Raw genomic sequence first — 139999 nt, 5'->3', positions numbered from 1 at the left:
CTCTCGCAGCCGCAGCTGCCTGGGACGGTGCCCGTGCCCTGTGCTGCTGCCTTGGCTCAGCCTGTGCGGTTCTGAGCTCCTGCCAGCTGGGCACTCCTGTCACTGCTCTGTGCCTTCCAGGTCCTGGACTGCCTGGACTTGAGTGAATGGGGTAACTTAATACTGGAGATCATGACAAAGCACCTGCAGAGCAAGTCCATGGAGAGGTGTCACCTGGCACTCAAAGGCCTCGTGGTGCTCAGCCAGGACCCCTCGATGGTGAGAAGGAGGCAGCAGCTGGAGCTGTGCTGGCAGCGTGGGGCTGGGGAAAGCAGCCCCTTGGGCTTGGGGAGCTGTGGCAGCTGCTCCCAGCTCTCCAGGGTCGCTGTTCAGCTGCCCGAGTGCTTCGGGACAGGCCTTTGGCCTCTGGGCTCCATGGCAGGCAGGTGGGGTTGCACCGCCGGAGCGGTGTTGGTGGTGCAGCTTTCCATGGATTCACAGCACAACCTTGTGTTCCACATAGGCCAAAAAAATATGCAGCCTGTCTGAACGCCTCGTGGAGCTACTGAGGAATGAAGACACAGAGGTGGTCAAGAGGAGTCTCTCAGTGTTCACAAATCTACTCCTGAACAAAGATATCCAAACATCCAGTTCTACAGCCCCAAAATTGGCTGAGGCGCTCCGGCCCCTCTTTGACCATGTAAGGCTCTGTGCCCCCAGCCTTGGCCACTGGGGGCTGCCCAGAACTGCGGTGCCCTGTGGATTTTCGGGCCTGTGCACAGAAGGGCCCAGAGAATCCAGTGCTGAGGTTTTTTCCTTTCCAACAGGACAACAGCCATGTGCAGCAGCTCTCCATTCACCTCTATCAAGATGTGATGGAATCAGTAGAGGAAAAGGGAAAGCAGCCCCTGAAGATGCTTGTGAGCCAGAGCCTGCTCCCGCTCTTTTTCCATTGCCATGATGAGAACCAGCGTGTGGCACAGGTGAGGGCTCCTGGGCGCCGGTGTCCCCATGGCAGGGGGCTCAGCTGGCTCGCACACCCTGGCTCCTCCTCGTGGCTCCAGCCGCTCCTGGCCTTGGCACCGGGACGCGGGTCCTGTGCCCGGGGCTGCGGTGCCACCTCCGGGCTCTGCCGCTCCGCAGGCCTCTCGGGAAGCGCTGCTGTCTGCAGTGACCTTCCTGAAGAGGAAGGGTCTCCAGCGGCTGCTGCAGACGGATGAGCTGTGGAGCTTTGGCGAGCACTTGGTAAGGACAGCCCGGCAGCCCCAGCCCCAGGCTGGAGGAGCCACCTGCCCCCGGGAGCGCCCGGCCGAGGGGCAGGGCCCACAGCAACCCTTCCCTCCGTGCCCTGCCGCTCTCTCAGCTGGCAGAGGACAGGAGCCGAGCGGCCGAGCACCTGCGCCGGGCCCTGCCCTACCTGGAGAGCCCGCAGGAGCCCCTGCGAGAGGCGGCCGTCAGGGCTATCGGTGGGTGACAAAGGGGGCTCGGTCCCTCCCTTCCCCATTGCAGCAGCACCAGGGCCAGGGGCCGTGACAGGCTCTGTGTTCCCAGGGATCGCCACGCTGCTCATCAGGGGGCAGCCAGAAGAGCTGCAGCTCATCTGCGAGGGTGAGTCCGGCCAGCGGGCTGGCAGTAGGAGCTGCCAGGGGAAGCCGCCATCCCTGCCCCAGCTGCGGATGGCTGTGCTCCTTGTGTGGATGAGGGGCACCACGGGGAGAGCACGGAGCCCTTTCGGAGGTCTGCCGGAGATTTGTGGCCAGCACCTTCCAGCTGATCCTCGTCGTGTCCTGCTTCCTCCAGGCCATGGCAAGAGCTGGGTGGGCTGGTCCTGTCAGGGCCATTCCTCACTCTGACCGTGGGTCTGCTTGTTTCAGCCCTTCAAGCCCTTCGCATGGATGACAGCCCCTCCAACACAAACCAGATAGTCCAAGTCATGTTAGATGAAAGAGCTGCATCACTAGGTTCATCTCCTGGATCGAGACAACCAGGACAGCAGCAGATTCCATGAAAGAGGACACATCCCCTAGAGATTAGAAGAGAACAGGTGGAGCTCCAGGCACAGCTGATGCTGGGCACACCTGAGCTTGCCTTCTTCCCTCTTTACTGGTCCCTCCCTGCAGCCCTCAGACCCTGCTTGTTCCCTTCTCCTTCTCCCCAGCTTATCCCTCTGCTTTGATTGCCATTAATAAACATTGCAACTTCACCTTATTTGTATCTTTGTGGAGCTGAAGTGGAGCAAAACCTGAGCCCTGGAGCACACAGGCCAGGGCTTTTCTGCCATTCTTTTTGGTGCTGCATTTTGTGCACGAGGCAGATCATGCTGGAAAGGTCCCTGCCCTGAAGGTCTGGTTTCACAACATTGTGGACCTAAGGGTCTTGCTGAGCACACTGAAGGTCAGCAGTCGAAGACCCTGGATTTTAGAAGAGTCAACTCCAGTATTTTCTGAATCCGGCTGTGAGGGATTCCGTGGCAAGCATCCACTGAGGGCAAAGGAGCTTGGAATACTGAAGTTATTCAAGAAAGCACAGCAGTGGTCCTTCCCTACGTAGGGAGAGGAAGAGGGCAGAACCAGAGAGCACCCTGATTTACAGTGAGCTTTGGGTGTTCTAAAAATGAAGCCAATGAAGCAGCAGTTCAGGGGGCTGACACACAACTGTCCCACTGTATGGAGCACTGTCAGGCAGTGCTGGCATCCTGGCTGCACTTCTGGTCCCCACAGCTGAGGAATCGCAGCTCCTGCCTCATACACAGCCAGAAACCCAACCAAGCGAGACCAGAGCAAGGATACCCTTCCAGCCTCTCTTGGGCATGGCTGCAAAAGAGCTGCTGCTTCTTTCTCCTCCTGTTTGGGGTTTGCTGGTACCAGAGCCAGAGCCAGGTCGTGCTCTATTTTCCAAAGACTGTTCAGAGCAGGCATGAAAAGTGCTCCATGAACAGTGGAGAGTCCTGGGAGGTGCTTCCAAGAGCATCTAACCCAAATCTACCCTTTTGCAGTTTAAATAGGTGGTCTTCTCCAGAAAGAGCGAGCTCCTCTGGCTCTTTCTGGCCAAAGCCTACCTGTTCTGCTACCTTTGGGCTACCTAATGTTGGGATAAGGAACTTGCACCAATTCCAGAGTCTGCAGTGACAATAAAGATGCTGACTTTGAGATTGGTAAGTTGGTATGGTGACTATATAAGGCTAAGCTGGAGTCCTAAAACACCTTTGATGCTGTGATGTTTGCTCAGCTGTTGAGAACTTGAGTACAATTGTAGTTTTGCTCTCAGCTCTGGGAATCACAGAATTCCTCCAGAAGTTTGTGTTGGGAAGCATTTGAAAGATCCTGTAGTTCCAATTGCCTGGCTATAGGCAGAGACACATTCCACTAGAATAAATCTAATTAATCCATCTTTACCTTCCCTCGTCCAGATTTTGATCTAATGAGAATACATTAGCTGGTTATATTTTCAGAAATAGGAACAGTTTTTGTTCCTGCATCAAGTCTTCTGGAGCTTTAGGAACAAGTGTGTTCCGTGTCCATGGAACAGCAGAAAGCGGCAGGATGTGTCTGCTTTCAGCGCTTCTCTTGGCTCTTCCTTCACACTGCTGGCACCGTCATCAGAGACACAGAATGGCTTCTCTCATGCCAGCGTTATCCCAATCTTCTGCACTTCCCCAGGTTCCTCCCAGCTTCACCAGGGAAATTCTCTGCTCGTGCCTGTCCACTCCCTTGCCCAGAAGGCAGCACCCGGTGGTCTTTGGACATGAGCTGCTGGCCACAGCATGGACATGCCCATGGATAGGACAGAAGCTGGGCTGGGTTTGGACCACATGGCAGCCGTGCTCCATCCCTGGGGCATCGCGAGGCTCTCCCTGCCTGGTGAGAACAGGGCTGGGCTGTGTTCTCCGGCCTCTCCTGCAGCCCCTCAGGAGCTCTGGCTGCGCTCGCTCTTCACCAGATGCAGCCCTGGACCAGACACAACAACAGGAGCCCACCCATGGTGGATTGTCAGCTTCCACATTACTTGGTTACACAGAGATAACTGATATGCAGAAAATGCTTTCCCACATGGCCACTGCCTTCATTTACCACGGGCCTTGTGATCCTGCTGTTCCATGACACATAAACAAGCTTCTAGAGCACCCCTGTGAACTAAGACAAGACAATCTGAACAAAAAGAGAGGACAGAGTTGTTCAATGATTTCTCCAAGGCACTGAAAAGCAATATCTGGAGAGATCTGTGAAGAAGGGTGTGTGGATCATGCCAGATTTGCAATACACAAAAAAAATAATGCAAAGACCTAATTTCAGAGACTCAGAGCCAAACTACATGTGTTGAAAACTCAGTTTAAAGTTCATTAAGTGGAGTACCTGGAGAAAGAGTAACAGTACAGTTGCTGATCTTGGATGATTTTTTTTTTTTAAGTCTTAATAACTTTTCCAGGAACTAAGACCACATCTATTAATCCCACAAAACACTAAAGATAACCTTCAACAATAACCCTGATAGGTGCTAACAAGACTGAAAACTCATTTTGCTTAACCTTACTGAGTAGATGTCATGCATCTAATTATGCAGATTCACAGCAGAGAAAATCCTGCTAGGCAGGACAGTACTGGACTGGCACATGTCTTCCAATGCCACAGCTATTAATGCCTATGGAATTGCAGGTTATGTTCTTACTAATAAAAATGTTAACCTTTAGAGAAAAGGCATATAAAGATATTTATGGCTCCTTACCAGCCCCCACCTGATATTATCTGAAAGTTACTCAAGGTTTTAATACCCAAAGACCAATGGTGATATATCAATACATAATTAAATAAGCAAAAAGATATTGAAATATCATTTTACTACTATTTTAAAAGTTCAGTGATTTAAGAAAACTATCACTAGTTATAGAATAAATTTCCAAGGAACCAGAGCAGTTAAATTCTCTACATCAGTTATTTTTTTGTGCGTTTTAATTCCTATTTACAGAAATCATTTGCCCTTTCACCTACATTTTGAATGTCTTTTAATGAGTATATGAATCATTGAACCATCTTGAACAATTCAAAGATAGCATATTAGTTAACCAGCTAATTATTATTATTATGCATATTTTCCCCCAGGTCATGGTCACCAGCTTTACATGCTGGAAAACTCATGACCTCTCACTTCTATTTCTCCCCCATCTTTTTAAAAATCTAAGTGCAAGAAATTACACACATTTATTACATTTCAAAATACTTTCCTACATCTTTTCATATCCTTTTGGTTGTAAGGCCTTTCTTAATTCTGTGTTAAAAGAAGTACAAAATATTTATGTAAAACTGCCTTTAAAAGAAAAGCATTACCATTGCTTAACTTGGGAGGTTTAAGGATGCAAGGTTTAAAAGGAGCATTAAAATCTATTAGGTCGACAGAGTAGTTAAAAACAACAGATTGTTGGGTGCAGCACCGTTCTTTCAAGTCCAAAATGCAAGCAGCAACTCTCATACTGACTACAGTTAATTCCCTTTTTTTTTTTTTTTTAGCTATAAACCCTTCCCTCTGTCTCCAGCATGAATGTCCTGATGTTCAGTCTCTGGGAGCTTCCCTCCCATCCACCCAGGACTACTTCAGGTTTTGTCCTTCCCAGACAAACACTTGTTAAACAAGATCCAGACAAGCAAGGATTAGTACCTTAGAGGAGAGAAACATGCCAAGGTTGTCATGCTGTGCTTGACTCAATGTTTGTTGCTTCTACAGCTTTTGGATCAAGCACCCTCACTGCCTTTTCCTTCTCTGTGTCCTGTGTGATGTTTTGAACCCGAGACTTGCTGTTACCAAAACATAAAAAATATGGAAAAAAACCAGTAAATTCTTCTGGATTATTTTTTTCATTTTACTCATCAATACTCAGCTGTAAATCTATATATCCAACACAGTGGAAATAATTTCCCCTTAAATTGATGCAAAACCCCCCAAACCACAAAAATTCAGAAAAAAACCAAAAAGGATAATTATAGATATCGTGATTATTTGCAATCTTTAATGTGAACACACATCCTATCACACAGTAATGAAAAGGCTCAGACCTTCAGTGGTCAAAAGAGAGATTAAAATCTTTACAGCAATACTGCTTATTTCATAACAGGCCATTATATTGTAGATTTTAATAAATACCACAGAAATAAATAGAAAAGGTAAATAATCAAAACAGTCCATATAGTTTTATTCATTTAGTTCATTAATTCATAGATGGCTAAGTGTTGATTTAATTGCACCTTTATCAATCTTATCAATCTTTATACTGAATGCAGCTTCAGAAAACATAAAATTATCTTTCAATGTAAAATTTTAGAAAAGGACATATTTACTATATTTCCCTCAAGTTATTTCTTTCGTTGTTTTGAAAAAGAAGTAGAGCCAGAAAAGTCAGACCTAAATCTCTTGCACCAGTATTCTATTTACCAAGATAAATAATTCCCAAAAAATCAAAGCCAGAAATAAGCTGATACCCCAAAATACCCATCCATATCTGTTCAGCAAGACAGTCCCTGAATATTATCTCCAGGCAACAGCATGTGGAAAGAATATATATATATCTCAGGAGCCCCCCAATCATCCTTGCAGAGATTAATTAGTTTTCCCAAAACTGTTTATGATAAAATACTGCAAAATCAGGCTCATGGATTGAATTTCCCAAAATATATAGGATCATAATTCTGCCCTGAAGGAATAGAGTTCCTTATTCCTACAGGGGTCTACCTTGAGTCCTACTGGTTACTTGTCTCCTGACTGCCAGCAGGGGATACAGACTTGTTTTACTAAATTTTGGGTTGTATTCCCCTTAGTAAGGTTCCACCACTCCTGTGGCAACAGGGCTTGTGCAGAGCTCGTGTGCCCCATTCCCACAGAGAGCTGGGGGCACCCACACTCACCCAGCTCCGCCAGTAAACAGGTGGTGGGAAAGATAAACACAGCCCAGGGCACATGCAACTTCCTGAAGTCATTATTAGAGAAAACATCCATGCATATGCTGTATCACTGACACACACAGAAACCTAATGCCTTTCAGAGACTCAGTTTTATTTTGTTTGCTTTTTTAATGCACAGAGTGAAATTCTGAAGGTGGGGAGGCAAGAGAAAAATGTAACAAAGCATAGGAAAAGGGACATTTGAATGTATTCATTTGCATATAGAGTTGCTTCCTCCATCTATGGGCCCCTGGGCAGCCAGGATTTCTCTGCCTTGCCAATCAAACCCAAGAGGAAACATCAAGTGAACTGGCTGGAGCATATCAGCAATGTTCTGCACAGATCAATCACTTAAATACTGCACTGCAGTGTGAAAAGACAAACTGGAGAGACAACAAGAATCAGCATTCCCTCTCCTTTCTGTCAAGTAAGGCCAATACTATCATGGAAATGGAGATACACACACCAGATCAACGGGCCAGAAGTGCTGCACCAAGCACAGGTGAGCTGTTAAATCACCAGGACAGACAGCCCTGGACCTGTTCTGTCACTGACAACACACCAGAGCTATTAAATGACTGGCACTACATCTGCACCACTTAACACAAAGGTACCCACAGCAAGCCTGAGAATGGTTATGATCTAAAGCACAGATACTCTTTGGCAGCAACACTTGACAAACAAACCTGTCTGCTGAAACATTGAACAAGGTGGCAGATTGATCATGTAATCCAGCTACCTGAATGAGCAAAAGTTAATACTGTTTACTGTAAATTATTCTCTTATACTCTCAGAAAGAAGACAGTAAATTGTCTGAGACATTTTTAGTATATTGAACACACTGAAATAATTTTATGTTATCTTATTAGAAAAGAAATCAAGTCTTCATGTATATTTTATTATAAACACAACCACAGTCTTCAAGAGAAGATTGCTTTATGCTTGACTACAGCCACATTTCCAGTTCTAGTTTTGATGCTCATTTCCATTCTATTCTATTCCATTATAGTCTGACATTTAGTTGTGCCTTTTGCTGTTAGTATTTTTTACTTCATCCCAACTGTTTTCAAGGTATCTCCGTCCTTACCCACCCAAACCACTCCTGCTCATTTCACTTATCTATGGCAGTTGTTTCAGTTTGGCAGCACTAAAATTTAACAGTGTCCAGAAATGTGCTGTGGTGCTGTTTACTGAGGTGCTCAAGCATGTTGAAGAACGCACCTGCCCATCACTACCAAGAAAGTGAGTTGGACTTTCTCACCTTAATTCTAGGGCACATTTAACCACAAAAAAAAAAACACCCCAGCATATGTTATTGGCATAGGAATTAGAGACAGCTGGTTGTGTCAGCAAGGAGGAGCACAGGGCTGGAAGAGGAAGGCTGATTTCAGTGAAGTGGTGGGGAAGGAGAAAAAAGCTGTATAGTGCAAACCACTGCTCCCACTTTCCTACGAGCAGGAAAGTTGTGAAAAAGGCCCAAAGCATCCTGGTCTCTGAGACCTGTTTGCTCATATCCAGCTAAAAAGTCACAGTTTTTACCTTCTCTGTGTGCTCCTTTTTGCAGGAATTAATCATTTTACATACATCATACTAATAGCCAACAAAAAAAAAAAAAATCACAAAAAGAAAACCCCAACAAAACACCTAGAATGACTGATGAACAAAATCACTATGACAGAAGACATAATATAAATATATTGATGTAAAATTTTGGATCATATGTTTAATGTCTGTCTCCTTCCTCTTACTATCGGAGAAATATCATAGTCATGTTTGATCGCTAATTCCTGTTAATTAATTTTTCTTATTAATTTTCTCATTAATTCTGTTTTGCTTTTCCACAGGGCTTTATTTTTCCCTTCCTCTCACTCCACAAAGGCAGTTTGCTAGTCTGAATGAGGCAGCATGCAAAGAAGTTGCTGTATGTGGTGCTATAAACTCTGGTGGCACGTCAGCAAACTTGACAGCAGCTCAGATGGGCTTTGCAAGGTTGCCCACACCCACCTTGTGGACCAACACAAAGAACAGAAAGCAGCAGCATGAAAACCAAAAGAACCATGCCCAAGAGCTGGGAAACAAAGGGAGAGAAAGGAGGCAACTGCTGGTACACAAATGGTAGGAGCAATGCAGAGCAGTGGCCCCTGACTGTGTGTAAAGCTATGCAGTCACCTCCTCACCAGCCACCTTGGGGACCTGTAGACCTTGAGGGACACTCAGGAAATCACATTCCACAGGATGGCTGCTCATACAGGATCAGTAGAAGCTGTTTGGTGGGCCAAAAGAGACTTCAGAAAAGCCTGGAATGCTAATATCAATTGATTTTTCTTTCTATATGCTTCCCAACTCTAAAATCGCAGCACATCAAAAGGCTTATTACTGAAGAAGAGTGAAATCCATTTATGGAAATGGCTGAGTACAGGAACACCAGCTGTGTTTGAATACTACAGCATTAAAATTAACTTTACAACTGATTTTGAATCTGCTTGTTATAATGGCATAAAAGTACACACTGTGGCCTATTTTAGTCCTAATCTTAAAAGTAAGCAGTACCTCTGTGATTTGACATTTTGTTATGAAAGATATAGAAATAAAAAATGCAAGCATGTGCTTTGTGCATATGCTTGAGTTCCCTACTGAGAGGAGAGCTCTATCCACATCTTCATGAGATATTTCCTCCCATAAACTTGAAGCCATTTACTTATTGAGTGCACAGTCTTTAATAGTGATTACACAATTTAGTATCTTTCCTGAAAGCCGAATTACCGCGCTGTTTATGATGTATGCTTAGACTCCCTGGTGAAAGGTTTATGGATTGTTATTTATAACTCTTCTCCATCTCTCAGAAATGCTTAGGGCAGCATTATGAAGGATGAAGTGCCACTCTGAAGAGGACAAAACTGAGCACAGGAAAATAGCAAAATTAATTAGATAGGAGCACTTAATCAAAGGAATTGCTGGTTTTCCTTGGAAGATACCTATAGCAGAAGTTATGGGGGAGAAGTAAGTTTCATTTAAGAAACATTTTACTACCACAAATACTCTTGGAAAAATATTTTTTGAAACTTTAGACTCAAACTAAGACATTTATCTTGCAAATTATTGCAAGAGGTTGTGCTTAATAGTCTGCTTGTGCTTTTGTTCTTTGAATTGCCAGACTCTTTGGCATCTTATTAATTACTCTGTGATGATCTAGCAGATAAAATGGAATAAGCAACAGGAGCAGATGCATATGTGTATCTGATATATTGCACAAAGGGCAATAGAAGAAGGAACACAGAAATCAATGTGGGGGAAAGGAGGAGGAGAGGGCAAAATAAAAAGATCAGTGTCAAAGAACAAGAAAAAAAGCTGAGGGAAAAATCACAGTCAAGAAAAAAGAATGAAAGAAAGAATAAATGTAACAATAATACGGTCAAAAATTACATGGGAAAGTTGTACAGTATAAATATTCCAGCTTAAATGTAATGGAAACAAAACACAATGAAAGTAGCTAAAAGAAAACAAGGAACAACATGAAAACAGTCCAAAATAAAACACAGACATTTCAAAACGTGTGGTTTTGACACAGATGTCAAAAAGTGACATAATGTAAAAATCTATCTCATGAGGAATCAAGTTTTTGTTTTAAAAGCATCTAGACTAGGGCAGGCTACTGAACTGGATACTTGAACTTCCACCAGAAGTGAATCTGAAGGAAGGCCCAAATCCACAGTTTTATTACATGTCACACATTTAATCTTACAGGCTTCTGAGCACTGGAAAAGAATTCACCCTTACTCAATAATCAGTGCCCCCAGCATCAGTGGAGCAATTGCAGACAGGCATTTTACAGGATGCCTTTGAAAAATCTGGGGTCTGTGGTGCCAAGATCATACAAAAGGCTGAGAAAATAAGAAAGCATTACAGACTTAATAGCTGATGGCCTTAAAGATCCCATTTAGATATAATACACACTGATTACTGACCACATGGCTTCTGAAATGCCAGGAGCACTGGGAAGCAACGATGAAGCAAAGAAGAAATAAAGATTTCACTTCTCTGGGAAACCACACCTCCATTTGAGCGCTTTGTTAATTACATAAGGATGTTTGTGGGTTATTAAGAAAAGAGACCTGAACATCTGATGGGTATGCTGGGGGATGTGGTGCTCCATCCCTACATTCTGTGGAGTGCAGCCTTCAGCAGAGATTCCTAAGTGCTGCCTTATGCCTTTTGGTCCATTTCTGGATCAAACCCAGGCCCTCTAATTTACCTTGCATTAGCTTGCTACTCCAGGCAGAGCTAATGGCACTAGAGGTGATCCATCATTCCCACTGTGCTCTCTGAGTGGGAGGGAACATCTGAACTACTAAATGCTTGTCTCCTGCTCCTCTTCATCACAGCACACACCAAATGGGAGAAATTCTGTTTATAGCTGGAAAATTACAGGCTCTGATATTGTTAGGAGATTATTTATGGCAGATTTCCTTCCACCTGTGATGCTAATTGTGAACATTTAGAGTCATCATTCAGTGCAGCTACATGGGATCACCAAGTAATGAGGTAAAATGCAGACAGTTGGGCACCCACACTGATACCTCTGTGTTTCTCATCCACATACTATTTACTTACAAGGACAGAACAGAAAAATAAACATTTTAGAATCAGCCTACCAATATGAATATGGTTTTGATCCAAAAGTATGTGACATCTTTATGCTGAGAATCCAAATATAAAGATGATCTTTCTAAGTACTGCTAAATATCACATCTTCCTTGACTCATGATTATTATTTGTGCCCTAATCCCAAGTCATCTGCTTTTATACAATGTAACTGCTTTATTTTATTGTTTCTAATAATTTACCTTTGCATGCAGGCAGGTGGCTACATGCCGTATATTTATTCTGTTTTCATGTTTAATTTCAAATTTCACAATAAAGTCTTAAATGTGAGCTTTTATTTTTAGAGGCATCACATTACCTAGACCACATGGTGATTGTGCCACCTTTTTTTTTTCAGGGGTACAAAATGCAGCTGGGAAATTATCCTTCCAGTGTCTGAAACGGTTTATCTGTGGTTCTACCTATGGCAGTGTTCAAACTACCTATGAAGTGTTTCAAATGCACTGAATCTTATAGATGACACAGGTAAACAGAACACTGATTAGGCTTTTAGTTGTTTCCTTGGTAATATTTTTTTATTATTTTACTTATTATTATTTATTATTATGTTTTCAAACTAAGAAAGTTGATTGCAGAATTAAGGAAAAAAAATACCTAAATGATACAGGGCACCAGCATTTCCCAGGCCCCTCGCAGAATTTTGAAATTACAAAGCTGTCTTGAAAACAGGTATAACAAACCATCATAAAAATAAAGCAAGTAGAAATATAACAAAATGAATAAATTTTAAAAAGAAACTTTTCTTCCTGACTCTTTAGACATACATTGTGCTCTCACAGAGAGTTAGTCAAGGATTTGGTTAGAATGCTCAGCCACAGGCTGGTTCCCACAGTACATGTGCCACAGGCCAACTCTGTCACCTGAAAAGAACCCTTCAAGATGAAATAAAAGCAACTCTCCCCTCATGCAAGTGCTCTCATCCTCTCAGGTTTTTTTGGTCACAGTGGCTCTCTCCATCATGTCTTAATTTCTGTGCATACATTTACAAATAAGGGCATTAGTTGTGCCACACAGAGAAAAGCTCTGCCTCTGTATTTCCTCAGATAATTAACTCCTTGTGCTTTACAAAAACTGAAGGTTTCCAGCATGTGCAAAAGGCAGTTTAGGGCAATCCAGGAAGCACCACTTAATCTACCGTGCACTGGATCCTGGTGCAAGCACCACATGCAATAAAAAGTGAAATACTGAAATATTGACTATCAGTTCCAAATAGAAGAAAAAAAGGGTTGTTTCCATTTATTAGTCTACAAGACTACACCCTTAATACCTCTGAATCACAAGAGAGGAGGACTGTTTTCCCATCAAAGAATAAACAGCTTAATTTATCTTGAACTGTTAATGTAAGACCGAGTATGACACCATTGTATACTAGTAAAAATACACATAGAAGCTCTGAGAATCAGCATGACTAATATAATATGTTGCAGCACTGAGGGCACAGTTTTATTATAAATATTCATCCAAATGGCAATTTATTATAGTAACACTGCACCTGCAGGAAAAACATATTCAGAAAACCTAAAATCTTTTAATGAATAATGAAGACAAACAACTTAAGCACTACATAAATGTACTGGATGCATTAACTTTGTTACTTCCTGATAAACAGAATATTCCTGTGTTTTACAATTTCATTCTTATTGACCACTGTAGTCACAGGACAATGGTTTAGTTTTCTCTGTACTCACTCCAGTCTGATCCCCTTTTTGGAAAACACAAGGATTTTATATCCCATTCCAGAGTTGCCACAGCTCCTACAACAAGTTATCTTCACTCTGCCCTCCTCAGCCATCTCCAGCTGATGAGAAACTCAGAGATTCCCCATGTAACCCCTAACTGGGTTTATGATCTCTCACTCCCTACTTTGGAATTTCTCTTCATCACGCTCCTCCCATCCAGATAATTCCATTTTTCTACACAATATTCAAATCCTGTTCTATAGTGATTATTCCCTCTGGGCTTTAAATGGGCATTTTGATTAGCATAAACTAGTTTTATGGTTGAAGGTCAGTAATGAAAAGCAGGTAAAAGTGCCTGTAAAAGAGCTCACTGAGGTAATCCAACAGTAACATTCTCACTATCCCTTATATTATTTTCTGGCATTATTTTAGAATTCTACCGTGCTCTTCATCCACTTGACTATTTTGTATTAAACAAGTCTTCTGTACTACACCAATCCTTCTGTTCTGCACCTTCCTCCAACAGTGTTCTCCTCAAGGCCACAGGCAGCCCACTAGAAGACTGAATTTCTGTTCAAATTGTAATTTGTCAATGACTATTAAATCAGAGATTTCACTGTCTTGAGCCTCTATCATACACAAAAATAATAATGACCACTATGTCCTCAGGGGAAAATTCAACAGAAGTCAAATTAGACTTTCATTAACATAAAGCTAATGAATTAAAATCTTATACCAAATTATATCACTAAGTTTGCTCATTTTTCAGCAATATTTTCCTGCAATTGTAGCTGTTTAAAGAGGCAAAATAACAAACTATCATCTTGTGCTGCTTGCAAATTTTTAGTATTGTATTCATCCTGCTAAGAGAACATTGTTCTCAGGGACTTGCCAGGCATACTCACTTCCAGACCCAAATTTGAAGTCTTACCAGAATTCTAACCAATCCCAGTAAGAATTTAAAAAGTTATGGCATCACAGTCTCAACTATAACCAGGGCCAGGACAGTGGAAGTGTTTTCTTCCCCCTAACTCCAAAACCAACCAAAATCCATACTATAAACAGCAGGTACAAAATAATTATACCAAGAATTACCTTTATACTGTCCTTTTCCACTTGCCAACTTTGTCCTCATTAAATGAGTGCTCCAGCAAAGAGTTTCCACACATCCAGAACCCCAGCTGCAATAGGAGGTGCAATTTGCACACCTGGAACAGCTGGCCAACTGTGCTACTCACATACATGGGCTGTGCCAGGAGTATGTACCCTGAATGAAGCACCAGGGAACCTTGTACCAGCACACAAACCCAGTCCTGCCCAGCTCAGGCACTTCAGACCAAGTAAATAGCAAGTGACAGCTGGATAATCCACCCTGAGTGTCCCATTTATCCCCCATCATGAACATGCTTGGAGCCAGCATCACAAACTACCCATATAGTATTGGAAAGGCTTTGCCTCCCTACCTAATTGAGACCTCAGTTATTTTCTGCTTCTCCTCTCCACAGCCAAATTAATTGAAATATAAGAACAATAATTGATAATTCCATGACTTTGCTTCCAAGTGATCTTTTCAGCTAGGCTCTAACAGGAGAAACAGCCCATATGGATGGCCAAGGGAATGGCTGCAGTCAGGCAGGAATGGGCATGCTGGAAGGCAGCATGCAAATGGAGAGGTCTGGCATGTCCTCCAAGGGCAGTGGGTGTCCCATTTGGCTCCTGCCCGTGCCACCAGCTGGGCTCTGTGTGCCACTCACTGACCCCACCACTTCACGTGCCTGGAGGAAACCACAGGGCTGAGGAAATGCCAGGGGATTTGGATTTCTCATTTATTTCTTTTACATTCTGCAGGTGTGGAAACTGGAAAACGTCCTTTTCAATTTCATAGTCCCTTTCCCGGGATTTTGTGCATGCATGGTGAGGAAAATAAAGCCCAGCAAATCTCTGCTTCTCATCAGTGGGGCAACTTCCTGGTAAATCTTGGCAGCTTCATTCTGCCTTCAAGCCTCTTGTCCCACACAGTTGCTGTTGTCCTGTTACACTGTATTAGAGGTATTTTTGTTCAAGAGCTGAAGGAGTTCTTAATCTTGTGGGGGGGAAAAAGCTATATTCCAAGTTGTCATGAAGTGTTGCCAGCCACAGGTTCCCTCTGCTTTAACCTCTCCAGCTAAAGCTGTGTCATGACACAAAAACCTTTCTAGGATACTGTCAGCACTTCCTGGGCTGTAAGAAAATGCTGTTCCATGCTGTTTGGGACAACCTTTCCTCACACAATCACAGCAAATATATTGCACTAATATATGTAAAAAAGCAGCATCCTCTCTAAGAAAGATATCTTAAAATGTGCAGCAGCTGCTGAGCTGCTCTAGCATTAGCTGCTGCCATGTCTAACCTTGGCAGAGATTAAAGATGGTAAAAGAAAGTAAAGTATATGGTAAAAACAGGTTTAGCAACATGAAGAGGTTATATTATTTTTTCTGCTCATGAATTTATTCCAGTATTTGAATAGATTAGAATAGACCACCAGCTATTGTGGTGGCCCATATGCAGACAGAAGATGAGGAAGTAATGTAAATTACCTGCCACTGAAAGTGAAAATTATTTAAGCCTTAAAAACATTTTACATGATTTCAACAAACACCACTGTCTGTGCTGGATGATAATGAGAGCTCAGCTCCAAGGAGTGGCAGTTTTTTCACAGAAGGTGCTTTAGTAAGTATTTATATCCCTTCACCCAGCCTTCCTTTATTCTTAGGAATAAAGATTTTTTTATCTGGGGCAAGTATAGTAGCATTGTTGTTTCATTCGATGATATGTAAAATGCATTTTCCATTATCTGTTTTAAATAGGTGAATTCAAAAGGCCAACAGAAGCAAGAAAAGTGTTTTCAGTCCATTGATCATTTTGAGACAAACTGGAAAACTGCCTGGATTCAACCTGATAGCAGATGTATTTATTCTCTATTTGCTTGTTCCAACACAGCAAAACAGGAGTTGATATGCTGCTTGCATTTCTGCCTGGGGGACTGAGGCTTTCTATTGTAGTTAATGGACCATCTACAAACAGAAAATTAATTTGGCAAGAACTCACTGATGTTGTGGCAATCAGAGGAGCATAGTCCATTCTGAAAGTAATTAATCCAGCCAACAGAGAAATAAAATTTCAGTTGTTTGGAGCACAAGAACTTCGACACATGGACAGCAAGAGAAACAAAGCCTTTTGAAAAGAGTTTAGCTGCAGAGGGACACGTTACAGTTTGAAAATGGTGCACACAAAAGAGTAGTCAACATTTTCAGTTCTGGAGCACGGCTGAAATGTCAGTGAAATGATATGCACCTTGCTTAGATTAAAGCTGTGCTGTCTAGAAAAGTGCCATTTGTGTAGCTACCCACAGACCCCTGGTTTTCTGACAAAAGAAGCATGCTACTTTTAAAAACCCAATTGAAAATTGAAAAGCTCCTGAAATCAGTTGCTTTCTCCGTTTCATACTTGGGGATTTCCTTACAGTTAGTTGGTGGTCACCAAGAGGACAGAAGAGCAGTAGCACACTCTGCTTCCGTGTATATCCATGATTTCATGGAACTGAAGCCTCCTTGATGCCAAGATTTTTGCACACTTGAAACCCCAGGTTCACACAGTTGCAGAGAATTTCACTGGCAGGTTCTTGCTCAAAGGGTGGACATGCTGCCAGCAAAAACGGGTTTCAAAACCAGGCACCAGCCATGTTAATTAAACATCCACAGCCAGAAGCTGAACATGTTAAAGCAGTAATGGGTCACTATTGGATAATGAGGTGAACAGCAGGAATACTGATGGTTTTATACTCTAACAGTGGCATGGCAGAAACTCAGCCCAAATTCTGTTGCATAAGATTTTCTTAGCTCTGTTTTTAAAAATACATTTTGAACATAGCTATAGAATTAATTTTATCAAAAGGCTTGAAATCAGCATACACAAAACAATAGAAAACTGAATTGGCAGAGAGAGGAAAGATGTGCATGGACAGTCCCACCTGAGGGCTAGAAAAAAATAAGAGTGAAGCTGTTGGCATTTTTTGGCCTGCAACACCTTCACTACTTGGGATGATACTTTAGTAGATAAGGTTAAAATTTCATCTTACAGTGTTAAGCTTTGCTAGAAATACTGGCTAAAAATAATCTATTGATCAAGCATGGTTTTGCAGCTCAGCTTTTCTTTCCTAGACCATGAAATATACTTAGATGAAACTAGCAACACAGAAGTTTTTTAATTAATTTATATATAGAGACAAGAGCATCTTCCCTCAAGGTAGATGTAGTGAGACACCATGAATTCATCAAGGGGCACTCTCTCTATGCTCCTCACTCTATCCACTCCAGCTTTCTCATTACCCTCCGAAGACATGCATATCTTCTCTCATTAAAAAGTGGCAGAAAATTACACGTAACAATCTAACTTCTAATGAAGAGCTCACATCCAGCCAGCCAAAGGGAAGAGGTTACAAAGCAACTTTGGGAATAACAACCATTAAATCAACCTAACAGTGATTCACCATTTTGCAATGGAATTCATCACGATTGGATTTATGGCCACATAAGACTCTGAGTCAATCACTTAACAGGAGGCCACCATCCACTAAAAGATGAGTATCCAGAGGTCAGGAAAACAAGAATCTCAGCTCTCTGTTAGGGCATGAATCAGCACAGGCACAGATGCCCAGATTTGGCTTTTACTCAAGGAGAGGAAAATGCATTTGTAAAATCAGTACACAGTATGTATTCTGATTGCATAAATCCAAAATAATAGCACAGTGAACCTGAGACAAATAGTGCACAGTTTACATGACAGGTTTCTTCATCACCCAAGTGCCAGGGTGCCTGAAGAAAGCAATGCTGGCATTAAATAAGGATATATTGCTCTTACTGAGCTGCTAATAGATATGATAAAGTGGCTGTGTGTCCACTTATGGAACTCACACTTCTAAGCCAAAATTCTTATAAATAAAAGAACATCTAAAATGTCATATATTCTGTAGTCACAGAAATATATCAACATAGGCATTTCTGCCTGTAGATGCTCAGATACAGTTCTCTCTAGACTGAAGTCAAAAGCTTGAGCAGGCACACAGATATATAGATAAATGGATTGAGAAATAGTTTGGTATGCAGACCCTAAAACACTAAGGTTCCAGTCCTGATGAGTGTCTCAGCAGTGGCTCAGAGGTTTGTCTTAGAGCAGAATCAAGTTTTGGCAATTAAGCAAATCTACAATATGTTGAACAAAAACTATGTAATTAAAAGAGGAGTATGAAGGCTGGAATAAGGGAGAGGGAAATCCAAATTTTCTATTTTGTCTAAGCAGAGTCATGCACCTATTTGATTTTCCTCCTGCTACAGAAAATTCCTGTTCTTTCCAGTTTTTTTTTGTTTTTTGGTTTTTTTGTATTCTACTCTCTAACAAATTCTCAAAAAGTAAAGACAACAAAAAGCAAAAACAACAGCCAGAAAAAAAAAACCCAAAGCAAACAAAAAACCTCATGAAAACTAAACCAAAATCAGACCTAAACAGAACACCCACACATCACAACCCCAAACTAACCAACATTCAGGCATTCCAGGACAATCCATGTGTCATGGAAATGAGAAAGGCTACAGCTGAGAGCTTGTTAAACTAAACATTCATCACAAAAAAAAAGAATATTAGGGTTATGTAAGCAATTACAACATTTAGTAATAAGTGGTCTGCTTGATGGAAGTCTTTGTACAAGCAACAAAAACAGGTATAGACTGACGCCTTCAGCCATCCCAGAATTGTCCAGAAATAGCAGCAAAAAAATCCCAGGCAAAACCAAACTATCAGAAATTTACCCCACTTCTGTGACCATTCCCTACAGAGACAATTTGCAATTTGAAAATTATCTGGACTGAATACAGAGAATAAACAATACAGCGGAGAGAACAGGGCTTGCAAACATCTAGGGTTTGTTTCTTCAATTTTGGCTAGCTTTAAATATTAAACTTCTTGGCAAACAAACATTGCAATAAAAACAGACTCCTTGTTAAATCTCCCACGTGCATATTTTATTTGAAAACCACTCCTCTTTCTACCCGATTCTACAAAAACTTATTCATACAAATTCTATCCTAAAAAACATCCTAGCCTGGAAAAGTTGTATATTTTGTTAGAAAAACTGGAATTTATATTTTTAAAACAAACAACAGTTTAACTGTGAAAACCTTAAGCTTAGTCTTCTCTCTGCAACCATTTTATCAGGCAAGGAGAGAAGAAATCACCCAAGCATGCTGCCAAGCAAATTAATATTTTTAATTAAAATTTTATCTTCTAAAAAATTGAGTGCTTATTAATGAATTCAAACATGTTTATGGGGTGGATTTTGATTGTGTGTGTTCGCTCTTTCTTGGCTGATGAGCAAATGAATCTAATATAAAATTAAAGTCTTCATTATTGCTGTGCCTCTTCCCCTACTCAGCATTCTGCTGTGCCACAGCTCCCTCCTGCACAGGAACACTGCTGGGGGAAACCTCATCTCAAGAGGGAAAATTTGTGTCTCGTGTTTGAGCCAAGCATGTTGAGCCACAAAGCAGCCAGTGACTGCTCTCCTGGTACCCACAGCATCCTAATGGACACCAAAATTCAAGGGTCTCTGTCCCAGCCAGCCAGGAAAAGAAAAATATCTCCTCCCTTTCTCCAGTTCAGGGCCAATACTTCACACTGCCTCATGCAATAGAGTTTAAAGCATTTTTCTAACTTTAAAAATAAATATCTTTATTTTAATTAATTTTGGTTTTTTTTAAATATGCTATAACTTCCCATTGTTTGTGGAAAAAAAAAAAAAAAGTGAAACTCCTTCTGCTTATAACACAGAAACTTGGAAAGCTCCTGGCATGGCCACAACAGAGATACTGCTTGGTACTAGAGCTGCATGGAAAATATTTCAGCTTAGTGTGCCTTCCTGAACAATATCAGCAACAACCTGTCCAGGGAAAAAACTTCAGACAGCAGTTGAAGCTTCACTGCTTTGTATGGAGCTTTCAACACCCTCCCATCCAGGTAGTAAAGACAATATACAAAATACACAGATGTGGACAGGGTTCTCTATAAATAGCAATTTTGGGGGTTGGGGTTTTTTTTGTGCGTGGGGAGGTTTTTTGTGTTGTTGTTTGTTTTTGGTTTTTAATTTTTCTTTTTCACATTTATAGATTTAAGGTCAAGCTTCCCAAAATGCCAAGAAACAAAAGAACAGTTTCCGAGGGAAACACTTTTTTCCTTTAACCTACTATTATATGAATAGGCTCTTTTCAAAAGCCAGCTTCACTATTTCCACTGTTCCATCACCTCTCCATGGCAAGGCAGAAATGCACCAAATGAGCGTCTAATCACTCTGCACTGCCAGAGGCTCTGGTCACATCACTCAAGGTACCAATTTCTCACCTCAAAACAAAAAAATGGATGGCAGTGGTGCAGATGCATTTTCTGAACCACAGCAGCTGTGGAGGTCTGGTGAAATCTGCTGCAGCCATGAGACAAACTCTAGTTTCTCAAGACTGGAACATGTAACATCAGAGTTTTGTATCTGGCAAGAGATTTTGCATCTTCCTTCTCCTTGGAAACCCAAGGCAAAGCTTGTACCTGAATGAGGTGGGTACAGCCCCTGTCCCAAGAGTAATCTGGGAGCTGACACAGAGAAGAAGCACACAAATTGTGTTAGGTAGCCACATTGTACCATACAAATGAATAACTTCAAAAATTTGCTCTGTTTTCCAGCCAAGAAGCTCAATAGCTGAAATGTAGAAGTTATTTCTTCAATTATGCCCAGAGTAGCCATAACAACATATCAAAAGAAAAATCCCTATCCAAAAAGCTCTTGGATATAAACAGGAAGTTTTTCAGAAAAAATTATAGAAAATATATTATAAAACTGTTTGTCTTAGTCTCTCTTTTAGGACTTTGCTTGCTTGGGTTTTTTTTTCAACTCACCTCTTGATTTTTTGTAAGAGTTTAAGGAACTTGCTCCTTTCACAAAGGTGCAAAATCTTTGTAGTCAATTCCTGTAAGGACCTACAAAGCATTCACTTTTTATCACTTTCAGCAGAAGAAGGACCATATCAATATTTTTAAAGCAACAGTACTAAAAATAATATCTAGGTATAAAAAAAAATATGAAGTAATGAACACCTCAAAACTAGAATTCAATTGACAAGAGCAGCAACTAGGAGGGATGTATTTTCAGTTTCCATCTCTTACAACTTAGAAGCATCCCCAAGAGCAAGCAGAGGCTGTTTTATATTCAGGTACTTAGCCAGATCATTAATAGTATTGTGAAGATCAATACTTGTGAAATCATATAAGGTTTGCTTCCCTACTCAACTCCTCGGAAGCAGGGTCATTGCAATAATTCAGATGCACAACAAAGAGGAGAACACAATCTTAACTCTGCCTCCATGGCTTCAGGTAACTAAATTCTGTGTAAAATAAATTCACTACAGCCTTTCCTACAAGCTCAGAAAATATCTGGTGATTGTCTTTTTTCCCACAACACCAGTTTTAAGCACCTGCTCCAAATCCCACATAAGTCAATGGAGCTCTCTGTTTACATCAACAGACTTGGAGTGAAAGTCCAAGCCAGATTCTCAGTTATCTCTGCAGACAAGTACAGAGCTTAGGCGGGGAAAAATCATTTCTTTCCTCATGAATTCAGGTCAGTGGGAAAACTACAAGACTGCTGGTAGATTATTTTTCTTCTTCTAATTCACTCCAGCTTTCTGCAGCCCAACAGAAACTCCCTTGACACAGGCAATAGATGTGCTCACTGAAACCCCAGAAGAAATCAAACCAGGGCAGTGAGCCGTCTCTGAACTTAGTTCTGCTACACTGTGCTGAGCAAGGCAAAGCCTCTCAGAGCCACATAAACAAGTTCAGAGAAAAACATCAGCAAAAAAAAAAATTATATATATATATATATATATATATAAATATAAAGAACAAAACCCCCTGTGTTTCCAGAGAGCACCCCATCAAGTAAATGAGAAGTGTCTGGTAGAAGATCTCTCTGCCAACGTGATTTAGATTGACAGAACCTCCAAATGGTTTTTTTAGGATGATACTTTACTAATGGTTTCCTATTTACTTTAGACATACAAAACCCAAGAGCATTGTAACAAAACACATAGATAAGATATGCAGATGGGCTTGGTAGCTAGCCTGTAGGCTAAACATCTGAGTTAGCAGAAGAAATTGATAAAATAAGAGTTTATCCATAGCAACAAAGAAAGCAAGGCCATTAGGATGGAAACTGGTAAAAGACAAAAAATATATTTGTAGTTAGAGGATAAATGCCTTAGTGAGCAGCATACGTGCCTTAATAATTTGTTATAAAATTCTTACCAATTAATTATTGGTGTTAATTGCTTTGTACCAATAAAATACAATAAACTATTACTTTGTCCAATAAATATGATGAACTGTCTTGATGTAACTAATGAATTAAGATCACATTTTGTTAAAAGTATAAGAACTTGAAAACAACTTATAATAAAGTAAATTCCATTATTATCTCTACACAAATGTAGCTATAACAATGGAATTAATGCGTGTATGTAAATAGCATATATCCATCTCAACAATAACAAAGAAACACACAAACTCCTCCTCTAAACCATATAAATACTGACCAAAAGCCCCTCAGTACTAACAACACATCTAGTTTCGTACACATAGAAATCATATCTCAAACCCCACACTTCTGAGTATTTTTCTTTTATAGAGTTTTCAGGTAATTACATATCAAACAAGCCTCATGTTCAAACAAACCTTCAAATCAGGCACAGAGCTGGGAAACAGAACAGGCAAAAGTGGAAAGAAAAAGAGTAAAAGAAGCAATGAAGGTAACAGGTAGGAGTACAATTTTAGTACAAAAATAACCCAAACAAAATCCTCATTGATGTACATTTGTTCCATTACCGATCTATCTTGGTTCCATACAGCCTTATTTTACTTTCAACGGTTTATTTTTGCCTTTGTTTTATTCTCGCCCAAAAATTACATATTTTCCAAGAAACACACTGAAACTCTCTCCAAAATCAAAGTTGATGGATGAAAAGGAGCAAAGTGATATGATTTTGTGAGAGGAGAAAGTAGGTTTAACGGCTTGGGAAACAAAAAGGTGTCATCCACAAAGTGATGCACAAGCAAATTTAGGTGACTTAATAAAAGAATACACCATGTTTTAAGAAATCATTTTAAAAGGAAAGAAGCAGGTAGAGTCAGAAATGCCAATTTACTGTGAGCATCCTGTGCTTTTTAGTATGCTAGTGCCTTACCAGCAGCAAAATCATTCAGATAAGAGCAAATAGTATTGTGGAATATAAACCAGACTTGACAATTTTATATTAAAACTAAAGAAATACATTAGGAAGAAAGTGAAATACCAGGGAAAATAGAAGATTTAATTTCTATACAGTACACTTATATTATGGTCAAATGCATAATACTTTCCTGAATTTTTGAGATGAATTTGTAGTTTTCTAATAAGAAGCCCACAGCCTTCAATACAACACCTGCAGAAACCTCCACAAAATCGTCCACAGACAAACCTGAAATTAGCTAAAAAGATAGGTTTCAGTTACCTAAAATCTAGGTTTAAGCTAGTCTTAGGCCAGTTTTAAAAGACACTAACAACTGAAGTTACATCCCCTATGGAAGGAATTTCACCTTAAGTGTCCTCAGATGAAGCCCAAGCCTTCACATTTAGATGAAGTGATGAGCAGGATGATAAACCCTGAATGGGATGGAGGCAAACAGAAATGCACCCCTCTCTGGTACAGTGGGAAATCCCAGCTAAAATAAATAAATAAATAATCATAATAAACTGTTCCAGGGTGATGATGTCGTCTCACCTTCTTTCACTGTTTTGCCATAAAAGCTACTGAATGCACATGCCTGACGTAAGACAGATCCAGCCAACCATTTAATGAGTAACAATTAAAAATTACAAGATCAATAGCTATGTGCATCCAATCCATCCTATCCAGCACAGAAATGAATAAACCAAATCAAAAGGAAACCTCAGCTCCAGTCACTTGGTTCTCCTTGAGACCCAGTGAAGCAGTCAACAGTGACTTACAATTGATTAATCCTTCAAAACAATTATCAACAACAGCTTGGGAAAAGCTGAACAGGTAGGAAATATAAATTGCTTATGGGAGTTTTGGACTTTCCAGAGCTGTCTGCTGTCACCTGTCTTCCAGCACTTGAGATCAAGCTCATAAAAGTAGAAATGATACACGATGCATTTGTCTTGCCTCTTACTTTTCTACAATTAACACAGTGATATGTTGCCACTACTGATGGACCCTCTAAGAAGGGAAAAAAACACAGACACAACCAATTATTTGGCCCATCCATCCATCCATCTAAAGAATGTTACTGTGATTTGTATGTTTCCATTTATTGGAAAAGCACCTGCTGAATACACACTACAAAGACATAATGCATATTTACTTACTCCTCAAATTAATAGTAAGCACTTTTTCCAGGCTTTTCAGCTCTTGGCTGGCTCTCCTGCAAGATAAATTGCTGTATATTAGCACAGGCTTGCTGAGTTTTCCAAACACAAGGGAAAATTTCTCATTTGTCAACAAAGCTCCCTCTGAAGTACTCACACCAGCTTCTGACTCAAATGGCAAGCGCAGGTAATTTCTCACAGATCTCAACTTGTCCTCAGTGCTTGTCACTTGTCACTCCCCAGGTTTTTTTAGGAACTCAAAGCAAAGATGCCTCAAGCAGAGAGAATTGAAGGAGTCATGTGGGAGCATGTGCTGAACACCAGGAACCAATCTGAAGGAAAAGCATCAGCAGTCAGAAGAAATACTGAGTGCTAAGAGACCTGGCAAGTGAAACAATGGCAGGAAAATCTAACCAAGGCATAACAAACCATGCAAGGCAGAAAAAAAAAGGTGCAGGAAATATTTCAGAGGCTCTGTATTTCAGAGGCTTTGACTTGAAGAGATATAGAAATACTCGTTAGCAATGGAAGGTGAAGGTTTAAATACTCTTGCTGTGTTTAATGTGCAACATTTGATTACTTGTAAAAACCATATTGAATATTTGACTCCATTAAAAACTTTAATCCCTAACATCTCCCAAAATGTGATTTAGGATATGGTTGATGGGACTTGTCAGCAAGCTAAGTGGCTACATAACATGACTACTTCCCTTGAGTTCAGCAAGTACCAGCATTTAAAAATGCCAAATATTTGCCATGTGACAACATAAAAAAGGTAGTTCTACTACAATTGTTTGATATAAACCTTTTATGTTGATGGATGAGCTCCAAGTTTCCATCAAATGCGATGCACATGAGAACTACTGAAAACAGATGTGGAAGGAACAGGTCTTTACTGACTGAGGAAATGTCTGTAGTTGAATGATTTTAATTATACATATAATTAATTACATGTATTATTGCATAATAATACAGACAATCACTCCATAGGAATGAAAAGGAGACATGCCCCATCTATTTACATTTCATGATACAACTCTAATCTATTACTATTGCATGCCTCCAATTTAACCCATTTTTCACACTTCAACAGCGATTTTTAGGAAACATTTTAAAAATCAGCTTGAGCAGTACAGATTTACCACATCTGATATTTTCCTTTGACAAATTCGAGTTCCTTTTCTACATCTTACCAACAGGGAGCAAATCTAAACCTATAAATTTCATTATATATCTAATTGCAAGGGTCCACATCTTTGCTAAGGAAGATTTGTTAGAATTACACTATTCAATTAACACAGATTAATGGAACAAGGAAGGGAGTGGAGCTTGAGAAGCAGCCATATAAAGATATTTCTCTCTCCCACTAGCCACCCTGAAGTCAGTATTGCCTTCTCTGGGGCTGCTCAGAACACAACCACAGATGTAGGGAGGCCTCTGGGTGCCTTTTGCTGCTGTTCTGGGTCAGAGAAAGGCACAGCTCTCTGTGAGGGCCATAAATAACTTCAGGAGAAATGAAATGAGAGTGTCCACATCCTACTTCCCCATCAAGTTTGGATCTGCTGTACTCCATTATATAAAAAATATTCCTGATCATTTAGAAATACACAAAAGTTTGGCTTCAACAAGCAGAACTTCTCACACTTCACCTTACACTTTCTAGTCTGTTCTAATATTATGTAATATCAAGAAAATCATTACATTAGAAGATATGCATTCACATTTTTTGCTCTGAATTGATTCTCTTCAGTAATTTCTAATATGATGCTTCAAGGATGAAATGAGCCACAGTAAATGTCTATACGTGTCTAGTATAGACAAAATGTTTCCAGATGCTCAGATAAACAAACTTAACTCCATGCACCCACAACTGCACAAGTGCTGGATCTTCCTCTGAAGCTCAGAAATTTTTCTCTGAGGAAAAAAAAAAATCTTTTCCAAGAACTAAAACTTGCTAGCAGAAGTTAGACTTCTTTTTGCTGATAAAGGCTGGGGCATTATTTTGCTGTTGTTACACCCTGACCCCACATTTTCTTCTTTTTTCAAATATATCAATGCCCAAGCAGGATATCTACAAAAACAACTGCAACTATTAATTCCCTACAATAATTATATAATCATTTGAAAATCCATCAATTACATTATTTCATATTTATTTGGTACATGGATAATGAAGAAGTACACACATATTCCATTTGCCTCTTGTGCTAATTTTGAAGGTATTTTCCCAGCAGGATCCAAAAGTACCCAGTGCAGAAGAATCATTCTGGACTTGGCACTGTGAAAATCCATTAGCAATAACACACTAGTTAAATCAGAAGGCTTTAAAAACATTTCCAAAATACTATAATGCTTCAAAAACTCTCATGTGCACTTTCCATCACCTTCTTAATACACATACAGGCCTAAGACTAAATACACATCTGTAGGGAAATCCCTAAAATAAATACACTACATTGGGAAAAAAAAACCAAAACAACCACCACAAAGCCAGAAGATATTAGTTGCATGTGTGAGACACAGCTCACATTTTATTTGCTTTTATATTTGGTCTAATCATGAAGCTCAGTGTCTTCAGGGTGTTATCTGTGGCTTCCACTAAAGCACAAGTTCCAACCTTTATCTGCATCCCCACACATCACTAAAGTTCCACATTACCCATCTTGCTGTAAACATACAAGCAGATCTAGCCTGAAAAAAGTGGCACGAAATAAGTGTAAGCTCCTTTTTGAAACAACATATTAAACAGCTTTACAGGGAGGTCAGCACAAACATCTCACATTGTTTCCCACTGGCAAAAGGAATAAAATTCAAGGTATCCTACCATCTTCAATGACCAAGTGAAGCTAGAGAATACATGACAGCACTTAGAAATATATCTGGGAACGTCTATTCCATTGGCATTCATTAACAGAGAGATTTCTATGTTTGCCCAGAATTTTGTTTTTCACTTTGCAAAAGCGGGTGTGGTTTTTTTTTGGTTTCTTTTTTTTTGTTTGTTTTTATTTTTTGTTTAGGTTGGGGAATTTTTGTTTGTTTTTATTTTGTTGGGGTTTTTTTGGGGGGTACTGCTTGTTGTTTTAGTGGTTTTTGGGTTTTCCATTTGTTTTTGCCCTCAATTTTTTCAAAATTTTAAATTATTTCTTTCCATGCAACAGCATTTGTAAACACCTGTTTCAAACATGGTTTCTGAAATTTTTGCATTTTAACCAACCATCAGTGAGTGGCAGCTTGGATGTAATCTGTTTCCAAGCTGGGTGTAATAGTTGACTCTTCAAATTGAAATCAGCACATACAGCTAAAATATACAAGCCAATTACTTTTAGGCAAGTTATCAAGTAAATGTAGAAATAAAATCAAATGAGATAACCTACTGCATCTTAATTGCTAGCAATATTCTCTCTTGGTTGTGAGAATCTAAATATTCATTAATTCTGAGCAATTAACAATAATGAAATGAAAGCCTGTGATGCTGAAGTTTGGCATTAGGTACGCCAGAACTCAGTAAAAGATGCATGAATTAACTTCTTCACATTTTCTATCAAGAGCACTTCAGGAGCACCATGGTGACAAAATTATTTACTATAAGTGCATGGGGATCAGGGTGGGGAAGTCTGAGGAAGCTGCTAAAGCAAACGTTTATTGTAGACACAGGGGGTGACAACACCTTTTACATCTCAGTACTCCATGAAGCTGTGTGCTCAATTCAAAGCACAAATACTCAACTCTCCATCCCCAGCATGCTCAGGGATGCTAATACAGTCCCATGACACAACAGCTGCCTAGATCTATCCCAAAAAAAAACAGCAGAAAAAAGAAAACTACCCAGAAATCATCTGCTTATATATTCTATTTAAGCCAAACAAGCCTCTGGATCTTACTTGCATAAATTCCTCATTACTTGGGTCTGTTTGTACTGTAAAGTATTATCACTCCTTCAAAATGATCAGTAAATGCAAATACAGCCTTGAAAGAAACTTCTGCAGTTTTAAAATGAGGTGTGACCCAATCTTTCATAAACATATGCTATTCAGTCATGAGTAAAAGATTCTGATACATCAGGATCATGGATTTCCACATCCTGTACTGCGTAAAGCCACAAAATAAGAAAACCAGAACCAAAACATGGTGCATGGTCTAGTCTTTCCTCAACCTGCCTTCTACAAAGAAATTTGACATGCCTTTCCCAATAAATTAATGCAACTTCATAAAAGAGCTTCAATTTGTTATTGTTATATGACCTAAACTTAGGTTGTGATTACCCAGTTTTACCCCTAGGACCGTCTCACCTTCAAGAGAACTGTTTTTTCTGATGTTGATATTAAGCATACAACAATGTTAAATATGTTAAGCTTCTAAATTTCTGCTGAAAATATATTGGAACTACTTATGTAACTTAGTGCTACTAATAAGAGAACAAATGAGAAATCCCCAAGGAGATGTCAAGGAATAATTTCAAACATTGAACACAGAATAACCAATTTCATTTCCTAATTATCAGAGGTACCTTTACATCTACACAAAGACTTATTACGTTATATTCAACTTAAAGGTTAATTAGAAAGTAGGTTACTAAGGGAAGAAGGTTCTGGAGGTATAATTTTTCTCTTAGCTTCCAGTGATTTGATATGATCTATGGTAGAGCTTAATCAAAAAACGTTGCAAATAGGGAAAAGTATTCTTCACAAATTCTGTGGGTAGGCCACCCCTCTGATTCAGGCCATTCTTACAGATATAGAAAGATGTCACATTTATCAAGTTTATCACTTGGTAAGTGTTCTAAATCATTGAATCAGGTGCCCCTTCGTGATCTTCATTTTCTAGAAGTCCTAATGGGGATTTAGATAACACCCTTCTGGATCCTCTACAACCATGGGCTTTTGCTTACTGACCCTGACACTTGGTGGCTTCTTCCAGGCAACACACAAAAGCTTGAGTAGCAAGAGTTTGCTTTAGCTCTTTTGCTTTCCCAAGAGAAAACACCTAAGTTTGACACTTTGCTTCTCTGGACATATTACTGCCTTTGTGCCTCATCATTTTCTGGGTCAGATCTTTTTATAATTTGAAAGTATAAAACATGTGCATGTCTGAGGTGACTCTTTGCCACAGTACAATCCTGCATTTTCCTTTCAAATTAGACTTTTGCAATCAGTTTAAAGTTAAAAAAATACATAACAGCTGGTCCAGAACAGACAGTGGAAATGTTACAATTTTACTATATCAAGGTACTTTAGGAATTAATTTCTTGAATTAATTATTGATTACTTTAAAGCATAAAAACTAAGTTAGTCCTTAAATTATTTACTACACTATTTTTGGGGATTTTTACTTCAGAATTCTATCCAAGTAAGAACATTTAGGGTATTTCAATTATGGAAATTGGAATTAAGTAAATTAACTAAAATGCCAATAACACAATGAGCCAAGCTCATACTTCAGTACAAATTCACCCATAAAAGCAAAAGCTTTAAATTAAGACACCCTCCTTACTCATGCCCCACTGATTACATTGGTATACAGAAGCCACCAAACCAACTTTGAAACACATTAGAAGAAGCCCCTGAAGTCACCAGCTTCTGTGTAAATTTTCCATCCTTTGGTGTGTGATGGATTGGTCTGCTGGGCAGGACAGAGCCCCAGATGGCTGGCTGACAATAGGGTTAAACAGATAATGGGTGTTATTCATCCAGATACCTTCTAAGTCACAGACAAAAATGAAAACCAAAGTAAACTAAGTTTTCCTCTGCAGGGATGTTCTCTTCCTGCCTATCCATATACCTGAACCAAAACCCTTTTACCTCAGGGCAATGCGTTATTGAAGCGAGAGCATCATGTAGTTTGACAGCTATGAAACTGCTCCAGAGGAGCCTGATTGGCTCAAATATTTTAAAACCACAAATTTTGAAGCCCACAACACTGGAGGTTTACTTCAGTTTGAAAGCTCAGCTTAGAGAGGTCTGCTTCAGTCCTGGGGGCAACTACTCTAACCAGGGAAATCTTGCAAGTTGAGGTAGTACCTGAAACTGGCAAAATAAGTTGTAAATTCTCCCTTCACCCTTCCCCTCCCATAGTTTGATTTTTTTAGATGATAATCTCTCAGGGTCTGGGTGTCAAGGTGACCATGAGAATGTAGAAGTCCTCATTTCCCAGCCCATGCAGCCAAAGAAGGAGTCTGAATGTGTAGGGTCGGCTTCTCAAGCTTGTTTATTTTCCCTTATCTACAGCATTCTCTCTCTGATCTGCTGAGCTCTGTCCAGCAGGTCGGCCATGGCATTCTGCCTGCCCTCAGGGCAATATTTACATTTTATACTACAAACTACACGTGCTATGTTTATAATAATGTGCCAATATCTATCATTTATGTTGGGCAGTGTGTCTCTACCTTAAACAGCAGAAAAGTGTCACCATCACACCAAGACGTGGAGGGCAAGAAGAAGAAGGTCTGGACACACCCAAATCCCTCCATCTTGTCCCCCTGAACCCCATTCTAAAAATCCCAAAATTCTACTTTTTCACCCTGTGTTAATCCAACTACCACACTACTCAAACCCCTGTGGCTTGTAATTACTCATACATAGTTGGCAATTTGTTCAAGGGCTAAAATCAAAGCCACATGTGTTTTTGACTTCATGCCAGGGTCTCGAGACAGACAGGGCAGCCAGAGAGATGTCCTGGGTTCCCACAATAATCTACACATTTCTCAATTCCTATGCAGTGGAAAATGCCATCTCCCTGTGGAAAAGGTAGGTTAACACTGTATCACTAAAAATCCCTCATGAATTGATCATTACTGCTGTAAAGGAGCAATTCATGTGGCCTAAAACCCCATCTCTGAACTCCAGCAAGGGCGATTTCCAAGTGGCTGCTCCAAACACCAAGGAGGAACCAGTGGTCACTGCTCAGCACAACAGCACTGCACAAGAACAAGGGTTTGCTAGAATGGAAAAAACCTAACTGCACAACAAATAAACAAAAATAAACATATAAAGAAACATATTTGTATCATGTTGTTCTTTGCTTTACCAATTCCTGCTCACAATCAGCTTTTTCGTATCTGTCAGGCTCATACAGCAAGAACTTGAACAGATCAGAGTTTTCATCTCTGGGATCCTTTATTTCTTTTGTCCCTGGAACTGTGAAGCCACAATCTTCAGGTCCCTTAACAAGGACCAAGGACTCATTCCACTGATGGAATAACTGCAGTTACTACTATTTTCATGTGTATTGATTTCTTTCCAAAAGCCTTTTAAAACTGTATCACCTCTTAGTGCACAGACCCAGAAACATTTTCAGATACCAGTGTGGAATTGCAAAATGTGTCCAAGACAATAATAAGAAGGAATAGTTCAAGTTAAAAGTGCTATCACAATTCTTTAAAAATTATGAAATGATGATTAAAAATAATTTTAGTTTATACCTTTTTCCAACTAATCATCAGTTGCATTTAAACTTTCTTAAATTTTTTTAATTTTTGATTTTTTCTTCTTTGTCAACTGGGGCCTTTTGTGGGTGTTTTTCTAAATTTTATTTTACCAAGTGGTTTTTTAATCTGTTTCTTGGGGCTTCTCTGTTGGGTTTTGTGTTTGTTTGGGTTTATTTTTTTTTGTTTCTTTTTGTTTTGGGGGTTTTTTTGGTTTTTTTCTTTTTTTATTTAAAAATATTTTGGTGTTTTGGTTTTGTTTCTTTTGTGTTTTGTTTTTTGTTGGGTTTTTTTTGAGAGGTTTGTTTATTTTGGGTTTTGTTTTTTTTTTTTGTTCCAGAGACATTTTTGGTTGTGGATCTTTTTATTTTTTTTGTTTTGGAGAATTCTGGGGAGGTTTTTATTTCCTTTGGGTTTTTTTGTTGTTGTTTTTGTTTTGTTTTGGTTTTTTTGTATTTGTGGGGTTTTTTTGTTTGTTTTTGTTGTTGTTTTGGGTTTTTTTGTGTGTTTCTTTTTTTTTCTTTTTTTCTTGAGGCCGGGGTTGTTATTGTTGTTTTTATTTCCAGGATTTCTTGTTTGGGATGTTTAAGGGTTTGTTTTGGTTGAATTTTTCGGTTTTGTTTGGTTTGAAGTTTTTTTTTGTTTTGTTTTTTTTATTTGGCTTGCCTTTTCATGGGGTAGTTGGGCTTTTTGGGGGAGTTTTTTGGGGTTTTTTTGCAATTCCTTGATAAGCAATTAACAAAAATAGGGAATCATTAATATTAATGTAAAATTCTAGCCCTGTGTTCACAGGTTTAAGACCAAGGTGATTCTAGTCAAATTACCAGTGATTAAAATCTAAAGCTTAGTGTATATATATTTGTATTTAAAATAATCAACACCTAAATCATATATCTGTCCAAAAAGATTGATATCACTTTGAATATTGGATTTCCTTTTATTTGTAAAGTGATAGTTAATAGATTTAGTTACTTGGCCTTTCTTAAAGCCAACCTGTTTTAACATTATTTAAAGATGGAGTATCCTTGCACTTGAAAGTATAAAACATGTGCATGTTTTATACATGCACAATAGCACTGATCTTGAGAATCCTCATAAAATTCACATTATTTACAGCAATTTCTAAGTGGTGGACAAACAGTTTCTATTTGCTCTTCAGAGACCTAATTATTGAAGAACTACTGGATTCACAAATGGCTTAGGAACACAAGATTTTGCTTTTACCCCCCAGAAGAAGTATAATGTTTTCTTCTTGTCTAAGTTTCACAGCCAAAATAATATCCAGGATTAAGGCACAATATGGCAGTGGAGTTGCAAGTCATGTCACACAGCGTTGCTCTGGGCTTTGGTACCAAATGGACATTTGTGCATTCATTACAGAATGTACAGAACACTTTTAGCCAACAGTCAGCACACCTTTAGGTCAGCACCAGTTTCCTAGGATTGTTCATTAACTGCAGAGGTGCAGACATTCATATAGTACTTCCATATAAAGTAACGGATTACCACAATCCAAGCACAAAATTAATTTCTTAGTAAAACTGGCTTGCACTTGTCTAGAAATAGATGTTTCTAGTGGCTTTTGCTATAGTCAAAGACAAAACAATTTATATAAAACACAAGGAGATAGCAAAAAACCCCAAAATCACCCCAAAAAAAGCCCCAGACACAGCCTCAGGGCACAAAAAAAAAAAAAGAAAATCTGCCAAATCAGCAAATTGAAATCCGCAATATACCAAAAGTGCCTGTATTTACATATTCACCACATTTTTCTCATCTTCATCCTTTCTCCTCCAAAAGCTTAGGGACAAGAGCTGGTGGAAGGAGTAATACCCACAAGGTTTCCTTTCAAATGCATTTTCCATACATTTTTGCCTAGTATTGTATATATTGCTTGTGTACATATACAAAAATTTCCACCTCATTTCCATGACCACTGTAAAATGTAGTCCATACACCACACTCCAGTGAAGAATCAAGTTCACAAAAAGACAAAAATAAACTGTAAAATGGATGTATCTATACCTATCTGAATGCCACTCCTCCTTGCTGATCTGCAAACACACAGTACAGGAGCAGTTTTTATTCCTTGTTCATGGCTGGTTGTCTAAAAATTGCCATGGCAATCATTAAGCCCTACAAAAGCATCAGCCTGGATGTTTATGTTGCAGAAAGCTTTCCATTATGTGCAATGTATATTACTTAAAGTCTCTGCATACCTAATACCTGTCCCAAAATCAGACTTGCTAAACTAATTGGAAAATATGCTGGAGCCAAGCAATGTATTTCAGAACTACAGTGCATATTGTCTCATTTTCCTCACACGGAAAAAAATAGATGAGAAGTAACAATCTAATCTTGATGATGAGAGTGATTGGTTCAAAAATATTAGCAATAAAAAAAACCAGCGTTAACAGCAGCAGCTCCCCACGGCTGAATTCTCTCTCTAGTGACAAGAGCACCACCTATAGACCTACAGAGTCATCCTTTGGTGGTGTTTGACCTTAAAACACAGTGTAGCTTCCAGTCTTGAATAAGTGTAAGAAGTTTCAGCTGTCACCAGGTATTTCTTAGTAGTGTAACAATTTTAAAGGACTTGTATCAGTTAAAGGCATGGTCCTTAAAAACACTTTCAGAGTATGAGCTCTAGCAAAAAAACGCGTTGATAAAGATTAGGACATCTGGCTTGAAAGGGACTTCCCACATCACTGCCTTTCAGTGTCAGTCCTTAAAAGTTTAGGATGGTCCTTAAAAGCCAAACACACACACACAGAGGTTAATATGCAGTGAGCCAAAGTTACCTGGATGAGTGGGTGTGGAAGCAGTAAAAAGGCTGGCTGCTGCTCAGTGGGCTGCTGCATCCCTGCCCTCTGTTTTGGCAGCTCCATGTGCCCCCAAGATGCAGAGTGAATCCTTCACTGCCAAGACTCATCCTTTTCACCAGAAGCACTGAGGCTGCACTGCTCACACAAAAGGCTCAGCCCCGAGGGACTTGTCAAGATCCAGCCTTGGCCTGATTGTAAATACACTGCTAGCTGATAACACTTGAACTTGACAGGATGTTAAATATGTTCTGCTAATATGAGAGAATCAAATCACTACAAGCCTTAAAATGCCAGTCTTTTCACATTATAAAAGCAAGAACAGAATTTTCAATTTCTACAATATATATAAAGATACCATGTGGCTTTAAAAGTTAATTTAGATTAAAGAAGAATGGTGAAAAGAAATCAAGCAAGCTGCTTTTCCAATAACCTAAAGAGTGGGCACACATGAATAATAGCAACTTGTTCCTAATCACTGCAGCAACTTCCCACTTTGGAAGAAGTTAAAACTAACCAGAACAGAGCACTCTTTAGAAAAATTATTCTGTGTTTTTCTCTTAAAAAAAACTTATTTTGAAAGAGTTAAATCGCAAGTAGCACTAGGCCTAGGCAAGCTCCAGTTTCCCTTTGTGTCTGTTTGCAAGAGTGTGCAACAATAACACATTCTATATTTGCATTCAAGGCATCTAGATGCATCTCATGATAGGATAGAAGAGGAAAAGCTCTTGCATCATTTTTCCCTGTCAAAATAGTGTGATATTAACATCAAAGAAAGCCTGATTCTTGCTTAGCTAGTAAAAAGAAACATGCAAAATTCTGTAGTTTTTCTTGATTTGAAAGCACAAATTTAAAAAAAACAAAACCAAAACCCACTAGATTTGCTCAATTTTTTCTCATCAGTCATATAAGTCACCTCATTAAGAACAATCAGACTCCTTATGTGTAAATTTTAGGCAAAGAGATTTGCAAAACTATAGCAATTAGTGCTGCAGTTACTCAGTTCTTATCTGGAGTGATGAACAAAATATAAGGGGTTTAGCAGTCAAAGCCAGATTTACAGCTATGTAAACCAGCTTCCCTGGTTTATTTCGTTAGGATTAGCATTCATGTACTCTGAAGTCCTTTAACTCATCAGTGCTCATTCCCTGCTGTTCAAGACTGCACATGACCAAAACAAGGATCTGTACTTCAGTACAAAGACCTCCTTAGAAGCCTGAGCTCAAGAATCAATTAGAGAATAAGGCCAAGGAAACCTAGGGAAACTGGCTGGATCCTAAAGGACATAACAGTAATATTTAATAGCATAGGGAGTTCAGCCTGCTACTGGAAAATCAGAAGGAACACTTAGAAAATAGCAAAAATAATTTTCATTTTTGCACAAACCTGTACACAATACCCAGTGCTTCAGTCAGAAATCAAGATCAGGACTGTCCTTCACCCACAAGCACCTCAAGATGCTTTAGCAAATGCACAGGTGTTGAATCTTGGTCACTGCTGAAGCGTTCAAAGCCAATGATCCCAGTAAGTGGAAACTGCAGAAAAGCAGAGTAAACAGAGAATTGTCATATATGCAAGTCCCTATACATGACCATATAATTCTGTTGTAGAAGACAGAAGGCTTTAGTCATTATAACCAGAACAGAGAAATACCAAAGATCTCTTGGCCTAGATGACAGTATCAACACACCAGGGAGATGTCCATATTCCTAAGTTAAAATTCCTAAAAGAAATAAAAGTGTAGCTTTGCAGATACTTTACAAAGCTCCCACATCTTCTGAGAGAGGGAGTTATCACCAGCACATTTAAATGGAGCAGTGACCTCTCAGGTGTGCCAAGACTCTTCATTGCATAGGAGCTATGGGCTTATAGAACAGAAACCAGCAGAATTTGAAAGCTGAAATCCAGGAAGCTGAATTGCAGCTGGCACAGATACAATGCCTGGTTGGGAAAGTCACCCTTGCAGCAGCAATCCCACCTGGGATGAGCAGGAAAGCAGGGATTTGCCCAAGGTAGAGCTACGGAGTTCTGAAATGATGGGATTCTGACTGGGAGTATCAGTTCTATGAATCAGGGTCAGGGGATGTCATAGGGATGGTTTTGCAGAAAGAATGTCCAAGACCTACAGAAGGATTGAGGCTGAAATGCCAGGCAAGGTCCTGTCAAGGAGCCATGATTCCTACATGGAATAGTTGTAGGATTCTGCACAGCTGGAACCAGGCTGTTGTTGCACTCATGTGCCCTGTGAAAATCCAGACAATTCAAGCCCTTATCTTATACTACTGTATTAGACTTTCAACTGATGCAATATAATTTATTATTTAACAGCAATTTAACTTTGCAGTCTCTTTTATTAACTTAAGGACATAACGATGCTACTAAATTTAACTACTGAAAGATTCACGGGAAGCCACAAGAGAATGCACTGAGATTGCAGTTGTAAGAAAACACCAGTCTTCTGATTTGTTTGCATTAATTAGCAATAAACTTATAATAAATCTATACAATCAACACTAAATTTATGAAAATAACTGGCAGAGAGAAGGACTCCCTAATGAGAGCTCAACAGAGAAGACTAAAAGCAAATGTCAGAAGCTAATAGGTCTAGAGCCTCCTACAACCAGAAAAATCAAGGTGGAAAAAAGATTTTAGTTACCTTCTCTTTCACAAGGCAGACATTTCTGATAACTGAAGTTAGCATGAGAAGCAAACCCTCACACTCTTATATTTAATTCTACCCCATCCCATTTATACTGAGAATTGTCTCCAGAACTCTTACAAGTAAATACCATTTTTCTAGCCTAAGCAGGAGAAACACTTTTCTTCCCCAAGTCAGGCTCACACTGAGGACAACTATTAGATTTCCTTTTGATAGATTTCTCTCATGTATTTAATCCACCATGGGTTAGCAGGCTATTTGCAGGAAGTATATTTGGCAACAACCGAGTTGTGATTATCACAATCATGACTTTCTGCTTTTGCCTGCTCAGGCAGCAAACAAAAAATATTGAATCTGGACCACTGCACAGCAGGCCCCTGGAAATCCCTGCAAGATGTGTGTGCACTTACATTCATCAGGATTTTTTTAAAAAGATGATGAAACTTCTTTTTAATACGTTGTCATGGACATGATCTGATTTTTGGCATGGAAGGAAATAAATTTCCAGCAGTATCAGAAGTCAGGAAGAGCACACAATTCAATGTCACTTCCAAATCAATGAAAAGCATTTCAAGTTTTCTAGCTCTCAAGGTTTTCCTTTAACACTTGTCAACATACATATACATGAAACAGAGAACATTTTTTCTTTATCATTTATTACCATATTTTATAGATATATTTCTTCATATTATATCCATAGGTATCATATGGATATAATATTATTTTTATGTATATACATGCACAATATGCACACACATATATACATAGCAGCTTTGCACTTGAGAGATACCATGAATCTTGATTTTGTTAAAATTATGCTTCAATGGTGATAAAACATCCCCTATTCTTCCTCAGTCCTAAATAGCCATGCTCAGGATCTAGTAGCTTCAGCTAGACACAGAAGCTGCTGTTTGGAAGTTTGTCTTAGTTCCACATAAGAAGTAGGCATAATTCTGAATACAGATGAAGAAAAAGAGGGGAAAGAAAAATATAGCAGAAAAATTAACAACTCCCATTCCTAAACATGCTACAAATATTTCATGAAGATTTGTACTTTCCTAAATCAGACTGGGCTTGGTGTATTTTGAGTTCTCTTGTGTTTCCAACTCTCCTTTCACCAGGATTCTTTGCAAAGCAGAGTATTGCTCAAGTAGTTATTAGATTAATCTGACCTAGTTTAGTATTTGAAATTAATTCTCTTCAGAAGTCTATCCAGAATGACAACTCAAGGAGATCTTGAGCTTAAGAAAAAAAATCCAACCATCCCAGAGGCCTTTTGGCAAAGTTCCTAAGCTTTTCTTATACAAGTGTTAAAATTTTGGACAGACATACCATTATAAGACAGTTATAACAAAAGGTGCTATAATACAATTTGGAACAAAACAAAAATCACACAAAAAAATATCAATTTTACACTACGCTAGCCAGGATATTTCACAAAGAATTCCTATGTATCACAACTTAGAGTGCCATAAAATTGACGTAGAATTAAATAATGTCTCGGTGCCTCAAGTAACAGAAAAGCAGATTTAAAATTATATTTGTCAGGCAAAGTAATCAGCAGTGAAATATGAAACATATAAAGACCATAAGAACAGAATTAATTTACAATTTAAAGCAGGTATTTCCATATTTGATGGCATAAACAAGTAACTGGCTAGCAATTTTTGTTCAAAGTAATTAAAAATGAGGGGGTTTTAAGCTTGATTAAAATCAGAAAAAAAAAAGTTAAAAAATAGGTGAAGTATTTCTTGAAGCTTGAAAACTTAATTATTCTGAAACACTTCAGGTTTTGGAGTCAAGTAAGAACAAAGCCAGCAGAACATCAGCAGATTCCAAGGGGAGGTTTTATAGGGTGGGTTTTTTTGTTTGGGGTCAGGGTGTTTATTTGGAGTTTCTCTAAATGCTTATTTTTTAAATGAAGCCAGGTCAGAAGATTGAGATGACATCCAAGTGCCAGCCACAACACCCAAAGTTGTGTTCAACCTCATTTTGAAATTCCATTCATTTACACTTTATCATTTTAGGTCTGTTTCTCATAATTTTGAATACGTAAACAGTAAAACCACATAAAAACAACAAAAGGGGGTTTGTTTATTATTACTATGTCTGCTGAAACCATTTTAAATTAAACCTCTGGCTTAAAGAGTATTTGAAAACCAAGAAAATAATCTGGCAGAACTGAGCTGTAAAACACAATAGTGGCTGAAGTGACTATTAGAATAAAGAGCTGTAGACCAAAGCATCTTATCTATGGCTGCAGAATAATTCTTATCCAAAGCAGATATTTCCCTCCTAATACTTGTAGACATTGTACAAAGGATAGGAATGAATGGAGTCAAACACTGAATCCAGGCAAACTGGCATTGGTGGATGTATTCAAACAACAGATAAATGCACCACTTCCAACCCCCAGCCCATTTTCGGGGCTCAGATATAAAGCATAGAGAAAGTCACTGCTCTAACTAAAAATAAATTTAAAAAACCAAAAATCCCCAGGAGGAATGGATTTTAATTTTAGCTAAATACTTCCTTGTGCAGCTCCTATGTGATTATTCCATTTCCACTGGAGATTACTCACTGGAAACAAATTATAAACTCACTTTTATTTCTTTTTTTGTTTTTAATCTAACGTCTTCAGCCAGACTCTCATATTCAGCTTTCCCATTACTGCTGTCAATCCAGCTATCTGAGGGAGCTGAGGGCATTCTCCAATTAAAATGTTTATTGAATATCTCAACATAAAAATGTGTAACATCACACCTGTCCAGCACTGTGGTACATAAATATTGTATAGCACAAGTACCATGTCAAATAATGTCTGCACTCAAGCCAAGTGTTACCACCAGAGAGAAGCTTCTGGCTCAATAAAAATTGAGCATTTTCTAGTAATGTAGAGAGCATGAACATATGAGTACTATTAGACAACAGCTTTATCTGTTTGTCTTTTAAACAATTCTAAACAATTTTACTTATCAAAAACAAGTATGATCCTAAAGGGTACATGATGGCCATTTACCCTTCAGCTTGGTATCCATTAATCTTCAATGAAATTGATGCATTTTAAACTGTCCTTTGTATCCATGATAACTGTGGTTCTGAAACAGTACAGACTTTAATAGCTTGGTGTACAAGAATAAGGCATCTGTTTGTCAGGGAAAAAAAGATTAATTTATAACCTCTATAATTAAGGTTCAAGGAAATCTCAAGCTGCTAAATTTTTATTGAGCTAAAAACATTACATACAATACAGTACCCGAACAGCAGTAAGAGAAGGCCCACAAAAAAACAAGGGAGGATGATGGTTTGCAAAATGCATAAAAAATGAGCTAAAAAACTAGATATGAAATTCTACAATTCAGTTCAATTGATGCAACTGTCCTCATAATCCTTTCTGCTGCCAGCTAGGACAACGTCCAGAGCATGTGCTTAAGCAGCAGGCACTAAAGCCTGTGTGCATGTTTGACTAGTCCTGGCAACGTGCACAAACTCAGGGTACACTCGCAGGTGAGAGGTAAATCCTCCTTCCTCCCGAGATCCATCTGAAAAAAACATTCCCTGCCCTTGAAACAGAAGGAATGTACACAGGAGGCACAGAACACAGAATTTCCATGGGGGCAGCATCCCTTCACCATCCTGTGACTCCTCCTTGCTAGGAGTGGTTTCTCATCAGCTGCCAGGATGAGCTGCATGCCAGGGAAAGACAGCTCTTAAAGGGGGAAACTCGACTTCTGACTGAAGCCAGAGCTTAAAAAGTTCTGGCTTAAACACTCAGGGTTATTTCAGAACTTGACTAGAAGTCAAGGTAATTCTCATCTCCATCCTACAGATACAAGAGGAAAGAAACTCACTAGTTTATTCTACCACTGTTGAGTTTTTGGTATGACAGTCAGATTTAGGAAAAAGAAGCTTCTTGAACAAAAAAAAAAAAAAAAACTGCTGGAAAGATCAGTATTTGCCATATCATTATGGCTTGCAGGGAACAGAATACTCTTGTTCACAAAGGGTAGAAAAACTTGGTTTTGGGGACTTTGAGAGGGATGGAACGAAGCTGACACAAGTTGGTGGCCTTAAGTCCTGTGTGAGACACTGCCTCTGTATTGTAAAATCTGTACAGACACACTGCCAGCCACACCTCAGGGAAGGGATAGCTTTTCCATTTAGGGCAGCAGGAAATGGAAATTCTCTGGAAATTTGAAAATTATCACCAACTCCTGAATTTTTGTGCAAAATCCCACCATGGTATTTTGCAAAGCCATCTGGTTGCAAACCTCAGCCTCCAACAAATCAAATGCAGCTCAGCTATGAGGATTTTTTCTGTAACATCTTTATAACATAATAGGTAATTAAAAACTAGTTATGTTGCCTATATTATAAAATGGATTTCAACTATATGCAGTAACTGCTCTAGAGTTTGGAGTTGTTTTTTTTTTAAAAAAAAAAGTCCACTACATAAAAACATGGCCCAAAAAAACCCTTGCAAGGTAGTTTTAATGAATCTTTCATGGTTCAATAAGCTATTGTATTAGGTCATTCTCCTGATGAAGCAATGCTCCAATCTCATTATATTTAGTCAGAAAGAAATAAGCTGCTAGTGTTATTGGATTTCTTATAATTAGTTAAAAAGCAATTTTTTGAAATTTCCTTTGCTCATAGGGTTTGGAAAAAAACCAAAAAATTGAGACAAGTAATATTGTGCTGTATTTAAGTAAAATATAGTGCTCCACACACAATAACCATTCCCTGCCATCCTACAGCTGGGATGTGCTTTAAGCTTCGGGGTAAACCAGCCCCTTTCTAATGCATCCTTCCTTCCCCCCCTCCTGTCATCTCTACTTTTCCAAGCAGCAAACCTGAGAATGAGCTCAAATGGCTGAAAGCTCCAAAGGAAAAACACCAGGCAGTCCCCATAGCTGGTGGTAATTAATAGAAAGTGAATCAGATGCTTTGTATAGCAGATAAAGAAAAAGCCCAGTCAGAATAACCTGCCTCATCATGACATTGTGTTCCCAACAAAAATTAATTTTGTGAGCCGTGGGAGTCTGAAACAAACATGTGAGGGCTAAAAAGACCTAATGCCATCATCTCAGCATGGAGAGGAAGATTGAAAGGTACTTTCAGAATAACGGCTACAGTCTCTGGGTAGGGACAATGTTTTCCCCCTGCGGTCTTTATGAAAAAAAGAGTAGAATAAATAGTGCCACATGTCTTCACAGCTGGAACATCTGTGACTGAGAGGTTGGCACAAATTCATAATCTTACATGACCACATGAATCTAGCTATAATTGACAGGCAGGACTGTAATGACAAAATCCCATCGATTTTCCCTGTGACCAGAGCTTCTCAGGCTTGCAGCACTAAAGTGTGTTAAAAGGGCCTGAGGTTTCTCAAGCATTCACAGAGGAAAAAGTATTCTCACATTTTACAATCTATACCTGATTTTTCATATGAGCCCAAAGGCAGCCTGCAGAAGTTGATATAAAGGCATCTGATGAAGGTTGCTAAATACACAGAAACTCATTAAGTGCCTGCTTCAGAAGAGCTGGAGTCTGAAAAAGCCTTTAAAAATACCAAATAAGTTTATCCTGCTTCTGGGTAGGAATCTGCTGTGAACATAGCTAGAAATAGGCTAACTGAACTCCATGGAGTTCTCTAAAGCTTCTTTCACATGAGATACAATGTATGGAACTGCAAGTCCTTGTAGATAGGTAATAAAGCAGCACAACAAAAAAAATTCCTCCTTTATAAAACTACAGCTTTTTATTCAATATGCTGAAGGCACTTAAAAGTTTTACAGTGAAGCATGAACTATATTACCCCAAGTAAACAGCATGAAAACACAACTGGTGGGAGCAAAAGCTCAGATTTTCCAAACCTCCTCTCTCCTCCCCACATTACAGTTTCTTCTAGATTCAAGATTATTCTAGCATAGATTCCCAAATACATTATTCCATCTTTATACCAGCCAGTGCTTTTTTATTCCCACTAAACTGTGTTTGGCAGAAAAATATTTCCCAATAGAAAACTCCAAAATATTTCACAGGCATATTTTATAAAAAAGAAAATAATAGGTTTGCTAAGGCATTCATAAGTGTGCCATGCATAACTACAAACCTCTTTCAGCTGTGAGCAAGACATCCTCTGTATTTATCAATTTTCAAAATTAAAAGAAGCCTTTTATTTCCTGCATAGAAGCTTTGGGGTTTTTTAAGAAACTATGATAAGACTGTGAGATTCTTTTTTTCATAGCTTCATTTCTTGCTGTGGGGAGCATTGCTTTTTTAACATGTTTGCACAAGAGATTCCGGGTCACACTGACAGACACTCTGAAATACTGCAGAGATAGACAGGGACCCTCCTTCCCTGTGTCCTGGATTCCCATTGCTCATTCACACTCCTGGAAATGCTTTTGGTAACAATAAAACATGCAGAATTATTTTTAGTACTTGAAACACCACTGCTAAATTCCAATAAGAAACAAGATTTGCAACTGCCCTGGATTTACAACCAAAAGAAACAAAGGCACAAACCTGGGAAAGGGTGAAAAGCCTCCCACAAAAGCACTCACATCTTTGCAATGTCCAGATGAAGGAAGACACAAATATTTTCAGGAAGACTGAATGCAAAATGCAGGCACTTGGAGATGGCAGAAGTTTCAGGTTGCTCATTTTTTCTATTATTTTTTGCCCATGCCCAGTGACCTCCTGACACCACACCAGTCTTAAAACAGAACTAGTGTTTCTCACAGAATAACCATTCTAGGGAGGTTGGTTTGAATTATTTCACATAACTTTACTTTCTAAAGGGTCTATAAAACAGTATTGGTTGTCTGCTATGTTACAGCTACTGATCTAAATTGTAGCTATTATTAATGCAAAAATATTTACGAACCAGAGCTATTCCCTTCTATTTCTCTGTCTCTTTCAAGCCTGCTGAGAGCTGTATAACTCAGCTCAGGAGTGCTCCCCTTCCTCTGGGAAGTCAGTGGTGATTGCCTCATCCTCAAACAGGAAATTGGAAATTCAGAGTAGGGCAAGAAGTTTAACTCCAGCCATTGAACAGCTTCCATAAAAGAAAGGGTTAAGTAGACAAGGGCACTTCAGTGTGGAGGAGAGGCAGCTGAAGGAAAGGTAAAAACCAGCCAGCTGTGAATGCAGGCACTGCACAGAGAAGGGGAATGGAAAGCAATTATTCTTTTATAGAAGAATGTGGAAACATCAAACTAAACCAGCAGAATGAAGATCCCTCACAATGTGCAGTGGGGACATTTTTGGACAATCTTAGGTCCCAGGTGCACAGTCAGGGACTGTTCCAGAGCCAAAAGACTAAACTGGAAATCTCCTTAACTGGATTTAGCACGCACTTGCAGCTTCATTGTGTTCAGAGACACGCTCACCATAAAGGTAAAATCCCCAGGAAGCCCCACACAGCACACTGTGGAACAAGTACTTTCCTCTTAACCCATTTTAGTTCCTTTGCAACGACCCAAACAGAAGAATGCCAGCAAAGTGGATTTTTTCCAATACACCTAGCCTTCCTATAAATTAAATGTATTCCCAAATCCTTTTAACTGCCAGGTTTTATTATTATTTCTACCACTTAAAAAAAACCCCCTACAATTTCCTTAAAAATCACTGAAGCAAGTCACTGTTCAAATGAAGGTGACTGTGTCAGTTGATTTCATCACGACTGTAATGACCACTGGTATATTTATTTATTATTTGCCTCAGAAGTCATGCTATGCTGGTTACTCTGCTCACAAAGTGCTGGTGTTCTGCACAGACAAGGCAAGGGCTACACCAACTGCAAATTACAGCCCTGAGGGAGAAGGGCCTCTGAAAGATTTTGGTTTTCTTCACAGGGAGCTCCCTTGCCCCCAAAGCCAAGCCCAGCACTATAATTCTGCTGAATGCCCAGCACAGGAACTGCTTGATTCACAGGATTGTTTGACCTCATCACATTCATCAGTCATATTTCTAGGCTGATACAATTAAATGGGGCTACTTTAGAAATTTTCTGCGTGTTCAAAGCTTGTTCTGTGATTTACATGCATTAGCAAGAGCAGTGTCAGCTGCTCCCTGCCAGTGCCATATTCCTGCTACTAATTCAGCACACATATCCCAGCCACTACCCAGGGAATGCAGTGATTAGGCAGCTTTCCAGTAAATAGTCCTTAAAACAGTTCATAAAAATTCCATTTAGAAAAGGCTTTGTTTCTTGCTCAAGAATTTGATAAGATATTGCAATAACTGCTTAGGGATATATTTCAAGTCCACCAAGTGAGTTAAATTCCATCTCTACACACACTATCATTGCTTTGGCAATTTAAAATACTATATAGTAGTTCTTGTGTACATATAAGATGCAATTAATTTGGGTGTTGCTTTTTTATAAGCACACACTTAGAGAATCCTAAAAACATGCAATGAAAAAGGTGAAAATGCCCATAAAATATTCCACAAAAGGCAGATTCTCAAGTAGAAATCTGGTGGCATTACCTGAATGAGAACTTGCCCAGACCAAAATCTGTTCTTAATAATGGGGACAACACAGCAGCACAGTCTATATATATTTTTTGGCATTCTACCTGAGGTAATGCCCTTAATTCACAGGACCCAGAAATAACCAGAAACAGTCCATTCTATAGACTGGAAGGAAATCAAAGAATTACTAAATTTTTGGCACAGTAATTCTTAAGCTTAGAGCATCAGTTTGTTATCCACAAATGGAAAACATTTTGCTTGCTTTAACAACTTTCTATAAAAGACCAGATTCAATTGCAACATTTACTATCTAAAAGTGTTTTGGTCGAAATAAAAATGAAACTCAAAATTATGATCCTTTTTATGATAATAGTTGATACTTATTAAGCAATAAACTTTTGCTCTCTCCTGTTTTTACTTCCTCAAAAAAGCAACATACTAAAATTCAATGTAATCTCATGTGTTCAGGCTCCATTTTTAAGTTGTTTTGAAAAAAGGCTTTATAAGTTTCATTGAAGGCTCTTTAAGAAACGAAATCTTCCTAGTTTAATAGAGTAATAAGGTGTATATGAGGACATCAAATGAAAAGGAAAATGAGCTGTCATGATAAAGTACTACTGAAAGCCTTAGTACAAACTGCATGACAAGCTAAAATAAAAATAATTATTTTTCTCCTTTTGTTTTAACCAAAGTCTTTACATTTAGGACATGTAAGCCGCTGCTGTTGTAGAGTCAATCTCTTTTATAACTGGATATAACTAGCCCTAGCAAATATGGCAAAAATTGAAAAGCTCTCAAATGGTCTTTGCTCTTGCACTAATCCATCCACATCTCACCAGATGAGTCTTGTAGTCAATAATACTTTCCATGCTTACATAATGACCATAATTCAGAACCTTGCAATCCAGTTTCCTAAGATAAATTAACATGGCAAAATTCTTCTAAGGGTAAATGCAAAGCAGTTTGAAGCTCACTATAGGTTTAAAATTTAATCTAAGAGCAAGTTTGCAAGATGATTACAGCCTTTCCTCTGTGAAAAGTTAGCAGAGTGGATTCTATTTCAAATTAGTGGCTCTGAACAGCTAATAAAGTAATTATATCAGATAAATTACTCTTTACACATAGTTACAACAAACTACTGCATTATTAGGCACCTGTCTGAAAGACTTGGCAGTTTCACAGTGAAACACTATTCCAGGTGATACACTTGGACCATCACAGCCAGGGTTTGCCATTGGCATAAAATTCCAGATGGAAAATGCCAGCAATCTTAACCACTTCAGAAAACAGCAGGTAAGTAGGGAAATACATTAATGTGCTGAGCTTACTCCCTTTCAACTGACAGTTTTGCACATTTTAAAAAATAAACTAGTTTTCCATGACATATTCAGCTTGAATACTAAGTCCTTTCCCTAATTCAAGGTACATGGAGATACAAATTAATTTGTCCTTTCACTGAAGCAATGGCCAACTTTGCATGGTTTTTTTAGTTTCCTCAGATTATAATTCTAAAGTCCTTTTTGATTTTTATGCCATTTTCCTGGTTTGATTCTTCAGTGCTGTTAAGTGAAGTGCTCTCCTCTTTTCTGTGGAGCTACACTGAGTTACAGCAGCTGAAAATCTGTGAATTAGTAGTAACAGGCTTCTTCTCCTTTGGATCCATTCACAATTAAAGTTAATGTCACTGAATAGGTACAAAGCTGGGTCAGGCTCCCTCAAGAGGGTTTGACAATTCCTTCACGAGGACTAGAACTCAACCCAGGGTTTCATTTTCTGTTTGGCTGCTTTTAAAAGATAAGGCATTGTTGCCCTGATTTTTAAAAGTGTTATTTTATAGTTCTTTTGAAACTTTTAAAGTTCTTTTAATAGTTTCCTATGCCTTCTGATGTTCACATATTTCTACTGGAGTTTCTCACCCATGTTCATGTAAATAATGATTGTTTCACATTCTTCTTTGTGGAGGAGAGAATTGATGGACTGTTGGTTTGACCAGTGTGGTTGGAGAGGTGGCAATTTCATCCTCCAGTCCACTGTCACTTTTATAATTCTACATATCACGAGGTCAGAATTTAAATTTGCTCTTTTCCTTTTTTGAACTTACCAAGCTTCTGTGCACTCATTTTATGTCCAAGAGCAACAAGGCATCTTGAAAATGATGCTTCTATTTAGGGTTCTTGCTATGGACCTCACAGGCACTGTAACTACAGAGTGGTCCTGTGTCAAACAGCCTCATCCTGCAGAGGCAGCAAAGCATTCATTCCACAGAACAGACATTTGGAGTGCAGCACTGACGAGAGCGTGAAAATGCAGCATTAACAACTCTTCATATCAAAGAGTAAGCACAACCCAAATCTCACTATTTCCTTGGTAAGATCACACACGAGGAGACAGTGAAAGCCAACATTTTAGACCCAACCCATTTTCCTCGAGGTGGGACATCTGCTGATTGCAATGGGTTTCAGTTTAGAGCTGAAGGCATGCTTTTTACACTGTTGTGATTCTTCTTGACAACCTACTTTAAAATTAAAACAGCAGTCAATTGGGATAAATATAGGTAAAAATTACCATTTTCAATTCCTGTTCACACCTTATTTTCCTCCAAATATCTTCCAAAATGATAGGGAACAGCAGCAAGGAAAAACATACTTGTGTCAACGGGGCCTGGATGGACCATCCCAGCTGGTTGATACAACTAACACACAGAGGATGGGAGAGAATTTAGCAACCTTTAGTGTTTAAAATGAAGCACATTTAGTGTTTAAAATTCAAGCAGCAGAAGATCTTCCATCAGGGTTTCACCCAGCTTTGGGAACAGCCATTCTGTTTGCATCATCAATTTCTTTGTTTTCCAGTTGAGTTGCCCAACGCAGGTAGTGCAGCATCACTAAAGGAGCAGAGCTGTAGCACAAAGCAGCTCAGGCCATCAGAAACACCAAATGAAGGCTCAGCTAGTTTTCTCAGCAGTCTGGTTGTGGCAGTCAGACCTGAAGGTGCTTTTTGGAAGTGTTCTCTCTAGGGTCTGAGAGGACTTGGATATATTGGAATACATATAGCAAAATGATAATGCAGCTTCACAAAGTGAATCACAGAAAACCTGTGCTGGAGCAGTCAGAACTCAGAAGGAACTTTAACCACAGTCAGCACCCTCAGTTATTTGGCTTGCCTCCCTTAACCTTAATTCTTGGCCTTTTCTTCCAGCTTCCTAGCAAATGTGATGTAAAACCATGCTAATTAAATAATCCGAATAATCACACATACTATGTATTTCTTTAAAGACGGGATAAAATACAAACTTATTCCTAAAACAACACCAGAGTAACTAAAACCAGTCAGTGCAAGACTGTTGTTATAAATTATTGCCTACAGCCATGGATGTTCCTTGATAGCAGTGAACATGGAAGAGGAAACATCAATCCAACCTCCTGGTCTGCACTATGAGAACATTTGTTCCAGAGTTCTATTCAACAGCATAGATCAATATTCAATAGAGAGATCCTTAAGTCAGGCACACACACAAAACCTGCTTATTGACCAACATTTCACAAAAACATCACAAAACAATTTCAAAGCAACCTTATAGGAGAGAAAATGTGGACTTAATAGGGGTTTAACATTAAGAATCCTGTCCTTGAAATAATGCAAGCTTATTTTAAAGTGAGGTTAGGTTTGCAAATGTTAAGAGCATAAAATTGAAGAATGAATTGAATTTACTGCCCGTTCAACATTGCTAATGTAAATTATAGGTAACTGTATTGGGTCATTCTTGACTAAATTAAGGGCTATCTATCTTTATGACATTACTAAAGGCTTTTAAAAATTCTGTTGTTAATTGCAATCAGCTTTAAATTAAACTATGTGCATTTGGTCATTTTCTCAAGTAATGACTAGGGAAATATATCTTCAAGTGGTAGTAGAGATTTATACCTCCACAACTTTTGATGGAAAATTTAAATAAGTTAGAACTTGAGAAAGCAAGTGCTTTACTGCATTTTGCCCACAAAGTTCTTCCTTCCATTTTAATTTACCACTGGTCTCCACTCATTAGATTGAAACCACTCATTTTGATTTACCACTGGTCTCCACTTATTAGATTGAAATCACAAAGTATTAACCCCTTTTGAAACCAACCAGCATTTGCACCCCAATTTAAAAGTCACTGAAGGCAATGCAAATTACTTCTGTCAGCTTCAGTTAGGCCTTCAGTGCTCAGCAGTGACAAAGAATAGGACTGAGCATCTGAATGACTTTGCTAATGCTGAGGATATCACATGGCAATCAAACATTTGGAAAAAATCAGAGATGACTATTTATATTACTTCAGCACAGCCATTTCTCCTCTGAGATTACTTGCTGTACAATGGGAAAAGCACAAGTATGGGAAAACACATATGCCTACAGCTGACTTACACACAGTGATATTCACAAAAAAGCCTGTGATGACTTCTCAAAACTCTCACTGGGGAATGACAAGCAACAGTCATTTCAGCTAAACTGGCACACATCCTCTTGGCTGTGGGAATTCTAGGTCACACCCATGACTTTTACCATTTTTCCTCTCATGTAAGTGAAAGTGACACTGACATTTGTTGTTTGGAAAAGTTACTGTTATCCTCCTTGCTGACCGAGTTACTCTGCTGTGTGATATTTTATTTTCCATGCAGTTGCCAATAACAGTGTCTATGCCTGTCATCAATCTACGTGTTCACTGATATCTACACTTCACACTGCAAGATCAGAAACATTAAAAGAAGCTTTCCTTTTCCAACTATTGAAAAGACATTCCCACCACAGTCAGTAGAATCTGAAGATGTCAGTAAGAATCGACGACCACAATTTAGCCAAAGCACACCATCACACCTCCTACTCAGAAGAGTTTAAGAATCGGAAAGTCTGTTCTACTCCAGCTGTACAAGTCCTTGACCATGTAATTTCCATCTCCTGTGCTGGCTACTGACAGCTTTTCAACACAAAGTACACTAAGCAATCACCAACTCGTTCAAGTTTGACTGTGGAACACTGTCATTAAGTGTTAGCAAACATTAGACACAATTAGTTTTGCCTGAGGGCAGCTAATGTTCCTGATCATAATTCCCTCACTCCCCCATTTTAGGAATGAAAGCATATCTTTTGACAGACCTGTAAAGGTAAATTCCTTCAGCAAGGAGTTCAGAGCTCTCTTCCCTGCTTGGAGGAGGCTGGGCAAGTACAGATGGGGTTGCTCAGGGTGCAAAGACACCCCACACAAACACTACAGGGACATGCCAGACCTCTGAACAGCTCAGCTCCTGGGAAATTCTGGAGGGCATGGTTCACTAATGAATTAGAGAGATTATGCAGCATTTGCTTGAGGACAGATGTATCACTGCCTTCTGCAGGAGAAGCTGTCAGACCCTTTCTGTGTTTGTCAGTTTGCAATTTTCACACCTTCCAGTGGCTGATCTGGAAAACACATCAGCCATTACCATAATGAACGTAAACCACTAATATTCAAAGATTGCTCAAAATACTTTTGAGGCAGTCCCTTTAGTACAATTTGGTAGCACAGGACATAAGGCATGGATAGACACCCAACAGAGCAGAGAATTTCACCAAGCTGACATTTAAGGGTTTACACTTAAATGGCTTAAATGCAGTACAGACTTTCTGATGTCCTTATTTTGTAAAATTACACATCCAAACTTTCAAAGCACAATATCCAAAATACAGAAATGCTTTTCCTAGACTGCATTTCTCCCCAGAAGTAATGTTAGGATCAGGTCAGCTGCAAAGCTACTGGTATTCCGATGTAAAACTTTTCAATTGAAGCTGACCCTTGTCTTGGACAAAACTAATGAAGGGCAGTAAATTACATATATAGATCCCAAGGCTGGCATGTGTCCCCTAATGTCGTACTGAAGACATCTGAGCCAAATAAATGCCACCCTTCTTGGCCCTTTGCACATACTCTTTTTGCTCATCAGTTGCAAGAGAAATGCCCATTTTTCCTGCTGGCTGGAAAATACAGCTACATGTGCCTTCAGCTAGACACGGTTTTGGTAACAGAAGTAATCTATAAATTGTAAGTAATCTATTTGGTATAACAAAGAAAATAATATCTTCCAACAGTGTACAACATAACCTTCACCAGAGCTGAGGAGCTAATCCAGAGAGAAGAGCATTTAAATTTATACTCTCAAAATGTTTTTATTCCTCAGCACATCCTTAATGTACAGATTACTGCACCTTGTGACAACACCATGGAGATGAGCCATTAAAAAAACTACCCTTTATTTTTTACCTTCTATTAACAAGCATGTGCAAGTTTTTATATGCTCCCAAATACATGCAAGACAACAGAAACCCATTTAATAAATTATTTCAAAACACATTCAATAAATTTACATTCCAGAAGCTTGGATTCTTCATGTCTATTCCTGCTACCTCATGTAAAGACCTCTTAAGGAAAGCACACAGTAAGCAATACTTTAGATTCTGCTTTTAAGAACTCCATCATTAAAAGGAATTATTTATCTGCTATTTTCCACAACTCCTTAAGAAATTATAATTTATATTACACACGTGTTATTTAGACTAAAAAGGACTATTTTTCAGCATCAAAATTGTGTAGTGATCTCAATTTAGTCCTTCTATTTAGACCCTTTAAACTCACATTACAGAAAGTTTTAAATGCAAACTATGGTAAACACAAGGATATAAATGTACAACAAAAATTTAGCCTGCCAGGCATATATGCAATATTTGTGTCTCTCTCTTAGGTTAACTGGGCAATTTAATAAACACAAAACTAGCATGAAAATTATGGTCATAGAATGTGAATGCTCTTGTAAATTAGGTGACACAGCAAACAAATCAAAATGAAAACACAGCAAGAAAAAGAATAATTGGAAATATTAACATAAAGCAGACTTCAAAAATGTATTCAGGAAATCGTAGGAGTTGCTAAGGGGAAACGGAAAATTAAAAGCTGCATTTTTAAGGAACTGTGTAATGTTTTAAAAACATATGTATGTGTGTGCATATATATATCAAAGATACAGAAACAAGAATGAGGGGAACAAATTTTGAAAACACATTAATCATCTTCATCATGTGGAAAGGGTCATTTCAACAACAGAAAACCCACAAAACCAATAGCCAATATGAAAGAATACTATCATTTCATATACTGATAACAGGTATTAGTTTTCATTAAGAATATAAGTGTACCATCAGGCCATAGCTCCATTTAACCCCACCAGAAAATGAAAACACTAATTTTTAATAAATTACTGCATAAGAGTTGAACTAGTAAATACTGAAGCTTTCTGAGCAGAGGGAAGCAGAGCATGAGCAGTACAGCATTTCTCATTTCATCAAACCCTTCATGGCCATGAGGAGCTGTGACAAACCTGCAGCAAGCAGAGGATATGTCTCTAAGACATGGATACCAGAAGAATTAATGGCCAACTACATCTAATCCACAAAGTTCAGAGTCTTGCTCCCCAGGCTGTCATTTAAGCCCTACAGAATCTCTGAATTTATGAACTTATGCATAGAGTCACAGAAAATACAACTCCCTTCTTGAAAAAGAGATATGTAAATATATGGAAAACCTATATACAGGCCCACCAACACAATCCAGTCACATCAGTGTTGGCCTGAATATACCATCAACATGTATTTTTACAATACATTCAAGTTATTAGAAATGAGCATGAAAAAGCCACAGAAAATCCTGCCAAATTTCTGGCATTTCTTGAACATTAGGAAACTAAATTATTTTCCAACCTATTATTAACTACATGAAAATAGAGAGTGACATTCCTTCTAGCTAGAAGAAAACATGTTTATATTTAGTTGCCTCAAAACTGCACCATTGAAAGCACATTTATTCCCCTAAATGTGAAATAGCCTCCTACCTTGAACGATCTGCTCAGCGTGTTGCTTTTCAAATCAGACTATGATAATTTTTTTTGACAGATCACTAAATAACCTGGAGAAGCCAGTGCATCAGCAGCACAGGACAGTTATTGCCTCTGACACCTGAGTGCAGCAGAGGAATTCCTTGCAATTGAATGGAGAGTAACTGAGCCATGCTTTGCTGATACAGCTGACAGTCAGCACTGCCAGCCAGGTGCATCACACACCTCCGAGAGAGGTGGGTGGTGCATATCAATCAGAGAACTGAAACTGCTGTTGGAAAAGTACTAACTGAGACTAAAAAATCCAGGAGTTTTGCAGAGCAAGACTGGTTGCACACAGCTAACCTGAAAAGCCATCCTACTGCCTGATTGCAGACCTGGTGAGCAGCTTCACTTGTGTTCTGTCACATGCTCTTATCACTGAGGACCTTTTTCAGCCTCCTGTTTACAAGGACCTTCAGCACTGAATTCATTTGGTCTGTACAAACAAGTCAATGCTTTTTTAGTTACAACACTTCACAACGAAAATAGTTTTCCAGCATTTCAGTAACTAAAACAAAGAACTAAATGTATTCTAAAAGTATTTATGAAGTATTTTAAAGATGTCTTTAAGTCTAAATGATACGGAAAGCTAACACGTGCATGCAACTGTCTCTCTTTGCTCATTGTATCAGTTGGTTCTTTCCCAAAAGAGAACAAACCTTTCCAAATTAGGCCAGCAGACCTCCAGGGCACAGCAAGATGGATCTAGAAAATGGACAAATGCAGCATCACACCAACATTACTGCCCCTTGGACTGCTTGATCCCTGTCAGGACAAGTCATTCCTAAACCTCCACACCCATTCTCCTAGCACCTTGACTGCCCAAGATTTTCCTCCGTTCCACAAGGTATTCTCCAGTCCATTATCCCAGACAACTGAGAGTCAACACATTTGACAGAAACAAGCTATGCTTCTGCCATGTTTTTAATGGACTTCAGGAGAAAAATTATTGGCAACTTTATTAATATGTTACATTTCACTGCTCCCAGGCTCCCAAGCTGGTTTATTAATTTAGGCATCATTCAACCCGAGTAAAATTGGGAGCCAATGTCATTTATAATACGGTTAAAGACAGAAGTAGACATCCACATCAGGAGAATCCAAACACTCCAGTTGGCTACCAAAAATCAGACTCTTATAAATACCTGCCAGAGATATCTCCTGTTACAGAGGGGAAAAAGGCTTCTGAGGAGAGCTAATGGAATCACAATTTGCAGCACCAAGGGACACAGTTGCATTCAGAGAAGCTCCCCACAAGTGCTTTGCTCAATATCAGAACTGGATTCAGAGCCCAGGTGCCACTACGGCAATTTCCAATATCTGACCTGAGTTATATTATGCAGATGACATTTCTGACAGATTCTAGACGAAGACATAGATTAACCAAACTGGAGCAAAGGTATCATACTGCTGTATTTGCATTAATGCCTGACTGACATGGCTTGTACCATGAGGGTTATCAAGAAAAGGACCTTGATTTCTTTTGTCACTGCAGAAAACCAATTAACAGCTCATTACAAACTAGAAAAATCCCAGTTACTCCAAGATATACAGAATACTGCCTCTTCTTTATAGAAGCATCTGGCTGTCACTCCACTGGCTCCCATGGAAATCCTCCTTTGTACAACACATCACAGACTCCAAGCAACAGCCACTGCAAAGCTGAAGAAAAATGCTTGAACAGTAAAAACATCAAAGTCAGATCAAGTTAAAAGGGTGCCAGGGCCACTTGCAGGATGATAGCCACCATTAAATAAGAAATTGTTTCATAGGCATTAAGAATCCTCTAATCGCTCACAGGGGGAATTAATAGAACAAGATAAAAAAAGATATCAAGTTACAGGTCTGATTGACTGGACTTTTCAGTAAGGTTCATAAGAAAATTGTTTTGTGAAGATCACAGAGTAGCTTAACTCAATATAAAGGGAAAACCTGACAGAACATTTCCCTTTCAAAGGCAGACAGCTGTATGTGGCAAGTGGAGAACAAGTCTGGGTATAACACTATAATCACATTAAGTGTTGGATGCAGAAATCTTTTTGTAGCTGCAGCTTTCATATTTTCCCCTCTATATTTGGATCCTGTTTTTCACCACCAATTGTATGTAATTAATGATATGGCAATAGGAATAAAGTTTTGAAAAGTCATTGCAAAGCATAAACACTTAGAAAAGGCCCATGGGAAAGCCCACACATATCACATATCCAGCACTAGATTTACAAAATACATGTAAATACAACAGTTATTAACATATTATCAGATAAGATTCCAATAAACTTTTGAATTTAACATTAACATGGTAGATTTTTATTTTTTTTTTTTGCATAGGAAGGGATGGCTTAATTGTGTTTTCGTATTTTCACATCAGTATTTTATGTCAAACACCCTTTCATCATATAAGCCCTAAACCAAATACAGATTAGAAGGAAGATAGGTTCTATATAGACAGTGTATGAAGGTGCAATTAAAGCAAAATTGCTGCAGACAGGAAACAACACTTGGTTCCAGTAGCTACAAGTCACCTGTACTTAAATCTAAAAGCACTGATACAATTTATGTCCAGGTGATTTCCCTAAATTTCAAAACACCTTGTTACCAGAAACACAAAATAAACTTCTGGTACCCAATTAATTCTGCCACCCTCAGTTTTAATGCATCAAAGCAGAGATGGGCACAGCAGCAAAGAGCATCTCTCCACTTGGTCATCACATCCAAGTGACTCCATGTTACACTGAGCAGGACAAATAGAGATCCTGAAAATCTTTATACACTGGTTTTATACGGAAAAGAAATTAAATTCTGTTGAATCTTGTCCTGCTTTATAAGCTGGAAATGTTATTATATTCTAGAAAATAAAGTTCTATCCCATGGCAGTCATTTCACATATTTTAAGTGACAAACTGATTAAAAAACTGAATTAAAATTACATGTACTAAGTATATAATTGCCCACGTTACCATTAATTCCATGACCCCACACTCCCAGCACTCAAACAAACACAGAAGCAGTGTTAGCAGTTACCAGTGTCTCCTGCAGCCCACAACATTTCCTTCTGAGCTGCAGAAGCCAAGTTGTGCCTGTAACAGGAAGGGCTCAGTGCATCCTGACACAGCAGGGTTGTTAAAATGTTCTAACATTTAAACTGTTTTAACCCGCTTTAAAGGCAATTGAAGCTGTGCTGTATCACATGAGCATGAAAATATCTGCTGACAAGGGACACCAAGACCTGTTCCTGAGACCAAATGAGATTTTTTCGATGTTTTAAGCAGGAATGAGACATATTTCAAAACCTTTGGAAATAGCTTTCTAGTATCTATAGACTATTGCTTAGTATGCTGAAATCACAAGTTTTTAAGCTGCTTCCAGTTGTCAGCTACAAAACTCTACTTTTTTATATTCAATAAAAGAAGTTATTTCATAATAATTTGGCCCTTTTACACTTTCATTATTTTGGCCCTTTTACACTTTCATTTTAATCTCAACTGTTCCTGTTTTATTTTGAAACTCCAGAATTGCAAATATAAACATCTTTAACCTATTTAATGAGTCATCATGTTATTTTAAAGTTAATTCTGTATTTTTCCAGCTCTCTATGACATTTTTCTGTAGGCTACAGAACACTGAATTTTCCAGCACCAGATAAGTACAGCAGTAATTGAATATTAGTCTAGATGCTTGTGGGCAGGGTACTTAGGGACATGAAAAAATATCTATGAGCATAAAAATGAAAATGTAAGTTAAACACACTGATTATTCAGAGGAAAGGATTTTTACTGCAGTTATTAAAATTTTATCTCATTCACCTTCAATACCCTACTACTGCATATGTTTTCCAGTTTTCCAAACCAGTGCAATAAGAGAATGGTTCACAGACACATTAGGATGGACATGGAAAAACTGATAGGATCTGTAAATCTTAGAGTTAGTCTTTGGTTTGTAATCAGGTACAGTCAGAAAAACCTGGTGCCTGTGACAGTTGGAAAAAGCTCCTCAAGCTTACTTCAAAGTATGATTTTACAAGTACTAACTTCACATTAGATTGCAAATTTGGCACTCTGCTCGAAGATTTAATTCTATATTCAAAAGCATTTAGTAATAAGCTAAGTATTACTCTTCCCTTTCAAAACATTGATGACTAATTAATGCTCACAGTTTGGATTCAGCCAGCAGGGAAATGAACACAGCTAAATGCAATCTTTCAAATTAACAGGCTATCTCTATAAACTATAAAATTATTCTTTAAACAGAACTACTGTTTTATTACTACTGGGATCTAAGGTTCATTATGTTCTCATAATACTCTCAAACATATCTATTAATCTGCATAATTACAACAGGCAAGAATTAATTCCAGACAGATGCAATAAGTTGCTTATTCAGTCTTGATTTCAGCAACAATTTTCACTACAGATATTTATATTTCAAAGAACATTTCCAGTGTATAATAAAAATTATGTCTTATTCCTAACATCACAAGTGTAGCTGCTAACATGAATACCAAATGTAACAAAAATTAAGTTAACTAAGCACTTCTCCGAGTCCCAAACTGAACAAAACTCAGTGTTTCCACTGAACTGGATATAAAAGCCTTGGGGTTTTGTTTTCTTTTGATCTGCAAGCAAATAAATGAGTCCTAAAATGCTCTAAGCTTAGAGGTTCAAGTTATCATAGATGCCTTTTAATATTTCCAGGTATTCCTTTCCCCACCTGCACATACACCAGTGCATCCTTGAAAGGTGAAAACTCCTTTATCCTCACAGGAGGAGACATGATTATAAATTCTCTCATGTATAACAATGAATGTAATCCTGCTATTCTTAAAAGGAACTTTCACAGCCAAGTTCTCAGCTGGGAAAATGTGTCTTTTTTGGGGATGGGGTGTTTTTTTCACAATCCTGAATTGAGTTTAGCTAAGTCAAACTTAGAAAAAGCCAAAGGGAAAAGTGAACAGCATGGCAACACCAGAGACCCTTCACATGTGAACTACCAAATATTTTGTGTCCAAACTCTATTGACATAGATTAGTCCCAAATTCCTTTTCAAACCAAGGACAAATACCAGGAGGACACTAGCTTTTGCTACAACTTCCTCTTCCCTTGCCTCACTAAAACGTATTTATCTAGTTATTGCACATTAAAATACACATTTACACTTGCACAGGAGTTGAAGCACAGCACCACTGATAGGGAAGGTGCTGGTCCAATACCCTTTTGGTCCACAGGGGTACAAAATGCTTTGAACACAACATACAAAGGAAAAGCTGGGGACAAGATAACTATATTTACACTGAGAGTATCCAAATGAAACTAAGGTTATTTGTGCCCTAGATCCAATCTACTTTTGCCAGCCCTGATAGTGCCACTATGATCAAGTACTTATGGCCAAGTATTATTAACCATCAGTGAAATAAAACATTGCAGAAACAGACAATTTGGCCAGAAGGGCAATATAAACTATGCCCCAGGTGAACCACAGAAAGATCAAAGGCAGGCAAGCCACAGAAGACTTAGTTTTAGTCCACACACATATCCCAGTACTCAAAACACCAAACATGCACTGTCTTTAGTGGACAAGAACGAAAATTACACGTTGTAAGTGTGAGGAAAAGGTCACAAGTAAGTTGGAAAACAGCCACACCCTAATAGCTCTTTGGCTTGTTTCCATCATTCTAAACACTCCAGACAAATTATTTCTGTCTTTGCATTCTTTCTACTTTACTTTTTGGACTGAGAAAAGCCCCAGGCATTTTATATGATGGTTTGTTCTAAAGGCAAACTGAATTAGTTCCTGTTGTTGATGTTTCCATGATGTGAACTGGGTTAGGAGTTAAAGAAGATCTTGTAATGAGAATATTTTTACAATGTGATCTACTTGCCTAGTTATTATTTCAGCCTGTCAGTTTGCATTGAGGAGGGAATATAAAGAAATAGGACACACAGTGAACCAAATAATGGGGTGGGGGAAGAAATCAGAGCTGAAAAATGAACTTGTAATTACTGACTGCAAAGGATCAAGCAGGGATTATTTTTCTTCTCCTCCCTCCACTTGTATTTTGTTTTACAATTTAAGAAAAAAAAATGAAGTAAATATGAGGTGCTGTGTCTGTAAAACAGGGATAAGTTAATCATTCAGTTAATCCTCAACATCACCTGCAAATAGTTTAATTATTTGATAAAACAATAATAGAGTTTCTAAAGCATCTTCCATAACACAAACTTCATAAGTAGCTCATAAATATTGAAAAGCTTTACATTTACAGTTAGGAAAAGTAAATTAAAAATTCATTTAGTGTCAGTCCAGAGGGCCAGACTCAGGTTCTTCACCTCCTCCATCAACATTGACAAGAAACAGAATTTTTTGTGACTGATCTAAACAGAAAATCCAGGTGTTTCATTCCACACAATATCAGTATAGGGTGGTTGTCCACCCTGATCCCCCAGGCTGTCATTCAACCCCTGCTTTTAAAAAATACATAAAATTAGCAACATTTAAACATGAATTAAGTTAAAAGCCATGGCTATATATGTCTTTTTAATTTTCCTCTTACTGTTCAGTGTGCGTAACTTGTGCTATTTACCAAATTCAATCCCAAATTTTGAAGGACCTTTGTATCTTAGATGCTGCTTTTACCTCAGTTTTAAAGTTCCTCCGACTTGTTTTCCACCCCCCCCCAAGTAAAGCAGCTATGTATTTATTTAAATACCTATATGTTTAACACCTATTTAATTATTCTCATCCCTCTATTTAGCAGCCTTTTTTAATAATGCCCTTGTTCATGCTTGTTTTTTTTCTACTCCAGGGCCACAGAATATAATTTACAGTGTTTTCTTGATAATAAGCGTAATTTTATCATTGAGTATATTTAGGACTATTGTTATTCTGCTACAGAAAACATGGCATATCAGGGAAATCACACTGTGCAAGTACTTTAACAATGACTCACTAAAGTTCATGGCTCTTTCTCAGAAAAACAATAAAATATACATTCTATATACTCAAAGACCACTTCTCTCCCTTTCCCTTCTTCCCCAGCTTTTCCAAGGTCACATATACAGCTGTAAACAAGCTACATAGTACTGGCAAAGGTTTATTCCAAACCTCATCTAAAGCAATCAGCTCCAGATCCCCCAGAAAAATCATTCTGCTCAATGTAAAATGCACTGAGGCCAGAGGGAAGATGCTACTTCTACGACAATAAATAAATCATTTCTCTTACTGGGTTTTTCTTCACAGGAGACAAAAGTCCTACACTACCCAGCACATTCTTTGAATGCTTTACCAAGAGGGCTTCCCAGTTGTCAGTCACAGTACAGCATGGCCCTCCAGAGACATTGCAGAAGGTAAATTGTTTAATAATTTATCAGCTGTGGTTGATAAGAGGCACTGCAGCATATTGAGCCTTGTTATTACTCCTCATTATTGAGAAGCTTTTATCTGTTCTCAAACTGAGACAACTGTGTTGCAAAGTCTTCATCCACAATATGAAGAAGTGAACTAAACGTGATCACCTCACTCTTGAAGATCATCTGAAAGGAGAGCTGAACAAATGCTTGCACTTTAAAAACTGAACTGCCCAAGATTCAAATAGACCAATAGGCAGATGGTTTTTTGGTTAGTTTTGGAAGGAATAAGACAACTCCTCTCCTACAACAAGCTCAGGAAGCTCACTCCTTAAATTAATAAACTAGCAGGGGACCACAAAATTGCTGGACTATTCTCTTTAAATCTTAGTCTCAGCAGAGGAATCCACTAGGGAATAACCAGAGGGCATCATGCACCAGCATTAAGGGGTGATACATGCATACAGATTATATTTGCAGTAAGCAACAGACGTGAATTCCCTATCAGCTCCTTATGTTATCCTCAATTCCATCTTCCCTGCAAGCTACAAAATGCCTTTTTAAATGACATGACAGCAAGATATGAGAGCCACTCATCTTTCCACCGAGTCTGAGACTGCCCAACTCCAGTGTTTATCTGGTTGTATAAAAGGGACTGATTTTTGCTGTATTTATAGGTTACTCTTCATTAGCACTACCATTTTTATGAAAGTAAAATTTCTTCCTCTCTGTGTGTACATTGCCACAAAGCTTTTGAGGCTATAATTGATTAGGCACTTCTCCTTGCTTGAAAGCCTTTTCATGGTACCAGCCTTTGCAAACTAGAAAAGCACTGAATTCCATCTCCAGATACCCAGGTTGAAAGCATAAACACATGAAGACATTCAGCTTCACCACTAGTGTGCCATCCAGTGCTGACTCTTAACATGAATTTCTTATCAAGGAGTCACGTGCCTTATTTCTGGTTTAGTTCTAGCAAATAAAAATGTAAATACTTGAATATTCTCAACTCAGTCAAATAAGGGAGGGTCAAGCACCACCTATCTATTTAATTACTATTTAATTTAAAAATCATTTATTTGACAAATATTACATAAAGGAAGTGAGCTAGCAGAAAAGTCTTCATCCCTTCAGGTAATTTCTTAACTGTAATTTTTCATTTTGCTTGGGTTTTTTTGGAGGGAGGGTGTTTTGGGTTTTTTGGTTGGTCGGAATTTTGTTCACCTGATTAGGGATTTTCTTTGGGTGGTCTTTCTTTTGGTTGTTTTGGGGATTTGGGTTGGGGTTTTTTGGTTTCTTGCTTTGGGGATTTTATTTGATTGAGTTTTTGGATTCTTGGTTTTATGGTTGGTTGAAGTGGGGAATGTTTGTTTTTGGTTTTTTTTGGTTGGTTTGAGGATTGGGGGTGTTTGGTTGGTTGGGTTTTTGCCTGGATGGCTTGGGGGATTTCTTTTGTGGTTGATTTGGGGATTGCGGTGTTTGATTTTTTGTTTGCTTTGAGGATAGTGGTTGGTTGGCTGGGGTTTGGGGATGCTTTGGGGAATATTTTTTTGGTTGATTTTTTGGTTGGTTGGTTTGGTTTTTTTTTTTTTTTTTTGTGTTGTTGGTATTTTGGGTTGGTTGTTTTAAGAATTTTGTTTGGTTGATTTTTTGGGTATTGTGTTTGTTTCAGATCCAGTACTTGCACCTGTTAATAGTAGAAACAAGTCGGCTAAAATAGATTTTCATATTCAGAAATTCACAACACATTTACTGCTAAATACTACTCCTCTCAAAGTAGCCCAAGCAGCACAGACACAGCACAGGCTGGAAGAGCTCTGGCCTGCATCCCTCTGTATTTCACAATGAAATAACTGGGCACTAATTAGTGTTCAAATAAGTAAAACCCTGCTTCAACTCTTAGAAATCATCTTTCATAAGTGTTTCCAACTGCAGTAAACACTCTGGAAAACGTTGTCTTCCACTGCACCATCTTTACTTTCACAGTGAGCATCAGGGGGATGCAAGAGCACAGGACCAACTCTTCACACACAGAGCTGAAAAACAACTGTTTCATTTCAAAATGCTCTTGCAAAATTGCTACCAGGCTTCATTGCTTTGACCCCAGAGGCTAAGGACTAATGAGGACCAGAGCCATCACTGCTGACTGTATGACCTCAGCTCAATGAGACTGGATACTCACAGAGGATATAAATTAACAAATTAATCTTGTAAAAGCTCAAATTTAAAGCTAGTATGATTTATCAGTCTTCTAAACAATCTTTACAGTAGCCTGTTTTTCTAATAAGAAACATGAATGCCTTGTTATTTCTGTGGATACCCAATAGACATGCCCAGCTGCAACAGTGCTGATGCTACAGCTGATTGAGAAGATTTTGTCCCTTTTGTGCTATTCCAGGTCAGCCACAGCCTCCTTACCCTCAACTAATGCCTCGCAAAAACCTTAACTTTAAATGAAGGGGAAGGCAGATGCCCAAAGTTTTCAGTTTCATGTCCAAAATATCCAGCTTCTTATACATTTTGCAACTTTCAGAAAGTATCTTGCACTGCAACATATATTCCAGCCCCCTGGAAATTCAGGCAATCAAACGATCTCCCAGACCGAAGAAGAAAATAACTGAATGAATTTGTGAAAAAATTTGACATTGGTACCTACTAAAAGCAGTATCAATAAAGGAGCATACTGGTTCCTGAATATTCACCATTAACTTGGTAGTAAGTGCCTCTCTAAAGATAATTTTCTTGAAGCTGTCACAGAATACCTCAATAAGCCCAAGATTAGCATTCTTACACGAAAAAGGGTGATTGTGCATTCTCTACCTGATTTGTAACTATGATCATGAAAAAGAAGCATTAAAGGTTCTTGTTCTAGATAGACAGATGGTTTTCAAGTTATTACATACAGAATTTTAAGTTTGTATATTAAATATTTCTATGGTTTTTAAAGCCAGGTATTAAGAGACCAAATAAATCTGTCTTGACCTTCCATTCTATGAATAAGCAGCACATCACTACACTCAACAAAGCAGAACTTCATGGAGTTATTTCCATGTCTTTAATCTGACCTTTTCCTGCACCCTAGTGTTATATACAAAAGGAGACAAAGCTCTAAGCAAACAAACTGCAACACATCAGGCTTATGATCCCATCTTTGGAAGTTAAGATCATCATTAGCTAATGGGTTATATAAGAATAATTGCAAGTGTTTTGTTTGGTCAGATTTAAACATACATTTTTAAAATTTTCAGATAAATGAGCAATTACAGCACAATTAGACACCAAATCTACATAAACACTCTGTTGTAACAATTTCAATTAAAGGAGATATTCGAAAAACAGTTTAATAAAGCAACACTGTAGTTAAACAATACTCCTACTGTATGTATTCTCTCCACTATGCCAGCAGCCAGTTACTGTCTCTGCCATGCCTGCTTTAGTCTAATTAAGAATATGATTTGAATTCTACTCAGTGTAAGAGTATATTCAAGAACACAAGAAATATTATCCAACTAATCCTTATAATTTGAAAGGCTACAAAAACTGTTATTCATATTTATCTCAACTTGTTAAAAAATCTAGATTGCTGATACACTTTTCTTCTAGAAACCCTAAGTTTTTCTTTGCGTCCTTAAACACTGCAGACTCTATAATAATAAATCTTTGCCAGAGTGGACTTGAAAGAAAGAGTTTCTCCCCACTCAGGTATAATGGATAGATTTACCAAGCACAGCAACTCCCACAGCAGAGCTGTGTGCATCCAGTGTTTGAACCCTAACCTGAGAAGGATGAATGTGCTTTTAAGACAATCACAAGAGTTAAATGTTATAAAAATACTATTGGACCCATATGAGACAGTATCTGGTTAGTTTTACATACTGTCATTATCAATGCTTACTCAAGAGGAGTTTTGCTAGAAAACCTTAACTCCAGAACCCCTCAGGAATGAAACATTTCTATGGTAATAATCTTAACTTCTAAATGAGGAGACTGAAACACAGCACTGCAGTTTAGAAATCACTTAACACGAAGTCTAATGGAAACATGGAAAAGTGTTTACTAGCAGAGATGGAATTTTCATTTGATCAGAGAAGAAGTAAAACACAACCCAAGAACAATAGCTCAAAGTAAAAGGACAGAGACCAAATGAGGGCTAGTCTGTGTCCAACTGAGCACTTGAATATCTTGAAAATACTTCACACCAGCCTTCTGTTCACCATTTTGGCTCTGTACTTCTAGCAAGAACTTGTAAAAATGAGTTATAGATAAGCAAATTACTTAAGTGCAACACTTCTCACTCCTCCAAGAACTACAGACCCATCTTTAATCAGCAGCATCACTGAGCCACAGTGGGACTGGCTTGCAGTCAAAGCACGTCAATTGGAAAATCCACCTGTTATTCTGGTAACAGAGAACAACCAACACTGAAATAGCAATTAAACTACTTTGATTTATCCCCTTCCTTCCTGAGCATAATTGTCCTTGTTTTAAATCTTCCTTACCTTCACTCTTTCATGGAAATTCAATGCCCTGCATCATCAAGCCTTCCTTAATCCATTTCCTATTCCAGAAAATGAACAACCAAACAACCATCCCTTTCAGTAGCTTTCAACTGCCCAACTCAAGCACTCTAGCTGAGAACTTCATCTTTATTTAAGTTGTTCCTTGGCCTAAAAAAATACTGCTGCTATGGGAAGATTATGCATTTCATTGTGTAAAATGATTATGGAGCTGTCAAGCAATGCTTAGAAATGACTGAAAGAAACAAACAAAAAAAAAAATTACTTGAAAAATTGTTCCTCTATTTCCCAGCCTCCTAATTTCCCACTACAAGACTTTTGCTCTTCAGTTGCAGTGTAATTTAAGATAACATTTGTTGAAAACTATGAGGAAAAGTAACATCATTTGTGGCTGAAAATTTAAAGACTATATCTTCTATATTAACAAGAGAGTATTCAACAGCTCTTTGCTTCTGCACTCAAGAAATTATTTGGGGACACTCAGCTTCTGAACATCATCTGATATTTTAAGAACAGAGGTTTTTCACTACACATTAGTGTAACTGCTAAGCCCTTAGGTTTGCTGCTAAATAAATACTCCTGCCTATTAAAATTATTTCATCACTATTGATCCCCAACTTGTGCTTCTCAGATTGTTATATTTTAGTACACTTCAAGTGAGAGTTTTGAAAACACAAGTCAGTACGGATGTGTTTAAAGCACTTGAAAATGTTCAAGAAGTTGCCAAAGTTCACACTCCTTAAATATCACCTAAAGCATTAATTAAAATTCCTTTCCAGAGGGGTGGAAGAAATCCTGTTATACAATGGCACCTACCCCTAACTTGCTAAAAGTAGAGGATGAATTTCAACCTCTATCATTTGATGCTGACAGTGAAGTTACACAACAAAAATCTCTACTGCCAAGGTAAAATGTGCAAAGATGACAAATTACTCAAGTTCAAGCTCAGTATGTTGGACTGAAAACTGGCTGAACTACTGGGTTCAAAGAGTTGCTGTCAGCACCACAAAGGCCATCAGTGGTACAGCCAAGGGGCCAAAACTGGGGCAAATATTGCTGTCATTCACTAAAGCCTTGATGATGGGGTCGCATAGACCTTCATCACTTTGAAGATACCACACTAAGAAGACTGGTTGATAGAACAGATGGCAGTGCTGCCTTTCAAAGCCAACTTTCCAGGCTGGAGAAGTGGTCAGACAGAAAAAGAACTTCCCTCAGCAGCAGGGTCAAGCCAAAAAACTTGGATATATTCAAAACCCAACTGGACACAGCACCTGCTCCAGTTAACTTGCTCCAAGGTGCACAGAACCACCTCCAGAAGTGCCTTCCAACCACGAGCACTCCAATGATGCAGCTGCCTTTAGCTTTTGAACAGACACTATGGACAATAGTACACTCTTTCATTAGTCCACTAAAAAAAACCCATGGATTTTCTGTTTTTCACAGAAGTGTGACAAAAACCAGACTGCCACATTTTGTCTCACACAGCAGATCTTCAAATTGAACAACATGATCAAATATTTCTTCAGGAAGTATATTAAGGACCAGTAAGGCTTTTTCTCTTCTGCATGCAATTTAGCAAAAATAAAAAGCATTCCACTGTCTAACCACGTTTTCAAGGCTAAGTACTTTGTAAATATTTGTTGTAAGAAAGATTTACTCCCAAACTTTTTGATGTTGTTGGGTTTTTTGTTGTTGGGTTTGTTTTTTTTTTCTTGTAACTTCCCCCTAGGGTCCCTCATGAAGTTTTTCTTTGCTAAGAAAGCCAGAGGCACATAACTTTGTCAAACTCTTTTTGCATCTCTACCACCTGAAAGGGTTATTCATCTTATTCTTATTGCTTTGGGGTAAGCCACCTGCACACAAGATAAAACCTGAAAAAACATGGAGCAACCTTCTTCCCCAAGCACAAAAAAAATTAAGTATCAAAGAAAGATACTTTTCTTGAAGGAATACCCACTGACTGGCAACTGCACTGACTGTTCTTCTTCAAGACCTACCATTTTACTCATTCTGGCTCATCCATTTGGCAGCCTGTTCTCAGCTCAAATTCTACTTGTGCCACAAGTTCAAGTTGTCTTTCCTCCCCTCTGCATTTTCTCCTAATCACAGATGACCTCTTGTACACTGACTACTTACCAACATCTGTGAAATTCCAACTCTGTCATTCTGCAAAGCTGAGATTCCCTGGTCAATGTTCTTGTCCAAGCATAAACTGTAGGAAGAACATGAGCTGAACTGCTATTGCTTCCCTTAAAGGCATATTTAGGGAAAACACAGACTTCTGATACATTAAATGAGCATATAAATGAGACAAAACAGACTAATGAGATCAGGCAATGAAATTTTCATAAGAATAGAATATTATTACTAAATTTCCTGTGCCAATTAAGGTTACATTCTGAGCTTATAAGATATATTCCTTTTCCAGTAAATTAATTGCTTGAACAATGTGAATATTTTCCATGTACTCCATGGTAGGTGTCCAATATGCAGACTTTAAAGTCAGTAGTGACTTTTGATAACTGCAAGCTTAAAGAACTGACTGCCTCTGCTCTACCCCTAAATTTCCCAGCTATCTCAGCTCAACTTCCCTCCCAGTGCTGCACCTTTTTGATCCCCTCATTTCCAGGGTAAGGGGAACTATCCCAGGGGTGAGATGCACAAGACTGATACTCATCCAAGAATATTTTCATAGTTCTAACAGATATTCAAATTATTACAAATTGACAAGTGTTTGAAACAAATGTGAGTGGAAACACAATTCTGTGCCATCAAACAAAACAAAGACAAGCTTTTCAAGTCTCCACTTGGACCTGACCAGAAATACAGCTTCCCTTTGCCTGTTTCTGCTGCCCTCTGCACATGCAACTCCTGAAATTCAGGCAATGTATGCCTCTGACAGGAAGAATAAACTTGCACAACTACTCAGGGATGTGTTTCCCTGAAGGAAGCAGTTTGATACAATTTGTCAAAAGCCAAAAGAGTGCTTTAATGGACAATTTACTTCAAATGACTGCAGCTGTTGCCAAATAAAGGAACTGAGACAAAGGAATAAAAATGGTTCATGCCAATATAATTCTCAATGATTAATGAATAAAATATAACCTTTGCTATCCCCCCTTTTTAGTCAAAAGCAATAAAAGTAATTAATCATTCTGTTTCTGTGGTTTTCTACATCTGATGTTGAAAGCACTTGGGAAAATTTCAATAAGTACTGTTAAGAAAGTACACATACACATTTGAAGCTTATTGCTTATCCTGGAATCAAAGCCAGATATTCCCTCTTCAGTCAGAGCCCAAAGTCACAGAAAACATCTCTGAAATTCTACATACCAAAAAATGCCACCAGAAACACCATACCCTGACTTGGTCTCCAGGAGAGTCTCATGTGCAATACTTGACTATGATACAATACTACAAGCACAGCTGGAGCATGTAGAATGAGCCATATGAACTGCACAACATGAACTTCATATAAAGAAAGCTCATACTGTTCTTTTGGAAGGCCTTTCATTGCCTCCACATCTTTCTTTGCTGAAACGACGAGAATGAAAATGTTATTCAACAGCAAACAGAGGGAAGTCAGGACAGAAGCTTTTCATTAGACCACAGGGAATACTTGGTAGTTCAAGGTACTGAAGGAAGCAAATATAGCTAGACACAAGACACAGCTACCCACAGCACATGAACATTATTCCAACTGCCTCCCCCAATGCAACCCCATCCTTCCATCATCCTATTTTAATCATCCCTTGGACTATTCAAGTATATTAATCTCCAAACAAAGATTTTAAAATATCAGCTTGATATTCCCTTTCCAAGGTTCCAAGTACAGCTTTCAGTATTTCTACTAGCAGTAAGCATTTATGCACCAGAGCAGCCCCACTGCTGATGTTTACACTTTTCCAGGACTGGCAAGTCTTTGAGCTCAAGCTCCTTGCTAGTACCTAAACATTTAATTTCCTTGAATTTTGTCTTCACCTAATCCAATACCTGCCTAGCATTTAACAGAACAAATACTTCCATATCATCATTTACTGCATGTGGAGATGAGTTAGGCACATAATTAATTATCACTTTTACCCACAAATTTTTTTCCAGCTGTTCCCAATATTGCTGTGCAGAAGGCAGGATGCACATGGCATTGTGCCAAAAAATACATGAGCTGTGAGACTGGAATGTCATTTGTGTTGACTAATGTCACTTTTCCATCAAACTCAAGGAGTTCCAGTGGGCTTGTGAATTAATTTGAAGAACAGGGTTTGGTTTTTTCTTATTATGCTTATTACTGACTTACCACTAGGACAGATGTCTCAAAATTCCAAAAATAACAAACCTGGATGTGGCCAGAAGAAAAATTCCTTTTCAAATGCATCAAATTCAGCAAAAAACTGCTCAATCACATTTTATAAATACTAATACAATGCACAAAGACAAAATTTGGCTTCACACATACAGGAAGTCATTGCCCACATTAGCACAACGTCTGATGCTCAGTACTCTGGCAATCTGTTCAAAGCACTGGATTCAACTCTTCACATTTTTCATGGTCATACAGTTAGGGGAGGCCAGTTAACACTGGTGTTTTAAAGTGAAAAGTGCCAGTCAATATGTAATCAAATGCTACATAAAAAGCCATAGTGAATAAATCCTGTCTTAACAGTCAGGAAGACTAAAATAAATAAGTAGAATCTAACCAGCATCTGTGAAAGCACATTTGGCCTGTATTGCACCGCAGCTAGCTACGTCACCTAATAGAGCCACTAACAAACACCAAATTTACACCAGATAAGAACTTTTAGGTTGATATAAACACAAACTTGTTGGTCTAAAAGCATTTCTGTAAACACCCACACACAACATAAAATACCCTAAATGCACACTACTTAAAACAACAAAGCATCAGGTGACAAGCACTCTTTCACTATCACTCACAGTTACAGAAGGAGCTATTTGCTGCCTATTCCACGTGGAAAGCATTTGTTCCAAATTACTAAGTCACAAGTTGTCTCCAAGGAAAATCCAATATACCAGGATATTTTCCACTTTAATCTTCCACCAAAGACAAAGAACACCAAATTAATTTGTCAGAAAGCAGAGCAGTCAGGACTACATGCACTCCCCTAAAAGATCCTTGAAGGAATCACAGAACCTCTTGCAAATAGGAAATATGTTTTATTTTTCTCCTATGTTTCATAGGCACAAAAATTTTGCTAGACCAGTGGACTCCCATATTTCAACCTGCATGATGAAGCAATTCTTACTTCTTCAATATTGTATTTTCATGTATGATAGGGAAAATACTCAAATGTCACCATTTACATTACAAAACTGAAAGATTCACTTTGACCTATCACTATGCATTCAAATTAAGATGGAGTAAAACATGGAACTATTCCCTGAATTATATTCAAAGCCCTGAAGGGACTGCTCTGACCATTCATTTCTCTGAGCAGACATGTATAAGTATTTACACACACACATCAACCCCCATACAGTTATCCTAAGAAAATATTAAATATTTTTGCTACCAAACAAATGCTAAGTTACTTTCATCCTGTCATAACAAGAATCACATACAAAATTTTCTGTATCAGATTCTCTTACTAGCTAAACTACATGCTTATTTGCACTATTATCACCTTTAACAGAACTGTTTAATAGCTAGTAGGTAAGCCCAAACAACTTTGTGCCGTAGACTGAATCGGAAAGAATTGATCAAAGTTCAACAACTGTAGGAAACATGGAGGTTTTCTTGCACTTTGAATAATAAATCACTGAATAACTTCTTAAACTTATCTGGCATAACAAATGGCTACAAATTTAGTCAAAACCATATGGTAGAGGCTAAAGGGTAGAACACAAGATGAATTTTATTATACAGAACCATATGCTGCACTTAACGCCCGTGATGACTTTGCCTTTCGCCATAGATGATGTCTATAAATCAGCACTGCAGATGTGAGAGCTCTACTAAACTCTCCAGTCAAATGATCTTGAGCACATGAATTCAGTATTTTCCTTTACCACATTGTCTCAAAGGGTCACTTGTGCTATGGATATCACTTTTGTCCTGTTACAGAGTGTCATTTTGAACACTGCCAGTTCTTCAAGCAGCACTCCGGCAATGCCTAAAGGAAAACTGAATATTCCAAACCAGGAACCATTCCAAAACCAGGACTCTAGAGTTCTCCACATAGATACTCTTAGTATCAGACTACTGGGCAGAACTTCCCACAGAATCAGTGTTTCTGAACCAAAGGAGCTGAAATTTTGAGTGCGCTTGTACATCTGCATGATTGGGATTCAACTCTCTGCTGCAAAGCAGCTCACTTCTTCAGCTCATACAGAGCTTGGTATTCCATACACCTTAAAAAAAGACACTCAACATCCTAGAATAAAATTGCTTTGATGTCAGGTAACCAGGTGAATCCTAAACAAAAAAGGAGCTTGACCACAGCAGCCTGACACAACCTAATGCAGTGGTTGCACAATAGGAACAAAAATAAGCCAAAAATGTGAAAGGCACATACTGAGCTGGGGAGGTTGATCATCTACTCTGTATTAGACAATTAATCTACAGTTCAGACATTTCTTGCTTTCTACAATATTTGAACAACACTAACATTACTGAACAACACACAATCCCTTCAAATGGAATTTCAGCATTGAGAAATAAAAATACTAAGCAGAAACAGAAATACAGTACAACTGACTGTTCAAGTTAGTAATTTATGGTGAACTCAAGGTAAGATGCTTTCAAAGAAGTAGTTTAGCAAATTCTAGTTGGAAAGTATTTAAAAATCCAGTGTATTTTCATTGCCAGTGCCACCGGGCACATCACATGGAAGATGTCTCAGAAAACTGTTCACCGCAAAGGTCACATCTCAAGGTAAAGCACTTGCACTAGTTATGAAAAAGGTACTTTTCAAAAGGAAAAAGTGAAGGTTATTTTGTTACTCTGTGACCAAAAGCTCTCTTCTTTAAAGCCACAATAGCTTATATTTTTTCTTCACTTTACCAGGTTTCCTTAAGTGTAGATTCTTCATGAGTTTGAGACATTGCCATGCTGCTTCCTTAGTACATTTTATCTAGAAAGTACTTGACAAATACCATTGCAAATAATTCCCAAGTACCATTGTAAGAAGAAAATGGTATTACCTTGAGCAAATGGTCTTCCTTCTTCTAAATTTGATTCCATAATTTTATCTAAATTAAAACAAAACACAAGCAATATTTATCCAGCAAACATCTTTAGAAAAACATTTATACAAAGAATAGAATTCATGTATTTAAAGGTTCTGCTCCTGGCTAAACAAATATTAGTCCAAATACTGACTTCAATATCTAATTTTATAACAAAACACAACCAAAGACAGTGAGGAGGGTATGCATGTTCACCTTCTGGCCTCTTCAAAATACTGCAAAAACATCAGCAATGGACAGAGAAGAATGAAAACTTATAACTTTTTGCATTTCCTGTATTTCCTGACTGTGGACCTGAAGCAGTGTTATGAGTACTTCAGAAGTACAGTAACCAATGCCATTCACCATTTGAGATTCTCAGAGCCTAATTGTTCCAGCCAGAGAGGAGTAACACAGTTAAATGCATCTGACAACTTAAGCTTCCTAGATCCTACAAAGAATAAAATCACCATTACTGGAAAACAAACGCTCCATATTTAACCCCCTAGAACTTTTCCATAACTCCCAATACAGTTTGAGGAAAACTCTGCCCCAAGATCCAGCATGCAGCTTTCACACAAGTCACTGAGTGAGCAGCACTAGCAACAATCACTGCATTTTATAGTTATGTTAGAGGCACGTATGATCTTACTACCCACAAAAAAAATTGTGGGAGAATTTATTATTTTGTTTTTCATCTGTACTTTGTGATAGTAATTGTTCTCAAAAAAATCTCACCCACAACCAAACCTCTACAAATACCAGTGAATGAACAGCTCATGGACTGATATGAAGGGTAGTAGCAAAATCATCTATAAATAACAGCTGTACTTGCTCACTGCAATAAAGCAGAGAAGCAGACAAGTGTGATGGCTGTGGTGTGGAGTGCCCTATACTTAACAATATTTTACACTCCAAGTTCATATTCCAAGCAGGAGAGGCCTAAAAACTCAACACACCAGCTATCAGGCAGAAGATCAGAAAATACCAGAAATCTTACTCCAGCCCTCCCTGCAAAACCTATGTGCTGCCAGCCTGAACCCTAAATTAACCTCTGTGCTCTGAGTAGGTATAAGCAGTGACCCACAGACAAAGTCCAGGCCAGCTCACTCTGGAGCTACTCCCCTCATCCAGCTGCATTTTTCAAAGGAGATAGTTTCTACAGAATCAAAAAAAAAAAAAAAAAAAAAATCTGAAACACAACTAGCAATCTATTCTCAGACATTTTCAGTATCCATCCACAGTTAACTGCTCTGCCACTTGGCTCTCTCCAGTTGCTATAAAAGCCAGAAATACAGAAATGGAACTCTGACTGTCAAGAAGAGTAACTATAGCTACACAGGTCCAGATTTTGAACTATATCACCAATATCTGGGAGGTATTATACTGGGAATCCACTGGAACACAATCATATTTGTTTTAAAATGTACAGTCTGTTTAGTATCACTACTAAAACTCATTGCAAACATCCACCTCAAGGCCTGGGGCTCCTCTCCTAAAGGAAGACTCAGTCTGGCACTCATTTTCTCTCTTCCAAGACACTATTTCAAAACACTGTTGGAACTGCATTCCAACCTTACCATTCCTCCAACACAGGGGCTGGAAGAAAAGATTCAAAGTTTCTATCATCCCCAGGAGTTCTGTCATACAAGCATGCAAAATGCATCTCTTTTCTGCAGTCTTCTCACATAAGATTTGTTTGCTCAACAAACCTTTCCTTGGAGGAGGAGTCACATCAGCATCAGATGTACAATATTTTAAGTGACTTTATAAACCATGATTTTGTAGCTGCTTGTACAGCAGAGATTTCAGACGAGAGCAGAGCAGACTAAATGCAACCAGACTGGTGTTTTATAACTGAGGTCATGGACTGAATCCTATGATTCACAATCCTAACACCAGGCCACACGTGATGTTCCTGCCTCTCCAGAGAAAAGCACATAAGGCAAAACCTCTACTAAGCTCATTTGGTACCATTTAATACATATTGATGCACACACACAAAATGGCAAGTGTGGTGGCATCACAACCACAAAATGCTCTTGGAGATTTACTGCAATTTCCTCAATCTTTGATGATTACAGAAATGGTAAGAAGAGAGGCAAACCAATAGGGTGAAAAGGTGTATTTACCTTGCACAGCATACAAATTCCTAACAATAGTATGGAGTTTGCCATTTATTCCTAATGCTAATCAGCTCACATAAGGATTTAGAAGTTGGATCTGCAATAGTTCATAAAAGGCCACAAAAAAACCATAACAAGTACTTTACAAATTAAATTTCATCTCTGTTCATGAGGGTCTCATGATACCTTATCAGTGTTGCAATTCCTGACATGTGGAAAGAATTATGTAGAGAACTCCATGATATCAGAATTAATTAATTAGTTAATAACTTTATTATACTACAGTACACTAAAATTATATTTCACTATGTTACACTAACAAGAACTATCACTGACTAAAAAACCTGTGACTCTCTCTGCTGAGAGTCCCAACACAATTATGACTTAATTAGTCAATCAATCTAAAATACTATCAACCAGAATCTGATCAAGCAATCATTTTGAGTAAATAATCTCTATAGCATATTCCACATGTGCACAACAAGTTTAGTAAGTGAAATAAGAATTGTTTTAATCGTTCTTTTCTCTACTTCTCTCACAGTTTCTCTCAGGAAAAACCCTGAAAATGCTAAATCTTTCTCTGTTTAGAGGACACGTGAATACCACAATACCTAACTTCAATTATCAAACGAATTTTGAAACACATTAGTGGAACCTCCCTGAGTCCAGAGTCTGTGCCTCCTACCTGCTGTGAGTTACAGCTGAGTAAACAGATAAAACTCTAAATATCAGTTCCTCTGAACTAACCCATTTCAATTCAATTGTGGTTACAGTATTTCAACAGTGAACCAAAAAAGCACGCACAGCTGAGGTTCAGAATCTATAAATGCTCACATAAAGCAACATTTTCAACTCCAAGTGTGTTTAATACGACACAGTTAACTACCTCCAGTACCTAAGAGATGTGTACTGAAAAATCTGAGCCATGTCACTAATTTTAAGTGGACATTAAAAAACCAAACCCAAACATTAACATCCCACGTGTCCTGGCTCTGTTAGCACTGCATTGGCTTGCAAACACACAATAACTTTATTCCAAGCACTTCTCAAGGTTTGCTTGATTTTTGTTGTTCCTACAAGTATTTCAGCTGTTTTTTACTCACTGTATCAGTCTCAGGTTGTAAACACAAGTGGGGTGCGACTCTCCCATAAGCAAGTTTATCCATTTATTTGCAAAACTGACTGCACAAACATGGTTACAACTGCTCACATACTCTAATGCCTACACACTGAAATGCCAAATAATTGAGGAAGGCTCCATTGAATTAGCAAGATTTGGGATGATTTTAAGAGCTATTTCAAAAAATAAACAAAGCCAACATTTGTTGATGCATTTACTACCTCGTAATTGTGTTAAAGCCCTTTGAAGAGAAAAAATTGAGGGTTTTTTTTACTGCCTGAATAAAATATCTTTGCCAAATGTAAGAACTGGTTTACACTAGCAAAAGATCAACTCAGGTCTTGCTTTTTATTAGTGCTTGGACAGCTAAAATGCATACTGCATATCTACCGAAGTATTGCTAGTCTTTGCAGTTTATTATCCTGACTAGTTATCAATCAATTCCTTTCATTGTGGCAGCAGGACAAAGCACAGATAGCAACAGGAGCTCAGAAAGCCCTTAGAAATCAGTTAATGACTGAGCACGAGATCCTGGCCAACCTCAGCCCAAGCATTTCTCAGTATCCTCAGTACACTAATCTAGAACTATTAGACAAAAAACTTCCTCTGACACCAATTACCACTCACCAATGCCCAATATTACAGCTCTGATCTAATAAAAATGCCCTGGAATAATCTGAATCAGACTTTTTTTCCCCATCCCATCTGCTGACAAAATTATACAAAGTAAAGTGCTTAAACTGCCATTATGTACCAAAACATATGAAAATGCACAAGATTCTCTATTTTGTTACTGCGGTTTCCTCATGCAGCAAGGGAAGGACAAAATGGGGGAAGCAATCTCTTTGTCCTAGCATGGACACAGAAGAAAACTATTTAGTCTGGGACTAAATTCATGTAATAATGAACATGCATGTGGCTTGTTCCCACCACTTGCAAAATATTCTTCCCTTAAAATAACAATCCTTTTCTTCAGGTTGCCTTTCTGCTTTCTCTATATTAAATGCTTCCAAAATAACCTTGAATATCTGAGGAATTCAAGTTGTTGAAAACAGGGGCTGGGAGGAAAACAAATTAAACAGATTTGTTTAAGCCCAGTGTGCTTATGAAAATCTTTCCTTTGGCTTTCCACAGCTCCATCTGCATGGCAATCTCTGTAGACTCGCACACAGATTTAAACTTGACATTATCTAATGTATCTTGGGAAAAATCCTGCACAGCAAATTGAATTTTTAAAAGTGGTACCACATTCAATAAGCAACTAATACATTGTATTTACTTGAACTGCAGCTGAATAACATTAAGGATAATAAACTCATTTGGAATTTATATTCTTTAGCCTACATTTGAATATACATTTTAGGTGTACATGTTACAATATTACAAGGTTTTTCTCAGTCTGGGTTTTGTGCAGAAATGAGCAGCTCCAGTATATTTGGTGAGTGAGAGGAAAAAAGCAAAAACCCCATAAATTCACTCTACACAATCTGTGTCTTGTTCAATTCTAGTAGAGGTCATTGCTTTCATTAAAAATAACAAAATAAACCCTTGTTAAAAATGAGCGCATACAACTTCCACTTAGAATTTAGTTTCAATCCAGTTGCTTGCCACTTTAATTCAGCCCTTGCTCCCACTTTGTGATATGCAAATATTTCTCATCTGAGCCCCTATGGCCAATGCAGGGTTTGAAAATAATCAAACAGAACAGTGTGCAATTTAAGGTCCTGACAACATGTACAGAAATGTTGTTTTATGCTTGAGGGAAGTGTGCACAGACCATCTGCTGCCTTTGTGATTCCCCTGATGCCTGTCACAGCGAGGATGCACAGAAAGGCACGGAATGCAAACAGAGCTGTCACCATGGAGTTTGGGAGGAGACCCTGAGACAGCCCAGCCCCTCGCTGAGGCAGCACTTGGACCATCAGACCCCTGTCAGGTGCTGGGAGCTCACCTCCAGTGCAAGGTCCCCAAGGGAACAGCCCCCCTGGGTGTTTTTTTTGCTATTAGGGCAGCACTGCATCCTTCATGCAGAGGGATTTAGGCTAATCAGGTCAGATGGCACTGAATGACACAAAGTGATAGAAATCAGAGAAAACCAGAACAACTGGAAATATAGAATGTTTAGTTTTGATTTTTTTTAGTACTGTAAGAAGGCCTACATAAGGGTGAGTTTATACTGCTTTACAGCCTTATGCTTTGTCCCTTCCCCTTCTCTCCCCTCAAGGAATCAAAGGGACACTGCCTGCAGAATCCAAGAACTGATATCCAATTGCCTCAGATCACCCATGTTTATCTGAGAGAAACAGATAAACCAAATTTACATCCAAGCATGAAACAAAATAAATTCCTTCAGGATTATATTTCACATGAAAGATGAAGAGATCCCTTTAAAGTATCTCCACTCTTCAAACCATAGTGCTATTGCTTGCACATGAAACACTGTTGAGCCCAACATGTTCTTCTGATTCCTAAACTCCGTTCATAAGACTGACACCAATCCTCCACTGTGCACACACACTACGATAAGGATTTTAAAGCTTTTTACCTACTGTATTATTTGGTTTGGAGATTTTCACCAATGATCCAATATTAGATTAACTGGGCTTCCCTAGAAAACCTGCCAGCTATGGAGATAAACACAACACAGCCTGGAGTTAAAATTGCTGTCCCTTTCTCATACTTTCAGTCTTCTAGCCAGAGAAATGACAAATATACTCAGAGGAAGAGAATAATTTTTCTTTATACATCATCTTGATTTTACAATACTTTTTTTCTATTTTTTTTCTTTTAGATAAAAATCACTTGTGTTAACATTTTTCCTAATGCATGCCAATGAAGCAAATATAATGAAACAAGAGAAAATGAGTTTGAATTACCCAGATTTCAAAATCAAAAGTGCACAGGAAAAGGAATGCAGCTATGTAAGTCAAGTACAGTCTCCTAGCCCATTTTATACTTACCAGGACCAGAGTAAAATTAAAAGTTCTTGTCTCTTCTGTAACACTTGTGTAAACAAGTGATCCAGGTGCCAGAACAAGGTTTTCCACACCCCAAAAGGAGACTCCAGACAAATGCAAACAAAAAAGAGTGGTTAAACAGCCTAACTTCTGACACACTTCAGAGAAGCCTTCAGGGCATCTTTGAGTGGATGCCAGAGAGTCTTTAACTACATTAATAATGCACTTTTCATGGAACGACTGCTACACTTGATTCCACAACTATGGGAAAACACTCATTTCAGAAAGTCTTCTACATACCATATTTAAATGGAATTATCTAGAAGTGAAATCATTCATGGCAAATGCATCCACTGAGTGGATTTATGCCTCTATGATGTTCTAAGTGACACACTGCAGATGATCTCACTTCATCATGACATCCTTGCTTCAGAAGAAAACTCTACGCTGCTTCTCAACTTTGATCCATTTTCTTGTACATGTCATGCTTGTGACACAAGTTATGATCCAGAATAAAAGAAAGCTACTTTTCAGAACTATTACAGATATTATTTTCTTGAACAGAAACTAACAAGTTTTTAAACACAGTAGTATTGAACATCTTTTCCAGAACCTTACAGAAGCTATAAAACTGAGGTAAATAATATAGTTCTGGTTAGTGAGAAAATTAACAGGAATAAGTCAAACCTGGCATGTTCCTGCCAATCCCACACATGATTTTTGGCCTGCAGTGTTGTCAGCTCTCCAAGTTAAAACAGCTTAGTTGTCCTTGCCACTGAAACTAAACCTTCTCCTCACCCGCAACACATTGCTTGCTTATGGCCAGCCTCTTGTGACCCAGTATCTTCACAGCTGGTTTTGGTTTGGGGTGTTTTTTAAGAGCTTCTCCTTCACAAAAACTCTCATTAGCAAATGAACTCCACTCCATGTTACAGAATTGTGCCCAACCTTATATTCCAGGCTGTTGAGACCATCCAGTTCTTCCAATAATTATCTTCTCCTCCATCCTACCAAAATTTAGTCCTGTGTCACAGCATTTCACTCATCCTGGAGTGAAATATAATAATAATAATATAATACAGATCCTCAAGACAAACCCTGAGGATCTGTATTAACAGACCAATTTTTCCTTCTGAGTGCAGCTTATTGCTCTCCTCTTAAAACATTCCCTGCCCAGTTTACCAACCACCATTTCAATACCTTATTGTGCAATTTCCCATAGAGTTCCATACAGACATGTTTGTTAAATGTAGATAATGAATTTCCTAAACCTAAACTATCAGTTTATCAAGTTAAAGAACAGGCTACATCTGGCACCAATTACTTTGGAAAATCACCTCTCATCCATTTGCTATTTGCTGTTGAATCTGCCAATACTTTTTCAAAATAGGATCTAGAAAGTCATCCATCCTTTTCAGGCCAGACTATTATTTTGTATCTCCCCTTTTTTCTCCTTCCTTTTACACATTTAATTGTCTCTTAAAATGTAATCATTATATTTTCCAATAGACTTCACAAGTCTCTAAGAAGCTAGTTCTTGAGTAAACAAAAAATAGAGATAAATACTAACATTTGTCATTTCCCATTTCAGGCAGATCCCCTATTTGGTTTGTTTAATCTCTCTGCAGTTCAGGTCACCTCCAGCATGTATGTGGAGACTCACACAATCCCTGCCTCCTCCCCCTTCCTCTGCCCTCTTCTCACCCCCACACACAAGCACATGGCTGTACAGACCTGATAAAAAAATAAAATTTCATGACCAAGCTACTTTAGTCTGCAAAATATTTCCAAGAGGCACACTACAATTAAACATTAAGAAACAGCTGCCCTAAAAAAAGTGAAAAACACTTACTAGAAAGAATAGATAGGAGTCAGGAAAAACTACACTTATAGGAAAATCTGGTTCCATAAAAAAAATTAAATTTTTGTAGCAATGCAAAAAGAAAAACCTATTTTTATGTTCCAATTGTTTTCATATTTGTCCAATTACTAATCCAGATACAAAAGCAAACCAATGTAATGCACTTCAGCTTTATCCCTGGAGATGCCTTATTGAAATAAGATTCAAAAATACAACTTCTCAGCTCCTATTAACAACTCATTTCTTCAGAACAGGGCTAGGCAGAACAAAAAGACAAAACCTCTGAAATCGAATGTATAACCAGAGCCAGAAAATTATTTTGAGTCTATTGACAGCTTTGATATTAATTCTGATTAAAAGTTGAATTCTGTAACAAAAAGTACTATTTTCTACAGGACTTTTAAGGAATACAGGACAGTTACATCTGGTAGTTAAGTCTCCACAAGGCCTGGAAAATATGTTTTTAAAGATACTCCTTCAAAGGATTGATCCATAGTTTGGACTTTTGAAGTATCAGGTAAGCACAGTGATTTGAAGACTATTAGGACAACTCTGAAAACATAAGAACAGTCCATACAACCTCAAATCGTTCTCTTTAAGAAAAATACTGGGAATGCAAACTGTCACAAGACAAACTTACAAAACTTTAAAGTGATCACAAGTTTTCTCAGCTGTTCTGCAGCATTGCTGCAGTGTCCTCTACTCCCAAATAAACAGGCCTTCAACCATTTTTAGCTGCAGCTTAGCAGAGGTGAGAAAAATAGTGCTTTTGCAGACACAGCCTACAGTTGGAAGATTTGAAATACTCCTCAAGACATATAAGTGAAGCACCTCCTCTCTCACTCCCCAAAAGCAGTGCTATAGAGACCCTACATTATGAAAAACTTTATACACAAACTTCTGTGCATTTACAGGGAAAGTAAACAAGATTAAGGGAACACTGAAAGGACTGTAAGAAGAGTTCCCCTGTAAATTGTTTGTTCTAATACTACTTCTAGTATGAAAAGTTTATCACTTCTATGATAGTACCTTGCTTCATCCCCAAGCTCCCAAAGGCATTAAAACAACCTAAGAAAAATAAAACAAGCATTGTTTTATTGAAAACACAGCAGAAGACAGCAATATTTCCCCAGCTAAGCAAAATAAGTCACATTATTCATTGCCACTCTGCCTTTTCTAATTTCCTGGTGTAACCAAAGGAGACTGTTCTAACCTGAAAGCAGGGCTTATCATCCACCATCAAATTTAACTTAATGTATGCGGTCATGCCTGTAATGATTATTCAAAGCTGCAGCAATCAATATCACATCACATCAGGAGTGTCCAATCCAGAGGGCATCAGGGTATCCTGTTACAGCCTATCTGAAGGATCACATCTGACCTTCAGAGGTAAAGAGAAAATTCTCACCCTTTAGAAATGGCAAATAAAAATCTCTCTAGGTAGTTTCACAAAGTAAAAATTATCTTACTTAAATTTGACATTTCTGTGTTAAGATACAAGTTTGTCATAGAACCCCTTCATAACCATCCACCACTACATGAGGTTTTGGTTTTTTTGGGGTTTTTTTTAAGATGAATGTGAAATATTACACTCACAAACAACTGCAGGTAAACACAGAACTATGTCAATCCAACTCAGCATGGAAGGGAAAAGGAAAAGCAGACATAGGGAAGTTAAAAGGCAACTAACAAAACTCAAAGCACAACATTAAAAAGAGCTATATTTAAGCCAACCCAGTGAAGAACTGGCACCTGCATAAAATACAGGATTTTTCTCAAGTGTTACAAAATACAAAGTTTTCCTGCTGATTTAACAGATGTGCAATTCTCTATTTTTAATATAAAGCTCATGAGTGACCCTGAAATCTGCAGCCAGTTTCCTTCACTTTATCCTTTCTAAAGTGACAAATACTTCAAGTTAATCTCTAATAGAAAGAACACTATATCCACTAACACATCTGTTGCTGTTTAGAGCATCAAGTTATGAAACTAGCACAACAGAGTCTAAAAAAAACATTCCCTGGGACACAAAAATTGATAATAGGCTAACTTTTACTACACTGATTTTGCCACAAACCACTTTTTACCCAATGAAAAATTAAAATGAAAAGGGCAAAAAACAGTTCCCTCAAACTAGGGCAAGATCTACTTGACAAGTCAGTCACATTAGTGATCTTTAAGTCAAAAAAGGAACTCTTACCTAAACACAATGTTCACACCCCTCCTACATACAGGGGCTATTTGTAGATCTTCCACTGTACTGATGTCTGAAAACTTTTAATTTCCATTTCTGGTTAAAATTATTTTTATCTTGATGTATGTTTGATGTCAGAGAAATATTGGATTAATTTAAAGTACTAGTAGGGCTTGCCTGCCCTCCTTTTCCTAAATTTATTTAGCCTTTTCCTTTGAAAGAAAACACCATTCTACAAAATCCTGTATCATTAGTCCCACACCTACAACTTCTCCACAAGTTCTATGCAGCTCCATCCTCTAATGACACAAGAACTTTGACTCTCACTGTTAGAAACCATCACTTTTCTGCTCCCCCAATTACTGTCCATCTTTCACTCTCTGCTCCTATTTAGTGGTACTACACTGCTAAACTCTCATTTGGTTTGTGTCAGTCCTGCCCAATCCTTTTCCTACCACATTGTCAGGCTCTTGCTTTCTCTCTCCCTTTATACCTAAGATTTAACTCGGAGAAGCTTCCTGTCACCACATTTCAGCATCTCCAGAAAGCCCTCTTGTCATTAGGTATCCCTGACTTATTCCAACGGGAAAATGTGAATAAAATCAGAGATCATGATTTCTAAATATTCATGTGATAGGTTTGATGGTCTTTCTACCTCATCTCTCTCCTTGCAGGTCTAAGATGTAAAGGGCTCAACCTTCTTTGTTCAGTACAGAGCAAGTTCTCTACTACAAGCACAGTCAAGAATGTAAAATTTTCCACAGCACATCATCACTGACAATCAGCAGAGACATACTGTGCATGCACAACTGAAGACGCCTGGGTCCTCTGATCTTTGGGCACGTCACAGAGTCGGACCCACGGGTGCCGGATAGCGTAATGGTGGCTTCCTCTCAGGCAGCTTGATTTCCAAGAGGGTTTATTAGAGGAAAAGGCAGGTTGGGGAGCGAAAGGGAGACAACCACTCTGGAGGGGAGCTCACACTGAGAGTCCCAACACAAGGGCGGGGTGCAGGTTTATAACCGGGACATGGGAGGCGGGTCCAGGTAGGAAACAGCCAATGAGGGAAGGGTTTGGGGGCGGAGTCAAGATCAGAGGATAGGTTACAACCAATGAGGGGAAGGGAAGGAATGGTTTCAGGGAAGGAACCAATGGGGGTACAGAGAACGGAGAACTTTCCAGAACTGGGGGATGGCTCACATAATGATGGACAGGAACAAGGGGAAGGGATAACAAAAGATTGACAACAAGGGAGGCGGGAAACTACACACTTGTTACTTCCCAAGGTAGTTCAGGGGGACTATCTCCCAAGTCCCCTCCCACACACAACAGCATCAAAATTGTAAACAATTTGAAACCTTATTATGCATCCTGCTGAGTGACACTGTACCCAGGGCATGAACTGTAAAAATCCCAGTAAATTTCTGCATAAAACCTAGAAGGCCTGTCCCAGTAGCAAAGAATAAAATTTGTGCAATACAAGACCCAAACAGGACTTTTATGTGCTGAAAAATAATGACAGCCAAAAATCACATTTTCTGTATCATAGAAACAAAGGACACCATTACGAGTCAGAAGTGAGGGTCATCTGGCTGTGACATCTGTCACCCCACTGATCTCCAGGGTTGATTCAGCTGATCTGGCTGGCCAGGTGGGTATCCCCTTCCTCCCCCAACACACCACGTGTGTCCCTCCTGAAGCTGCAGGCTCAGTCACAGAGGATGATGTCCCCAGTAGAGATGGCGCCATTCATCAGTCAGGGGTGTGGGGCAGCTGTGCTCCCCTGCCACAACCTCCAAACAGGGTCAAGGTCTGTCAAAGGCACATCCTTCTTTCTTTCAGGATTTTTCATAGAGGAGCACAGAGGAAAGAAAGAGAAAACAATTTCTATTTCTGCTCCTTGTTTTTCCCATGTGGAATGTGTTTGGAGAATTGTTTACCTGGAGTGAGTGCTTGATTGGATTCCAGTGAGGATTGTTTGAGCCTGATGGCCAATCCAACCCACCTGTGGCTGGACTCTCGAGACAGTGCCAAGTTGTGAGTTAGATTTAGTAGTTAGAGAGTAGGTAGGTAGTTTTAGTATCTCCTTTAAATAGTATATTAATATATTATAGTACAGTTATAATAAAGAAATCATTCAGCCTTCTGGAGTCGGACATCAACATTTCTTCCCACTAGGTTCACCTGTATTTACAACAAAGGTCCATTTGTAGGAGAACATAGGGTAGGAGTCACACTTTCAAGACTGCAGACATCCAAGTGAGGTGTTCCATGGGGCAGTTTTCCATTTTTTAATTTTTCTTATTTTGTCACAACACCACCTTGCAGTGCTACAGGCTGGGTACGGTGTGGCTGGACAGTGCCCAGGCAGAAAGGGACCTGGGGGTACTGGTTGGCATGAACATGAGCCAGCAGTGTGCCCTGGTGGCCAAGAAGGTCAGGGGCATCCTGGATCAGGAACAGAGTGGCCAGCAGGACCACTCTCCCCTTGTACTCAGCACTGGTGAGGGCACACCTGGAGTGCTGTGTCCAGTTCTGGGCTCCCAGTTTGTGAAGGACATTGAGGGGAAAAAAGGCTGGCGAGGGGTTTGGAACAAAATCCCTGTGAGGAACCACTGAGGGAGCTGGGAGTGTTTAGCCTGGAGAAAAGGAGACTCAGAGGTGAACTCATCACTCTACAACTCCTAAAAGGTGGCTGTAAGTCAGGTGGGGTTGGTCTCTTCTCTCAGGCAGCACTGACAGAATGAGAGGGCACAGTCTTAAGCTGCACCAAAGGAAGTTTAGGTTAGATGTTAGAAAGAAATTCTTCACTGAAGGAATGATTGTGCGCTGGAATCATCTCCCCAGGGAGGTGGTGGAGCCACTGTCCCCAGGGTGTTTAAAAAAGACTGGACATGACACTCAGTGCCATGGTTTAGTTAATGAGGAGGTGTTAGGTCATAGGTTGGACTAGATGATCTTAAAGGTCTTTTCCAGCCTAGTTCATTTTGCGATTCTCTGAAGTTCCAACTTGTTTTGAACCTGATTTCCCTGCCCTCAAATCCCTTGAAGAATCTTTCAAAGTACAAGATGTAGTAATCAGTGCTAGAAGTGTCAATTATCACCTTCAAACAAGGTTTCCAAGTCAAACATTAAAAGCTTCTTCCTCAGATTTTTTAAATTAGTTTTGAAGATGGAAAAACCCAGCCATTCTGTTACAGTGGACATGCTTCTTTTCAGAGGTGGCAGGTAGACCATTCTTGCCAGTCATGGCTATTTCCAAAGTCAAAACACTCCAAAATTATCAACTTACTCTGTGTGCTTGTTATAAGCCACAATCCAAAGTGGATATCCAACTAATAAACCAAGTACGGCACCCTCTGCAATTCTAGGTTCTGGCATGCAGACAGACAAATAAGCTTTGAGAGAGGATAGACAGTACCTGGTAAGGTCTCTGTGTTAGCACATCATTTTCTTTACTCTAGACCTTTTTCCAGCAAGCTACAATTAGCTCCAAAATCTACTTGAAGCTATTGATGCACCCAGCCAGGCACTACAGATTGATGGTGAGTCCATAATTAGAGGTGCAGAGTCCCTAAAGCAAGCTTAATTTTAGTACCAACAGGCAAACAAAAAGGAGAACACAAGACTAAGCAGTTATTTTGATCTGCTGTACTGAAGAGTGATGCAAAATTTCCCCAAGATCCTACATTTTCCCTACATTTCAAGTTTCAACAACCCCTTCAATCCTTACATGCTTTACTTTTTAGCAGAGCAACAATCACCATTCCAGCCTTGCAGACAAACCAAATTCTGGGTCAAAATCCCCAGGATTACATTAGTGTAGCAGGTAAAACACAAACACTGTCCAGACCTAAAGGCATCCAGGACCCACAGGAACATGGAAAGCACAGTGCTGATCCTGAGCTGGAAAGCACTGCTGAAATGACACTTTCAGCTTGATATTGCACTAATTAATTGCATATAAATGACATCTGCTTGGCTTGGAGCACATGCAGAAGACAATTCCTGGTCAGGCTTCAAACACCAGGAAGACAAAGTAGTTTTACTACTCCCTGTGTCCAAGTACTTAAGAAAATTGCATACCTTTGGCACAAGTGTATCAATTTTTTCCCCACATGCCCCACTCAAACAAATTACACATGCCCCACTCAAACAAATTACTATCTCTTCAAGCTGCAGAAGAAAAAAAGAATTTTAGAGGGGGGAGAATTGTTCAACAGGATTTTGTAAAAGTTAAGAACATGCTAAGTTTTATTCAGAACATATTTTATTTAAAGTCATTATAAATTAAAATGTAACAGTGTTAAGCACCTTTTGAAACCTGTAACCAAAGCTCTCAAGTATTACTGAGCTTCTGACAGAGCTGTTCTAACATTCCAGAAGTCTTTCACCAAGTTTTTGTCTTGTCCTCATTCAGATGGGAAGAAACCTATGAAGATCAGAAGTTGTTACAAGAGTCACAGGAAGGCCACTATTCCCAAAATAGTGAGGAGTTTTTAGACTGCTTCTCTCATACCCAGGAACTATGCAAGAGTCTGGTTTAATAAGCCAGAACATTAACAAGAAGTAGGACATGCAAGATTTGATCTCCTCCCCTTTCACTCCTCCTTCTACGTTTGACAGTCTGGAATTGGGAGAGTGGCAGGGTTGCCCTCTTTGAAGTTTCACTGAAATAAACTACATAAAACAAGCTCCCGTTTTGATGAAATTACATTTCCCCACTCCAGATAAATCCTGTTTCATCACAAAGCCCCTGGTCAGCTCCTTTAGGACATCCATTCTATGGGATATCTGCTCTCTGGTCCAGAAGCACTCTGGATTGATGAGGCAAAACAGGTAAGAGAGGAAATCACAGACTTGGTTAAGGATGACCCTTCCTCCCAACCAACGTGAAGAGTTAGACATAATTAACAGCATCTGCCACAGGAGCATCAAGTAAGAAGTGACAAAGGGACAGTATCTGAGAAAAAGCCTTCAGCAGACTTTGCCCCTCAGCCCTGTTAACCTCACTAACATAATTTCCATGAAGTAGACAATTTGTATTCAAGGTTGCTTCCTGAACTCACTTGATCCTAAATGTCTGACCTGCAAATGTACTGGCTTTGTTGTCACTGACTTCATCAACTGTCCTGATGGACTACTAAGCTTCCCAGGAACTTCTGAGTGTTTTTCAATGTGCACACAAATAGGAAAGCAAATAAGCTACAATAATTTTTTAAAAAATTAAAAATTTAAAAAAGCAACCAATGGAGAGTCTTTGGACTTCAAAAGATGGCAAATTGTTGTAAAAAATATAGCAAGCACCCAGTGCCAACCAAAATAATGCTTTGGAAAGCTTACCAAATCTTAAATACAGTATTATTCTGGCTTTCTGAGTTAAAGACAGAGTCAAAGAGTCTATTTGAAATATCCAATTTAATTGCACTCTATTATAGCACTGCCATTTTACAGAAGCCAAGGATGCATAAATGGAAAGAATGGCCCAATGTGGGATATTCAAGAATCTCTTCTTAATATTTAACCAGCTTCATAGCCTATGTTCTCATCACTTATGCCATGTGTTATTTAATGCATTTTTGCTTAAAAGGTATTATCAGGATAGCTCTAAAAGTAGTATTTCTGAAAAGAAAGGGGAGAAGATGAATACAAAAAAGAATGTCTCTTCCAGGTGCTTCCAAACAGGGACCAACGCTTGTGACAGACTTCAGCTGCTGCCTTCAGCACAAAAACAAGGAAGGAAAGAGATCCTGAAGCTCTCAGGAGGAATGCAGCAAATGTAATAGAGCCAAAATGTAACAATGAAACCTGAGGGTGAGGCATTCTGCAGCTTGCATAACACAAAGAAAGAGAAATACCTCAAGCTATCCTAACTGATGGGAACAGGGTAAAAAGGAAATACCATCCCCAGAACAGACAACTAACAGTTACTCTAGACTTCCAGTCACTATCAAGTACTTTAAGTACCTTGCTACACATGGTCTGGCTCTTCAAATTCACTTTGTAGTACAGTCTTGATTGCTGTAAGGTAATACTTCATATTTGTGAATATATATTAATTTCTCATAATCATATTTTCCTTATGTCCAAATAAGCCAAATCTTCCTCACTTGAAACTAACTGCCTTACTGAAAGGGATAGAATTATAGACTGAGAAATTCAAGTAAAATTAAGTAGATTTGGCTGTATGCAAGAGCCCCAGTTTGGTTATTTCTATGATTAAAAATTTACTTCGCTTACTAGTCTTTTCAAAATACATATACCTTTATAGATGCGCTCAAGTCAAAATAATTTATTTTTATTTTCTTTTTCGGTATTACATAACATGATTTAAGTTTTCTAGTATTTTGCACTAGCAGCTCACCTGGAGATACTTGTTTAGAGCCATGACCACAGAAATACCTGCCTTATCCTGCTGTCCAGATACTGCTCAAACTCCCTGCTTGTGTGACCCAGAGGGGGTCATATCTGTGTCCAGGATGAGTTTCAGCAAAATCCAATCCTGCCTACAGTTTTCAAGAACAATGCACACTGCTTTGGTGACACCAAAGCAGTTACCCCCCTTCACCCACCAATAGAAAGCCATTGATATATTGCATTTGGTTTCTTACAACCCACACATTTTCAGCCTCTGGGTCTAAAAATAGCACTCCCATTTCTCTCAAAACTTGTTTTTCATTTATAAACGTCACTTGAAAACATCTGATGACTTTAAAAGAAAAAAATCATTTTTCTTAGAATGCTATTTAGTAACAACTTGCAATTCTTAAGAGTCAGACCTGATTTTTCCCCATGATCCCCAACAGGTACACCTTTAGTACTGCTCCAAGACCCACAGCCCACTAGAAATTTTCCTCAATGAGGAGATTCAACATTTCTCAAAACTACCCCAAACATTTACATGACCTCCCATCAGTGATAGGGCAATTCTCCTTCAACTTGGAAAGTGCTGGAAAGCAGCCATGTAAAGAGCAGGCTCCCTTCAGGGCATGAAAGCCACAAGCCAAGACTACCTTGCTTCTTCCTTTCAGTGGTATTTCACACATACCATGCTACTACCCACAGCATTACCCCTTTGTGTGTTTGAAAAGGCACAAAAATCCCTCAAAAGTTAGATGCAATTTTAGTAGCCCAAAGTAAAAACCCAAAAGTTTATTTCAGATCAAAAGTTTTACTCACAATTTTCTTCCCTAACCTCTCCTAAACTTGCACTTTGGTGGGGGTTTCCAAACTTTTCTACCATTTCTGAAGTACGTTTAAACGTGGTTCCTGCAAACATCATTTTCTAAGTGACAGAAAACCTCTGTAAGATAATCAATCTGTGTACAACTGTTTCTCCTTAAATCAGAAGCCAAGACAGAGTCAGGGTCCTCACACAAATCTCTTGAGTTTAGTTTCTAAGAGATATTAATTCCTGCTCTTCACTTCTCTATAACCCCAAATATTTTTTTTTCATTAGTAAATCGGACTTCATTTTTATGCAAACCAAAGGCCCAAGAGAGTTTATTTTATCACCAATACTTCCATCTGTACAGGGTGGAAGTATTCTTCTCTCCAACAGGTATAAATAGAGCAATACATCCCCCTAAACATATCATTGAGGTATCCTGCCGTGCTGATCAATGATACTCCCTCCAGTTTTGCCCCTCAAATAACACAGGGAAGAGTACTCCAAACAAGTTTAACTTTATCACAAGTAAAGTTGTCCTATTCCTTCCAATAATGAACCCTGGATCCCTGGTGAGTAACTCACATTTAACCGGCAGCATTCTGGGCTGCTTATATTAACTGCAACAGTCTGAACAGCTTGAACTTCAATAAAATGTGCACTAAACGACTGAGCTAATTTAACCTCATTAATCCTCAAACCAATAGAATAATTTGATGTCCACACAGCAGCTTGTGCACCGCCTCCAACATAAACACGGCCCTGCAGGAAATCAACACCAAAAATGCGCCGCAGCCCCGCTGCCAGGGCCATCGTGGCTGGGAGAGTCGCTGCCTCGATTCTGAGCCCCGCTGCCAGCTGCAGTGCGCGAGTCACACACTCTGTTTGGGCTTGTTAGCAGCCAAATGGTTCTTTCCAAACTGGATCTAGCCTGACATCGCCCCAGTGCAGCAGTTTTATGGAGGAGGCTTCGTTTTATCTGTAAACTATTTACCTCTGGTTTCAACATTAGCACAAAAAGCTTTACTAGGAAAGGCAAGTGCAGAAAACCAAGCAGCACTGGCACTTTAGTGATCATTACTTACAGCAGATTTTAAAAATTTAGGTTTTGAAATAATTTGAACACTGCTTAGTTACAAAGGATGTAAGGTGAACCAAAATATTTCTACATCTACTTTCAGAAAAACATTTTAAGAAATATTCTTTATGTATATTATTTGTTATTGAAATTACTGCCAAAAGCCAGGTGCTTTATCTTGCTAAATACAACACATTAAAAACAATAACATAAGATTTTTTAATAGTGAAAGCACCTAACCCACAAAACACTGTTCTATGTTGACTAGGATAGCAAAATAAGGATAGTTTCTAAACACAGAAAAATAAATCAAAAAAGGGATTCTTTCTAAGCATGTAAATACTGATTTTGGTACCACATACAAGAACTTAATTTCCAAAGAAGCTTGGTCTAATCAGTGTTCAGTATTTGTGCCAATCAAATTATCCCTGATAAACAGATATAACATAGCACGAGAACTTACTTTTACTTCATCATATTAAGTCAAAGTAATTTCTTTTAAGGATTAATATATATTTCTTTCACAGCTACATTGCAACACAGAAATGAGTCAGACAACAAAACAGCATATTATAAATGCATCCCCCCAATATAGCATATCCACTGTTCTTACTTCTTCAGCCATGCAATATTTATGGAAACAGGAGGGCTTTATCTCTCCTTCTAACACAGCAGATTAAGTGTCTTGAGAGAAGTCAGATGTCACTATTATCTGCAAGCACACAAGAAAACGAGCTCATGCCAAAAAAAGGAATAATAAAATTGAGGTCTAAATGGAAGGTGGAGAAAAGAAGTCTTGCTCCAACAGGTTAATCTCCACTTAATTCCTCTTGTGACAAGTAGCTTTAACTAATCATTTTACTCACAAATTCTCCTGTAACAAATGGAAATGAAACAATTTCTAGCACAAGTATGACTATCTTTGACCAGACAAAACAGCATTACATTTTGAATTACTACAGCAAAAAGTCAACTTCTTAAAAAAGATTTAATATTAAGAAAATTTGGATAGTAACTTTACTCAGAAGTAATAGAATCAGCTGTAAATACTGAGTGGGCAATTCCTGAAGAGATAAGTTTATCCTTGGAGAGAATTGAATTACAGCTATTTACATTTCCCAAGAACATTGCCATCTTTCTTTCCAAGTTAATCCAAAAAATTCAGAGTATAAATCAACAGCACAGATTTGGCTCTCACACACACCAAATTGCCCAGGAGATTTTGTCATACTCATCATTCTGCATTCACTGGCTTTCCCAAATATTAATTGCCTTCACTTCTATCTTCTATATCTACTTGTGACTTGGGGGATTTTGCTTCAGGTTTTAATGGTTGGTTAAGTTTTTTGGGTTTTTTTTTTCCAATAGGACTATGCATCTCAATAATTGTATTCAGAACAGACTGGGTTTGATGCCATTTTTACATTAGAACCTAAGTTTTCAACACTTTGTACCTACTTGTCCATTAACTGTTCATATAACAGAAGGACAATAAAAGTAATAAGGCTCTTACTTTAGTACCCTTCTGGAGGAGTAATTCAATAAATTCTTGCAAAATTAAACATCAGCTTATGGAAACAAAGAATTGCAGTAATCATCACAGCAGGGCAGATTCAACAACTATGTATTTGTTTAGTCCATCTAGACATGGAATAGGATTAAAACATGTAGACAGTAACACTAGTCACCATCACTTATTCTTTAAGCTATAAACCTAAGCATGTTTCTGTGCAAAAATAAATTACAACATAGGGGAAATCGGATCAGTCACTGATCAAGCAAAGTCAGCAGGAAAACACAGTTATGTCCTACACTCCTGATTGAGTCTCAGATCAAACAGACTAAGTGTACATGAACCAAGGGGGAATTATTATGCCTTTTCATCACTGAAATCATGCCACCCCAGAAAACTGATTCCTGTGTGTGAGCTAGTTACAGACTGTTAAATGTAAGCAGGAGACTGCAGCACAGCAGCAACACCTCAAAGGAGGAAGAAAGTTTAAGGAGGGGACCAAGCCAAGGAGAAAACTCTGCCCTACTGTTGAAGGAGAATGAAACAGCCCAACCTAACAGGACACCTGCAAAACAAACAAGGGTCCACAGCAGCTGTGTGCACACACTCGCATGCACAGCCTCCTGGAAAACACCTTATCCCATGATGAAATATCAGTGCCAAAGGTCAAAGGCTTTAAGAAAAAAATATAAATTCGGTGGTAAGGCAACTTTTCTAAATCCATCTCACAACTATTTGTTATTTCAAGTCCAACATTACAAGTGGTAGGATAGTGTAGCAGACTCAGAGATACAGAAATCTTGAGTGCAATTTGCAGTTACTTGAAAGGGGTTTATTTATACCTGTGTGTTTTTACCAAACCCAGGACCTGCAGGTATCATTAAGCTACACTAAAAACTGTTCCCCCTCCAGTTAAATCACAGCCATGTCCTACAACTCATGCAGCCTGTCCTACCTCTAGGTCCACTAATAACTGATTTTTAATTTGTGTCACAACTTCAGATGATGCAGCGCTCAAGTATTACTGACAAACAAATGACAAAAGCCAACTTCTCTTTTTTTTCCTAGATGTGACACTAATTTACCAGCACATTATTGTGGCTGAGCTGTCTCATACTCCAGCTGCAACATTCCTGCTTTGTAGAAGGCATTTACTGATGAAACACTGCATGTGAAGCTTTACACACTACATTGTGTAAATTTAACCAGGTCCCTGACTGAACCTCTCTATTAATCAGTTATTTGTCTTTAAAAAAATATACACCTGAATTTTACTCTTCCTCCCAACTCCCATAAAGAGGAGCGGATTCAAACTGGTTGTAAAAAAAAATGTGAATATCAGTTTGCCAACCAGCAAGTCTGCAAGTACCTTAATCATTAAAGCTGCTGCTCACTTCCAGTAATCTATGTATGCTTTCAAGTACCTCAATCACAACCAGAAATTATAATACTTTACATAGCATAGGAAAGCAAGAAGGAAAAGTTACCTGCTGTACACTGTCTATATTTATGGATCTGAACACACAGGACATTGGCATAACAATGGCAGTTTGGTAGTTGGATGTCATTTCTTCCTGCTCAGTGTGCTCTGTACAGCTTCCTTACAAACACGTTCATGTAGGAGAGCAGCCAAGTCAATCAAGCAGTCAATCAATTGTGTCATGGCTTCAAGGAAGGAGTTATTTTTGTAATCCAAAACCACAAGACCCATGTTTGTAAGACCCAAAGCATTTCACAGAAAACTAGACAAGCATATCTGCACATCAGCAGCTCCGCAGCACAGGAACCACAGGAACAAAGGGCAGTGGCTTCTCATTGACCATTCCCATATGGCAGCTGATGCACAGGAACTGCTCTGTGTGGACTGTGTTGATTTACCCAGCCAGTATTTCAAGTGCCCATATTCCCTGGTATCTACATCCATTTTAGGAAGGGGAAATACTGGTAAGCAAAGTCCCTCATGGATTTAATGAAGAATTGCAAATCCCTTGGTATGGGTATAAAAAACTCTGTCTTTGCTAAAGTAACTAAATGGAAATTTTCCACATTTAATTTCACTGATCCTTCAACATTCAGTACACCATTAGAATGAGAGAAAACTGCATTCTACCCTAAGTGATACATTAGACAATTATTTCAAATGCTGTTTTTGTTGAGCATTCTTATAATTGTCCTAGCTCAAAGGCTGGCTTTAATAATTTCTGAAAATAGCTTCTCCTTCACGCTTTTAGAATTACTTATTTTTTAAGTAATTAACATTTTCCCCTCTGGCTAGTTCTGTTGGTGGACAACAGCAATTTGAGGCTGTCCCTACAATTCACTTGTTTTGCTTTTTACATTACCTGGGACTGACATTTAGGTTTAGTTTGCATGAGGTTTAAATCCACCACTCAGCACAAATTCCAACTGAGTGATTTCAGTAACACCTGAAACAGCCAAGGAACTTGGGAAAGGACAGAAAGGCAGTTCCCATACTTAAAGGGACAGGAGAGAATGCCTTAAGCAGTTTCTCCCCTTTCTGACTAGTGACATTTAGCTTTGCTTACTCTATGCTGGGTATTTTTCCTGGGCATTTCTGTAGGAATAGTCACTGCTCCAGTGAGAATAAGTACACAACTGAGTGTTATTAATACACTGATTTGTAAAGATCTAAAGCATGTATTGATCTACTGTCCAGCTTGAGAAAAACAGCCAGAGGATCAGAAATAGCAATTACCAAGATTTTTTTAGTGAATCCTGCATACAAACAAAACCTGAAAGATTTTATTAAATTCCTTTTATTGTAACCCTTCAAAGATGAACTAAAACCCTGTTGGTTCATTTGAAAACATAGGGATAAATAACTGTGCTCTTTTAGAGTATCACAGAATCACAATAAAAGTTGCCAGAGGCAGTAAGGAAACAAAAACCACCAAAAATAAAACTTAAAAAATCTCAAGTCCAAGACACTGACAGATTGTTTCTCTAGCTCTGCTACTGAAGGCTCATTTGCAAAAATTGTGACCACAAAATGCATTACAGATTGTTTTCCTACCTCATTACTGCTGATTGCTAAGTAATATAGTATTAATGGTACTTTTTCTACAGGTGAATAAAACACTGTAAAATTGCTTCGTCTTACTTTCCAGAAATTTGGAAGGCCAGACTTCAGATGTCTTAACAGCAATCTTTCCATTACAGGGCTACACATTTCATTTTCATATAAGCAACACACTCCTAAGAATATTTTTACCTTCTGACAGAAAATCAGATGACTCTGCAAAGACAAAAATTATTCTCCAACTTCTACACCTGAAGTATATTGACAAATTATTTACAAGTGTGACCAGTTTGTACCATATCCCTTCCTCAGAGGTTCTAAAACACATAGTGAATCCAAAAAGAAATAAAACAATGTTTCTAAAACAGCTGAGTCAAGTTTCATAGAAGCTATTTCTTTATGCAGAAATATTTTTTAGAAACTAGCAATAGTATCAATGTTACCAACACAGAGCACATGGTTTGGTGTGACATGCATGAACCTACAGCCTAAACTACCACTACCACTTGAGCATCTGGCTGAAATATTTCTCTCCACTAAACATTACTGTCTACAGAGATAAAAATTTGACTGTTTTCTTGAAGTTCTCAAGAAATCTTACTTCAAAAAGATAAGCAATTGAAGTTATTTTATCAGCAGCAGCTCCATCACAAGTACCCATTTTCCTGAGCAGGGGCTATTTATCAAGAAAGCAAACTGCACAGCCAGATCAGCTCAGTCACACAGTTTAAGGATGAGAGACCCAGTGCTTGGGTACCAAAACCCATCAGCCCAGTGAGTACCTGTATGAGGCTCACTCTCAGTGCTGATACTCCAAAACAAACTCAACAGGGCTGCTTTGCACTGTTCTTTCCTCCCCACAGTTACACCTGGGAGTAAAGACAGGTTTTACACATGTAAGTAACCCCTTGCCAAAGGAGTAACACCTTGTAATGAAGTAAAACATGCAAAACTGCTCTCAATATAGTACTACAAAGGGGAAGAAATATCAGTACACACCCCTAAAACTCTCTCTGACCTCCTAAGAGGTGGTGTGGCAAACAGACTTTTTTTTTTTGCAAGCTTGTATTGGAATGGGGCAGAGAGAATACCTAACCAAATGAAGGACTTTCAGACAAAAAAGCAAACTTCAGTCAGATCTTTCAAACAAGAAGTAGAAATTTCATAGTAAATACCACCACCACATGTACTTTCAGATTAGGGTATTCATTGAGAACTTAACAGAAAAAATATATTTGAAAAAAGTTTTAATGACAATAAACCATAACCTTTAGCACTAGATAAACCCCCCACAGTACTAAGACATGGCTCAATTCAAGTGATTTTGAGTGAAAAGCTCCTTTGAATGAAGCATATCAATGGCTTGACCTCAATTTTCCATTTCACAAGGCAGGTTATTTTTCAGAACATCAAATAATCAACCAAAACACGGGTCAGTTGTTTGACCAGACTACGTTTAGTGAATGAAATCTAACAGCTCAATTACAACTTAGCAAACTCAAGCCATTTAATTCCAAAATCCTAAATCATGCTGGACATCTATGAATTGCAAAACTGCACAAGGTCAGGAACTCTTCTCTGATCCTCAGCCACTTGGAAGAAGAGAATTGAAGCAAAAACCTACTAAAAAGTACAAAATTTGAGCACCATTTTCTTTTGCAAGCATACCATTATCTCTCGTCTCACTGATGGCAATAAGTTTACTTTGGTCAACATCTTTTATGAAGCACTTAAGATGAAGAAAAAACTCATTCCATGCTCTGAAGTAATGAATTTATTACTGCCATAAGACAGCCTTAATTCCAAAATAATAATTTAAAAAGTGACCAACTTATACGGAGAGTGAATTTTAGAAGATTTTTAGAAGAAGAATTTTGGAAGGACTGAAATAAGAAAAATTACTTTAAGTGCTGCCTAATCTACCCCTAGAGCTAGAGAAAAGCAGACTGTATTTGAGCCTGAATTCTCTAATTTATTGTGTCATTCGTGGGTTAAACCAGTCCACCCAAATTTGAGATTTGAATTTGGGAGTCACAAATAGAATTCAAGGGTGTGTAGCTACAAGTGGAAGTGGTTCCTGAGCTCTGAGCTCACAGAACAGAACAGAGCCATTACCTTCTACACCCACTAAATGCTACATGCCCACAGCATTGCAAGAGCATGTGGGCAAGGCAGCAAAAGGCAGGAATTCACATTTTTCATTGGCAATAGATTACTCTTAACCTACATAACTCTAAATAAGGAAAAAAACCAAACTTTTTTTCTATTGAAGGTGCTTCAGCTACAAGAAACCAGAACTACCTGTGATTTGGCTTTCTTTAAAAAGCATTCACAAGCTGAAAAGACCCAACAAAACTCAACTTTATGACAACTTTCTAAATTTTACTTTATCCTATATTTGCCTCGTAATCAAACTTGTAATAGGATTTAAATTTATTTCCACTCTTTTAGAACTATAAATGCCTACACCAGCCAAGTTATTGTCACATTTCTATTCATAGCATTCTGAATGATAGTGACCACTTTCTTTTTACATTTATTATAAGACATAAATGGACAGAAGCAGTGGTGATGCATAATTTTGACTTTGTTAATTCAGCCAAGAGTGTCTTATGGATTTAATTAAATTTCTACTAAAAAAGCGCTAAGCTTTTTTCATATTAAAAATAAGGAAATATCACATTTTATTATAATTCTGTAGCCACCTCAAGCCAAAAGGATCTTTACCCATAATCTGTTTGGTCATTCCATTATAACTATTAAGTACAACTGAGTAACCTCTTTCCATAAAGCACAAATTTCAACAAATATTTGGTTGTTTTTTCTGCCAGAAAAACAAAAAGTACACATTGCCAGTACACCTTCTGGGCAGAATGTGGTTGGTCATGGAAAATAGCAGGAGGTCTATCCCTGATGGAATACGATAGTAAGAATTGCACTTGGACTGGAAGCAATACTCTTCCATGGGAAAGAACATTGGGAACAATACTGAGGGTCACTGCAATGAAAAGACAAACAGAGATTGAAAGGAAAAAGTGTAGGTTACCATAACTGAGCAGCTGTTCCTCATCACTAGTTTTTACATTGAGTTGCTTATTCAACAACACAAAAACTAACAAACCTAAAGATATCCTAGTTAATGACTAGGATCATCATTCAGCCAAGATTTCAAACTCAGAAAAATAGGACATTAAGTGTCAAGTATAGCAACCTTTTGACATAACTGAAAGGAACTACTCTGCCCTCCTATCTTGCAATATTTCAGAGTTCGAGAAATGAGAAAAAGCAATAAGAAAAGCAAAACACAACTTGTCAGAGTAGCTGCCAGAGCTTGTTTTCTCCTGCATAAAGTCTGTGTGGTTCAAGGCCCTCCAGACTATTTCAGAGCTTTAGATCTCCACCATTTGTTTGAGACTCACTGACTTTTCTCAGCTGTCTCTTCCATTAGCTGTAACATAATTTATCCTGGGAAGATTTTCACCTCACAAGGATTTTCTTTCTTAAGAAGTTGGCATAAATCTGCTAAGAAGCTGAAATGCCTGCTGTAGTTAGCAGTTACACTGATGATCCAGAGGCAAGCCAGACGTGATTAAGACACATTGGCCAGTTTTGATGTCCTATTCCATTTCCATGAAAAAATTAAGGGGGTTGGTGAAAAAGGCAACAAAACCAAAAGTATCCAAACAAGGACAGCCCAAACAAGAGGTTATACTCAAACTCCAGCTTTTAGACCAGGTAACTCAGGCCATTCTCCTCTCAGATTACGTAAAACATGGCAAATTCTAATAATTATGGAGGAAGGGGAGGAAGCCTGTTACATTACAGGCAGGAAATCCCCACAATGATGGATCACAGAGTCCCCACCCCATCTCCCAGAGAAACCAGAGACAACTGAGCCATGAGTTGCTGCCTCCTGACTCACGTTGCACTGAAGCAGTGTTTACGAATCAAAGCAGTAAGAATTGCTCTGTTGGTTGGAGATTTCTATTTTCCACAGCAAGGTGACTATCAGGCACATTGCAATCCCCTCCAGTAGAAAACCTCTGCTAATACCATAAGGGCTACTTCTCTTAGCATCATAACAAGCCATGTTTGATATGCTGCACATTGGTGACTTGAATAAAGCATCTTTTAGCTACTCACTCAGTCTACCAGCTCTGCAGACAGCAATTCTCAGGTTTCTGATGAAAACATAATCAAGGATAGCTCAGCCATGTGACATTTTAAAATCAACCCAGCCTATGTAATGCACAAGGAATAGAGTCCCAGGCATCTGCTCACAGTAAACTCTATGTTGCAAGATATTCATAAAAGCTTAGTCAATGACTTAAAGATAATAAATTACATCAAGGAAAAATAAAATATAAATTTTTCCTTTGAACAAGTCAAACAGGAAATAGAAGATGTATTCCCTAGTGATTACTTATCTAGTCTTTCTATAATGATTTCAACACATTTTTACTTTCTTCTAGTTTTCTAGAGAAAACAGTTTATTCTGAGTTCAACAGAGCTATTACAAATTTCACCAGCTGTCTGAGCCTTCTTATTATTCAAGTCTTGTTTCATACATCACGTGGTGATTTTTTGGCTTAAGATTTGCTGTTAAGAACAACCTCCAAAAAGCACAGAAGTCTAAAGGTGAGTTTAAAAGTTCAAGCTTTAACTTATTCGCACATCAAACTTAAATCTCCAAGAAAAAGAAAAGAGCATTTTTTCCCTAGGCTTTTCATTCTTGATGACAGCAAGGGAACTATGAAGGACAAAGTAAAAAGAAAGCAAATAGGATTGCTACTGTTGACTGAATGGAAACTGGCATCTTGATTTCAGTGGCAGCAACCCATCTTTTCAGTTTCACTCCTTTCAGTGAAACATGATGAAAGGTTGCTGCAAACAAGGATAGTTGAGCATCTATTCAAGTAGAATCACTCCCAGTGGCTTTTTCCCTCCTCATGTTTCAAATACAATGCCATTTCTTAAGGCAGGGCTTGCTGTCCAGCCAACTGATGAAACACATTAGCTAAGACAACCATGTGTCCAAACAGAAAGGAAAATTAACACTAGCCATTCAAAATCTAACTGAATATATATTTTTTTCCACTAGACTCTAATAAAAATCAATTTTCTGCAAATTTCTTTGGCAAAAATCACAATTCTATTTTCAAGTGCCTCATACTGTTACATTAGTCAACAATATTTCTGTGGTTTCCTCAATACGTAGCTACTTACCCCTGCTCATGGCTGTTGAGAATTCACAGTAATTATTTTTACCCAGTGGAAGGTACTTCAGTTCCAATTTATGAGAACTGGAATAATTGTCTTTCCCTAACTTAGGGATTTCTATAAACACACCCATATAGCAAACTGTTTAAAACTGCCTAATATGTTATTTCTTCAAGCAGCTTTCATTGGATAAACCCCAATTTACACTGAATGCCTGCATTTAACCTATGGAACTGCAATATATTCAATTACTACATAGGGAAATAAAAAGGTAAAATTCGTTAATCTTCATGTATTTTGCTCAAAAATGATGCTTATGTTACAGAGATCAACCAAATACTATCAGTGTTCAGGGTTCACCATCATCTCCCAACTTCCACTTAACTACACATTGTATAGTTCTGTATCTGCATACACATTCTGTACACAAATTTCCATTCAATCCAAGACCAAGAAAAAATTCAGAGTAATCTAGCCATTAGAGAGCAAATCTTTCCAACCAGATTCATTCCTGTACATAAACCAATTTTTAAAAAATTTTGAAAACTGCCCTGAAAAATCAATGTTTTGCCATTAGCGCTGTTCTGTCCTGTTCCTCTAAAAAACCTAAACCAGAAGGTTTCAATAGATAACGCAATTAAGGCCAATTAGACAAGTTTACTCTAGAAAGTACAAGGTTACCAGTGCAGAATATTCACAATAACTGAATAACAATTGAATAAATTAATGACTTCAGTAAATTCTAATCACAAGATACCAAAAATATCTGCAAGAACTCCTAAATTTAAGGTTTTTAAGTTACCAGAAATGTGTAGTACTTCTTTTACAGCTCTACATAGACTACAGTTAAGTTTTGTTCAAGTAAATCTCCAATACTACTAAATAAAAAAGGGGTTTTCTCAATCTCAAACAAGGATTTCTTACTCATTTCTCAAGGTGAGATTTTTTTCATTTAAATTCTGAAAAACTGGCATGTTTCATTTTCCTTACCAATGGTAGTAAAGAGTGCACTGAGATTGCAAAAGACTTCAAAAACCTGTCTGACATCACTACCCTGTGAGGTCTCAGCTATGGCTGGAGACATTGCCATCTAACAGAGAAGCTCAAAGGTCCAACCCATTATGTCAAGTTTCTACATCTTCCTAATACCAACTTAATTCAGGTTTACTGTTGCCCTGATTTTTAAAAGTGTTAAGTTTTCTTTTATAGTTCTTTTGAAAGTTTTAAAGTTCTCATAAGACTTCTTTAGCCTTGTGATAATGTTTACATATTTGAGAGTCAGATTTCCCACACCATTTCATGTATAAGTAGAATAGTTTACATATTTCTCTGTGGGTGGAGAGGAATTATTGATTGATATTTGGACCAGTGTGTTTGGAGAGGTGGCAATCCCATCCTCCAATCCACAGTCACCTTTGGAATTCTATAAATACCAGATGTTTGAATAAAACTTTTTCTCTTTTGAACATACCAAGCTACTGTGTACTCATTTCATGTCCAATAGTGACAGTTTACCCCACCAGAAAACTCTGCCAGTAGAGTGGACCAAAATACACCACATGGACTGTGATTAAATGAAAGGATAGTTCATTTCCTACACCACTTTCACTGGAAAACACGGATACCACGTGAAGCAACAAGAACTTCAGCCACAGAGCCTCCCTACAGCTCTTTATGGGCAGCACCGAGCCACGAGCCTGGCACAACTGGTGTGCTTTGGAGAAAAAGCACTTGTTTGGCAGAAATTGAATGAAAACTATGATAGAAGAATTTAAATAGAATAATAGAGGCACCATAACATCCCATTTTAACTAGCAGCAGTACGTGAACAGAACCTATACAATCACTGCTCCACTTATTTAAAACAACTGTTGCGACAAGGCACTGACTGACCTTGGGTCACACAGACCTACTTGGTAATCCTTGTGCCATTTAACAAGAAACAAAGGAAGTACAGCAAACTTGAGGGAAAATGTAACCATTGATACAAAGAACAAAAAGGCAATTTTCCTGAAATTGGATACAATAAAACCTCTTGTATGGAGTCAGCAAATAACAGCAACCTCAATTGGATATGGTCATGTTGGGAAGGAACAGTTACTAGCAAAGAGGATAAAAATCAGGAGTGATCAGTTTCCCACCTCTCCAGAGCTCCTCAGCTCTTGAATGAAAGTTTGTGTTGAAAATAAAGTTCTTAAGAAACTTTAGTTGTGATCCCATCCTTGAGTGACATGCCTTGAATGAAAATGTTATAATTACACCGAGAAAATGCCCGCAGAGTGCCCGAGAGCAACATCCACTTTTTGTTAATGTTTCATTTTTCCCTCAGTAACTTGGCCATGAGGGTGCCCAGCACAAATGTTGTTTTCCAATCACATGGTAGAGATGCCCTAAAAGAAGGTTCTGACAGTACAAGCACAACACTTTTGTCATTCAAGCTTGGCCTAGATTTCACAGCTGAAACTTTGGCAAACTTTTGGCACAGCTGGCAACTTTGGCCTATTGTCTTGTATCCAACAGAGAATGAGTGAAAGAAACAGAAAAGAAAGAATTCCTTTTGTCTTGTCCTTGCTACTCCTAAATCTTAATTCTGGAGCAGTTAAAATGAACTGTAAGAATTTATAATTTGAACTGCAGAGCAAAGAAGCTGTGGAATCTACCTTCTCTCTCTCCTTATTACAGTTCCCTGCTTTAAAATGAATATATTAACAAATCCCAAGTAAGGATCTCCCATTTTCCTATAGCAAGGTTAGCCTGTGTTTTACTTCATTTTTCATTAGTGCACAGACTTTTGTGCCCCCTGAGAGATTTTTACTCTTTGCCCTCTCTCTCTCCCTTTCTCCCTCAAAGTCATTGAAACATCAGTCTAGAGTTTGTTACATAAGCAACTAAAGGAAATAAATCTGAATTTTGTGGGATTTTGACAAGACAGACATAAAAAAAAAAGGCAACCAACAGCCCATGAGTTGTTAAGATGCTCAATTTTCCTCAACACACAATTTTCTCCTTCTCCAGAAGCTAATGCTCACCACAGTCACTCATGTACATCAAGACAGCAATAGAGAACACAGGATACCCTCAGTACTAGTGTTTAATATTCCAAAGTGCCTCTTCATACCATAATGCATTTTTGAAGCTAATGATTGCATAGGTCATAAAATACAGAACCTACTCAACTTGGAGGTCAATAGATGATTTTGTAGCCACATTTTTGCCATATCACATGGTACACATCCATTTTGTTCATCCTGCCATGCAGTGACAGCCACCATCTGAATCTGCCATTACTAGAAAACGTGAAGATCAAAGAGATGATCCACAAGGCTGTAAAATGACCTTGAATTTACTATTATATATGCATAAAGAGCAGGGTGCATAGGCAGGCATATTTTTCAGGAGTAAGAAAGGTTGCTTTATCCCCCAGATGAAGGTTATATTATATATTCTATTCCCTGGATTATCAAAAATTAACCTTTTCAGATAGAGTATCATAGAATAACACTATTTGAGTGACCAAACTCTACTAGGTTCAATATCTGTAACTTTTTAGTCACACAAATGCCAGCTGCTTTCTCACCCAATCTGACAGGAACTCCAAACAAAATCTTACCCTCCCCTCCAAGAATTTTACTGGAAGCAACAAATTCAATACTGAAAAACTAAGTGTTTGCTGCACGTTTCTGTCTTAGCTTTATGAGAAGTTACTAAACAGATGGAAGTGCTGAGGAGGAATAATTTCCTTTCCCTTCAATTACTACTATTAAAAGGTCACTAGGGGCACACAACAGATCAGGATATACAAAAGAGATTTTGTATCAGATTATTAGCCCACTGTAAGGACCATACAAGGCTGTTTTCCAAGGTACCTTGCATTTTCTGTTTCAAGCAGCACAAAGAGGCAGCACAGTGAGCAGCATCTATGCCAATGCTTGGAGTCATTTCCCAGTGCCTCAAGACAAAACTTGATGCAAGTGCTGCCTTTCCCAGAACACCAGAATGAATTCAGTGGGGTTAGCAGCCAGGCAGCAAAGCTGTGGGAGGGCTACTGCCACTATCTCTTGCATTAATTCCATTACACACACAAGGCTGACATCTTCTGGCCAGACACAGTTTGACTTCTTGGATGCTCCTGGTTTGGTTTGGGGCTGGAAGAAAGCCACTGCCAATACAGCAGTGTGCCAGAGTCCCAAGAGACACTGACTACTGTAGGTGCCCAGCAGAGACCCAGCAGCAACAGCTGCTGGAATAGGATGACTAAAGAATTTAGAGCAGTTTAAATTATAAGCCATTAACAGCACTAGGTGAGGTCAACCCCCTTTTGAATATCTGGTTGTTCCCTCCTACTCACTTTAGTTGACAAAACCACTGAAATATGGGGTCCAGAGATGGATTTCATTAGGCAGAACTAGGGACTAGATTACTGGCATAAAGCTTTATTCCCACACAAAGGCTACAAGATACTGGAAGTTCTGCCTGACATGCATACTGCAGGTTTGGGATCTCTGAGAAATGCATTCATTTGCTTGATAAACTGAACAAGAAATCCATGTAGAAATATAGGCAGACAGTCTCTGTTCTTGGCAGCCACAGAATCACAGAGAAGTTCTGGTGATTACCCAGTGCAGGTATCTGCTCAGATTTGAGCACTTAAAGCAGACAATAGTTACATTCTCAAGGGCAGGACATTTCCCTAAAAATCAGTGCAATATCCTAATCCCTCTAAGGCTAGAGAATATTTCCTAGTTAGTATGTGTGAATTTCTTCTTTGCAAATAACTAGAAGTTTAGACCTTAAAAGTTTCAATTGATTCATTTTCCACTTCAAATTACACACTGCCAACAGCATCAATGCAAAAGATGACAATAGTTTCACCCTGGTTTCTGACACTCACAGGGCAATGAAATTGCTTGATTAAAATGGAGTTTACAGGGAAAAAATAGCTCAGAATAAATTGTGTCAGAAGAGAAATCTCAGTGAAAAGGCTGCTCACCTAGAACAGCCATGTTCAAAAAGCTAATCAAAATCAAAACCTCCCTGAACAATTGCAGGTCTTTTATGGCATGTACATAGAATAAGTGCTGCCACTAGGATTCAAAACATGTTGGAATAGGGGAAAAACAACCTTTGCACTGTAATGCATACAAGTCGTACTAAATAACCACTTGGCCTAGAGATCAGGTAAGGTGTGGGGAGAAGAAAACTTCCCACCTGATCAAGGTGTCTATGCCAAGTCATGCATCAGTACTCCCTCAATATTTATTTTTATCATAAGTATCCCATTCTCCTTTTTTACAATGCTATCAAGATAGACAGTAAATTATCCCAGAAAGTTGAGAAGGTAAAAGCTTTTCCTTTCTGTGCTCTGAAATCCTCTCCCTTACAGAGGCCTCAGCACAACTTTTATGACAGTCAAGCAGTATAAAAGGCTGTCCCAAATTTTTCTATTATTGTCTAATTAAGTACCAGCAGCATAATGTCACAAGGCCAGCTTCAGAAAGTGATACAGTACTCTCTCTAAAAACTATGCTATTTAAACTGTAGTCTTAATGAAGGATAGTTGTCAATCCACTAGCTTTTTCCACGGTAAAATTCAATTTACGTTCAAAACACCATTGTACCATTTCAAAACTAGAAATGTAGCAGAACAAGCATTTTGCATCAGCTCATGGCTTATTGTTCAGGAAACAAGCAACAGATTTCCATCAACAATTATAGCTAATGTGAAATTCTGAAATGGTAACAGCAGTGCAAGTGTGCAAAGCATCCCAAAGAATTAGAAATCTGTAACAATCATTTTTGAAAACACCCCTTTAACTTCTCTGCATACCAAGTTCAAACAACAAACCAAATCCAGTTACAGCAACAGGCACACAAGAACCAGAGAAATAAGAACATGAAACAGTTCACAAAAACAAAATCATGTCTTTCAAGAACATGAGCAGTATGACAAGGGACAGCTAAAAGGTAAAAGCTCTTATTAAATCACTGTATTTGAATCCTGCAGTGGCCTTGGCCATTAGCATATTTACAGCAGCTGCATTAAAGACTGGAACAGAGGCAGCACATCAGGCACAAGGTAAACAGAATAAAAGTCTCAACAAGCCAAAAAGCAACTTGTTCCACCCTCTAATTCAATTCCTGCTGGTGGCAACTGATCCATTGCTCCAATTTACCATCACTTGGAAACTAATACTAAAATACCTGCTATTATTCCCCATGTCCATCTCTGTTTATTTGAAATTGAGTTGCCACTATGCTGAAGAGATTGCATTACATTTTAATGTCCTTTAGAAAAACTCCTGTAATCAAGAGCACTAGAGTAGTTCTTGTCAGTTTAAATTATTCCTTTCCTTAATTTCGGAATTTTACTTTAATTTAATTACTTTTTACTACAATATCACTGCCCAATTCTTCAGAGATCTTTAGCCACAGAACAAGTGAGGACTAATTTTTGATTCATTAAAAAATAAAATCAACCAACACTCTACTGGTACTGTTTGCTGGTTTTGGTTTGGGGTGGGGTTTTCCACTGAACGATAATTACTAAAGAACCACAGAAGCATTTATTACTGCATAGCAACCCTCTCAAAAAGTTCATGTACAAGTCACAGTGGATGCTGTCAGATTTTTAGGCACTTAGGAAATTGGAAGTGATTATTGATTAGGCAAAAGCCATGTCTTCCAGGACTCTAAATAGGACTACATGAACGAGGCTACAGAGAAGAATAATTAATCTTTCCACACTGGCATTCTCTGCAAGCAGCAAAAGCATTTAATAGCAGTGCTTATAAAAACAGAGCAATTTAGGACTGCATGGAAAAGTTTTTCAGGAGATTGGTAACTGGGTGCAAAGCATTAGATCATGAGTGATTCAAATATAATCCAGCACAGCACTGACCTTTGGTGGTTACTGTTCAAAGCCTAAGAAAATACGGCGATGATCTCATTCCAGGCTTGAGCAAGAAGGTCCCAATTTCACAAAAGCACAGACACAGCTGGAGTTAATTGTCACTCTTGTTGTCAGTCACCAAGGAGATTGTGGATTCTGCCAGGCTTCAGTCCACTCACACATTGTCTAGACTTTTTAAAAACCCACATTTTTCTACTTTAAATCTACAACCTATGAACCCTTCCTCAGACACAAAGACAGCAAGGCAGAGATACTCCATTATTTCCTCTGAAGTTAAGCAGGATCTGTTCAGCACATGAACACCCTAATTTGACTCACAGTTCTATAAGCTGTATTATGGAATTGCTTTCTGTCTCACTTGTTTAAGAGGCCCAGGCAAACTGAAGGAAATTATTTGGCAAACATACCACCCATTCATGCTTCTAGTTACAGGAAAAGTCAGCAAAATCAGAAAAAACTCCAGTACATAACCCTCTGGTACACCAAAATTCACATTATCAGTACAACACTAAGCCATTATTTTGGAATACAGGGAACTGCTATCCTCCCCATTTCTAGTCCCATTCGAAACAGAAGAGCAACTACATCATGACCCTCTGCTGCAGGGGATGGATGTGCCCAGGAATATTTTTGTGCATTGCTTTTCAATTCTCTGACATTTAACAGGTTTTGATTTCTTCCTGAACCTAGACTAGAGATGCAATGTTCTCAAAAAGGACAGAAAATCAGGGTCTGGAAATACAAAGATACAATTCTTTAGCAATTAGAAGGGAGAATAGGCTACCCAAAGATTTAATACCCATGTAGAACTTAACACTTTTTACATTATGTTGTTTCAAGGTAAGTACTGCAAGAAACCCTGTTCTAAAGCTGCTCATTGAGCACTAGGTCCACCACAAAGAACAAAAACCTCATTCAACAGGTAAAATGCACTCTGAATAAACGCACCCTTTGTTACCATACCTGAGAAGAAATCCCACACAAATTCAATGTGGTTTTGTACAAATAGTTAAAATATTAAACTCACTTCAAATGCAATTTTTATGGATTTCCTAAGTCTAACATTATCCTTCAAATAGTCTGGACAAACTTAAAATCATTTAAGAAGACTTCTCACAGAAATTGACCCATAAATGCAAGGTTTACAGAGGTCACAACAAAAAAACTAAGTTTTACAAATCTTCTGGATCATATTTTAAGGCTACCCAATCACAGACAGCAGAACCAATTCTGTGTTACCATAAATATTTAAGCACAATTTATCTACCAGTCAGAATTAGAATTAACTTTGTGATTAGAAATTATGAAACAATATTGTGGAATTAGTCAGGGGTCTTTTGTTCTTGACTGTGGCTCAGTCAAGAGCAGCTGAACATTTATTAATACTCTGCTTCTTCAGCTCTACCTCTGAAACTACCTGTACTCATTTATCCTTAAACTAGATACACTGCCTAAGAAAATTCCGATTGGTTACAAGTTTAGTTTAAGTCATTAGTACCAGCTGTATAAATAGCTTGTGCATATGCTTTTAATGATCAGAAGAAAATATCACTCAGCTTCAAAGATACAGCACATAATGACCTGCATTTCTGGATTCTGTCTACAAACTAATTATTTGTTTGGTACTCTAAGCAATTAGTTCTTGTTACTGGAAATGCTATCCTACATGTGGGAATTCTTCATCCTAACATTTTCACCCTTTTGATGGGAGACTTTTATTTGTAGGGTTTTGGTTTTTGGGGTTTTTTTAAGTACATGGAGTTTGCTTGTTTGGACAAGTTTTGTTACTTTTGGGTACTTAAGCAAACATTGCTATCCAAAAGAGGTACCATACAACAAAATGGGATTTGAAAGGTTAAAGATCATTTGTTCTGACTATTCATTTCTGAAACTGTTCTTTCAGCTGAAAGAGCTATTACAATCTGAATATTTTCTTAGTACTGATAGCATTTTCATGGCTATTAAAACAAAACACAAGATAAAATACCTTCCCATCACTCACAACATTCAGTCATCCCCTAAATATTCCTGGCCTTTCATGAGGCTCTTGCAAGCCACAGGGACATTTTCCACTGCTCTTAACTCTCAATGCCTTCATATCTTCTAAATACTCCCAACATTTAGTGTTTTTTACAGCACTTCTGTTAACATTCAAGTCCCAAGTTCCACATCTGTATTTAAAGTTATTTTCAATTTCCAATTGACACACCTGTATATGCACATTTCCAAGCTCTCTTAAAAGCAGTGGAACTCAGTAAGTCTAACAAGAAACCAAACCACAAAACCTCATGTACCACACCTCCAGAAAGTTTAAGTCTTGGATTATTTTCTTTCACATGAGAAACACAGGGTAGGACTGGGTCTCTCTTGAGCTATAAAAGAGCAAACAAATCTCTAATTCCTTCACACTTACAGACTTTGCCAACACAAATCACACTTTAGATCCTCACTCATGTCAGCAAATACAGGAACACATGAATCAAACACTTTCAAAAAGCCATTTGCTTTTTGTACAAGTTTGTATGCACATATAAAGGAGAATCAGCTTTTCTTCCTATAACAGATCTAAATTTCTTTTAAAATTAAACAGTCGATGCAAAATACAGAAGAAGTTAAGACAGTTAAACCCCTTTCACCCTGCAGCTAACATGGATTTACATGCAATTGTATTATATGTGTAGAATCTAGCAAGGATGGTCCATATTTACTACCCTCAGGGTAAACAAAACAAAACAAAAAAAAAACAAACTGCACAAGACTAAAAAAACTTCCAGGAAATTAATTGGTGTTGACAGCCCAGCTGAGTACCACTGGAGCCAGCAGTCTGAGTGAGTGTGGAGCAAACCCAAGTTTAATGGAGTAGCATTGAACCTGAGCTGCTTCAGATGGACTCACAGTGCAGTCTGCTCTCATGTTTGTACTGCCTTAAGACAGCTGAGCCTGCAATACACAGATCTTTCAAGCATCCAAATTCAATTCAGTTTAAATCTTCTACTTGGAGTCCAATGAATTTTTTTCACTCAGCCTAAGAGACTTCTCAAGCATATTATGCATAAAATACTCTTTAAAGTCTATTTCTATATTCATGTGTACTTTACACTTGCATCAACTCACTTGATCTTTCTTTCAAATATAGACAGATTAAAGGCTATGGAATTGTGTTCATTTGCACACAAATGTTGAACAAGACACACATAATTCCATTTCCTGTCAGGAACCCAGGACAACCATGTCACCTGTATAATCCATCTGCACATGACAATTTATATTTAGGCATGTACACATAAAAGCAGCCTGGAAAAAAAAAATGAGAAGGAGGGAAGGGCAGAATAAAGAGACATATAATCTTTGTATCATTTCTGAGAAAGTGATAGGAAAAGTTTCTGAGAAAGTGATAGGGCTATGTAGCTTCTTCACAAAAATCACTTCAAAATTTTCCACCACTGCTCTCTAAAGCACATGTTTGTAAAGCACAGAGCACTTTTATGGGATGTTCACTGCCTGCTCCAGCTTATTTTTTGTCTCATTCACTGAAGTTGTGGAGCAGTGCAATTGAAAAATCATTAACACCATAGCACCACATGACTGATGGACCTACAGCCAGCTCTTGTCATTTTGTGGAACTGTAAATTGTGAACTACTTGCTACATTTCAGTTTTATTTTCTCTGCACTCCACAGTACATAACACAGCTGATTTGCCCTCAGTTATCAGTGTCATCTTTGCCCTTCTTCCAAAACATAATGGGAACATGATTTCTGCCCCAGCACAACCTGTTTAAAGCAATGCTGCTCCTCAGCAACTTGCTTTGAATTGCTTGCAGATTTAACTCTATTTATCCTGCCTTTAGCCTAAATAAAAGCAAATGCATAGAATTACATTTTTTTAATAACACAAGCATTGAAAAGGACAATCAATTGACTACTGCAGCATCTTCCACCTTGTCAATCTCCCAACTTTGTTCTTAGCAGAAACTCCATGAAGTTATAACTGCACCAAACACCCTCCAGGGAATGCCACATGACGCTTAAACAACAGCTGGCACAAGCAAGAAATTAGAAATAAAAGCTAAGTTTGGGTCCATGTGTCACAACACCTGTTCTTGCCAGTGACTTACAGCACTCCACAATTGCTGCATATCCACAATGCCCACCCATCATCATCATCATCCAACTGACCTATTTCAGCTGCTTTTTTGGTGCACAGTCTCCTGTTTAACTACTGGTCACCAGGAATATTTAAAGGAATTCAGACACACTTTCCTCAGCAACCACTTGGAAATAAGAAACCTGGATTATCAATCACAGGCTACAAAGATGGCATGGATGATCTGGGTCAGCACTGTGCCCTGAAGGATATTGCAGGCACAGAGCAGCAGCAAGATAATCTCCACATTATCTGGAAATTTCTTTACCTCAACAGGAAGACAATCCTTAGGAAGCTACACCAAAAATCCACACCTCATCTCATTGCTTATTTTCAGTGTTTGTCTAACAGTTATTTTGGTGGCTCTTCCCCAGCATAATGCTTAACTTCCACAAAAACAGGAATAATATTTCAAACCACACCCACTTCTCTTCATACCGCATTGCTCTATGTTCAGTAGGGCAAATGAAGTTTTGATGTATTTGAAACAAGACCACTGCCTGCAGGAAACTGTACTAGGGCAATACTGGTGGCTAAGAGAATCTAAAACTCTCTCAGAATAATATCACTGCCCAAACACATCTGATACTTGGATTCCACTCGTGTCCCCTAATATATTACCTGACATGTTTTAAGCTCTACAGGATCATATGCTACTTAGATCTAAAATTTCCAGCATGCTCCTAATTGCTCAAATTGTGACTGAATTTCAATCACAATTGAATCTGAATGATTTCAAGCCTCAATTTCTTCACTCATATTTCCATAGAGAAATTTAACTTATGCTAGAATCTACTACATATTCTCCAAAGGCAGATCGAATACTGGTTCCAACACTTGGAGGCTGCAGTAAAGAAAAACACTGGAAATACTTTAAGCAACAGCAGCTTGCCTTCAGGACTTGGGTACAAACATTCCTGGATCATTCAAGGAAGTATTAATTCAAGGCCTCTGGAAAAAGGTACCATTTAAAATGTCTGCCATCTCTCCTTGCAGTCACCAGGTTTATGTTTAGTGACTGCTTTCTTGACTTCAGCATAAGGAGCAGTTGGCATTTTTAATTTACAAGCTGCAGGTAAACTTTGAAGATGTTACTTGCCATTGGCAGTATTGGCTGTTCAATTTGTTCTCTTCATATCTGCTTCTTTCTTCAACACCTTCCCCCACACAGGAAAAAACTACCTTAGTACTCTTCAGAGAGGAGAGACTAAATCACAAACACTTCAGGGCAGGAAGTTTTGAACAACTTAAGCTCCTCATGCAACTTGGTATATTCATCACCCCACCTTTTTCACAGACCATAGGAAAACACTGCATTCATGTCTCTACCCCTAAAATGCACTGGGGGGGGCGGGTTCTGGTATCTCTGCCATCATCTTTAGGAGCAACAGACTCTGAAATATTATTTTTAATGAAATCAACAATTATATACACAGCATACGCTGTTTTCCTCTGCAAGTTAGAGCCAAGATCTCCATTCTTTAACAAAAAAATTCAAAGTGTGTATTACATTTATATAAGAATATAGAATCCAAGTCTGCCAGCTGCAGCCCCACAAAGACACTGAAAGTTTATTTTATCTCACAAAAGAAAGTAAGCACCATTCAGAGGCATCACCATTTCCTTCTCTCCTGGATACAGATCCCTTCAGGCAGATTTGGCACACACAGTTGCATTAAGAGGACAAGATGGAGCAATTCTGTCAGAGTAGCAGATTAAAAAAACCTGCCACCAAGAGGCTTTATTCCAAAGGCAATTCTCCTCTGATTCACACAAGGTCTGTCTGCCATACAGCCAAGCAGAAGTTCCCAGATGGTGCTGGCAAAGCAATCTCCACTTTCTCCCAACAGTACAGCAGCATGTTGATCTCTAGTAAAAAAGTTCCCAGCCCTGATCCCTTTGCTATCAGTTCTGTAACATGTACTGCCCTGATTAAATAAATAAAAGCCTTTCAACTACCAGCAGTTTCAAGACTTACATGAAGCTCTTAGCAGGAAAAAAAACCAAACAAACAAAAAAAAACCCACCCAAAAAAAACCCAAACAAAAACCAAAAAAACAAAAACAACAAAACCAACCAAACTCAAAAACCCCCATGAACTCAGCACGTAAAACCAAGATAAAGTGTTGGAATAGCACAATGCATCTCTTTCTTAATGGCAATCCCACTATTCTCTAAAGTTTGAGGAAGTTCTTGAAAGTAACAACTGATCAATAGTTTGCTCTAGTACAAGACAGGACTAACACTGAACCGGGTATGTTTAAAATCACCAGAAACCAGCAGATTGCAGTTGGCTTCTCCTACAGACACATCTCTAAATAATCTTGGTTCCCAATTCCTGGCTCTCATGCCAGGTCCAATCTCAGGCACCCTGGGATCCCCACATGAACAAATGGACCAAGCAGCATTGCTCAAATCCTGCTGCATTTGCTTAACTAAAGTAAGATTTCCCAAGAGAGCTTTACTTTATGTCAGTTCTGCTCTCCTTCAATCCTCAAGCTCCTCTGCAAGTTTCTGCTCAAGACTCAGCACAGACTACTCAAAAACTAGAAAACAGGAATTCAGAAGTATTTCAACAATTAAGCTTTCCTCTGGAGTACAACCAACCACATAAACCATATGACACAGAATATTTCCCTGATTTTAATTTTAAATTTAAACAAAAACCAAGCCCACACTAATAAAAGGACCTTAATACTTTGATAAAGCATTTACCGGGTCAATGAATAAAATGGCTGAGGTTTATCTCAAAGAAAAAACCCAAACAAGTCTAGGTGGGACATAAAAGGCACAGCACCCTGTATCACATTTTATGTCTTGAGGAATAAATAATAAGGATGTTTAGACAAGTATTTATCAAAACAAAGCCTACAGTGGCCTGTGAGGATAAAGGGACACATTTTTTAAATGCCAACTAAGATATTAATAAAGCCATTCATTTCATTGTATCAGAAAGTCCTTTGCCTGCTATACAATTTCTCTGCAGCTGTAGGCATGCATACATATGCCTAGTGTGTGCATATTTATAGTTACACTAGGATTACTTAAATATCCATCTGCAGTTATGTATTTATGTACACAATTACACCCCATAGCTATGGGGTAGCTACTAACAGTACATAGGCAGTACTGTTACATGCACATTTCACACTTGGTTTGCTACAGCAGGCAACAAAAATATCAGAGTTGGCTCACCAGTATAAATAGGAAAAGGCCAAGTAGTTTCCATAAGGAAGATTCTCACACGACATCAGGAGCCCCCTGAAATCTTAGCTACAATCAAGTTCTATGAAATACACTGCTTGATACACCTTGCAGATCAGATAAGACAATTTTACACCAAATCTCAGTTTTACATCTTAAGATATTCTCTTTGTTGTGACAGGCAATTATGCAGAGCAGGACAGCTGTCTTGTGAAACAAAGATCACTTTAATTAACATAACCAGTACAACAAAACATTTTCTAAACTTCCACCCAAGAGAAAAGATTCCCTTCACAAAGACAGCGGCTTGAGGGCATTCAGAAGACTTTTTGGACTTGGGGGACAGGGACAGGGCAGCATTGCTTGTTTGTTTTCAATTTTGTGCAGCTCCTCATCTGGTGCACCAGCTATTGAGAACTGACAGAAGTGTCACCTATCTTATCTGAGCAGTTCTTATCTTGCCTTTTTTGGCTTCTCTTGAGACAGGCAGCAGGACTTGTTGCTGCAAAAAGAAAAAGTACTGTCTGGTATCTCTAAAACCACAGATTCTCAGAAACAAAGAACAGTTTAATACATAAAAAAATAACACATTCTTCTTTCAATAATGTTATGTAGTTTCACCTTTTAAAAATTTCCAAGTAAAGCTTAGAAATTAAACACATTAATACTACATTCAAATATTTCTCTTTCCTAATCCAAGCCAGAAAATGATAAAAACTAAGAAAATAAATCCTTATCTTTACTTCAAAAAGTCTCAGTTCTCCACATGAGAAGCCACATTCTCAACAAACAGATGACAGAAGAGTCAACATTATTGAAGAGGATTAAAGTGAGCTGTCAAATTACCCTCTCTTCTCTGATGATATGCACTACACCAGCAGCATGTATCTAATTCCCACATTCAGCGTGTGAGAGCCAGGACTAAACTAGGCCTAACAAGGTCCACATCCCATGTTTGTGATAACACATTGCTCACATCCATCATGTAACAGGGACAGAACACATTCCCTTGGCTTTAGTCACATGGATTCCTTGGACTAAGCAAGAAATTGGCAGCCTCCCAAGCTTCCTATGGGCCATTCTGGAGTGGAAGCACAGATAACCCTCCCTGAGTCAAGCTGTGAGCACAAGCACATGGATATCCTAAAGAGAGACACTGCCACCAGCCCTCCTTCCCCATGGATGAAGAGCACTGCAGCAGGTGCAGGAAGATCTGCTAAGTTTTCCCCATCCATTGCCATACATTTTCTCCCTATCAAACATCAGTTTACTTGCAGGGAGAAAGGCTCACTTAATAGAATCTATTCTTTTTATTGTAATGAAGCGGTAGATGGGAAAAATTTGCTTGAAACTCTACCAGTTTCAAGCTTTTCTTAACTATCAGGCATATACTGACAGCAGGAGAGATGAGGTGGCAAGAGGACTTTCAATAGCCTTTCAAAGAGCTCCTTCCTCATCTGACCAGCTTAATATGTTGCATTAAAATAAGTGTTAAAATACAGAGAAATCACATATATCCAGTAACTTTATGAGGAATATCCAGTGGCAGATTTCTTTTTGCATGTGACTAAATTTAATGCATCCTTGCCATGTACAATAAAAGCCTTGTGAAATGAGAGGTGCTAACACTTTCTAACAAATGGGATGATATTACCGAACAGGATCCTTTTTGTTACTTGTGAAAAGAACATGCTCTTGGTGCAATTGATTTCACACATAAAAGGCAACAGTTTCAAAGACCAACACTGCTATTTTTGGCCAGTTAGTAGAAAGCCATTTCTAAAGCTGATAGCTGCTCTGACAATTAATTACAAGCTAAAGATCAAGCATGTCAAATCCTTGTGAAATCCCTAGACATGAATCAGAATGACTCCTGAGGGCCTCCATAGAGTTCAGAGCAAGTATTCCTTCTTTTTGCAGATCATCTTTCAGTGTCTCTGAGCTGCACAGATTATCAGCATGAATATTTTATGGAATAAGATCAAGGTAAATAGAGCCAGGAGGTGTACAATTTCCTGACTTTCTGCACAACAGATTTGCCATGGGTAAATAAATACTCAGGCACTTATACATATTAGAGCCAAGTGAGCAGTGGGGGAAAACTCACAAAAAAGACTAAAATATATTGCAGGGAAAACTGCAATTCTACCAATCCACACCTGCAAAATTCACTTTCCACAACCATGCTAGGTATTCCATAAAGGCTCCTAATGAATTTATGCAGCAGCATTACAGTTCTACAAATATACTAAGAGCATAAAAAAAATTATTTTAACTATTGTGCCATAATGTTCTTCATGCCAGGATAAGAGCTGAAGGGCATTTCCTTGTGAGCTCACAGGCCCAAAGAAATAACCCAGCCATTGCAAAAGGGGCAGTCTTCACTCTTCCAAGCAGGTTGAGCTAATCAATGTACCTGAACATCTCCTGCAGAATTTGCATAAGAAATCAGTTGAAAAATTTAATTGTTATAGATTCATGTCCCAAAAAAAAAAATTAACCGAAATATGTTGGCACAGTAATGACTTGAAGTTTTCCACAATATCATAAAGCACTGATTCTCCTGGAAAAACAAAGTGGATTCTGATGTACCATTAAGCCTTCCTGGAAAGAGACCATGCCAACAACATGAGGTAACGTTGAATTTGCCATCTCCAAGTTTGCTAAGAGAGAAGGTTTGAAATTTATTTGGACTCTGATTAAATTCAGCAATCAGTGCAGTAAAAATTTATATTAGGAGAGCTTTTAAGTAGACAAACTGCAACAGTATTTACTTATTTTCTTCTATTATTCCTCTCTGGACTCCATCACTTAAAATACCTTGGCAAAGTTCTTACTTCTACAAAGGTATATGGACATTTTGACACTATGATAAAGTCAACATGGCAAATACAAGCCAAAACAGAAAATCTAGATTCTGAAAGGAATATTAATCCAGTTAAATTCAATTTATAAAAATAAAATCCTCAAGAAATGAGTCACCCACCGCCCCCCCCCCAAAAAAAAAAAAAATGCAACAGGAGAGGCAACTTACTGTAGTTTTATATTCTCCTCTGCCTATTTACATACAAGCCCTACTATATTATAGTTAATACAGTGGCATTTTCCAGCCAGCCAAACAAAAAATCCAGCTAACAGGCATTCCAAGTTCTCTTTTCTTTGCTTTACCAAACAGCCCACCTTTTGAAAGGACACCATGTTCACAGCCACAAACCAGGCCACAGTTAAACATGGCATTTTGAGTCACCTCTGTGATTCTTTAGCACTGGTGGGAGGAGTTACCACACTCAGCAATTTAATAGCCATTAGGAGGAAAGGGAAAAGGCATAAGAGAACTCCCCTATCTCTGCCAGCTCTCAGAAGTGGTATGAAAGCAAGGAGAGAACAAGGCAGGCACCACTGTTTCTAAGTAAGCACACCTCTGCCCAAGTGCCAAAATCCATCCCACTACAGAGACCTTTTTAAGCCACTGTGACACATTATAGAGCGAGTTCCTTCCTAGAAATACATTAGTATATTATTCTGGTGTAGCATTCCTAGGTGTTGCTTAATGGCTTACACTAAAGAATTTAGATGATGCTTTTGGAGAAAGACCAAAGTACACCTCACCTTAAAACATGAAGCAAACAGGCACAACTGCTGAGCCTCACAAGGCTCTAAAATAGCTGCCAGACAGGAGGAAAAACCCCACATCACACATGTGGGAACAAAAACAGCCCCTCCCCTCACCCCCAAAGAAACCAGCATTCAGGCAGCTCTGGCTTGCTCCTCCACAAGGCACACGGGACACACAATTTGTATACATTGGGGATTACACCTGGACTCCTCCAAAGCCATAATCCACCTCCCATCCTCCTTTAAACAATGGTGGATTTTAACCTAACAAACATTAGACTATCCTCTGTGAGATAACTAATTTGCTTATCTCTTGATGAACAATAGGTTGTAGTTACTACCTTTATTTTGCATATCAGCAAATTCTTACAGGAGTTTGTAAGCAAAGTTTTTTTAAATTTACTAAAACTATTACATTATTTAAGGAATTATGTAATATTTTGATATTTTTAAAATATTTATATATTCATCTTTTTAAATGAATATATATTTTAAAATTTGACTTTTTAAAATTTTAGATTTTTAAAAATATCAAATATGTATTTTTCTATTTTTAATTTAAGCATATTTCTTAAATAGCTCCCTCTAAAAATGTGGGGTTCAGAGGACTTATGGCATTTCTAGGTATAAGAGGACTTTAGTTTGAAAGCAGGCTTTTTCCAATGAGATTGCTTAGCTCTATGCAAACTAAGTTTCAAGAAGATAGGCTTTACAGCAAGAAATATTTTTAGATAAGCTAAAAAGCTCTTAACCATAAGAAGGAAAAAACCTCAATCATAAATGTGAACCCATTCAGGTAAACAAAAACTATCATTTCAAATGAAAAAACAAACATAATAAACATAGCATAAACACAAACATAGCGTAAACAGAAACTATCATTACAAGTGAAAATAAGTGCTGGAGCTTTTTTTACCAATTGCTGTTTTACTTCCCACACTCTCACAAAACAAATCCAGGATTCCTCAGCCAAACACCTTCCCAACAGTAACCCACAGAAACAAAGAGCCATTAAGAAAGCAAACAAAATTCTATCACTTATATCTGCTTTATATCAGAAGTACAGGCAATATCAAGGGCCTAGTCCCATTTTGAATATTTATGCACAACGCAGAAGTCTAGCACATTTTGTTTGCTAATGGTTGAGATCTCAAGCAGGAAAAACCACACAAATAATCCCCAACCAACAGTATAAATCAGCATATAAAAGCTCAACATTTACTGAGTATCATGGCCATAAAGCTGCCCAACAAGGAGAGAGCAAGACAAACTTCATACTTGTATAGCAATCTAAAGTGAAAAGCATTAAAATATACCACATGGAATCACTACTGCAACAACAGACAAAAAAAATCTCTGCTATCAATCTTCAGTTGCCAGCTCACACTTTTTTTGCTCTGTTTTATGAGCCACTTCTTCCTACAGAATCATTTCCAGGCCCTTACTTCAAGCTTACTGTGTTTGACAGATCAGCTACAATATTTTGTCCAATAAAGCAACAGAAGTCAAACCAAATTTTATTCACCCACAAATTCTGAAAGCCCTGGTATCATTACTTTGTACTCACTCCATCAGGTTCTCCTACCACCAAGAGTGAATGTGGCATAATGAAGGAGTTCCAGAACTTTCTGCTCTTATTGAGGTACTTGGTCCAACAGCAGGTGTTTCCTCTCACTAATAAAATACCTTAATTGATTGCAGCTGTGCCTCATTTGCTTCATCACAAGGTTTTCCTGAGGAGTAACACTATCCAAGTTTTAACCCCCCTGTAGAGGCTAAAATTATATTATATAAATTATATACAATAAATATTTATGTTATTTATAAACATTTATAATTTATGTAACAAAACAATACCATTTATACTTCTAGGGGCTAAAATTAAAGGGAGAACAAGTAGAAAGACAGAGCACGCACAGTCTGGCCAAGAAATAAAAAGAACTCGAGGCCCATCAGGGGTCTGAAACTTTTCATCAAATAATAAAGATCACACAAGCAAAATAGAAGCCTCCAAAGTATTTAACAGAAACACTTTTATAGTTACATATATATGGTCACCATTTAATTAAGAGAGTAACAGGTGTTAAAACCCCTTCTTTACCTTTACAAAAACTAATCATGGACAGAAAAGAAGAACACATAGAAATGAAATATAGCCTTGCAACATCCAGGTATTTGGGAGACCGACCTTTTGAGGATTCCCCACAATTACCAAATTACCTCATCAAGAGTCAGCTGCCAAAAACTCCTGGGGGAACACCAGGGCCCAGAGCTGCCCCTCCCAGGGTAATGTGGGACAGCTGCAGCTTGTGTGGAGGAATAACTAAAGGTGACACCAGAAGGAAAGGGATCCTACTTTAAGATTAATCTCCAGTTCTTAAAGGATTGCCAAAAGTGTACATTTACTTGTATATTGTACACATAATACTTGCTTAAACATCCCTCCAAAATGTTGTTCATCTGATAACTAAGAACACCCCATGAAAGAAAAAACTGTTTTTCTTTCAAAAGTAACATATTCCTTGTTGTTTTACAGCAAAGCAGGCTCCTCTCCAAATACATGCTGTGAGGTCTTTTTTATGGTAAACTGAAGCAGTATGTAATGATAAATGAAAAAGTGAAAGGTTCTTACAAGTATTTTTAACTGTAGTATGCAGAGGTTGGTCTGTTGCACTCAAAAAATTATTTTCAATTTACACAATTTTGCTGACCTTTCACCTTGGTCAAATCTCTAACTCATGTAAAACTGTAATAGATACCTCCAACATTTCTTGTGAGTAACTTTGCAACAAATAATACAAGTTCACCCTCAGTAAAGGTGGCAAACACCTGAAGGGAATGTACAGCACACAATACACACTCCTTGAATGTGGAAGAAATAAGATTTGTCCTTCCTCCTCAAAAGATGCATGGGGGTGACCTGCAAATATCAAGGATTTGTGGATCATGGCAATTTACAACAGCTCCTACTTTTTTGCCAAGAAACAGGGAGTCCCAAGGAACCATTTCAACACTTCAAAGAATGTCTCACATGCCAAGAAAGGCTCTGACATACTGAAAATACTGGGAGGAGGGAGGACAGGCAACATGCAGCTTTTTGGGTGCCTTGGACATTATTCCTTCAGAACAGCCATGCTCCACAATCTTTTTCCATGGAGATTCTCTCCAGATACAAATCCAGGCATGATGGTGAAGGGGCTAAGTCTTCACCCTATTTAGAATTACTCAAGAGAACTTCACTGTGTTCACGACTGATGTGTTCCCTTCACTTGAAACAGCTCCCACAAGACCTTGACAGAAAACTTGTTTCAACTACCAGGGGGTCAAACTTGATAAAATGTTCAAATATTATCCTTTCTAGTGTATTTCCTTATCCTCCTACACTTGCTAGATTTGTCTGTACTGCAGTACCAGCTATCTGCCCTAACAACATTGTTATTCCCTGTCTCCCATCTCACAGAGCTCATCCTCATATCTCTCCATGCTCTGCTCCAAAGTGTGTTCAAATCAAAGGTTCTCATCTTTTTCCTCCTTCCCTCAATTGTCCTTAATTAGCCCATTTTTTTCTTTGAAGTCAAGAGTCCTGTTAATTTCAATGAATATATAGCACTGGCCTTTTCCTTCAAGTGTTCTACCTCACTTCATCTTCAAACACATTGTTCCATAGAGACAGGAATGCATCAAAATAAAGATTAATAAAAAGGCAATTACTGTGGTATTATTAATTGAAAAAAGAGGATTATTTTTTCCAGTGTCAGTTAACTTTGATACACTAATAAAATAACCAATATCAAAGTGTTACAGGTCTGAATAGAAACATTTACACTAAATCTGACTAAGTTTTCCAAATACTGGGAAAATAGTCATATACACTTTGAAATACAAAAATATCTCCAGTGCTCCAAGATGAAGCTGAGCAAATTGCACTGACTGAAATGAGAGTAGACATTATTTGCACCTTCTAAGCATGTTTTCATATTACTGTTTAAAAGAAGGCCACTGAAAGGAGAAATTTCCAGTGCCCCAGCTGTCAGTACCTGGTTTTGTGACTTGCCTGCTGGGGAATTACTCATTTCCCACTGCAAATCTGAAATTACTATTCACTTGGACAGACCTGCCCCTGATCACACCCTGATGATGTGTCCTCAGTCCAGCTCATGGTACTGGCAAGATAAATGTGTAGAATGAGAATAGGTGCAAAATACTAATAAATTTTGCTTAGATCAAAGAGGTGCAATCACACCCTTTCAATACTACCTGACATCTTCTTGACAATATTATGAGGGAATAAATGTCTATAGGTATTGGTTGGTGGAGGTGAATTATAGTAAGTTCTGGGAGGCAACTGTCTAAAACAGAGGAAGCTGATTAATTACCCAGCAATAATTCCTTATTAAGACATTTTGGTCCACTTGTGCACCACAAATTCAGAGGGAGCAGGAAACAATAAAACCTATAAATACTATTCAGTCTAAACTATTTGCAGTTATAGCCATAGAGGCACATATACAAGAGATAATAACACAATCTTAGAAAAATCAGGTGCTTGGAAGTAAATTATCAAATTATCATCTGGAGACAGGTGGCTGTCTCCACCCCATGCAATGGATGTATCAGCTCACTATTTCTCAGGTCTGCCTGTTTTCTGTATGAAGCAATGGTCATACACCCAAGATATAAACAAGGGTGCAAAGCCTTGGGCTTTGATCTCACACTGCTAAACTGAAGCAAACGGACAGGAAAATATATGAAGCCTAAATACAGCTCTGCAGATAAAGATCTGTATGTTAATACTGATGCTAATTAACTAAATAGAATTTAAAACTGATATCTGCCTACATATCACATACATGTCTCTTTTCAGGTGTGTACAAAGAATGTGTCTACTTCATAGCACTTCTTGCTTTCCCTTTTATCTACCTGAATCATAAAGATGATACATTTCTTGGCCACCACAAATTTTTAAAAATTCTTTCCAAATACATTTCTCACACATCTCCCCTTATGGGGATTGTGCCCTAAAGAGTTGAAGCACTAGAACAAAGGACTATTGCACAGCACCAAATTTCAATTGTGACTCAGCTATTCCACAAAGGAGGTTTACTGCAGTGACACTTCTCAGGAATACACAACATTTTAAATTTTTCTGATATTTCTCATTAACAAAACAGCACTTCCACTATAGCAGTGATTCTAAGATATAAAATTTCCATAAAGCCTTTTCTTTCCTCTGGGTGTCAGAGTTGTCCTCAAAATCCTTCTGTGTTAAAAATTATTTATCTGGTTTTGTCTAACAGACCCAATGTATTAGTTAGAGAGTACATGAACAGTAATATTTCAGAAAGATTATGACCCTCTTCTCCAAAATTTTGCATGGCAATTTTGGGTTACTCTGTACCTCTCTCCAGTTTTGACTTCTGAACTTTTCCTTTAATATACTTTCTGATTCACTTCATGTATAATGATACAGTAGTTTTTCTCTTTTTGTAACCTGGTGTCCAAGTACCAGAGCAACCACAGCAGTGAACACCTAACCATTTCCATAAAATAACCTTCCTCTGAAAAAGTCTTTAATCAGAATTTTATTAGTAAAGCAAGGTTTTCCAAGCAGTTTCCACTGCAGAGTCAAAGGGCCCTCTGCTCAAAATCTTTTTCCTTGAAAGGATGGGGAGATGGATGGATGGATGATTCCTGTGCCTTGTAAAGGTCCAATGCAATTCACCTCTGGATACCAAACAGCTCTTACATCTAATAGGGGATGTAGTCACAGAAGATGAGAGGATTTCTCTCTAGCAATGATATCCTGCCCCTTGGCAGATATCAGGCAGTTCAAATAAAATTTAAAGTTTAGCTCACAACACTCAGAGGATGCTGACAGATGATGGAAGCGCTGGCACAGCAGCTCTAACTTGAATTTCTGCCTACACTACTGAACATTTTAAATAATTTCTGAACAAGATCACTAGAAATGGGCAGCAAATCTCTAAATCATCCATGAAAATACAATGGCAGCCAACAGGTGTTAGCTTGAGTTATCCCCCTAAGTAAGGGAGGGCAGTACTTCAACAGGCACATGGAGGATAACAGGAATAGTTCTGTTCCTAAGAGCTGCCTCCTTCCTGTGTCTCCTCATTTCACATGTACATCTAAGAGGTCAACATTCAGGAGCTTTTCTCACAGTCTGTTCTTGAACCTTCTGACTTGTTCTCAGTATATCTAGCTAACTCAATTTAGAGTTACTGGAGATTTGTTAATCACTTTTATTATCTTCCAAGCTACTAGGTGAACCAGGTGGGTTATTCTGTCTAATAAAATCCAGATATACCTGACCAATACATGATAGACATTTACTTCAGGAAATACTGCCAAAAAGTAGACATTTTCCCTGGTCTTCTGGGCAGAGTGGAAATCACATAAACATACTGGATCAAAGCTGTGAAAACCAGAGCAAGGCAAACAATGCTTGGCCCAGATTTGTTTCTCACACAGTAAAGAAGTCAGAACAATTAGGAGGAAGTCCAAAATTCTTTCGATTATAAGCATGCATCCACAAAAAATCTGCACTGGGGAAATGGATGGAGTCTATAGAATTAGAGCAGCTGCCAATATTACGCTTAGGTTTGTAAATTCACTTCTCATTATAACTCTGTACACAAAACTTTGGGGCCTTTCATTACTCTCCCCAGAGGTTTTGGCTTTGGTATTAGTTTGCTTGGTGCCAGTTGGACTGCCACAGAACTTATTTTATAATTTATCTTCAGAATATTTAATCAGATCAACTTTGTGCCATATTAGCATGCTTGGGTTTAACTTTTTGCCTTGTTTAAAATTATAAAGTAGATAAAGAATAGGGTCTATACTTGTTTACTTCATATTAGGCACAATTTCTGCATTCTGTGAATGCTTCCTCATTAATTTTTCTCTGCTTGCTAGACTTAATTTATCTACTCTAAAAACATAACAAGACTGAATTCATAGACATGCTGAATGCTAAACTGGAAGTGAATTACTACAAGTGGAGTTTACAGTCTAATATTAAAAATATAGTGGATACCTAAACCTAGTTTTAAAAAAATTGAGAGAAAAATAGTTATCCCCTAATGGTGCCAGAAGATTATTGAATACTTGCACTGCATTTTTCTTACACATTTGGCTTCAGAAACTTCATGTTTTAAATATCAACCTTAGCAGAAAGAAGTCAACAGGTAAAAAACTCTTCTTACATTCAGACACAGAATCACAGTACAATGATACTTGGCAACAAAGAGCAGTAAAAGAAATTATCTCCTATAACCATAACAATATCTGTATGCCACCAGACTGAGTTTCAGAAAATGCAGTTCACCGAAAAAGAGAGCAAGACAAGATTTGACTGCTGCTAAGAACCCACCACTCTTGTTCCCAATGTACATCAAATCCAATATCTTTTATCCATTTTCACAAAAAGGAAATTAAGTACATTGGCATTTGACAACCCATATTTCTCCTTTGTTGAGCAATCTACATTCTGTTTTCTCATGAAAAAAAATAATAGGTAAGATAGAGTGCAGGGTTTTTTTTTATTTCTACTATCATTTGAACAACTCACTACAGTTCTCAGTCCAACTATTTTACTTCCAAGAGTGAACAAATATACAAGGTATATATGTATAAATTCTGTGTAAACACACACACAATCTCCTTGTTGGACCAACACCCCTTTGCAACCCAGCATGATTCCAGTCAGTGCAGCTCCTACCAGGACAAGGATCCCAGCTCAACAGCAGCAGAGCAAGTTTGGGAAGTTATACGGGCAGGGGAAGGCTTGAGAAAATACAAGCACATTAAAAGCCAGGATTCAATTAAAACTTCATACAGTGCCACACCACCTCTTGTGTACATTTTAAATAGCAAACCCTGGTATTTGATAAAGTGCAGTCTATGTTCTGGAGCAAATCTATTAGCATATTTCACAAGAGAGGGAGAGACCCCTGTGGGTTCAATGAGATCTACCTAGGAAAAGAGACTTGGGCTCAATTACACTGTACATATTCACCCAGTTTGGTAACTAGCAAGGCTAAACAACCAAGTGGTAGAGGATTTCCACATCACATGTTTGAGTCTACACACTTAATTCCATCTACTGCACCATTTGTATCTGAATCAAAATTGCTCTCAGCTCACTAAAAGGATGGTAATACTATGCTTTGCACATAAGTCGTAAAGCCAATGTTTACCAGACAAATACCAGATCTATTCAAGTATCTGAAAAATATTTTTGTTTGCAAATTATTTTATAATTTCCAGTGCAGTTGAAGTTGGTAAACACTTATAGTCTTTTGTCCCATTCTACACCACTGACAAGCAGGAATTATGTACAGGAGGCATTCTGAGCCTTGCATCTACTCCATAAGCTGGATAGTGACTTAAACAAGTCATCCATCAAGACTACAAACTGAGTTTTAGTATTAATAAGAATTTTGCCTACTCTAATCCCTCCCAGTGCACACACACCTCTTAGGCAACCTAAGAGGTTCAGGTGAATGACACTTCACTTTACATAATTATGTGAGCCTCTTCAGCTTCACAAGAAAAAATACAAGATAGGAACTGAAAAAGAGAATAGTGAACATGGTGCTTCATCAGCTGCAGCAGGTACCTTGCTCTGGGTAGAGCAATAAAACTGGCAGCAAGTGAGATATTACATATTCACAACTCCCAGGGACACCCAAGGTAATTAATTTGTAGTTTCAACAGGACAAACACCCCTCCTGCAGTAGGTCAGGCCAGGGAGCTCTTAGTGATTGCAAACAGACAAGAGCAAAGCTCTTCCCCCACCTGAAATCCAGCTCCATCAGAAGCACTCTGCTCCCCAGCTGAAGGCACTGGATCACTGCTGACTCAAAGCAAGTGCCATGTCCTGAGTCACTGTCCCCAGTGACCTTGCACACAAGTCAGAGCAGGCCTGGCTTCTTAATTTACAAGCTTAATTGAACACCAAATAAACTAGTCCATATCAACTACAAGGAATGATAGCAAATTACACACCTATTCCCTTAGTGCTACAACACTTGAAATCAGTCCCAAATTATGCAGACCCTTCTCCCTCCATTTCAAGAAATACTAGAAATTAGTCACCATTGCTTTGAAATAAAACAGCAAACAATTTTGTATCTACACACAAAATCTATAATAGAGACTATAATACAGAATTATTTACATCCAAAAAGCAAATTACAGTGTAGTTCAACAAGGCTCTTATCTCCTTACAATGTCAATTTTCTGGAAAAACACTTTACACTCTATGCCATCAGTTAAACAGGAAAATGAAAAAGAAAATTACCTAAAAGCCAGATCTTTTTAGATAGATACATATATCTATCTAAAACTTTCCATTGTGTTTAACTATAACCCATTTATTTATTCTATGAATGCTTATCACTGCCCAGACAAAACTAATTTGCAGGCCTTATTTTGATATTTTCAACAGTCTACAAGGACTGTTATTCTGGGTAACATCAAATGTAAATTACAGGAATTTTACAATGAAATAAAAAAATCATTACAATACACGTAATCTCAGTTTTCATGAGTTTGACCCTGTTTTGCATTCAAAAATGAAGCACTTAAGATATATTTATAGCCACAGCAGCTACATGACATGGTTGACAAAACCTTGAAACAAATATTACAGAATTTGCTCATACTTTTCCAGGAAGCTTTCAAGATATCTTCCTTTATATTAAAAATACTTTCAGTGGAGCATGCCAAGAAAACAGTCAACAAATCTCACTTCACACACTGAATTTCTGGATCACTTTTTTTTGCATATACAGAAAAGCTCCTAAAACATATCCTAAGAAAACAGACCAGTTCAAATTACTAGTTCAAATTTAGAAGAAACACGTCAGCCACAGGTAAATGCGTTCCTCATTTTCCTCACATTCATGTGCTCCTCTGCCAGTTTTGGGTTAATTACTGCTTTGATGTACCAACTGACTGATTGGTAGTAAAGGTGTTTTCTTTCCTGTGGTGCCTCACAAGCTCCTTGTCAGTTAAATAACTCCCTCAACTCTATGAAATTGCCTCAAGGATTTTTGTTGCCTAGAAGGATTATTGCCCACAAACAAAAGCCTGCCACTCTGATAGCCCTATGATACCTCCAATAAAATCACATTGCAGAAACCTCCACTGCTTGTGTAGGTTCCATTATTTTTTAATTCATCACTGTAAACATCTACTGCATATTGCTGAGTGAACAGCAAAGTCAAAAATATTTCTTTATATAATGATATAAGTATCAAGATGCCTGGTATATTTTCATAACAATTTTTTTGAAAGCAAAAGGCTACATATTAGTAAGTGATGTGTTTCAAAATTTACTTGCTACACCCTGGAGTCAATTAGAGAAAAAGCCCTCATCTGCCTATTTCCACCACTTTATCACCAAAGCTACAAGCCACCTTGTCACAATGTACACAATATACAAATTATGAAGGTGCCACCAATGAAGATGCCACCAAATTTGGAAACAGCTGATAAATGCTTCTCCTCTCCCCCAGATGCTTTATAACTACAATGGAGTTTCACCAAAACAGTGTTATTCCACTCAAGTATCAAATCTTAAACATCAAATGCATAATTATTCTATTCACATAATAGTCAAGTAAAAAGTCATCAAAAGCATGATTCCAAGAATAATTTTCTAAGTTATACAGCATTAAAGAATTAGCCAAAATCATTATCCACAAGTATATATATCCAGAAGTTTATATACATTTTGAATAGGGTACAGGCCAGACTCAATATTTACTGAAGTCAATGACAAAATTGCCAAGATAACTCCTGAGCCATGGTTATAAATCAGAACTGCGTAATGAATTCTAAAATACCAGAAAACACTCATGATATTTGGGTGCTAAAAAAGTCCTGGAAAACATCAAGGAAGGGTGGATGATACAGAATTCTGTTAACCAGTCAACACAGTTCACACTCAGCCTTTGTATAATACAAGGCAGGAGGGTTAATTTAGGCAATGAATGCAGAGAAAATTTTTTGCTAGCTCACCTTCAAGAGTTTATTCTTATTCAAGAGTATTCTTGCTATTCTTATTCTATTTGGAGTCTTGTACTTTAGACAGGTGCACATGCCACAGCTGTGTCGAAAATCCCCTCATAGGTGACTTTTGAAAAAAAAGTTCTCTAGACACATAAAACTTACTCCAAATATAATTAGAAAGACAAAATGCACAGATCTGAAGTACATGTTTGCTGCTACTTTCAGACATGGCTTCTAGCAGATTCGAGGAGCAACTCAATAATTAAATAAGAAACACTTCTTTGAAATTTATAATGCTAAAGCTGATTTACACATATGCACACACCTCTTTCAACAGAAAGAATTATTCAATCTACCCTTTGCATCTTGAATCTGTAACTGCTTTTCACAGTCACTTATATGAGAGGGCTTTTTCCCTCAACAGGATATTAAAGTCTCACAATCATTCATCTACAACGGACAGTCATTTTTCAAAAATAAATAAAAACAACTGCTATGTAAAAATAGAAACTCAGAATAACTTACTGTCATATATATCAACTGCACAAAAAATAGATGTTTTAAACAATTAATTTAGAAGGTAAGTGCTTTTAAAACATGAACTCACAGTGCAAATGGATTAATAGACTCACTGATTATTAATTCTGTAAAGCCATGCTATGATCACGATGCTTATGATATGACAATCTATACAATATTAACCATCATTTGCAATCAATATTTCTCTTTCAAATTCTTAATTTCATGTTATGTTGGAGTACAGCCTTATTCTTTTAACTAAACAGTTTTTACCTAGCACAAGTCCAGAGAAATGCTAATGGGGGTCTAAGGCAATCTCAGGCTTGAGCAATTGCAACAAAGCACACAATCTACTGATTTTTAAATAGGTACATTTGGAGGACTTAAGAAGTTCTCCTGCTCATGTGATTGAGTGCTGGAGAATTGTTTTCCTCCAAAGCTAGTATGAGAAATGGAACTGAGCCTAGTAGTAAACAAAAAGTAAGAAACACAAAATGGGTTTACTTTATACAACTCAAGGAAAGTGTTCTTTATTACAAATACACATATAAGAACCTCCTTGGCAGTGGGCGGCTGCCTCCTGAAATTCCAAATGGCTCAGGATGGAAGCCAGACCCAACCTGCCACCACCTGGAACCTGGGCTGCCCTGAGAGTGCCAAGCACATCCTGCAAACTGACATCAGGGGCCTGGGCTGCTGAGTTGGCATCTAACAAAGAGATGACCAAAGAACCACCCCTACAAACAACACTTAAGGCTGTGCAGGTTTCCTAGAACACTGTGGGAGAAGCTGACTAATTCCAGAATGACAACTTTCTAATCTCTAAATAGATTTTATGACTTAGGTCTGTTTTGCAGCTGATAATCTCTCACCTCAAAGTCTCAATATTCAATCCATAACGTGATGTCCCTCTACTGTCCTGCATTTTGTGCAGTTTCCACACTTTCTTACTTTATTTACACCAGGGATTATTCAAAGACAATTTTGACTGCCCTTTTTAAAGATATATGTGCAGTTTTAGTTACAGACTCATCTGCTGGTATGTATTTCAATTCCTACCCATTCAAAAAAAAAAAAAATTAGGTTTGTTCTCAAAGCATTTGGGAGACCAGAGTGTTTATTTTTGGTCTTCATTTACTTGCAAAATTTCCCAATTTTTATTCTCATTTACTTTGACACAGAATAATGATATCATCTTACATATTTTTCTGACCACGGTACAATTTCAATGATGCAGGGAAAAAAAAATACATGAGTTTGCCTGATAATTAATCCAAGTCTCTCTCCACCATAGAGAGAAGAGCACTATAAAATATAAAGTATTGTCTTGATGATGATTATGAGGGAGGACTTCTCAGTCTGTCAAAATTAGGTGGAGTTTCTATTACAGCAATACATTTCCCAGCTAACAACTCATTCCAACAGGATCAGACCTGAGGTATTTGCACATTAGGAGTTCATCATCTGCAGTACAAGCTTTGGTATGGAACACACTCATGAGAAAATACCTTTGAACAAGTCCAAGTGGGGTTTTTTTTAAGGGATATTTGAGTTAAAGATCAAGCTTATCAAGAGTCTGCTCAGGTAACCCTTTGGGGGAAATCAATGGAACCTTCTTTGCTGCATCAGCTTTCTACAGCTCATTCTGTTCCCAGATTTTGCCCTTGACTCATATGAGTATGATGAAGTACCACATCAGCAGCAGAACTGCTGTTCTGTCTCAGTCATGAAAACAGCATCATTTCACCATACGGGCAGTCCAAATAGGCAGAGAGAGAGCACATAATAGGATCAGATGTGCTATGAAATCCACATCTGGACAAGGCCAAGCCCACTATAGTTTTTTTCAACACAATTGCTATCAGTGATGAAGAGAGACGGGGACTCTGTGAGATGGTCAAAGAATCCAGTTTTACTGTGGCCTACATATTCTTATATACCTTTTTAAGAAAACTAGTGATGTTTTGCTACAATGACTGGATTAATCATCACATAAAAAAACTTATGCATTTTACACCATCTCTTGCTTGAAGAGTTTGATGTAATTTTCCTTTTCTGGTAAGTCAATCTGATTTAATCTTCTTGCAATCTTCCAAGCTGTTTGTTCTTGCCAAGGCATCCTAATTGTCAAATCTCTTATGCTACCTAGATCCGAAGTCCATCATCTGTCTCGTGTGTCCCAATATTATTTTTTTTCTTTGCCCTGTCACAGAAGGCAGAAACTATTGCTAATGGAGTGCAAAGCCCTAGAGCACGTGGGATCAGTGCTGTGATAAAGGGATTTCCGAGCAAATAGAGATGGGGTGAGCAGTCTCTCTATATCCCTACCAATGGACAGCCTACCAAAAACTTTTTAACTTTAAAGCATTAGGTATTCAGCCCATGGTTCATAAGCTACAGCCATGGTTATTGTCATTGGAATGTTTTAACATACTTATATTAACGTATTTGAAGCATACAGTCAAAGGTTATACATTTGAAATAATGTGCAAACTCCTGTATTGATTTCAAGATTTAGTCCAAGAATATGATTGACTTATTTAAATATTTTCCTTTCTCAAGTCATGGACCATAATTAAATAATTATCAAAAAAGATACAGCCATATCACCTTTTAATTATGCCTATTCTATTACTCCTGTAGATTACTTGAGCAAGCCATTTATTGTTGTTTAGAACCTTTTTTATTATAAAAGAGAAGAGGCAGGATAGGACCTTCCAGTTTCATACCATGAGAACTGTAAAGTTTACTCTGAAGGCCTCCAACTGGAGTTCAGAATAATTCATTTTGTGTATGAGATCTCTTATTTAAAGTAAAAAGTAGGGAATATGCTTCAGCTTCTAAAAATTTACAATCTCTAATCCATCTTTTTCAACATGAGTAATTTATAAAGCGTCCACAGTACAAGTTCACACTGAACAAAAACTATATTTTGATTAACTAAAATCTCAATATTTTTCTAATTGCAATAGGCATGACATCATTCAGTAGCAAAGCCCTCCAACTTCCACTAACTTCACTGAATACCACACCACAGTTTTATACAAGATAAAGATATTTAATGAATTCTATAGTGTTTGACAGTTCTAGGGTCAGAGTTTTGCTTTTGAAAGCTATATTCTAACTGCTGTTTTTAACATCATCTCATGCTACACTAAATCACAACACAACAATTTCATTCCCACTGGATACATGAAATTATCATTAGTTACTAAAATTAATTGTTGGGCACTATCATGCTCTTTAGAAAGGTTAAAAAAAATCCTTTGTTGCCCTTTAACTGAAATCGTTTGAAGTGCAAAAAAGCCAGAATCAAAGTGCAGCATTAAAGGAGAACAAACAGAACTAACCTTATTAATGAATGAAAAATAGATACTTTACCATAATGAGAATGGGTCCTATGAATGATGTTTATACTTAACAAAATAAATATTAATAGAACTTAGAAAAATAGAAAAATAGTGCCTCAGATCAAAGCTTGCATCATCATACCCTTTCAATAGTTATGCTTCTTAGTTTTGTCCTTTTATTTATTCCTGTCCTTGATTATCCTTTTCCCTAGTCCTCCTTCTACCTCTAACCATCATTCATCACACATGGTCTCATACTGCATATCATCTACCCATAAGAGAAACCAGTGTATTCCTCAGCCAGTGGTCAAATTCCAAGTACTCCATGAAATAATTAGACTTATTTCAATACAAAAGCTTTTATAGTTAATGTTATAACTTGCCTGCTGTCATTACCCTTATACCACAGAATTAATTTTTTTCATTTCCACTCTAGATTATTTGTTTTCTAATGTCTTCCACTGTACTCTTAAGACATGTTTTAAAGCCGGTTATCCCAGAGTTATCCCAAGTATTTTAGCAAGGCACATCAAGACAGAGGTTTACCTAAGTCATGTACTGAAAACCAGGAGGAAAAAAACAGGAGAAAAAAAAATAAAACAAAACAGCCTTTTTCTGTAACCAACAGCACAGAAAGAAAAGCATGCTTGCCTTCCTCACACCCATCTTTACAGTATCTCTGGTCTTAGCATCAAGTTACTCCTTTTGCTCTTCCCTTGCTATTTTTCTTCCTCCACCAAAAATAAAAACCTGATGCCATCTAGATCAGCTTTGCAATGAGAACTGCAGTGACAGAGAATGAGCACCTGTGCATGGAAACACACAGCTCCATGCCTTAAACTTCTGCTAATCCTTCATGAGAACTTGGTCCATTCCTTTCAGATGCAAAACGGCAGCCTGAACTGCATAAAAAAGATTTGAGATCTCCTTGACTGAACAGCACACAATATTTTGCTCTGCACATTCCTGTTAAAGTAGTCCATCATCAAGGCTTTCTAGCCTTTACTAGAAAATGTCATTAACATAGGGGGATGGGGTATTAAAGATATGCTTTTGCCATTAACTCATTTCAAAGGCACATTGTCTTTGCTTTTATATCTATAGTGCACCTTCAGTTTGATTTTGGCAAACAAGATGGAGTCATAAGACAAAAAAGATCAACCCAAAACTTCCAAAAGTGAATGTGACCTCTACATACCTCCTGTTTTACCAGCTGCTTCATCAACATCTGTGCACATAAGAGTAGCCCAAGACATTGCAAAGGACACACCTACTGCTAATTTTGATTCTGTTATAGCAAAAATTCATTAAGAGATTTCAGGGAAAAAAGAGCAGGGAATAAACAGTCTATAAAGGTTTCAGTGGTATCATGATACAGCACATTAAAGCTATTAATGTGAAAAAAAATTACATATGAGCTAATAAAAAGCCTTCTTTTAATTCCCTCTGTAACACCTTCCTATGACTTGAGCATCTGTACAGTGATATATGAGTAAAAATACTTGAATGTGTGGTGCCAAGGGACTTGTAGATTCATAGTAGCTGACTACAATGGCACCACATTGAGAACACCCCTGGACAACCTTCAGCTTTGCACAAGCAGCCAAAGTTAGAATTTCCCCCTTCAGCTGCTTCAGAGTCATGCTGACTTCACCAAGCAAAGAGTAATTTCATAAAACATCTGTCTGACCTAAAACAATACTTGAGAAGAGACAAGGATAGTTTGAAGGTAAGACAACTTGGAATGATCTTTCCTGTGTAAAGATGCTACTGCACATTCACTCAGCTCAAACCACACCAACTCTTTAAGCATTTTTGTTCCACTCCTCTGTAATACTTGAATAAGCTGTATATACTCTTACAAAAATGATATTAAGATTATCATTGAGTACAGGATATGTATAAAATATTGCTTCTAATACAAATTCTATAGCTTCAGATTTTTTCTAAAATCAAATTCATAGCTTGGAAATCTGCTTTGTAGGAAAACCATATGACGTTCTCCTCTTAGAACTCAAAATTCCATGGGAAATAAAATGAGAAAGAACTTGAAAAAGTATTTAGGAATATCATAAATTGTTCTAAACCAGGAACTGAAGTAATTTTTTGTTTTCAATTCACAGCAAAATTATTTTACAAGGAAAACTGTTTCTCTGCAAACTTGAACTGAGGGTTTCACCACTGCAAGTAATGAGACATGGTTACTGTAAGTGAAAATTTCACCTCAGGATGTATTTTGTCATCCAGCAAACCATAAGCTATCAGGAACATCTCACCTCAGTAACTCCCCTGAAGAGTTCTCTCCTAGGATTTCTGAGTCAGTCAGAAGTGGTAAGGAATACAGCCAAGCAGGGAAACCTCTTGATAATGTTTGTTTTTGAAGGAGGAGCCGAGCGGCATTTTTACATCTTTGCACAGTAGTTTAATTTTTACTGGGCCTGAATTACCCTAAATTGCACAGAATTTCTGACTTCAGGGTTGAAATTAGAACTGCAAAATCCTAAATACCAAGGATGTCCTTACAAGAGAAACTTCAAAAGATAATACACTTTGTGCCAAATTAAAGGTTTGGAGTACAAAGATCTAACAGAAGAGATCATACATGCTTATACGAAAAAAAAATATGAGTATCTGCAACCTAGGGGCTGGAAATTATTCATTAAAATAAGAAGGCCTAGACCTTAGATACTGTTTTGACTTTCTTCTCTTTTGATCTTAATGTAAAACAATTTATAACATCAAAACAGTGTTATATTTCAGAAACTTTTTTAATTGTAATGCCAACATTCATAGTATTTATAATTTGCTTTTCAAATCATCTTTGAGAAGAAAGGAATAATAAAATTATCCTACTAAATCCACTAGGGGATTATGGTTGCACTGGAATATCAAAGAACTTAGGATGCATTGAAGATTTATTGTCATACAAAACATTGAAGTGCTAATTATCTTAATCTGAAACTGGGTGTTCTTCCCTTGATTAGATGTGGTGCATCAGTATGACAGTCTTAATGCTTTCTGGTCAGACTGATTAATGAAACCGATTTTGCTACACTACCCAGTATGTCTGCAAGTTAATATAGAAATAAAATTATTTCCTTATAATATTTAAATTATAAACTATAGAGAAGCAAGCACAGTACAGCTGTTGCTTTACTTTGCAGTGCACGCTATATTATGAAAACAATTAAGCAACTTCCCACCCCCAAACATGAGAAAAATATGGGAGTTTTTCCTCCGAGCTGATTGCTCATCCTAAGAAATATTTCAGTTCAAAGTGATCAAGGCATTTAACACTTGAATGATTTACTAATTTAAGCAACAGTATTGTTCATATGCTTCAAACCAGGAGTATACACACCTCATCTCACTGACTGAGCATGGGGGACCTGCAAGTCCACAATTATTCTTAAATATTCACTCTGTGTTTACAAGAAACTCCATCTCATATTTTTTAGCAAGACTCAAACACAGCAAAAAGAGTCACATATTTCCTAAGATAATGAGTCCTTGTTAATTCTTCATTTATCCTCACTAAGAAAACCTAGGAAAACAAGCTTTATATTATAAATGGCTAAGCAAAAGGAAAGTACCAAATTTTTCTAAGAGCTATATGGGAATAAAATAACTTTATCCATTTCAAATTATTTCATGCATACCAAACCTTGCAAAGCAGGCATGAAAGCATTCATGCCTAGGCACAATATATTTATGCTGACAAATGCAATCTTTCACTTGCACATCAGTGTAAGTTAATAAAAAATCTTTCAAAAGCTTCCTCAGTATTTCAGTTTTCAAATCCAAATTTAAATAACATCCATCAAGAATTTACATACGCAGAAAAAGCACAGCAATAACAAATTTAAAACTGACTCTCTGACGTAGACAATTTAATTCTTAGTACTCAAGACAATGCAAAGAAAACTAAAAGTAGTAACTAAAAATAGGCATAATTTTCTCTTTTCATAAAAAGCTGATTACAAACCCTTGAAGAAACCAGCATGATCTCCATAGGCTCCATAGCCCTATATAAGAAAGATACAGTGGCATTTATTTCTCAGTTTATGACCTGCCTGGGCAGGGTGAGGAGGGCAAAGCTGAGCAAGCACAGCAGGTGTCTGCAGCACCTGCTCATTCGTACACACTGCAGGACCACGTCCCAAATACATTTTTCTACAGATGATCTCATGCCATGCAACTTGTAACAAAACGAAGGAAATCTAGGATCAGGTGGCTGCAGAGAATGCTCACTGATTTACAAGGTTAATTTCCCTTAGCAGCATCTAGGCAGGTTAGTTAACTATGAAGCATTTTCCTTTCAGTAATGGAATAGAATAACATACTGACAGAACTGACTGACAGAAAATACTTAATTTCTGCCTCTTACATAAGAATATCTAATGTGACTTCTAAATGACTCAACTGAGAGAGGCATTCTTTCCCTAGGTAAAATACATGACGGGGAGAAGAAAAAAAAATATTTTTTAGAAAAAACACTCCCTAAACTATATTTGGGTTTTTTTTGCCACCAGCCTTTAAAATCCTTCTTCAACAGAGGACTAACATCATGGAAAAAGACAGGAAATTCCATGGCCAGAATTAAATCTAAATAAACAAAGCAGGATGCCAAATTTCAGGCTCCTAAAGTTCATGAAGTTGAATTCTCCAACTCATGATGACCACAGTGGCATCAGAGAGAACATGACAATGTTTGATTGGCCAAGAGTCCACAGGAGATGACTTTGACTGCTACTGAGTGATCCACAACACACACCTCTGAACAGAATGACCCTGACAGCATTCCTGACTGTGCAATCATGCAGCAGAATAACAAGCAGGAACCAAAGAAAATTCCCCAGACATCCTCACAGAGAAGCTCCCTGCCAGCTCTGTATTGCTTTCATTAAGAGATGTCAGACCACAGCTTTTTTTAATAATGGGCTCTTCACAACAGTACTCCATACATGAAATTTCATGTAAATGGCTTCATGAACAATTTGAACATGCTGGAATTACAGAACAAATTTCCAGCTACAGCAGAAAATTAGATATCTGATGGAAATGAGTCACTGAAAGTGTTTAATATAATATTTACAAGTATTTTTATAATAGACTAGTATCACTTTATCCTGCATCTGAACAAACATTTAGCATAACCATCTCAACTCTGCAGCATAACACTAATGACAAGGTTTCTTTTAAAATGAATTTGTATTATTATTACTCTGATAATAACACATTAGCTGCAACTCATGGAAATAAAAAAGTGCTGCTTAACATGAATATTGTTTTATGTTGGCTTAAAGAATACAAGTCTGAAGAACCTCACAGCCTCTAAATTCATGTTTAGACAACATCAGTAGATCCTTTTTGCCAGTATGCAGGCATACAACCTCTCTGGACGTGGTTTAGCAGCAACATATACCCCTAAATGACACAGCTCTGAGTATAGACAGGAACTTGTCTATCTGGCAAGAATTCATGGGATTTGCAGTGACTACATGCCTACTGTGGCTGGGCAAATCCCGACAGCTGGAGACCACCAAAGAGCCTCAAACAGAGAGGCAGCCTCACCCTAACTTGATTTGCTAAGCCACTGTTAACACTACATCAACAGCAGCTCCTCAGCTTCTGGCTCAGACCTGACCCCAAGCCAACCCCCTGGAAGCACCGTGGGACAGGGGGAACTGGCACGTAGGAAACATCTACCAGTATTTCCTGAATTGCTCTGAGAAGATCCAAATACTACAAGCACTACTCATTTCTGCATAGTTTGGATGCTGGCTGTTGTATTCTGCTCCAAGACAAGCACACAGGGAACAG

The 139999-nt window shown here is 38.2% G+C and overlaps 1 long non-coding RNA gene across 1 annotated transcript; it reads right to left on the bottom strand.

The window, feature by feature from the left end:
- Positions 1 to 73095: 73095 nt before the first annotated feature.
- Positions 73096 to 138226, bottom strand: LOC110479921 (uncharacterized). The gene is made up of 2 exons (XR_002467029.1): positions 138162 to 138226; positions 73096 to 73143 (listed from the first exon to the last, which is right to left on the bottom strand). It is a non-coding gene; the product is annotated as an uncharacterized LOC110479921 (long non-coding RNA).
- Between the last annotated feature and the right edge of the window lie 1773 nt (positions 138227 to 139999).

This window comes from Lonchura striata, chromosome 8 (assembly GCF_046129695.1).
Source record: "Lonchura striata isolate bLonStr1 chromosome 8, bLonStr1.mat, whole genome shotgun sequence".
NCBI classification, from domain to species: Eukaryota; Metazoa; Chordata; class Aves; order Passeriformes; family Estrildidae; genus Lonchura; species Lonchura striata.
The sequence above is the reverse complement of the archived record's forward strand: the minus strand, read 5'-3'. Positions and strand labels throughout refer to the sequence as shown.